The 144,179-nt window shown below is 47.1% G+C and overlaps 1 protein-coding gene and 1 long non-coding RNA gene across 14 annotated transcripts; one reads left to right on the top strand and one right to left on the bottom strand.

Moving 5' to 3' along the window:
• Nucleotides 1-34,569: 34,569 nt before the first annotated feature.
• Nucleotides 34,570-94,693, bottom strand: Bin1 (bridging integrator 1). 13 transcript variants are annotated; one of them, XM_058585410.1, is made up of 19 exons: nt 94,312-94,693; nt 65,607-65,687; nt 58,706-58,760; nt 58,481-58,575; nt 57,968-58,063; nt 56,959-57,066; nt 56,186-56,278; nt 52,415-52,500; nt 52,169-52,244; nt 50,798-50,880; nt 47,614-47,761; nt 46,068-46,196; nt 42,845-42,952; nt 42,373-42,396; nt 41,233-41,340; nt 40,202-40,291; nt 39,851-39,961; nt 39,524-39,625; nt 34,570-38,009 (listed from the first exon to the last, which is right to left on the bottom strand). In XM_058585410.1, exons 1-19 carry the CDS (start codon nt 94,393-94,395, stop codon nt 37,902-37,904), a joined length of 1,785 nt encoding a protein of 594 aa, XP_058441393.1. In that variant the 5' UTR covers nt 94,396-94,693; the 3' UTR covers nt 34,570-37,901. The 13 variants fall into 13 exon arrangements, with proteins under 13 accessions (XP_058441393.1, XP_046319667.1, XP_058441394.1 ...); XM_046463711.2 differs by lacking the exon at nt 56,186-56,278 and having other exon boundaries at nt 94,312-94,689; XM_058585411.1 differs by lacking the exons at nt 42,373-42,396; nt 42,845-42,952 and having other exon boundaries at nt 94,312-94,690.
• Nucleotides 94,694-124,905: 30,212 nt separating this feature from the next.
• Nucleotides 124,906-129,918, top strand: LOC131424919 (uncharacterized). The gene is made up of 2 exons (XR_009228566.1): nt 124,906-125,270; nt 128,996-129,918. It is a non-coding gene; the product is annotated as an uncharacterized LOC131424919 (long non-coding RNA).
• Nucleotides 129,919-144,179: the final 14,261 nt, after the last annotated feature.

Genomic DNA, 144,179 nt, shown 5'->3' with positions numbered 1-144,179 from the left:
TTTGCAAGATTGAGTGTTTGGTGAGCAGATGCACCCAGAATAGTTCCAATCAGCGTGTTATTCCCTGGTGCACAAGGTCCCATCCCTGGTTCCTCATTGGCTGAGCACTGTGGGGTGGACAGCCTTCCAGAACATCACCTTACGTTTTATTGTCTCCTATTGTGTTATATAAAGAAATATAGTACATTGATTTGTCCCCACCTCCCTTTGTTTTCTGCACCCCTCCCAGAATATGGATCCCCTACCTTCTTACTACCCACATACCAACCATCTTTCTCCCTTTGAGCTTGTTCTCATACCCTTCTTCCTTCAGGAAGGCTTTCTGATCCCTATCTCAAACTGTAATCCCTTTTCTCTTGGTCCCTGCAGGATTTCCAAGTTTGTGTCACTGTGTGTAATAGAGGAGACCCTCCATGTATGCTTCTCCAACTTTGGACCAGTCTCATGCTTGTGCTTGCAGAATTTTTCCTGTGATGCAGAGAAGTGTTGTAACAAGGTCATGGACTTCGTAACTGCATGACTTTGGGTAACTTCCTCAACACCTCTGAGTCTCAACTTGGTCATCAAGAAAAATAGCATGCACTTATGGGGAGGCTTTGAAAATTAAATGAGAAAACATACATAAAGTACCTAGAACAGTATCTGGAATCTAATAGGCACTTATAAGAGGAAATGAACATTGTATTCACCATTATAAAGGGCTTCCTTCCTCTTTGTCACAAGATTCTACAAGCCAAGTATTTTCAGGGGGATGTGCTAAATGATTCCTTAGATGTGTCATAAGATATTCCAGTGTCTACAGAACAGCCTCCCTTTACAATATTCTGACTATGCAGAGCTATCAACAAGGACACATGACTACAACCACTACTACCACCCACCTAAGATTCTTCCCTAGGACCCCAAATCTAGCTTCAGAATCTTTCATAACACAGTCTTCAAAGCAGCCACTCCTGAGAGTTGTTATAAAGAACAAGTGTTTGAATTATCCTTTTATATAAATATCTATAATGCAGACCTAGTGTAGATCAGCCTGCATGTCAGTCCACAGAAATACAGTGGAAATGACAGGGAAATGGGGAAGGTCCTGTGGTCCTGTCTACAGGTGCTCAGAGTGGAAGCAACCTGCAAGGATGCTTCAGGGAAAAAGCAGGTGTTTGGAATGCTGAGGAGCCTCTAGACCTGAGCACTAAGCAGGAGTTGTATGTCTGTCCACCTTTGCCCAAGTCCTTCATGTTCCTTGGGGGTCCACCCCATCATAAGGTATAGAGCCAGGAAGTATTTAGCTCCTGGCCTTTCTGGGGACAATCCTGGAAGTATTGTCCCATGGTGGTGACCTCACTGTCCTATCTTGTGCTGACTTTGTCTCCTTCTCTATCTCATTCAGCCCCATTCCTTCTCTCTTGCTTCGCTGTGCCCAGGTGTTTGCTTCAGTCTGTTTTCAAGGGAGCCTGGCATTGGAGTTATGGGTTCCATAGTGTAGTGGTATGAGAAACAAGCTCACCTGCTCAAACCCAAAGAATGAACTACGAGACACGAGGTACATAGTAAGGTGAGGCTTTTTACTGACCCTTTTGCAAGGTCTTTGCAAGATTGGGTGTTTGGTAAGCAAATGCACCCAGAGCAGTTCCAATCAGCATGTTATTCCCTGGTGCACAAGGTCCCTCCCCTGGTTCCTCATTGGCTGAGCACTGTGGGGTGGACAGCCTTCCAAAACATCACCTTATGTTTTATTGTCTCCTATTGGGTTATTTAAAGAAATATAGTATGTTTAGTAGTCCCCACCTCCCTTTGTTCTCCGTCTTAGGTTGAGTGCATCTTGCAGATTCTCCCCATTGGTCAAAACAGCCCCTTCCCCCTCACCTCCTGTTTGTCAAGGAGCTGTGATTTTGTCACACTCTGGTATTAAATGCTTTTAACTTTACATTTTGTGCTCCCCTCCTGTTGTTTTTCTTATAAAATTTTACCTTTAAGGCAAAATATTCTGAAAATGGACCACTGGACTTTCTATTTCTCACAGGGGAATGATCTGGAACTCTCCCCAGTGCCTCCATCTCGCCAACAACACAGCAGACAAGACAAACCAGGTGTAAAAGAGCTGGCTGCAACATTAAGCTGAGAAAGCTGCGAAAAACCTCGCAACACGAAGTGTAGTTTTCAAATCGAGGGAGAGACGGCTCTGCGACCTTAAGGGTCAGCTTCCACACCGAAAGGAGCACTGGAAAAAAGAGACCGTGAGCCCACATTTCCTTTATTTTATAGCAGAAACATCAGAGGGAGATAAGCTTTCAAGGGGGGAGTCTTGCTTCATGATGTCTGGTGGTCAGCAGATTGATTGACATCTTGGAGAGTCACACCCATCTCAGGCGCTGTGTGGGGTTTTAAGCAGAGCTAGAGGTGCACCTACATCATGAATTCAGTCCCTGACAGGAAGTTGGCAGAGACAGGCCTATCCCCTCCAGAGGCGACTATGCACAACACAATCCACACACACCCCATGGACAGCTCGCGAGGCCTCCATGTGTGGGGGTCTGAATGAAGAGGTAAGAATGAGCACTCTGTAAGGTTGACTTCCTTGCACAAGAGGATCCTGGGTGGGGCAAGTGAGCATAATTTCCCTAGGGCCAACCAACAAGTTCAAGGACCATGAGGGCAGAGTCTTGGATTGGGCCACAAATATGACAGGGGCTGCCTCAGTCACTCCCAGCACAAATCTGGAGTTGGACAAGAGATGCTGCAGGAGCCATCATAACACACAGGCCAGGGGCAGGAGCCAGAGGGAAGGGTACAAGGAGAGCAAGACTTTTTACTTCTAGGGAAGGCTGCATAGTCGTGGGGTCCCTTGGACCTGCCTGGGGTCCTAATGACATAATGACTGAGGGAGCTCTTGCCAGACTCCCTGTGCAGGGAGAGACTCTGATCTGCTCAGGGACACTTTGCTATGTGTATAAGCCATCCTCTGTCCGAAAGTGAGGAGTGAAGAATGAGCGATGACCATTAGGCACCCATCTGCTCAGCATCAGCCAGGGTGAAGGCGACCTTCCTCACCCTCCACCTGAGGCTGCCTCAGTCTGATTCATAAAACCACCAGGTGTTTTCAGGCCAAGGTTCTGACCACCAACTCTGGAGGGCTTCAGGGGGGAGGTCCAGGGTGGAGAGACTCTGGAGAGGAAGTTCCCATTCTCAAAGTCCCCTTACGGAGGATCCAGTTATTAACCTAAGTGACTCCATTTTGTCTCTCCCTGATCTGTTTTTGATTGTTTGTTTGTTTGTTTTCTGATTTGCTTTTTCCCTCAATTTGTCACAAATGGGTTGCAGTCTTTCCTCTTGTCCTGGACTCTTCATGCCTGCATCTATCCAAGCTTCCTTCCTAGAGGACTCCACATCTTTTCAGGATCACAGGTCTAATAGATAAACATACTAGAAAGCAAAGGGAGATTGCCAATGCAACCCCTCTACTCCCCACCAACCTCCTTCCTCACCACACCCCCTCTAACACCACCCGCCCAGCAGTGGCAACTTCCTTGACACTGATAAGACTCTATGTCACCAGATCTGAGATAATGACCCACCAGATTATGCCCTGACCAGGATCACTAGCTGTACAAACCCCCTTGACTCTTGCCTATGTTCTTTCCTGTCTGTAATCTCAAGTCTGTTAATGATACACAGGAGACACCCCTTATATTGTCTTCTAACACTAAAATTAAAATGCCTTTCTTATTTTACCTTCAACTTCTCCACCTGTTTTTCTTTTGGAACGAGTGGCCAAATCTAGTCTGTTAGAACCCCTGAGTCTGGCCTCTATCCTAGATAGAATTCCAGTAATACTCTCTAAAATTCACTGCCAGCCTCAAAGCTGGGGAAAGAGGGGGAAAAACAGATAATAGTTGTTGAGGGAGATTGTGGAAGGGGATAACTCTCTATGTCCCCAAAAGGACTGTGGAGTGATGTCACCCCGGATCCTGCCTCCTAGCCAGCTCATGAGCTATTTCTGGGCTTCTTATTTTATTCTTTGTGCCTGCCTGGCCTCCGAGGAGGCTTAGCAGATCTCAGGTGCTCCTGAACAGATCACTGCTCGAGCTCCTCAAGACCTTCACTGTCCATCTTTGCCAAGTGAAATCCAAGTGTCTTCACAAACGGGCTGCAGTCTCTCCTCTCGTCCTGGACTCTTCATGCCTGCATCTATCCAAGCTTGCTTCCTAGAGGACTCCACATCCTGCCCCATCCATCTCCTTCCCACACTCAAAGTGCAGCCCTCCCTTATCTCTCCTGCCCTGGTGGGAATGCATCTTGGCATCTTCTCCCTCTGAGGTAAGAATGAAGAAATAAGGATTAGATAGAAAAGGACACAGACAGGGAAGGAAAGAGAGACTGTAACTCTGAATCTAAAAACTCCATGAGCACCGTCACCTTCACCCCAAGTCCTATTTTCCTCCATGCCTGAATTCTTTAAAGTTCCAGTGAATCTTGTACTATAAATCCAACTAATTGGCGCCTATATCCTTTGTTAGCTTGCAGAATGTATTTTTAGACTGATTAAATGAAGCCTGGAGAGAGAGACTATTAAAGATCCATAATACGGGTACAGTCCAAGAGCTACCTATTAACTAGATAACGTCAATCTAAAGATTCTGAGAACCAGCTGTTCCATGCTCCCCCATCAAAGGAATGGAGATCCTTAGGGCTGATGCCACTCCCATATGCTTCTCAAGTTCACCATTTACAAAGTTTCCCTTAAAAGAAGCCTGAGACCCCCAAAGTACCCACACTACCTCTCCCTTTAAGTGAGTACCCTGCTCTATTGCTAACTTTTCTGAAAATCTCTACTTGTGTCTTTTTTGACACATCCTGAAATTCTTTCTGAGATTTAAGTCAAGAAACCTCCCAGGGGGCTGGGGATGTGGCTCAAGCGGTAGCACGCTCGCCGGGCATGCGTGCGGCCCGGGTTTGATCCTCAGCACCACATACAAACAAAGATGTTGTGTCCACTGAAAACTAAAAATTAAAATATTAAAAGTTCGTTCTCTCTCTCTCTCTCTCTCTCTCTCTCTCTCTTAAAAAAAAGGAAAAAGAAAAAAAGAAACCTCCCAGGGATGAGTTAAGGTCTCCTCACCCTTCTGGGGACCTCCTCAGACCTTATCCAGTGATACCTCTACACTTGGAGCATGAAACAGATGGTTCACTTCTTGGGTCCAGTCTTTTTACTTTTTATACAAGTTATAGGATGGCAGTTTCCCTGGAATTTCAGCTCCAGTTCCCCCTTGTGTCAGGTTTAAGCCAAAAAAAAAAAAAAAAAAGTATATGATAAACAAAACATCAAATTTTTAATTAAAGACGGGATTGATATTACTGATTTTTCTTTCCTTTTGCCTCAGGCTCCAATATTACTAGGCACTGATCCTGGCTTGATTTTAAATTTTAATATTTTGTTTATCATGGAAATTCTGCACTGATTTTTGTTTTTTAAAAATATTGCGTTAAAATTAGCATTGTATTATTGTGAAATATATCTATTTGGCCTTCCCCAAGTTTCCCAGCAGCAGTTCCTATAGGAAGTCCTTGGAATCTCTGGGGTGAAAATTGTCTTTTTTATGCTAATGATCTCATGGAAGTTTCTAGTCTCTGGGAAGCTTCAAGATGGGGGCTGATCATAGGAAAGACCAAGGTATGGTTAGAGTGGAACTTTCAGCTGCCACATCACCAACCTCCAGGGAGAGAAGGGCTGAAGGTTAATTTGATCATCAGTGGTCAATGATTTAATCAATCATGCCCATGTAGTAAAACCTCCATAAAAGCCCCAAAAGACAAAGTTAGTATGAGCTTCAAGATGACTGCAGACATGGAGGTTCCTGGAGGGTGATGTGCATAGGAAGAGCACTGAAGCTTTGCATCCCTCCCTCATAACTTGTCCTGCACCTCTCTTCTGTTCCCTGTGTAACATCCTCTATACTAAGTAGGTAAAGGTTAAGGGTTTTCCTGTGTTTTAGTCAGTTTTTTCTCTGCTGTGACTAAAAGATATGCCCAGAACAATTGTAGAGGAGGAAAAATATATTTGAGGGTATTGTGTGTCCCACAACTAAACATTCAAGGTCGCTCCAGGTGAACTGGGCTGGCACGAAATAATCACACAGAGACAGAGAAATACCTTTTTCTTTGGGTCCTGTGATGGCTGCTCTGACCTTAGGGGTCCACGGAAAGAGAGAGAGCGAGGAGCACAGGCTGAACCCTTTTATTGGGGAGAAGCTGTTCATATGAGGCAAGGGGTCGGGTTTCATTGGGTTGGGTCTAGCTTCAGGATGTCTTCTGTCAGCAGGTTGACTGACATCTAGGAAGGCCATGCCCATCTCATGGGCTGAGTGAGGATCAAAGACAGAGCAAGAGAAGGGGACTCGCAATGGGAGTTTCCATTGAACATTCTGTCCCAAACAGGGCAAAGGGGTTGGATCACAAAGGAATAGGTGCATGTAGCTCAACCCCTGTGGGTAATGCCTACACCTGGAGCCACTCTTTGCTATCCAAGATGGGACAACACCCAAGTCACTATGAAATGTAGTGATTGATCAGAGCCTCATGCATCCAGGACAGCTCCCAACATGAGGGCTCATGATTTCAGAGCTCTCAGTCCATAGAAGGCCTGCTCCATTCCTTCAGGACTTGAGGTGAGGCAGAACATCATGGCGAAAGAGTGTAGCAGAGGGAAGCAGCTCACATGACAATTAGAAAGCAGAGAGAGAGAGAGAGAAATTCCACACTTGCCGCAGTCTGGCTGGGCACAATCAGGAGCCACTTGTCAAAAGAAACTAACTTTATTTTTAGAACCACACACGCCAAACAAAACAGCCTCTCAGGAAAAACCCTCAGAGCCTCAACTGCCACCACCGGCTTTCCACAAGCCTCTCTCTCCCACACAAGCTTCTCTCCACCTCCCACAATCCTCCTGCTCTTGAGGCCAATTGGCTGGGTCACGTGGGCGGAGCCAAAAAAGTCCCCCAATGAGCAGCTCCGTGGTCTGAAAGGGCAGGGAAACAGCCCAATGAGCATCACCGCAGAGGAGCCAATCAGCTAGATGTTGCTGGGGCTGAGGAGCCAATCAGCTAGATGTTGCTGGGGCCGCTGTGAGCCAATCATCAGCCAGCAGCTGGAAGTTTGCTGGCAGCTGGAAGTTTGCTGGGGCCCCTTCGGCTGTGGCTCTCAACATCCACTCTAGATACAAAATATATACCCTCTAGCCAAGCCCTCAATTCCCTCCTCCAGCTACACCCCACCACTTCAGTTACCACTCAGTTAATCCCTACCAGAGGATTAATTCAACTGATTGGGGTAAGAGTCTCATAAACCCATTCATTTCTCCTCTGAACCTTCTTGCATTATCTCATATGTGAGCTTTTGGGGCATACCTCACCTCCAAACCATAATGCCCTGAGCTTAGTGAGCAACTCTGGCAAATATACTGAGCCCAAGGAGGGATCTGATGGGAGCCTTGAATTTTAGTGTTAAGGGACAGACAGGTGAGGATGGTGGGAACATAAATTTAAGAGAATTATTCTATAAAATGGCCCCACTGTGCTGACCCCCACATGCCTTCTTTTCCGAAAAGAAATTTGCCTGATGCCTGGCCTAAGTGGACAGGATATGTCACATTCCTCAGCAAACTACCTGTTATCTGCAATATAAATGCAGGCCAGAGATAATGTCCATGGGAGGAACCCAGGAGACTTGGGTGACCAGATCCTGAAACTCTGGAAGTATAATTCCTCCTAACAATAAAATCTGCAAGAATGTATGGTTAAGAATCCAATTAGAACTGGTCAGCCTGGGCCAAGGTGACCTAGAGTTGCCATGGCAATGGGGACATGAAAATCTAATATTATCTTGTTGTCAGTTGAAAGTCAAGAGGTAGACTTGGGCAGGACTCTCCGGAAACTTCTCTGGGATTCCAGTAAAACCAGGGTGCAGGAAAGGTACACTGTTCCTCTCCTCTCTAAGAGGACCCACTCTCTACCTTGAGAATGTTCCCTTTCCCTTTTCCTATCCGTTCAATAAACTCATGCCTGTTACTGTGGGTGACATATTTGAAATCTTTCTGACTTGATTGCAAGAATCAGGCTTTGAAGAGGGGATCTTCATGTTGCCTCAGTTTCCCAGAATGTCCCAGCTCTGTAACATTGGCACAGACAAAATAACCTGGAGCTTGTAATGGCATCTGAGGGGAGGGCAGTCCTATGGGGCTGAGCCCTCAACCTGTGGGATCTGCTGTAATCTCTAGATGATAGTGTCAGAATTGAATCACAGGACACTCAGCTGATGTTTGCTGAAGAATGTAGAATTGATTTCTTGATTGGTGAGTCACAGAAGTATGCTGTAGTGAAAAAGAATTTGTTTTTATTTCAGACATATATATCTCGATGGCTAAGTTTCTTGATGTTTAATGTCTGTCCCCGAGGTGAGTGCCTCACTCCCCTGATACTGGTCTTGGAAATCGGGATCTGGTCCTTATCCCCACCCCCAACCCCCATGTTGAAGATTAAACATCCCAGAAATATTGAGGCAGGAGCAAAAAGTAAATTTTATTTAAAAGACAGAACGGAGGGAGAGAGAGAGAAAAAGAGAGGCTCCTCCAGAGAGGAGAGAACCCAAGAGCTGATGCCTGAGGGAATGGAGATGTCTTGCCCCTTTTACAGATTATGTGATCAAAAGGCACCAAAAGGCAGGAAGAGAGCCACCCAGGCACAATTGCTTGTATTGGAAAGCACAATCCTTCCCCTTCCCCAGAGGTTGTCAGCAACCAGGCGATGGGGAAGTGCTATATACTCATTTCCTTTTTATTAATAATCTCCTTTGCCCTGGTCTCACCCTTGCCATATTAAACAGTTCACCTTCTAATGAAGGAAGACTCCCAACCCAGCAGGTTCCTACTGTGTCTCACAGTGCAAGAGGGATGGCATATCACCCTGAGCCCAAAGTGGCTAAGATAGCCATGGATATCAGAGCCCCTTTGAAATTCAAAGCCCTAAAATGTTTTTCCCCATCTCAATGATGCTGAGAAACTCCCCCCCAAGCCCAGGTGACCCCAGCAAGGGTTGAAAAACAGGAATTCTGGCAGTTCTCTGATTAGCACAGCCTAGCTAAATCTACATATGTTTATCTCTTGTCTTTCATTTCTATAAATGGTAAAAGCTTCTCTAGGACCAGTGGAAACAGATTAGCTGCTTCTCCCCAATTTTGATCATACTGTTACTAAAAATTTATTTTTTCCAGCCTTTGACAAAATCTAACACACATTTATGTTTAAAAAAAACTGAAAAAATTATGGATAGAAGGAACATATCTCAAAATCACAAAGGCTGTATAGGACAAATTCAAAGCCAACATCATATTGAAAAGATAAAAAAACTGAAAGCATTTTCTCTAAAATCAGGAACAAGATAAGGATGTCCACTCTCACCATTCCTGTTCAACATAGTTATTGAAACACTAGCCAGAGCAATTAGGCAAAAGAAGGAAATTGAAGGAATACAAATAGAAAAAGAAGTCAAATTACTTCTTTTTATTGATGACATGGTTCTATACTTAGAAGACCCAAAATATTTCACCAGAAATTTTTACCTTCACACATCAGATACAGCACAAATCTCTAGGGTATATTAAAAAAAAAAAAACAAAAAAAAACAAACTCGATCAATAAATGGGCCTAGAGATGATAAGCAATTTCAGCAAAGTAGTAAAACACAAGATCAACATACAAAATAACTTTCCCATATTCCAATAATGAATCTGCTGAGAAAGAAATCAGGGCTGGGCACACACAGGTAATCTCAGTAGCTCACGGGGCTGAGGCAGGAGGATCAAGAGTTCAAAGCCAGCCTCAGCAAAAGCAAGGTGCTAAGCAACTCAGTGAGACCCTGTCTCTAAATAAAATGCAAAATAGGGCTGGAAATGTGGCTCAATGGGAAAGCCCCTGAAACCCAGTACCAAAAAAAAAAAAAAAAAGAAGAAGAAGAAAAGAAAAGAAAAAAATCAGAAAAACTATTCCATTCACAATAGCCTCAAAATTTTTAAATATTTTGGAGTTAATCTATCCAAGGAGATGAAAGACCCTTATAATAAAATTTATAGAACACTGAAGAAAGAAATTGAAGAAGACCTTAGAAGGTGGAAAGAACTGTCATGTTCTTGTTTAAGTAGAATTAATATTGTAATATTCTCAAAATGGCCATCTTACCAAAAGCAATAAACAGATTCAATGCAATCCCTATCTAAATACCAAAGACATTTTTCACAGAAATAGAAAAAAAATCCTAAAATTCATATAGAAGAATAAAACACCCAGAAGAGTTAAAGCAATACTGAGTAATATTGCTGGCATCAGATACCTGATCTCAAATTATACTGAAAAACTGTACAAAAACAGCCATGTATTAGTATAAAAACAGACATGAAGACCAATGGTACAGAATAGAAGACATAAACCCACACATCTATAGTCATCTGATCCTTGACAAAGGTACCAAAAACATACATTGAAGAAAAGATAGCGTTTTTAACAAATGGTGATGGGAAAACTGGATATCCTTAAGCAGAAAAATAAATGAAACTATCCTCTCTTCTTGTACAAAAATCAACTCAAAGTTGATCAAAGTCCTAGGAATTATGCTAGATATACTGCTAGAAAAAAACATAGGGTCAACACTCGAACATACTGGCACATGTACCAACTTTCTTAATAAGACTCCTAAATCTCAAGAAATAAAACCAAAGAACAATAAGTGGGATGGCTTTAAATTAAAATTTCTATTTAGCAAAGGAAGATTGAGCCTACAGTATGGGAGAAAAATCTTTGTCAGTTACTCTTCCAACAGGAGATTAATAACCAGAATATGTATAGAACTCAAAAAACAACAACAAAAAAGCCATCAATAAATGGGCAACTAAACAGCCATTTCTCAATAGAAATGCAAATGGTCAACAAATATATGAGAAAAATGTTCAACATTCTTAGCAATCAGGGAAATACAAATCAAAACTACATTGAGAATTCACCTCACTCCAGTGAGAATGTCAGTCATCAAGAACACAAATATTTATAAACATGGGCAAGGATGTGGGAGAAAAATACACTCATATATGTTGAGTACAACCACTCTGGAAAGCAGTGTGGAGATTCCTCAAAAGACTAGGAATGGAATCACCATATTACCTAGCTATCCTCCTTGGTATTTATCCAAAAGAACTAAAATCAGCATGTTACAGTGATACAGCCACTTCAATGTTTATAGCAGCACAATTCACAATAGCCAAGTTATGGAACCAGCCTGAGTCTCCCTCAATAAACAATTGAATAAAGAAAATGTGGGATATATACACAATAGAGAATGTTATTGGCTGGTGAATAGATGGAACTAGAGAACATCATCCCGAGTGAAATAAGCCAGATTCAGAAATCAAAAGTTCATTGTTTTTTCTTATATGCAGAAGCCAGAGAGAAATAAGGAATATTTTTAAAGGTGGGGTGGATTTCATGAAAATAGAGGGGAGAACAGTGGAGTAGAGGAAAGGGGAAGAAAAAGGGATGGGGAAGGGGAGGAACAGCAGAATGAAATAACCAAACTCTGTCATGTGCATGTGCGAACATATCACAATGAATTCCACTTTTATATATAACTATAATGTACCAATTAAGAAAACAAATCAGGGCTGGGAATACAGCTCAGTTGGTAGAGTGCTTGCCTCGCATGCACAAGGCCCTGGGTTCAATTCCCAGCACCACCAAAAAAAAAAGAAAAAAGAAAAAAGAAAAAAGAAATCAAACACAAAAAGAACAAATAAGGGGAAACCAATTTTAAATGTAACACTCATATTAAAATCCATTCAATTGAAGAAAAAAATCATTTTTCCTTTTGTCATGCCTAGTTCTTATCCAGGTGGGAGACTGAGTCCAGCGATCCAGGGTCCAGATCAATTCCCTGGCTTGAATGCCAGTAACAGTGGGAGAGAAGATAAGACCAGAGGAAGAAGGGAGACAAACAAAATCAGGAAAAAGGAGCAAAAATACAGAGGGACAAAAGTAGAAAGAGAGACATGCAGAAGACAAAAGATTATAGACACCAAAAGGGACTGGGTGCAAGCCAGGGATTATGAGAGTTCGCAGTGTCTCCCCTACCCTACAATGCAAACTTTGTCCTCATTTGGGAGCTTTGCTTCCAACCACTAATATTTATAATCTACCAGACATAGCAGCAGGACCAAGGTGTCTAAGGAGTTGAAATAATCTCCATAGACTGAAAGCATATAACCATTTATAAATGCATTTTGTATTCCCTTTGAATTGCATGATGGCCCTGCTCACCTTCACCTATGTGATTACCTGTAAGAGCAAAGCCCAGCAGGTCAAGATAGATGACCCTCGATGTACAGGGTAAACCAGATGTCCCTATTTGCTCAATGAAGTCCAACTTCACATGTGTTGTCTCTGTGTAATTACAACTAGTCTACTGTCTCTGTCCTAATTAGAACAGTTTATACTTAGCCTGTATGATCATCTTACCCATACTGAATCAGTTATTGAGCTTCAGATAAATCCCCTGCGGCAGGCAGAGCACATAAGATTGTCTTTATTTTATAGATGAAGCAACAGAAGGTCATAGAAGTTATGATCCTGCCCAAGATTGTAAAATTGCTACATGGAGGATCACCATTTACAGTGGTGCCACCTGTTTTCCAAGTGGTCCATCCATTTGTGGAAATCCATGGAAAAGCCTTCTCTTCCACTGAGGTGAGTGTTGCATAAGCCAGTGCTAAATCTCCCTCTTCCAGGCCAAGCCCATTCTCCTCTGTTGAACTGGAATCAGAGCAGAGAATGAAACAAGATGAGGCAGGAGAAGCAGGCCAGGCTTAGACCATGTAAAGCCTGCGTCCTGTTATGGATGTGATTTTTACTCCCAACAGCAAAGGACAGCTATATACGGACAGGCAATATAAAGAGATCCAAGTTTGGGGGTGCTCCTCAACTCACGATAGTGTTACAGCTTGATAAACTCATCTCTAGCTGAAAGCCTAAGTTGAAAACGTACTGAATACATCTAACCTATCAAACTTCATAGCTTAAGAGGATGGGTTGTTCCCTCATACTGCGTGGCTGACTGGGAACTTCGACTAGCAGCTGCTTTTGTCCAGCATCTCAAGGGAGGATGGCACCATATATCACTAGCCCAGGAAAGAAACAAAATTCACAGCTTCTACTACACCATTGTAAAGTTGAAATTTTCTAAAATTGAACAATCATAAATCAGGATCATCTATCTGCACATGGTCGTCACATTTTATAAGAGCTCTCAGGCAAAGATTTGTGGAAAGCTATGATAGCCAGCAGAGCTGGAAGTGGGGCGAGTCCACTCATTCCTTTCTCTAAAAAACACGCAGTCCATAGAACTGCAGAATTCCTCTGAAGTTCAAGAAACATTTATCAACCAAAATGATTTCGTCAAATACTCTATTCCATTCTTTGTGCTCAAACCACGCACTTACTATCTGGACTCACTTGCCCACCATCTTTCACCCTCCCCTGACCACTCCAATCCTGTCTAATCTCTTCTCAGAAATTCCTTCAGTGGACTTCCATTTCCAAAGCACCCCAGTAAACTAGGGGGTGAGGAAGCTTTGAAGGCATGGCACACCCAGCATCTCTCTGGCACGGGGATACCTCCTTCAAGGGTCTCTCAGGACCAGACAACAGTTGCTCTAGGGTTGGCACCATTAGCTCATCTAATCTCCTCTACCTCTTGGGAGACCAGGGTTATCTCCATTTAATATATGGTAAGGGAAGCAACCCTGTGCAGTGACAGAAGAGGATGCCCCCGTAACTCAAAGGAAACGACCAATGCTGCCAGTCTATGAGTCCACAGCGAAGTTTGAAATATGCACAATTGGACCTTGGCTTTCAAAAGGGATTCTTTTTTTCTTGGTACTGGGGATTGAAGCCAGAAGGGTTCCCCCACTTCACCACACCCCCAGATTTTTATTTTTATTTTGAGACAGGGTCTCAAAATAAGTTGCCCAGGCTGGCTTAAAACTTGTGATTCTCCTGCCTCAGCTTCACCCCAGTCACTGGAATTACAGGTGTGCACCACCATACCTGGCCTCAGAATTCTTACTTGTAATGCTGTGAACACTTCACCCAGGTACACCAAGGTCTTATTACCCAAAGGCACTGACAAATAAATAAATAAAGTTCATAAAGAGAAAATTTGCTTAAAGCAGAAACTAAAATTCATAGGAAAAGGACAAAAGCTTATATTTAGACTTTATTTTGAAAATTATAACTAAAAATTTAATCCTTTTTTTTTTGGCTTTTTCCCCCCCAGGGCTGAGGACTGAACCAGGGCCTTGTGCGTGCTAGGCAAGTGCTCTGCCACTGAGTTAAATCCCCAACCCCATAACTAAAAACTTAAATACAATTATGTTATGATGTGTTAAATCAAACTGAGTTTACTACCGTAATCCTTTACTTCTGTTTTTCGTTGTTGGGTTTTTTTTTTTTCTATTTTACTTTGTATTATGCAAAACTTCAAGCAGAACAACAAAGAGAGTCAGTCATACAATGAACTCCCAAATAGTGATTATCTAGGTTTCGTAATTGTTTATTTCTTGTATATTTACTTTTTGACTAAATTATGACTTTATATTGTGAATTTTTTTGAGTGACATTTACCTATATAAACACAATGCCATTATAAGAAAATCAACAGAAGTCCCTTAATACCATCTAATATCCAGGACAAATTTAAATTTCTTCCAATTATTCCACAAAACACCTTATAGTTCACTTGTTCAAACAAAGATCCAATGACAAACCCCTAGGTGCTGTTATGGCTCTGACTTCTAGTAGTCTTTCAGTCTGGATATTGCACTTCCCAGTATGGTGGACATTGGTCACACATGGCTATCTAAATTAATTTAAAATAAATAAGTAATATTGAAAATGCAGCTCTTCAGTTTCACTAGCCACACTTCCAGTGCTTAATAGTTGCTCTGATAAGTTAGAACTTTTCTATCACCTCAGAAAAATTCTACTGGACACTGCTGATCTAGAACATTCCTCTTGTTCTAGGTATCCTCAGTTTGGCTTCTTTCTATGAAGGACGTCAACCTCTTGAAGAGACCAGGCTAGCTGTTATGTAGAATACCCCCCACCTTCTAAATGTGTCCGATTCTTTCTTCATGATGTCCTTTAATTTCTTCCTCTACCCCTTTATTTCCTATGAACTCCAAATTAGAGCTCAAGCCTTGATGTTTTTAACCCTTAGAATGAACAGGGAAAGAATCAAGTGTTGATTGGCAGGAGAAATATATGTTGTTTCCCACATAGTATGTGCATACAGTATTAGGTATGACCAAGTGCTCTTGGCTTCACGATGAACTTGACTAGTAGAATCATACCCTGTCTCGTGGTTTTGATATTCAAATTGTACTACTCTTATATGCCTGTTGCACATAGGATTTTATCAAATCCACACCAAATTGCTTCATAATATTCTGCATCTTCAACAGGCCCTAATTTGTTTCAGCAGTATAGTTGCCCTGCATCTGGGCATCAGTGCAAGGCTGGGCAGTAGAGACTTAACCACCAAGAAAGAGTCCCCTTAGCAGCAAGATGCCTGAGAGGGGCTAGGATCACACACAGGGAGCCATCAGTGAGCATGTTTATCTCATAGAAACTGTTTAAAAAATATCTCATTTAGGAAATTCTGAAAACAAAAATCAATTTTAAAAAATAAGCCATAGAATTTTTTAATTATTTACTTGAATTCTTCACTTTAAAAAAGTTATTGAAATAACTCAATGGTAGAAATCATAAGAAAAAAAGTCATGATATGGTATAGGAGACTGATTAAATTAACTGTGTTTTAGGCACACAACAGAATACTAAGCAACTATAATTAGGAATGAGAAGAATTCTATACAGTGATAATGGAGAAGAAATAAATATGAAAGAAGTATATTATTGGTGATATGGTACCTTTTTGTAAGAAGATAAATAAATGATGGGTGGATAGAGAGATAATAGATGGATGATAGATGATAGAGTATTAATCAGTTAGGTTGTCATAACAAAATACCTTAAACTGGGTGCCTTAAACAACAGGAATTTATTTCTCACAGTTCTGGAGGATGGAAGTTCAAGATCAAGGTGCTGACCGATGCAGTTCCCAGGTGAGGACTCTCCCTGACTTGCAGACAACTGTCTTCTCACTGTATCCTCACATGGTAGAGAAAAAGAGCAAGCTCTTTTGAGTCTCTCGCTCTAAGGGCACTAATCCCACCTTGAGGGATCCACCCTTAAGCTTAAGCTTAGTCACCTCCCTAAGGACCCATTTCCAAATACCTTCACATGGAGGATGAGAGCTTCAAAATATGATTGTGGGAGGGATAACACAATTCAATTCATGGCAGATAGAAAGATACTTATTTATATTATCAAAAGAAACAACAGAAAGATAGACAAAAATCCAATATTTTTAATGGTTATCCATTGGGGAAAAAAAGAAACAGGTGAAGTTATAGAAGCATGACTTCTGTGGATGTAACTTAAATAGGATTTGAGGGGGAGAGAGGTCATAAATGTTTTATGTAATTTAAAAGATTTTTTAGGTCATAGAAAAAATCCCTTAAAATTTGAAAGTAAATCAAAATGAATGAGCCTAACTGCACATAAAATATGCAGCATAACCACATAAAGAAAACAATTACTTGAAATGCCTTTAAAATGCATTTGGCTATGCATCCCAAATGGGAGATATTCTATAGATAATAAACAAGGAAAGAAATCATAAACTGCATGCGATAGTCATATTATTTGTATTGATATTTTTATTAAATGATTATGTTTCCATCTTTAGGAATCATGATTTTTCAGCATAAAAGTGACATAAAGTTCACTTTAAAAATAAAATAAAGAAGTTTAAGCAAAAATCCTATAATCTTAAAAATGAATTGGAAATAGCATGGTGAACTCATATTGTACATTTCTCTTTGGAAAATGCCGGTTGGGCTGGGGATGCAGCTTAGTGGTAGAGCACTTGCCTAGCATGCACAAGGTGCTGGGCTTAATCCCCAGTGCCCCCAAACAAACAAACCTGTTCCCTAGTTCTGTCTACTGAAAAGCCTAGAAGCAATGACAACCTAGTAACAATGACCACACATTCCCAAGTTACATTCTCCAGACCAGTTTGCCAGGGAAATTGGATGATTCCAGGTTTAAGGCTAAAAATATGCATAGTCTGGGTCATCTTATTGTACCAGAAAGCAAGAGAGTGATCAAAGATGGATAAGGTCATATTAGAGTGATACAGGATGGCAAGGCCACTCTGCATAAAGTACTTGATAAGGAAAAGATGAATCAATGACTCCAGGACTCCTGGTGATATGGGACAGACAGATGTGAGAAATGGGAGCATGAGGTTAATTCTATAAAATGGGTCCAAAGTGCTGACTCTCACGCTCTTTCTTTTCCAAGAAGAACTTTACCAGCAGCCCTGCCTGGCTTAAGTGGACAGGATATGTTACATTCCTCAGCAAACTACCTATTATCTGGAGTAGAAATGCAAGCCCAAAATAATGTTCATAAGAGGAACCCAACTTACCCTGAAGGAGGAGACTTTTGTTCCCCCTTTTATAGGCTAGATCCCAAAACACAGGGAAATAAGGATAATTCCTCCTAACAATAAAATCTTTAAGAATGTATGATAAGAATCCAATTAGAAATGGTCAGCATGGGCCAAGGTGACCTAGAGTTGCCATGGCAGTGGGGACATGAAAGTCTGATGTTATCTTGCTGTCAGTCAAAAGTCAAGAGGTGGGCATGGATAGAACTCTCTGGAAATTTCTCTGGGACCCCTCCCCAATAAAACTGGAGGGCAGGAAAGGTACACTGTTCCTCCCTGAGAGGACTCACTCTCTCCCTTGCGAGTGTCCCCTTCTCTTTGTCCTATGCCTTCAGTGAACTCATTCCTGTTACTCTGAGCAACACATCTGATCAGCAAGAATTGAGAAGGGACCAGGGGTGCTGTGACCCTGAGAAGGAGTAGGGAAGACTGGGGACAGTCCCAGCACCATCAGGGTAAGCCCAGCATGGAAGGTAGGATTAGAATCCCAACATTTGTGGGCCCTCTCATGCACAAAGAACAGAACTCAGGTGAGAATGCAAGAATCTAAGTACTTCATGGCCCCCACCAGCCTAGGCCGCCAGATACCTCTCCCAGGAGAGGGCGTCAGGAAGCGCTCTGGTCTACTGCAAGGAACAGCAGTTGAAGCTGGTGACACGTATTGAGATGAACAGGCACGCATCTCACCATGAGCTGGTGGTCGCCAAATTCAAACGGCAGGAGCACCAAGTGCCAGTGCTCAGCAGTAGCAATGACAATGGGCGCCGCCAGGGCTGCAGCTGGGAACCCGCAGATGCATCCGGCCACTGTCCCTACCTCTGAGGGTCCTGTACTCCCGGAGGTGTTGTGGTTCTGCACTCCTCCTCTGTCTAGCCCTTGGGAATATTCCCAGCAGCAAAACCATTGCTACCAACTCCCTGTAGGTCCCCGGGGTCAGGGCGCTGCACCACGCCGCCAGCAGGGTGCTCCTTCTACTGTAGCTACTGTAGCGTGGGCTTGGACTCCTCTCTGCCCGCTCTGCCTGCGATTCACAGCAGAGGCTGCCTCATTTATCTGCCCCACCAGGACATTTAATGAACCTGGAAGGCAGTGTTCCGTGAACCGCCTTGCAGGTCCCGCGGGAGCCCGTGGGGACCGGGTGCATTCGTCTGCTAGGTGCGCTGGAGGGTGCCGCAAGTCACTGCTGGCTTGTCTTACTCTTTCACCGCTCAAAGTGCTTCTATTTGCTGGCCAACCGTCTGGCGGTTTGCTTATTTTTCCTTGCAGACATTTGGGCCCTGCGTGAGCATTCTTGTCGATACTTGGGAGTAAGGGCGCAAGTGCTGCTCCCAGGTCGCCGAGCAACCCTTGAGAGTTTAAGAGTGGGTGGATGTTGCCGGAGCTCTCCAGAGGGCTTGACTTATTCATTCTCCAACAGCATCGCTTTCCCACAGCTCTTGTCGGTCAGAGTCCTTTACTGTGAGACTAACCTTTGCTGATCTGCCGATTCCTTAGCTCCCTTGTGGTTTGATGTTCGTTTCTCTGAAGATGGTGTGGTTGAACAGTTCTCAAGTATCTAGAGTGTTGGAGGTTTCCATGTAAAGTATCTGTATTTGTTCATACGTTTGCCCATTTGTCTTGATTACTTGAATTGATTCTTTTATGGTGTTTGCGAATTAATATGTTGCCAACATTTGTTGGATTTTTTTTTTTAGTAGAATTTCTTGAGTCCTTGATTTCTTGATTTTCGTGTTATTTCTTAAGTTATCTGGGTGATGGACCAGTTTTGGTTAGTGTGTTTATTTTTTTTATTTCAATCAGTGGCCGAATGATTTGTTCAAAAGTCAAATTAAGTTGTCTTTAAAATTCTAATCTAAACACAATCTAAGCCAAATTTTTTAATTATTAGGTTAATAATTAATCCACAGATGTAAAATAAAATCAAGTTGATAAAGTATAAAAAGTTTATAAAAGCTGACTTTCAATAAGACTGTCTGACTTGTCACAAACTGAAACAGTTTGCAGATGGCACCCGTTTAAGGTCTTGCACCAACTATTTTGAATATAGCTCAGTTTGCCTTATTTTTCCACTATAGAATTTTTTCTTTCTTATTAAAGAAATATTTCACTATCACAGGGTCATGAAGATAATCTGTTTTTTCTCTAAAATCTTTATAGTTCTACCTTCCCTAATTAGGTCTTTAATGAACTTAGAATAGATTGTATGTGTGTGTAGTAGGGATTCTGATTCATTTTATTTTCTCATGGATTTCTAATTATCAATTTATTGAGAAGTTTGTAATTTACATTGTCATAAATCAAGGATCTGTTAAAGTATGAGTCTGTTTGAAAAGCCTATATTTTAAGCTGATGGTCTATAAGTCTATCCTTGTTTAGGTAAATACTCCCTTAATTACTATAGCTTTAGAATAGGTCTTAATCTTTGGTGACTTAAATACTCCCACCCTGTTCTTTTTTATTTTTAATTTTCTTGTTGCCTTTTTTAAAAATACCTTTATTTTACTTATTTATTTTTACATGGTGCTGAGGATGGAACCCAGTGCCTCACCTGTGCTAGGCAAGCACTCTTCCACTGGGCCACAACCAGTTCTTTATTTTTTATGTGGTGCAGGGATTGAACCCAGAGCCTCATACATGCTAGGCAAGTGCTCTACCACTGAGCTATCTCCCCAGCCCCTACCTTGTTCTTCTAAAGAATAATTATACAAAATTTTAAATGTGGTTGCCAAATTTCACCTAGAATCCTGTTGCAGTTTTAATTGGAATTGCATTAACTCTACAAATGTATTGGTAAGAAATGATATGCTAACATTAATGAGGCTTTCAATCCATGAGCATGGTTTATCTCTCCATTCACTTTGGTCTATTGAATGTCTTTCCATAAAATGTTATAATCTTAAAAATAAAAAATACAGGAGCCAAGTTGAAGAAACTCCTGCTGTCCTAAGAAGGGACCTCTTTGTATGCCAAAAAGTCAAGTAATAAAATGAAATGAAACAAAATAAATATACAAAACTCCATGAGTTCATAATTACATTTTTAATACTTTGGTCATCATTAGGATTAAAACATCAGCTTATTACTCTGAAAATTGATAGTGGGAAAAAAATCAAACATTCTTTCTGTCTTTCCCTTCTAAACTACATTTCAGAGGAAACAAAGGGTAGATGAGGTAAATTTTTGAAGAAGAACTTTGTAATGGAGGGAGCAGGTTGATCTTCATCAGAACTTACTGATCCATCTTATCATCACTTAAAGTAGAACGGATAGGATGAGCCTCCCTGGTGGAACCCAACAGGAAACCACAACATCACCTACCAAGTATTCTGGCCTTGTGCCAGGAAGTGAACTTGAACCTAATCAAATCTCTAAATCCAATCACCAGTTTATAGGAAAATACTGAGGGTAGAATAAGTTTGAAACGCCCAGATAGCAGTCAGCCAAATTCAGGATACAGGACATTCTACAGATCCAGTGAATTAGTTTCTCCCTTGAATCAATGGTGTTTATTATTACTGGTGCTAACTACTACTGCTATAACTAATAATAATAATAATAATAATAATAATAATAATAATAATAGTGATGATAGAGGGAAGGATATTTAAGACATACCCAAACACAATGTGTGGATCTTGTTTGGATCCTGATTGAAGCAAACCAGCTCTAAAAGGTGTTGTAGGGAATTTGATCATGAACTGTGGACTATAGGATATGAAAGAATATGTGGTTTAATTTTGGTAGATATGATAATGTGTAGTTTTTGTGTTTTAAAAATGCTCTCACAATTTGGAGATGCTCTATTAGTCAGTTTTCCGTCATTGTGACAAAACAAAACAACTGAGATAATCCACTTAAAAGGAAGAAAAGGTTTATTTTGGTTCATGGTTTCAGAGGTTTCAATCCACAATCACTTGGCTCTGTTGTTTTGGGCCTGTGGCAGCACAGAGGAAACCTATCCACCTTATGGCAATTGAACAGCAAAAAGAGACAAGAAGAAACCAGGCTTCCAATATCTCCTTCTGAGTCACATCATCAATAACCTAACTTCCTCCCTCTAAAGGTTTCATCACCTCCCGTTGTCAATCTAAGGACCACACCATGTATTCATGGCCTTTGGGGACATTCCAGATCCTAGCTATAGGTGACATATACTGTAATGTATATAGGTAAAATGACATGCTCTCTGTGATATATTTTAAGGGACTCAAGTTTGAAAAACAATAGTATGAGAAAAAAGAGAACTCAAGTTAGGATGACCATTTTGATAATTATTAAAGTTGAGGGATGAGTACATGAGATTTTTTTTATTACATTTTCCTTTTTTGCAGATGTTTAAAGTTTTCCAAATTAAAAAAAATAATTTCCTAAATTTATTGTTGTAATAAAAATTCAAAACAAACTAGAACAAATCTTTCAATCTATATGAGAGTGGAAAGGTACTTTCTAGATAAGTAGTTATTATAAAATGTTAAGATACAAGTGAACACTATGACAGAAAAGTGGTTTAAAAACATGAAAATGCAATTTACCAAGTTATAAATGGCTAATAAACTTACAAATATCAGAGAAAGTCACTAATTATTAAAGGGATCCAAGGAGTGGTGAAATATTATCTTTAGATTGTTACCATGTAATGAGAAATACGCACTGGTCCTGCTGCCTGGATTTTAAATTGCGTGAGCTTTCTGATGGAGAATCTGGCAATAGGTTTAGGGGGAAAAAAATAAAAACTTTTAAAAATGTGTGCTGGGCTTCTTGGAGAAATGACTGGTTCTAGGAATGGGGCAGAAAATAGATGAGATTACCCTGAAGTATTGTGTAGTGCCAGAAAGTAAGACAGTGCTCCAAAACAAATGTATCCCACAAGGACAGGGGTGTATCAAGGGACACGGGAGCCAAGTGAAAGAAATCCCATGAAAAAAGCTGGAACAATTTAAGCAAGAAAAATAAAATAGTGTTGAGTTATAACCCAGGGTATGAAATTAATAGCCCTGAGTCTATGTTTATATAAAAGAGCCGTTGAACAAATAAATACATCAACAGGGGAGTACAGACTAACTTCCCACGCAGGCCCCATCTAAATGCTTCATGTAATTCTTTTTCCCCAGAAAGATGGAGCATTACCCCAACCCCTTAAGTGTGGGCTGCATGCCGTGACTTCCTTCCAGAGAATACGGAGGGTAACTTGAAACACCGCCTCAGCCAGGTGTTGGTCAGGGCCAACAGTGGAAGTCATGTGGACAGTACCTTTGATGCCAGACAATGGAAATGTCACTCTAACTTTTTGGTCTTCAACTCCAAAACACACAAGCCCAGTCTAATCGTGAGAAAAACGTCAAATGAATCCTAGTTAAGGAAATTTCTATGAAATATTTGATCCCTCAATATCTTCAAAGTTACCAGCAGCAAGGAAAGTATGAGAAAAGATCACAACCCAAAGGAGGCTGGGAGATATGATGATTAAATGCAATGTGGGATCCTGGATGGGATCATGAGACAGGAAAAAAAAGGACACAGAGGGGAAACTAAGTAAATCTGGATGAAGTAGGGACTTCAATTAATAATAACATAGATTGTATAACTTGTGTAATAATATGAGTTTATTTGTTGTAACAAATTCTCCATACTAATGTAAGAGGTTAATAGTAAAGGGTGCAGGGTATGTGGGAACTCTCTGTACTGTCTTCATAATTTTTCCATTCATCTCAAACCATCCAAAAATAAAACATGTTTTTTGAAAGTGCATGCTCTTTGATCCAGAAATCCCATTTTGGGAAACTTATCCTAAGGAAATTAATAAGGATATAAAAAAAGAACAAGTTATAGATGTGAAGTTTATAATAATTAAAACCAGAAACAGGCTAAGAGTCCAATAGATAAGAGCAGTGAAGGATGGTAGATCCCCACAGCTCCTAGGAAACTGTCAGACATAGGTGCTTCAGATATCACATAGCTAATGTTGACATACTTAACTGCAAATTAGCAGGTGTGAATCTATATTTGAAAAATATCAAGCAATAAAGTAGATAAATAGAAAAATCTCAAATAATGTGCACAAGTTACCAACTAACACTGTGTTCACTTGGGGCATTTTCTGATTTTTCTATAAGGAGCAAGTTGAAATTTACAGGGAAAAAAATTTAGTCTGGCCACATATAACTAAGGGGCTCAAAGCTTACATCTATTTTCATTGGTTCCTTGGAGTTGATTATCACTTCCTGTGCCATTCTGGTTGTTTTAACTTTTTTTCTGTAATAAGAAAAAAAGTTTGATTATTTAAAAAAATCATTATAGCATTCATTCATTCACTCATCATAAGTGCTAATTGTTCATGATGGCAAAACTCCCTCAACATACTTAAGGTAAAATTTTATTTGCAACCATTCCATACAACTTTTCAGAAAAACCAGATCAATCTCCTTTACCTCCCCGCAGGAAGCTGTATTCTTATATCATTAAGCAACTGATCACTCTTAGTCACTGGGCTTAACAATGGCAGTTGCCATTTATTGGGCCTTTACTTTATGACCAAGGCACTTCCTGGAAAAATATTTTGCAATAGAAAAAAGTGGCAGGGTTATTCTTGTAATGGAATTCTGATTATTGTCCAGAGGACCCTCTAAGAATTGTCTTTGACTATCTTTTCTTTCTTTTACTTTTTTCCTTTTTTTTTTGTTTTTTTTTTTTTTTTGGTACTGGGGATTGAACCCAGGAGCACTGAGTGACACCCCCATCCCTTTTTTGATATTTTATTTACAGACAAGTCCTCACTAAGTTACTTAGAACCTCACTAAGTTGCAGAAGCTGGCTTTGAACCCGCCATCCTCTTGTCTCAGTCTCCTGAGCCACTGGGATTCCAGGAGTGTGCCACTGCACCCAGCACATTTGACTGTCCAGCTGTGCTACCTGGCAACTCCATAGAGACAGAAATTAACTTACAAAAGGATGATGACAATGCAGATGTGTTCTGTCAACTTAACACAAAGGGTATCCACAGCAATGCAAATGGATTTTGTCCAATGGAGCATGTAAATATAAATATGTGAACTGGCCCCTTGCTAAATAAAAGTTAATTACAATCTTTAACATTCATTCATTTGTATTTACATGAGAGTCAGTATTCTACCTTTCTAAAAATGACCCTTCAGCTCTACTTCTCTCTAATCTTCAGTGAACTTGTGTTTGTTTTATTTCTGGTTTATGCATGACGGATAAGTGATTCTCCCTTCTTGGCAACAATGGTTGGGAATTTGACTCTATGATCTGACCACTGAGTAATGTCTTCAGATGGATGATAGGGATCTAGTCCCTCTTGGGTGAGAAAAAACAGAAAATTCATTATTTTGTCTTTTCTTGCTTTGTTTATTTTGTGCTCAAGTAGATTAAGAATTTAGTGTCCAACTGAGAAGAACACTCTGAACCTGTGACAGAAAAGTTTGTGTTTCTGTGTTTAGTTTTGGCTGAAGTTGCAGAACTAAAGCCAAAAATCTCCTATGTGCCTGTGATCCAAATGTCTGTGAGTCTATAACATGGACCTTGACCACTCGATGTATGTTAATAAATCAGATTATTATGTTTCCTAAATCAAAGTTACTCTGTTCTGTTTAGTTTATAGGAAAAAGATTCTTTTTTTTTAGTTGTAGTTGGACACAATATTTTATTTATTTATTTTATGTGGTGCTGAGGATTGAACCTAGGGCCTCATACATGCTTGGTGAGCCATAATCCCAGCCCAGGAAAAAGATTCTTATATAAATCAAATAGTCCTGACTTCTAATATTTTCAGTGTGCTAGACTTTGAAAAAAAAATAGTCATACAGAATCAGTGAACAAATATTTAATAAATCCAAGTTCACATAATCAAGACGGATCTCTAGCAAATTGGATTCACTTAATAATTTTGGTTTTAAAAACAAAGATACGTGGGGCTTATGGTAGAATGTATGCTTAGAATTCATGAGGTTCTGTGTTCAAACCCCAACACTAAAAAGTAAAATAATAAAAAGCCACACAGAGTTCAAAATGATGGGTATGCCAGTCATCTTGATCTGATCATTAAACATTATATAAATGTACTGAAACTTCACATCATACCAAAAATTATGTGTCAGTTGAAAATATAAATATATTAAAACGAATAAAGAAGAAAGAAAATAGCTTACAAGTCTTTTAAAAAACAAGTAGACCTTCTCTTTATTAGTATTAAGTATAATAAAAGTAATAAAATTAAGTATAATAAAAGTATTTTGTTTGGTTTGAACCTTTATGAAAGATAACACTTAATCTGAACATCTGAAATAATATACTGACCAAGAAGTTAACGTTACTCTTACATAATGTTACGTTTATGATCATTTTAAATCAGTGTTTACTTTTTTATTTATTTATTTTTTAGTTTTAAGTGAACACAATATCTTTATTTCACATTTATGTGGTGCTGAGGATCGAACCCAGTGCCTCATCCATGCTAGGTGACCACTCCACCAATGAGCCACAGCCACAGCCCACGATGTTTACTTTAAATGGAATTATTATTCAGACAAACTTATAAACCTGTTGTATAGTATATCAGATTTAAGAAATTTCCAAGATCTTTAGGTTACTTAAAACCTTGAACGGATATGAAGCTAATTAATGGATAATCAGTGGATATCTAGGTAGATTTCTAAATAAGATACAATCAGATTACTAGCATTATTTTAAGCATATATAGTTTGGATAAGCAGCAAAACTATATATACTTCAGATAACCATCATTTAGGTGAAATGGAGACGAAGAAAGACAACCACAGGCACATAGGAGATTTTTGGCTTTGTTTGGTTCTTCAACTATATATTTTCATCTTTGAGTCATGTTGACAAAGGTATTTGCGTTTGGTGCTATCAGACGTGACAGGTGTGTGTGACTGGGGAACGAACGTGTATGTTAGTGCACTCTAGAGTCTACAGAAATACTCGGTAGGCAGGTCCCAATTTTCTACTCACTTTCCCGGTTTTTTTCTGTGAAAGAGAAAGTTGGTGACTTCAGATAATCATCATATAGGTGAAATGGAAACAAAAAATACAACCATGTACACGGTTTTGTTCTCTAAGGCAAGAGTAGTTTAATTCTAGAATATAAGATAATTCAGTGAAGAAGGAGGAAAAAGAAAGGAAAAGTGAATTTTATTTACCTTGGTTTATAACATCTGGGTCTGAAAAGAAACCATGAAATATATTAAAATCGGGGCAAAGTTCACTCACTTTGAAGGGTTTGCTGCTTGACTTACTGATTACTGATTACAGTACAAAAGATTGTTCTTTACCATCCATGAAGTTTGCCCAGACAGCAGAGTCTGTGTCTTATCAAGAGATTTCTGTGCTTTTTGTTATAGTTTAGATATAAAGTGTCCCCCAAAATCTCATGCGTGAGACAATACAAGAAAGTTTAGAGGTGAAATGATCAGGTTACGAGAGTCTTAACCTAATCAGTGCATTAATCTGCTGATAAGAATTAACTGAATCTAATATAGGCAGGTAGGGTGTGGCTGGAGGAGATGGGTCATTGGGGGTGTGTCTTTAGGGTATATATTTTGTCTGCAGTGAGTGTTCTGCTTCACCTCAAGCCCAGAGGAATAGAGTCATCTATGGACTGAGACCCGTAAAATGTCATTTATAGAAATATTTCATTCATCACATGCTTTCTGAAACTGTGAGCCCCCAAATAAACTTTCTCTCCTCTAAAATAGTTCTTGTCAGGTCTTTTGGTCACAGCAGGAAAAAATCTGACTAAAACAGCTTTACACTGATTTTATTAACTCTTTGATTACTAAAACACATATACACACACACACACACACACACACATACATGTGCTTGTGAAAGTAAGGTTCTTGAAAATTATGCTGCCATCTGTGTTCACTTTAGAACCTGTTATTGTCACTAACAGATGAGCAAGCCTTGTTTCTGGGCACCCATGAACTAAATGCTCATATCTCTAATAATTCTTTTGATTTTTCCTTCCTGAGCTCAGATCTTGAATCTAGAAATACTAAAATAAATTCAATGAAAACATTCTAAGAAACTTCCTAGAAGGCCCCTGAAAATTCATAAAGATTTGCTCTTTCCACTTATAAAACAAGAGCAAGAATGATGCTAGAGTACTTTTGTTATTCCTTAATCAGGGCTGCGTGGGAAGAATTGTCACATCCGAAGAAACACTCAGCCTCCCTTAGGTTAAGTTTGTAGCCGTAAAGTGTCATTTTTTTAAAATTGTTTTTTAGTTGTAGATGAACACAGTATCTTTATTTTATTTATTTGTTTTTATGTGGTGCTGAGAATCGAACCCAGTGCCTCACACGTGCAAGGCAAACGCTCTACCAACTGAGCTACAACCCCAGCCTAAGCTACAACCCCAGCGCATAAAATGTCATTTATAGAAATATTTCATTCATCACATGCTTTCTGGGAAGGCCTGCAGCTTGTCAGTGCCCTTACCTGTAAGCTGTTTTACCCTGACAGAAACATTGATCAGAACTCATAGAAAATTCCCGATAGAGATTTCACTCTCCTGCATTTGTGGGTTACTGGTTGCTGTTGTAAATTAACCACTATTCTTATCATCTACAAGTCAACTTTTGTTTGCTCTGTCATGCATCTGCAAGCTCTGCCATCAGATACTGACCAGGTGCCCTATCTTCAGCAAACAAGGGTGGCCAGAATACACCTGCAAAAGGGGCTTGGGTAAATCATCTCATGCAACAGACCACTGGGCTGACCTCACTCAGGCCACTTTCACACAGGTGGAGCCAGGATTCCAGGTCCTCTCGGTTCAGAGCAGCAGCTTCCTGAAGGCAGCCTTTTGCCCAGGATCCAGGGCTGGGCATGTAGTTCAATGGCAGAGCAATTGCCTAGCGTGTGGAAGGACCTAGTGTTATGGGCAAGGCTACACGGTCAATGACCAAACAGACTCCATTTTACCCAGACTCCATGTCATGTAAGAAATGCTTCTCCCCTGGGAAAGCCCTGCCTCTGTACCCATTAATAGTTACCTAGCATAACATACTTGGCAACACAAAATAGCAATTCTTATACAATGTAAAATTGTTCTCTTTGGTTTCCATTTTTCTTGGGCAATGTACTTTGTCAGAGGTTGATCGTCTAGACCTCAGTAACATTTCTCTAACTTGTACTGAACTAGGATCATTTTGACCCCCTTCCCTTCTGCTTGCTTGCTGCTATGCCAACCTGTAAAGTCCCAAGGGAAATACCAATGTCCCCATTGCATTGTCTCGCTGACTGCCCATTTCAGCTTCTGCACCTGCTTGCTTGCAGCTATGTCAACCCGGATGTGGTTTTTGCCTTTAAATATCCTAAAATGCTCAGGCTGGGGGCTGTTCCTTGCAGAGACAGTTATGGGTCCTGTGGGGAGTAGTTACCAGCCGGCAAGATAAATAAAGACTCTTCCATTTGGACAAAACTGGACTTGGTATGTTTTCTAAGCAACCTGCCCCACAACACTGGGTTCAATCCCAGTGCCACAAAAAAAAAAAAAAACTCAATTCAATGATATCTGATTCTCACTGACCTCCCAGAATTCCAAAACTCACTCAGTCTCCTTAACTTTTTCATGGAAATATAGTTACTTTCATAGATTCAATGAGAAATTACCCTTTTCACTAGTACATAATTGCACGTCACCTAAGGGCCATATTTAGTATGTCATATTGGGAAGGATTCTCATCATAAAGTGGTATGATGAGCCACTTTATAGACTGACTCAATGCTACAAAACCCTCAAGGAAGAATACCCAGGCCCCTGACTTAAAGTCCCTGTCTCACAGGTGGCAAAGAAGATAGCTCTCTGCAGGTCAGGAGCTTCATTTAATTTGGGGAATTTTGAGAAGAGAAGAAATCATCCAAGATTTCATCTCCAGCATCAAAACCATAACCCAAAATTCAAACTCATGCAAACATTTAGAAGAGCTTATCCAGGGCCTGCCTGTCACACAGCTCTCTAGACTTGAAAATAGTCTCGAGGAGGCCTATAGAGTCACACACTTTCTTGCTGCACCCTAAGTATTCAGACCAAACCTAATGAGACCCATCATTTTGTGATCAAGAACAAATTTTGGAGATTATTATGATCTTGAGATTATTAGGATCTTCCCATTTAATAAAACAATCATGAGAGGTTTTAAATGGGCTAAAACTTCCCTAGTGTCCCTTTGATGGAATTCTAGATGTTGTCTAGTGTACTCTGGGCATTGTCTGATTCCACAGGAGCCGTCATGCCATCCTGTAAAGACAGTGTCAGGTCCCACAGGGTTGCAGGGATTATAGGCACTTCCTCTTCTTGGTGATGCATGTGATTCCTAACCAAGGCAGTGCGCATGAATCTTGTCCCCTGGAGAATGTAAACCTCTATAAATCCAGTTCTCCTTTAAACAGCCTATATATAGCACCTTGCTGGTTCCTCGTTAATTAGATAAATAAAATGTGAACCATGGCGCCAGGGGTGTAACTCAGTGATAGAGCATATGCTAAGGATGCATGAGAGTCTCAGTCCCAGCACCCAAAAGAAGCAAAACAAATTATGAAAATCGTTCTGTTTGAATGATATATGCATATATGTTTGATTTTATCTTTAAAAAAAAATTGCATTGTAGCCGGGTGTCATGGTGCACGCCTGTAATTCCAGCGGCTTGGGAGGTTGAAGCAGGAGGATCAAAGCCAGCCTCAGCAAAAGCGAGGCACTAAGCAACTCAGTGAGACCCTGTGTCTAAATAAAATACAAAATAGGGCTGGGGATGTGGGTCAGTGGTCGAGTGCTCCTGAGTTCAATCCCCAGTACCAAAAAAAAAAAACAAAAAGGCATTGTAAGATTTCTTAATGAACCCAACAATTCTGTGAGTTACAGGAAATGAAACTGCAGCCCAAGACAATGTCACATCACAAAATCTAGATGCTTCTCACTCCAGAGCCCAGCTGTGAGCCACCCCAACACATATTTCCAAGTGCCTGAGTACAACCCAAATACCTGCTTTATCATTAGCCCTGGGTCCTTGCACTTTCCAGGATTATGTTCTTCTTTGTACCCAAGTAAAAAGGTCCCATTCATACAACAAATCCTTGTAATGTGGAGATTTCACTTCCCTCCCCCCATCTCCAAAGAGATTTGCCAAGCAAGTGGCTGGGAGATGGTGGTGTGACATTTGCTCTCAGCAAATGCTCTCCTCTCTGCAAATCAGCCCTTCCCTGCTTTGTGTCAGCTCCAACATGGAGTCCGTCCCTTGTCCCCATCTCCTTAACACCACATTGATACACTCAAGATTTACAGTGGACGATGGAATTTTTCAACCCAGCACAGAACGGAACCAGCTTCAAACTGAGCATCAGTCCTCAGCCCCCATTTGCTGCCAGGATACATCATTCCCGCAGCCTGGCCCCCCAGGCACATCCTTCAGCCTTCCTCCTGGACCCCCATCTCTCCCTCCAGATTCTCCTCTTGATTCTCCCCCCTCCCCATTTTGGGGGATCCCCACACCCAACCGCTGTCTGTCCCCCACAGACAGAAACACAATTACCATTTCTTTTTCATACAGACTGACTGGTCCTTTGACTTCCCCACCCAGGCCAGGGTTGCAGGGCCAAGGGCACCAAACATGCTCTTTAAGGGTAGGTTTCTTTTTTTTTTCCCCAGCAGATAACATTTCATTTCCATTAAAGGAATTTTTTTTTTTTGGCTTCCTCCTAATCCAATCCATCCCAACTTCAAATGCTAAACAACTTTCAACTAAAAATTATTTTCTTTCTATGACCCCAAAATTGAATTTCCTGACAGAAGATAACAATTTCTCAGCATGGATGGCATCCAACAGCACTGCCGCCACACACACGCCTGGAGATGTGTCCTAGACAAGAAATTCTAGAATGTGCTGAACAATTGCAGCCTTTTGTTAGAATAAGGATACACACACACACACACACACACACCCTTATTTTGAAAGACCAACGTTCACTAGGATGGATGTTTATCATGGGCTTAAAAAATTATGGCTACACATCTTAGAATGTTAATCTGTGCTGCCAGATCTCATGGTCTCTCAAAATACTTGTTAGCTTGGGAAATGAAATTGACCAAATTATATGGTTATATTGTGTGTTTCTATGAGAATGTAACAACGAATTCTACTGTTACGTACAATTGTAATGCACTGATAAAAATATATACATAAATAAGATTTTAAAATAACTTTTGTAAACAAAATAGAGAAAGATTATAGCATGTAGGAAAATAGTGGGGGTTGGAGGGACCAAACTTGAGGAAAACTAGCATTCCAAATAAATATCTGAGCCTATGATGATGGGCCCCAGGGCTCTGCAGGCAGAATTTAGCAATTTTATTATAACACATCTTGTCATCCAAACTCCCTACTTAAAGATGTGGAAACTGGGTTTGAGGGCTTTAATAGGTTTCTGGAGTCACATGGTGGGTTCTGAGAACTGCAAGGGCTCGTTCCCTGCCCTTGGCCTAGTCTGGATGGCAGGTTCAGCCCCTGGTAGGACACAGGTTGAGACTGAGATGTCGATATCAAATCTAACCAGGTAAGTCATGACCAAGGGAGATGCCAGAGCCTGGCCTTGAGTTTTTATAAATCTACTGGCAAAAGTGAAAAATGGTTTTAGGGTGGGGCGAGAGGATTATGAGTCGTTTTTCCAGGTTTTAGTGTACAGTGCCCTGTGGCTTCTGCAGAAAGTGGAGGGTGAGCCTATGGCAGGGACCCATCCGAGCAAAGCCCAGCATTTATTTGCTCACTGAGACTCTGGCCAGGGCTGGGGCTGCACAGGGAGTCAGCATCCAGGCAAGAGGGGCAGGAGGCTCAAACATGGTGCATGCAGTGCGTAAATGTCTCCTGGACAGGTGAGCGCTAAAGAGGAAGCCATTCCCCACGGGGCCCTGTGTCCTACAAGGAAGTAGGAGTCACCTGGGAGAGAAAGAGGGAACATCCCTGAGGCCTGCTCAGCCACAGCATAGGAGAGAAAAGTTACAGTGAGAAGAGGCATGAGGCTCAGCAGTGTTATTGGGACAGGCCATGCCAGGCAGAGGGGGGCAGAAAATGTGTGCCTAGGGGCCAGAACAGGAAGGATTCATTAAGGGGTCTGGACTTGTGTGGGAAATGGGGACTATTGGAGGGTTCAAACCCAGGCATGCTAAGGTCAGAAATAAGTTTCAGAGGAATCACCCTGGCAGCGGGACCCCAGTGGGTGCACAGGAAATGGATGGCAAGCCTAGGTCAGGGTGGTGAGGCAGATGCAGAATTCTCTAGGAAGTCAAATCAGAGGACATGAGGAAAGGACAAGGGAGTATTCAGGAAGGCCTCAAGTAACAGCTTGTTTGTTTCACACAAATATGTCAGAAGGACAGACGACCAGGTTGGACTAGACATTCTGAATGCCTCCACCTTTGCCCTCTGCCATCCTCTGTGAGTTGTTTTTATGGCCATCTGCAGAGGTATGTGCTTGCACCACAAAATGGCTGCTGCACCTCCAGCCCTTTCTCCAGGCAGGAAAAGGAGGTGAAAGCCATTCTCTTAGCAAAGTTTTGACTTCTTACTAGGGAAGGGATGTCAATCATCTCATTGGCCCGATTACAAAGCTACTGATAGCTGCAAGGAAATCTAGAATAATGAGGTTTTAGGGAAGTATACTGGTTCCTTAGACAACATCATAGTTCAGTTAGGAAGGTGGAGGGAATGAGTACTGGCTGAGCACTGAGCAGCATCTGCCCCAAGAGCAGAGAAAGAGTCCAGGGAATGATACAGGTTTAACAGACCTAAAGTTTGAGGTGCCCGTGGCATAAGGGAAGATGCCCATCGCTGAAGACGGGTAGAAAAATTGCCCCGAAGGTACAGATGTGGGTCATCAGCTCATAATGGAAGATGACCTTCCAGAAAGTTCTCAGCCCATTACAAGACTGCTCTATGGAAACTGTGTGTCCTCTTGATCTACCAAAATAAGAACGTGGTGATGTTATCAAGCTCCCAGAAGGAAGAACGCTGAGATGGTCTCTCTCGGTGAACCTTGGTCCACCATAAGCTTATCACCTTCAAGGCAAAGCTGTGGCTCCTGCCCACCCACCCCCTGGCAGGTCACATGGGAAGGGCACAATGGGGACATGAAATAAATGCCTAGGGTTGACTGGCAGGGAGGACAGCAGGGCCTTTTAGTCTCCACCCACCCTAGGGGTCAAAGCCTGGCCTTTATCAAGACTCCACAGCCATCCTTGACCTTGGCTGTTTGGGAGAAGGAAAAATGTCCCGTCTCCCCTTCTCCCTCCACCAGCCTGGATCTTCATCTGTAATCAGGGGCTGTCGGGAAGGCACCTTCCTTTGGCCTCATTAATTATCCTTTTTAATTACTCTGAGAAGGGCCTTCCCTCAGTGGTCTGCTCTCCTGCATTGTCAGAGTCAGGGCCTGCAATCTCATAGCGGCAGCCTGCCTGTCTCTGCCCATAGCAGTCCCTGCCCACGGAGCCCCAAAGGCCCAAGAGCAGGCTGGCAATGCCGCCATCTTGACTGTATCCCTGTCCCCTTGGCCAAAGGTCTTCCTAAGGGAAGGAATTCAGCAGTCCCTTATCATCTTCCTCAAAGATGCCCTCAACACATCTTCCGTCTCTTAATGGCTCTTCCCTGAGCCTCCTTCCTACTCCCCGTTAGGCTGGGTCCACTCATCTCTTCCCTGGCCTCTTTCTCTCCTGAGATTCAGGCTCCTCAGGAAGAGCTTGGACTCCACAGGTTTCTCCAACTCAGCCAACCCCGTGTCCCCAACTTGCCTGTGACACTTGCTGCTCCCTGCCTGAGACTGGCCCCAATGTCCCAGGCCCCTGGAAATCCTGTGTCTCAGTCAAATATGTGGAACTGGGTGGTTTATAAAGAGGTTTATTTTGGCTTTGACTCTGGAGGCTGGGAAGTCCAAGAGCATGTCACACTGCACACACACACACACATACACACCTATTCATAGTTTATGTCCACTTAAGTTTCCTGGTTTCATGCCCTTTCTGGAGACCACTGTGGAGTGGACATGCAGGGTCTGAGCTCCTAGAATCCACTGCCCCTTCTCCTTGCCTCAGCTAACCTGCCCACTTGCAGCTTCAGGCCCTATTTGTCTTGGGCCTGTCCACAGGTCCCATATCCAGCCACCGCCATTGGTTCAGGACTGGGGACCTGACACAGATCAGGCCAATGACACAAGATTTACTGGGGGCTTCTGGGAAGGAAGTGTGCCGACATCAAACCAGAACCACTGGAGACCGGTCCAAAGACGAAGCTGATGCTAGAGGACGGGGAACCAGGAGTGTCATGGGAATGTCACCTAAGTGCCCGCACACCTGGACACAAGGGGGCCCAGTCAAGGCTTCTGAGCAAAGGAACCCCATGTTTGGCCTCCCTTCACAATGTCCCTTCAGGGAGCCTGGTTTTGGGGTTGGGTATGGTTTTTTTTTAATTCCCAGAGGCAGGGCCAAAGGTCTCCAGGGCAGAAGAACCAGATAGTCATCCCAACATGGTTACCAAATCCAACCAAGGACGGGAAGCAGGAGGCCACAGGGTGTCCCTGGGGAGGTGTCCTAGCCACTATGGATGCCTTGAGAGCTGGCAGGAGGGCAAAGAGACCAGGAAGAGTTCCCTGAACTGGGATGGAGACTTCTGAGACACCCCAGGGGCCCTTTGTGCAGAGCCCATGGCCTTGACCATGGGGTCAGTTGGGCCATTCGCACTGATAAGATATGTAGTTATATACATGTATTTTGGCAGTACTGGGGATCGATCCCAGGCCCTCATGCATGCTAAGCAAGCATGCTACTCCCAAGCCACATCCCCAGCCCTAAAGTGTCATGATTCCAGCTGCCAAGTCCCAAGGGCTAAAATCCTGCTTCCTGTCAGCAACTTGGTTCATAACATAGAGAAGTAATAAATAAGTCAATCAATTTTCTAAAGACTTTCACAGATTCCCAGAGAGGCCCATGCTTGCCAGAAAGCTTTATGACTGCCTCCAGGTGGGTCCTGTCCCCCCACCACCACCCCGAGGCACCTGAAGTACTGCAGGCACCCGCACACAATTGACCCACCTGCCTAGGCCTTGCTCCATCCAGGCCCGGCTCTGCACCATCACTATCTTCCCCACCACTCTCCTGGCCCCCGGAGGACAAAGGGGAGCCAGAGCAGAGGACTGGGCTCCTTCCAAACCCCTAGCCTGGCCCTCCAAAGCACAGGGTCTGCCAGAACCTCCAGCCTCCATGCAGGGCCCAGAACCCACCCTGGCCTGCCCCCTGTGAAAGCCAGGAGCCCTGCCCAGGGATCAGGCCTCCTTGCCCTCTGATCAACACAAATCAAGCCAGGTTTTGGCAAACATGCCAGGGCCATGCATGCCCAGGTGCCAGGTGTAGAAACTGGCTCACAGGCTCCTGCCTTTTGTGCCTCGTTCCGTCCTGGCTTCAGCTCAGTTCTCCGCCCAGCTGGTCACCTCCCTAACCTCTGGTCCAGGCCACCTGGCTCTGAATTTCCCTGACAGGAGCCTAGTGCCACCTCAGCTGTCCAACACAGACCAGCTGAAGCTCAGGGGGAGCCATGAGTGTGGCCCTCGCACCCTGCATGCTTGCTCTGGGCACTGTCTCTGGAGATCTACCGGCTCCCCTCTGGAGCCCCCTGCAGATCCCCACGGTGGGGTACCAAGCATGGCTTGTCCTGCCAAACTATCCCAATTGCAAGGGTCAGAACTGCCTTGAGGGTCAGGGGCAACAAAGTCCCATCTGACCTCTCTTTGAATCTCATATTGTCGTAAACTTAATGCAAATTCTTTTTGCTAGGTGTTTTCAATGACTACGTTTTCAATATTCACACTGAGATAAAAGTGAAGATTTCTCCTGTTGCCACCCTGGCTGCACAACTCCTCATACATACATACAGCCCAGGGCACACACACACCCCAGATTCAGAAGCAGTGGAACTGGCCAGGTCTGGGCACCAAATCCAGCTCCTCCAAGGGAAAAAGGCTGTCAACAAGGAAAGAGGGAAGGAGGGACAGAGGAAAGGAGGCAGAGAGACACAAAAAGCAAAATCTTTCAAAAGAGAGATATCTAGAAATCAACCCTCTGTTTGCTGCTGCTGTAACTTCTACTGCTCCTGAAAGTTATGGATGGCAGATTCAGCACTATCTGTCACCCACAGGACCCGTCAGGGCCAACAGCAAGGACACTTGTGCCACCTAAAGCAAAGTTGAGAGATTTTACTCTAAAGTAAAGCTCAGAGTCTTCTCACAGTCACCTCCTTTTACTATCAGTGCAAATTTATGGGAAGACAAGTTCTTCCCATCTGCAAGTCCAGGCTGGTTCCTGGGCCACAGGCACAATCTCCCTCAGCTCCTGGGAAGGCCCAGGCCACCGCTGCGTGTCATCGTGGGCTGCTCAGACCGGCCCACATCACCGATGGAGCGGAGGAGCTGGGGCTGCACTCAGTAGGGGCCGCAAGAGGAGGGTGAAGGTGGGCCAGCACCCAGGCCCCTTCCTAGTCCACCAGACTCTGGACAAAGCACTCAGACCCCCTTTCACCAGCAGGGTCCCGGTTTTCTCCTGTGTGGACTCCTGGAGTCCTGATACAGATGATGGGCAGGGGTGGCAAAATAAACACACAGGCTTTATTTATTATTATTATTATTTTTTTTAGTGTTTTGTCAGTTTTTGTTGTTGTTGTTTCTTTGTTTCGTTTTGTTTGAACACTAAGGTTTATTTTCAAACAGCACACGGATGGTCTGCGGGGCAGGGCCAGGCAGGGCTGGTGTCTGCGCCCACCCACAGCAGCTGCCAGGTAAAGAAGACCCTTGCCCAGGTGGCGCGGCTGAAGCTTCAGGCAAGCGTGGCGGTGACTTGGCGGCCCCCAGCCCGCCCTGCAGCCGGGCACACATGCGGGCACAGAGAAGGATGCCAGGAACTCAACTAGGGACCACAGCAGCTCCAGAAACACTGGTGAATTCTACCAGACTGGCCAGGATTGGGCTTTTGGGGGAGAACAACCTAATCTTTGGGAGAATACCTTTCGGCTTAGGTCTCTCGTCTCAGTTTCCCTTTGCTTTTTCAAAAGTTTAAAAACGAAAACGAAAAAAGAGAAGAAGAAAAAAAAAGAAAAAAACACACATTTTTTTTAGGGGGGAAAGGTGTTCTTCACACACCCAGAGGACTGCAGGAGCTCCGCTGTCACGTCACTGCACCCGTTCCGTGAAGTTCTCAGGGAAGACGCCCCGGCATTTTTCCAACTCCTTGTGCTGGTTCCAGTCACTCTCCTTTACGCCCATGAGCCAGCCTTCATCCTGGTGCAAGGAGAGCACCCACATCACACAGGGATGAGGGACAGAGGGCACAGAACCAAACAGGGTTCCCTGGAATCTCTTGGGAAGATGGTCCCTCTTCCTGCTCTTTGCCTCTCAGCCTGCCCAGCCCACCTTGAAAATGCCTCCTGATGCCTCTTCCTGAGACCTATACCTACCCCGCAGGAGCCAGCCTGCCCTCAATGGGTGGGTTTAGGGTCAAACCTACGCCTGGTTTGGGTGAGCTGCTCTTTTCTAAGACAGCCTGACCACTGCACTGATGTAATCATGCCAAACAACACCCCCAGCCCCAGTCCCAGGGCTTCATACCACCCAGTGCCCACTGAGGAGGACAGCAGCACTCCTTCCAGGTTTCAGATTTCTATATACAGTACTGGAAAGATCTAGAAGCACTCACCAGTTAAAAGCTACTAGAAGGTCCCCAGTCCATCCTGTCAAGCGCTTCACTTCCAACTTGCCCTTTGCTTCACGGCTGACCCCTAGCAGGCTTACCCTGGAACTGAGTGACTGTCCATCCCTGCCCACAGCTGGGCCATGCTGCCCCTGCGGCTGGACTAGGCCTGGGAACTTCCTGGATCTTTGTGATTTACCTTTGTGTTGTTATCTGCCTTGTCCCATGTAACTCTGATGTCCTATCTGAGCCCACTCCAGCCACCCCTGAACAAAACCTTCCTGTGGTTGAGGTTCAGGGTTCTCCTTCTTGAAATCCCACCCAGTGAGGGCAGGCACCCTAGAGAGGTCAGTGGAGACGTGGGGGCTTAGGAGAATCAGTGGGTTCAGACCTAGGTCCCTTATGCTCTGCCAGCAGGTGCTCAGTGCTGAAACTAAGGGCAAAAGCCAGACGTCCCCATGGGCACCACCAAACACCCCACAAAGGCTCCCTTGCACCAAAAGTGAAGTCCTTCTGAGAGCCCTTAGCCATTTGAGCAAATCAGCTGGTCCAAACCCATGAGGGTCCTCTGAGATGAACTAATATGGAGAAGCCACAGGCGCAGAAGGCATCTGGAATGAGACCCAGCTGTGAATACAGCTGAGAAAATGGTGGCCTGGCGTGGACAGAGCAGGGCCAGCCTCGAGGGCAACAGCCGGGTGGATGTGATCCCAGAGAGAGGCCACTGCTCAGCCATTGCTCCGTCTACTGCACAGAGGACACCTGCAGGCAGGGACCTGAGCAAGAGGGATCCTGTTTGGGGAGGAAGGTGGCCTGGGCCAGGGGTAGGTAAGGAGGGAGAAGGGGGAAAGAGAAAGCTGACAGAGCCTAAGAGGAAGAAATGGAGGCTGAAGGAAAAGAGGACACTGAAGAGCTGAAAGATGGAGAGAAGAGGGGCAGGGAGAAGAGGCCAGTGGGAGAGGACAGGATGGACAAAAATCAGGATGAGAGTAAAGGGCTTTAGGGAAAGGGGAGGAGCAACCCACGGAGTCCTGGACCACCAGACAGCGAGCCTCTGCTGCCCTCTGCTGGCTGTCTCCGTCACTGCAGCCCGGCACCCACTCACCTGTTCCTCCGGGTTCTGAAAGGGGATCACCAGCACCACGTCACCAGCCTTGAGCTGCAGCTCGTCGGTGTCAGTGGCCGTGTAATCGTGTTGAGCCTGCACCTTTAGAGGTCGGGAGAGTATGTCAGCAACCCCGTGGTCCCCCTCCAGACTAGCACAGGGCAGAGGCTTTGTACCGTGAACCCCTGTGAAATGGTGATGCGGGGCTCCAAGGCCACTTAGTGGGTTGGAGTGGCATAGCAGGGATCATATGACAGCAAATCTGAGAGGATGGCCCCAGCCCCAGGCACAGTGGAACAGTGGCTGGGTCTGCTAGCCTGTGCTCACCTTGAACATGAAGCCCGGAGGGAGGTCCAAACGGCCGGCCCCACTGCTGCCTTCCACGGTGCCATTCACAGTTGCTGAGAACGTTTCCACCACCACAGCCGGAAGAGAACTCTGGGGACAGGAGACAAGTTAGCTGATCAGGGTGGTGGTGCAGGAAGAACCAGGGCCACCGGGGAGGGAAGGAGAGGTGTCTGTGCCAGGTGCCGGACCAGCGTGTCCCCAAACTCCTCAACGGGAACCTCAGCCTACTGGCAAGTAGCACAGGGGAGCCACAGGCAGGCAGGTGGACAGACAGACAGACGGTGGACACAGCAGGAAAGAAAAGCAGGGCTTTGGTCCCTGCCGTCTTACGGAGGCTGCTTCACTTGCCGCCGTCTCCCCAGGCTCCTGGGCTCCAGGCGCAGGTTGGGTCCCACCTGCCACCTCCAAGGCCTCTGCGGGCTGCAACATAAATGCCGTCAAGGGGTCAGACACAGGACAGGATGCTGCAACCAGGACACAGGGAACAGGCCAGGGGAGGGCAGCACCTGAGTGGGAAGGCCAGGGATATTGGCCTGGCTGGTCTCCAGTTCTAGCATTGCCAGGACCTTGAATAATCTGGGAGCCCCTGCAGCTCAGGCAGGCCCCAGACACAGGAAGATGCTGAAGAGGTGCTGGCAGGCACAGGAACACCAAGTGACGTGCATGCAGAAGCCTAGTGCAGGAACCCAGGATGCCACCCCAACCATGCCTCGCAGGCCCTACCCTCTAAGACATCACCAAGTCCCCGCTGCCTCCTGTCCACCCTGCCTGGCCCATCTGACCAGGCAGAAGCCTGCATCTATGCTCCTGTCCCCACAGGAATGCAGCTCACAGCAGGCAGGGTGGTCCTTTCCCAGCCCTGGACACTACATCACAGTCAGGGATGCCCCAGCAGCCCCCAGCAAGGGCCCTGCAATTGGGCTGACCTGGGCCAACACAGACTCGGACACTTCCTACCCCTGAAACCAAGTTACTCGACCTCCCTTAGCCTCCACTTCCTCACCTGGAAAAGGAAGAAGCGTGGCTGACAAGATCATAATGAAGATTAAGTGAGAAAATTCTGGAAAGTGCCTGGTATAAACTGGTAAGTGTGCTCTATAATGGTCCTCTCTCCCCCACTCAGAGGGGGCCCTGCACTGGGGTGGGCAAGTGGGAGGGAGGCAAGATGTGACTCCAGCCATGTACACCCACACCCCCTAGTGACCTTGTCCAGGGCCCTCCTGGCTCAGGACACCATCCTCACCCTCAGGCCCACAGTGGCCTGGTCCATCCTGCACCCCCTCCTCTGGCCTCTTCATCCATGCTATACCCCCAGAGATGGGGACAAGCTGGACAGGGGGTGGGGGTGGGCAGGCACTTACTTGGGCAGACCCCTGCTCGGCCGTCTGGTTGGGCCAGGACACAGCAAATGTGCCCTCAGCAGCACCAGGCTCCCCGGATGGCAGGCTGCCAGCTGGACTCTCTGTGGGCTAGTGACAGGCCACCAGGAGAGAACGGGGCAGGTGGGGAAGGGAGGAGCAGGGAGGCCAGGTGGGGAAAACGTTGGGCAGGGGCACGAGACAAGAGAAGACCGTCATGAGTGGCCAGAGTGTTGGCGGGAGGGTGTGGGTGCCTGGGGCAGGTAGTCTAGCCAGAGCCCGAGGGCTCGCCTCTCTCTCCCTTCCTTATTTCTGCCTCTGCCAAGGCAATGGTCAGGTGGGATGGGACCCTGCAGTTCAGCATCCACAGAAATCCACACACGAAACTCGCCCTGCTGTTCAAACCAGGTTGTCACTGGCTGCTCAAGTAAAATGCTCTACTGGAATTCCCAGGAGCAGCACTGGGGTGTATGCCCCCAGAGCATGACATGCCACATCCACTTGCTCCTGCCAGGGCCTCAGCTTGCATCAGGAGGTCTCAAGGACCAAGCCCATTGGGAATTCTGGCTCAACCACCACCAGCCATGGAGCCTATTCCAAGCGCTCCCTGGGCCTCAGCACTCTGAGCTATAAGCTGATGGGTGGCACCTGTCCCAAGTGAGCTGGCCTTGTACCTGCCCATAGTCACTGATCTCGGAAGACAACAGCCCTGCCCTCACCCACCAAATGGCTCCCTGATGCCATTCTGCATTCCTCCACTGCCAAAAAGGGCCCTCCACTCCAAGGCCCTCCTGCCTCACAGGTCTCCGCCCACCATAAAGAACCCAGTCCATCCTAGGTGACCACCTGGCTTCTTGTCCACAGGCAAACACTCACAGGCCCTGAGGGCTATGTCACATCATGGAGGGGACACCTCATCTCCAGTTAAACTGAGGAGGCCCTTTCCCATGGTGATGACCAGGAGAAGCAGTAGATCAGCTACAGAAGCAGCCTCAGTGGGCTCCCTGTGCATGTGTGCACGTGTCTGTGTGTGCTGCTTGGGTGAGTGTGCCAGGTGTGTGCACCTGTGAACAGGAGTAGGGGGTGAGTGGCCTGGGCACACAGAGACGCAGCTCCCCCGGATACAGAGCAAACACAGCTTACCTCCCAGAGGTCCCACGGAATTGACTGAGCGCAGCAGTGGGGGAGAAGGACAGAGTTAGCACGGAGGTTAGAGACAGGAGAGCAAGCAGTCCACAGAGACCCCCTACCCCAGGGCTTGGGTACAGCAGGAACAAGAGCTAGGTCTGCAGCTACCACACCCCAGGTCAGGGAGTGGCTGCCAGGACAGGCAGGGTGCTGAGATGAACCAGAAGTTGCACGAAGTATTTAACCAGCCCTCTTCTGAGGGGTGTCTGATGGCTAGTCTGGGTCTGTTTTCTGCCCTGCACCTAAAGGAGTGACAAGGACTGAGAGTCAGGAAGCAAGGTGAAGGGCAGGGCAGTGAGTGGGAAGAGGGCCTGGTGATCTGGGACCCCCAAAACCTTCAGCCTACGTGGCCACATAGCAGGTGGGCAAACATAAGCCCAGACCCTGGAAGTTGGTGGGCCTGCGGGTGGTAGTGGGCACAACCAACCTGACCAGAGGGCGTGGGCACCTTCACGGGGCTTGCCACGGGTGGCAGAGGGTCAAAGTCCAGGTCCAGCAGACTGGCCTGCTCAGAGAAAGGCCCTGGGGCCTCGAACTTGGCAGCAGCAGCAGCAGAAGAGGAAGGTTGTTAGTGGCAGGCTGAGCACCTTCACCGCAGGGACACACAGTAGGTGAATACAGACCCCCATCCCAGGCTCTAGCCCACCCACCTCACACACATATACTAAGGAGCACTACCCGTGGCCACAGGACGTGGCACAGGTCCCCCTCACATAAGGACAACACCTAGCACTCAGCACTGGACATCCAGCAGCAGTCCCGCCATGGGGCAGCCACCCCGTAAGACCAAGGCAAGGCCCAGACTGCCCCCATCTCCATCCACTGGATGGGGCAGGTTCCTGTGCTCCTCTTCTTTCTCCAAAAGCTCCGCTGCACACCAAGAGCAGCCCCAGGCCACAGCCCAGCTGGACAGGATCACCCTCAGTCTCCCCAACCTGCAGGCCCCAGGGTTGGGAGTTCTATACTACTTGTCCCTGGGGAACCCCAGTCAAGTCACCCTCTGTGTCATCTACCAACCAGCTGCAGGGATGGAGAAAAAGTTGAGCAAGCCTAGACAGCCTCAGAGGCCAATCTCCAAAGTGGGGTCCCCAGTGCTAGGGGCTTCAGATCCACCTGGCAAATCTGCATTAAAGCTCGACTCCACCCCTGCAGCCACCACCAGACCCCTGTTCAGTGGGCCCAGCAACACGCATAGAACAGGCACAGCCCCAAGGGAGAAGCCCACTGTACAACAGGCCGCACCACTACAGGGGGAGGTCTCCCCAGAGCCCCCAGGGGAGGACCCTTAGATGGCAGAACTGATGACTGGCTTTGAAAAGCCCTCTGAGGCTGGTAGGGGGCTGGGAATGCACCAGCACTCAGGGGACAGGGTGCTTTTAAGGAGGGGCTGGACAGTCTGCAGCCTTCATCTTTTTATGCAAGGGATTTCCTTCTTTCAGGACCAGAAAAGACTTTATCCAGATCCAAAAGAGGATGTGGCTCAGGGTTCTGGCTCTCTTGAGCCCTCATGCAGTACTAGGCAGGTCCCTAGCCCCAAAAGCCCAGGCCAGCCAACTCCCTGGCCCTATTCACTCTTGACAGGCACCCAGCACTAAGAGGGAGTGCCCTCCAGGCCGGTGTCCACCACAGAGCCTCCGTCAAGGGCCTGAGACTTGAGGTATGGGCAGTGGCTCTCCAGAGAGGCCTCCTGAGAACACTCACGGGCATCTGTCCTCCAGTATCAGGCCTTCCACGTCAGCAGGTCAAATAGACTGATTCCCCAAAACCAGGGGGGCCCAGGCCTACCCCCAGCGGCTGACTCTCCTTCAGGTCCGGTCCTATCTGATGGGCCTGAGTCGGTAAGGTCACTGCCCCAACTCACAGCCAAGCCATCTCTGAGGATTGAGTACTTAGGACACCAAGTGTCCCAATACACATAGCCTCCAGGTACCTCCCACCAGCAGGGGGCCAGCATCCTCCCCAAGCCCCACCCTGCTTCTTCAACACCCTCACATTAGCCGGCTAAGTCCAGACAGCAACTCCCCTAGTGCTCCCAGGGAAGGGTCATCAGCCACAGCATTGACCACTTGCTGTATTGCTCCTGGCAAATGACCCCCACCCCGCACCATGCATGACTGAGGATCCTTCCTCGCAGGGACACAGGCTACTCACCACATCACAGCAAAGAAGCCCTGGTAGAACCTGCATCATGGATGGGGACAAACCCGCCCCTGCCCCATGCAGCAATACCCAAGGTAGACAGTTGTCCCACCCCAGACCAGAATGGAGAGCCCTACCTCCCTGGATATGGATACAAGGGGTGGCAAAGGACACATGCAGACACATGGGGGGACAGAGACACACAGAGTCATAGTCTGGGTATGAGCAGTCTCTAGCCACATCCTGGCCAGACTCCTCTTCCCTGTCTGAGACAGGCTGTCAATCAGGCCTGAAGGTCCCTCACCTCCTAAATAGGGGCAATGCCCCCTCCTAGAGGGTGTTTGAAAACCAAAGGATGTACTGCAGGAAGCAGGTGGCACTACCTGGTCAGTACTTGGTAGCTCTCATGTCATCCGTCTCCCTCATCTGAAAACATGCTGGCCAGCATGTCCAGGTCTCCCAGACAGTCACCCTCAGGCAGAGGAGGGCTGTCACTGCTATTCCTACCTCCCTGTGCCTCCTTCTCAGAGAGGTCTGTATCCCTCCTGGGCCGCTGGCATTGCGTCACACAGACACCTGCCAGCAGTCTTGGTGCCAACCTGTAACCATTGTTCTCTGATCCCACCTGCCCTTCACCATGCTCATGGGCCTCTCCTCCAGGCTTCTGGGCTTATGCAAAGGATCCTGCTGGAGGCAGAGTCGAAAGACCTCCAGGGCCAGGCTGCAGGCAGGCCCGAGAAACCCCACGGCACTGTGGCCGAGTCCTCCACAGTCTGGTCTAGCATCACTTCCATCAAAGGTGAGGCCCTGCAGAAGGGAGGCTGTGAGGCCTGGGGAGCCAGCCTCCAGCGGGAAGTTCTCTGGGGGTTGCCCCTGAGTCCATCTGATAATGTGTCAGCCCAATCTGGTGCCAGCGAGAGGTTTCAGCCATGAGCAACACTCCCTGCTGTGCCCTCCTCCTGTTCATACATGGAGGGGCATTACACGTCTGTTAGGACATTTACAAGCCAAAGTCTCCATGCCAGGCCACTCTAGGGTGTCCAACTGCTCTGACCAGCTACTCCCACTGCCCCCACCCCCATGTTATTCTGGCTACAGTCATCCCATCTCCCATCCCTCCCAGACTCTCCGCTATCTCTGCCTATGGCTCTCTGTGAGTACCCACCGAGCAAAGGTCACCTGCTCCAGGAAACCTTCCCTGACTGCCCTAAGCCCTCCACACTCCCCACCATAGCATCAGCAGAGCTGGCCCCCAGAGGCAAGGGGACAGCCTTCACCTCCGTATCCCTGCATCTGGCCACAGGACATGCTCAGAGATGGATGATGGACAGTGATGGAGGAATGACGGAGGTGGGAGGGCGGATGAATGAGAGAGGCAGGCGCAGACTACACAGCCAGACTCCTGGCCCTAAAGACAGGAGCCCAGGGCATGGGATGGAGAATGAAGATCATGCACGCTCCCGGAGAGCGAGAGGAGGGGAGAAGACTGGGCCGCGGCGGCCGCGGCTGACCTGGGAGGGGGTGGTCACGCTGATCTCGGGGACAAACGTGTCATCAAACAGGCTGAGGATCTGCTCCTGCTTGATCTCCTTGGACGGGGTGTGTTTGGGGGGCGGAGGGACTGGTGGACCTTTCCGGAGCTGTGGGTCCGCAGGCCAGGGGGCAGCGCAGGAGGCAGAGCAGAGCGTGGGGGTCCGGGGAGACAGAGACAAAGCCAAGGTTAGTCACACCCCAAGCCCCAGCACCACGCAGGCAACTGAGGAAAACAAGGTCAATGAAGAGTCACTGCCCCCAGACCCAGACACCAGGATTACAGGCCACCCCCAGGGGGGAGACCAAGGCAGGAAGTCCAGAAATACTGTGCAGGAAGAAGAAAAAGGAGAGCGGAGGAAAGAGAAGGAGGGAGCAAAAGAGAGAGCTAAAGAGGGTAAGAGTGACCGCTCAGGCCCCAGGACCTCTGGGTGAGGTCTGGCGCTCACCCCTGTCCACCTCTGCCCTCCCACAGTCCACTCTTCCATCTCCCTAGGCCCAGGGCTGCCCCAGCTCAGCCTCAGTCTGTCCCTAGAGAGGCCAACATGGGGCCAGGCCATGCAGGGCCACACACCTACTCACAAGGTGAGGGAACTCGTGCAGGCCACACAGTCCCCGAGCCTGGGCTTCCCCCTTTGTTGAATACCGGTGCTAATGGTCTCCACTGCCCAGGGCAGCTGGGAGGATTCAGTGAATGAAAACATGGAGAGCACTGGTATAATGTCCAGCCCAGAAGAAGCGCTATTCACTTGGGCACTTGTCCCTACTCTTAGCATCATTATCCAAATTGCCCACTGAATCAGGAACAGCATAGAAACCAAAAGGGTTCTCCCCTCTCAACCCCACCTGGCTGCCCACTCCCAGGCCCCCCGCTGGTGGGGCAGATGGGGTGTGGAGACAAAACAGTCCAGAAGCCCAGGCTCTGTCCCACTGGACCTCCCACGCTCCCTCACTGAGTCCTCCCTCTTTCTGTCCCTTTCATGATCCCATAAGAACACCTGGTGGGGCTCCTTCCTCAAGCCCCCGCCAGTGAGAGAAGAGACTTCCAAGACTCCGGAGGCTGAGGACACCTGAGCACCTATCTAGACACAGAAGGAAGATGGAGAGAAAGTCAAGGAGCCAAAATCGGAAAAGCCAGGGAGAGAGGGAAGGGGATGAAAAGGGTATGTGGGGACACAGGAAAGGAGAAATAGTCACAGACCTGGGGTGGGCCAGGGCCACTGGGCCAGCCTGGGCTAGGTGGGGGCCGAAGAGAACAAAGCCCAGGCCCGGGCCCCCGCTGGGCAAAGCCTTTGGCTCCAAACCTGTCCAGGCAAGGGATGGAAGAGGAGAAGGAGGAAGAGGAGGAGAAGGAGGAGGAGGAGGAGGAGAAGGAGGAGGAGGAGGAGGAGGAGGAAGAGGAGGAGGGTGAAGAGGAGGGAGAAGAGGAGGGAGAGGAGGAGGAGGAGGAGGAGGAGGATGGAGACAGCAACATAGGAGCAAGAGAAAGGGGGGGCAGGGGACAGGCCACTGAGACAGCATGCCTACCTGAGATGGGGACTTGGGGATGGAGGCCCCGGGTGTGGCCCCGCTGGCTGCCTCTGGCTCATGGTTCACTCTGATCTCGGGGGTGGCTGCAGGGGAGCCATCTGGTGGAGGCGATGGGCTCTTGTTCCCTTTGGCAGGGGCATTGTCACTATGGAGGCAGGATAAGAAAGGGAGGGCAATGTAGAGAGGCCATGGCATAAGAGAGATGCGCAGACGTGGCGGGTACATGGGTGTATGCCTAAGGACACCTGTGTACCTGTCCTCGCAGATCCTGATGTGGAATTGTGCGTATGTGGGCCTATATGTCCCTATGGATCCGCGTGTGAGAGTAAGTGTACATGGTCCCTGCATGTCCCCAGGGTTCCACATGGGACAGGGTGTGTACATGGTGCCTGCATGTCCCCCTGTATCCACGTGTGGAAATGTGTGTGCATGCGTGCCGGTACAGGAGAATATGAGGTGTGCGTGTCTTTGAGAATGGGTGGTAAGGAAAGGCCATGGGCATGCACCTGCAGGAGTTCACAGTGGGGACCTGCCTTGGAGGCAGGAGCTGCACCAGCTGGGACTCCAGACCGGAGGCCTGTGATCCCTGGGGACACAGAAGGCACCTGGTACCCCAGCCTATGCTGATGTTGTCCGAGATCTGCAGCATGAGCAAGCCAGACACTCTAGAGGCAAAGTGAGTCTCCCCAACTACACAGCAGTCCCTCTATCAGGGGGTGGGGACCGCCTCCCTGGCCTGCCCCACAGGCTGCCACCTCCACCCACTGCAGTCCATTAGTCCACCCATGATACCCTCACTGTCTCCAGACCTTCGATCCCCGTCCCCCTCAGCCCAGTGTGCCTCCCCAATACACTCCCCAGAGGCCAGGTAAACAGATGGCATGACTTCATGGCAGAAGAGCAGACAGACCAGAAATAAGGGGAAGGTCCTGGGCCATAGTGTCCACACAGTAACACCAGGGGACGAAGGTGTGCACAGCGGCCATTGGGTGTGATGGATAAAATCATCTGTTCTTGCATACGGATGTTCTAGAATGGCACCATCCAACACAGCACCCACCAGCCACAGGGGAGGCGGGTATTCAATCTAAATTAATTAACACTACGAACTCAAAGCCTCCATTACCCTGGCCACGTTTCAGGCATTCACTGTGCTAGCCGGTGCAGATCTAGAAAGACCAAGTCACCTGGTGGGGACAATGTGAGAGACATTCCTGGTACTGTCTTGTCTATTTTGAATTTGTTTTATGGAAATGTATTTGCCTCCTTAAAGAGAGATCAACATGACATGTGGTATACACATGTGCTGCGGTGTCCCCTTCCCGAGCCTCCCCAGGCCTCCCCCTGCCACCTTTTCCACCTGTGAGCACCCAGGCAGCCAGGGCCACATCTTCATACTGCCACCTTGCACTCTCCTCCTTTCTACCTGTCAGCTCCCTTGGTCCTTTGTCCCCTCCCAACACATGGCACAACCCAGTCCCCTGAGGCAGCACAGCACACGGGGCAGGTTAGGGGTTAGTGGCACCCTCGCAGCAGGGCACAAGGCACATGCATGATGTGGCCGGGTGCTGGCTCGGAGGCCCCCAGCGCAGCACTATCTGCCGGTACCTGTTCTTCTTTCTGCGCAACCGGGAGAAGAGTTTACTTTTCTTTCTGTGGGGATGGACGGGACATGGAAGCCTTCATTTTGGGGAAATGCCAAGTGCAGAGGGAGGCCCCTTCCTCTGCCCTCCTGTGGGCCAGGAGAGGCCTGGACAGTCCATCCTTGGGCCTGTTGTCAGGCCTAGTGCCCTGGTCAAACCCCAGTTTGGTGCACCAGGGATGCTGACAGGGCCCAGGCCACAGGAACCCCAGGTGGGCCCAGAGTGCCAGGGAGGGGTCAGCTGGGCAGTGTGCAGCCCTGGAAGAGGAGGGCTGTACCATGGGCCAGCTGGGTCGAAAGCTGGGTCCCAAGTCTCCACTTGCCTCCCTCTGGCCTTGGGTGCCCTTCTCAAGGGGGCAGCCTGCACTGCCCAGGACAGTCACACCCGCCACCACCTCACACACCCTGGGTGTACCCACATGTCCCTCCGCAGCTAGCAGGTGCCCTCCCTAGTGACCTCTAGTTCCACCTCTTGGCCTTTATCCCACCCTCCCCTACCCTCCACACCCCTCCTGCTGCCTCAGGCACCGGTGGGGCCCTCTCTCAGTCACTCTTGCATTCAGAGAAGGAAGAGGGGAGACACAGTCACTAGGCAGCACCCCAGGCACCCACGAAGCACCCACAATCACCCTGTGCAGAAACTGAGGCTCATGAGGGTTCTCTGCACCTGCTATGACACGTGCATGGGCACACACACACACGTGCACACACAGAGATACATGTCAATCTCACAAACACACTCGTACACCCTCACATGCACTCATACATTCACACACTTACACACACACTCATACCCACACTGTCACACATACATTATCATACACACTCACACACTCATATGCTCACTCACACACACTCATATACACTCACGTGCACTCATATACTCATGTTCTCAGACATGCCCATACGCTTACTCCCGCAATCTCACCAACATACTCATGTGTACTTTTGTACGCACTTGAATTCTCACACTCTCTCACACACATACACCCAGAAAGGGAGGGAAATCCCAGACTTGCTGTTGCTCCAACCCCACGGCCCCAACCCAAGGCACAGGGCTTTCCCCTCCCCTAGTGTCCTCCCTCAGGAAACAGGGACCTCCTGGGCACCTGGCCCACTGGGGCACCTGCAGAGGACAGGGAGGAGCCCATGTGGAGCATTTCATGCCAGCATCCAGGCTCGGGGCCTCTCACAACAGCCACAGTGGGGGGTGGGCAGTGGCACCGCCCTGCTCTGGAGTTGGGCTCGCTGTCCAGGGACCACTCAGTCCTGGCCCCCAATGCTGAGCAGGGGCTTCTCCACACCCTGACCGCCCCCTCTCCACAAACGAGGTGGGAAACCCCGGGTTCAGGGACACACTGGGAGAGCAGCTGACCTGCCCTCACCTGCTGCCCTGTCACAAGGAGGCAGGGTCAGAAAGGTTCCCAGAGTCCCAGGGCCAAAACCCCAGGAGACCAAGAAAGGCACTTCAGGGTCCCAGCCATGGAAGTTGGCCATGCCGGAGCCCAGGCCAACCACAGCCTCCCCACCTGCACACACCTGGGCTGGGCCTTGACTGTGAAGGTGTTGCTGCCGTGGTGCTTCTCCAGGCTGACCAGCACATCGTTGAGGTTCTGGTTGAGCTGTAGGGGGACACTGAGCAGGTGAGGGCTCCACACCCGTACAGCCACACCTCCCCAGTACCACCTCCTTTTCCCTCTCCCAGCCCGGCCCCTGCCAGGAACAAGCTCCTCTGTCTCTATCGATGAGAGTTGGGAACCTGGACACCAAACCCAAAAAACCAAGGGAAAAGAGAAAAGGGGAATGGGCTTGTTACTAACCGTTACTGTTTGCGGGGATCATCTCTTCTCTTCTTACTACTTATAAGGATGCCCCAATATTCTATATGAAGTTTGCACTGTTTCAACTTTTGGTTTTGCCATCACTGTTTATCCTAATGGTCAAGGTCGTTTTGCCAAGATGCTTTCAGACCGACAATAACTGCCAGGAATTTTACCAAAGCACAGGCAAGAGGGGCAATTTGTCCCATGCACCTTGCGGTTCTCATTACTGAGACGAGGAAGCTCAGAGCTGAATTTTTCTCCTACTTACACACAATTCTGCCTTGTGCTTTTTATTTCCATGGACTAACTTTAGAGAGAGAGATTCCCCTCCCCAAGACTTTTCATAAGCTGTCTCAAATCTTTGAAGGGAAGAAGGAAAAAATAGGAATGAATGAGAGACCCGAAAAGGCAGGAAGCCCTACTGAGGGTTGTAAGTCGGGAAAGGTCCCCAGCTGGCTTTTCCTCCACTGGCCCTGGGCTTGTAATCCACCATCTTCAATCACTTCATTCCTCTGGACCCAAGAGACAAAAGTCAGACCCACCCATTGCATGGATCAGGGAAGCTGCCAACACTGGGTTTTTCCAACTGCAAAGTTAAACATCTTTGCACTCCAATTGCCAGTCCAGTCATGGAAATAATACAATGTAGGAATATCAGCTGGCCAGACTGCTTCTCACATCTGGCAGATAAGGCGGGCCTATTTCAACATCTCAATTTTTTCCCCATAAATTGGGAAACCGTCATCATTTCCTAACACTGAGCTCCATGAGCCAATGTGGCCTGAGAACACGTTTACAGTTCGAGGACAGCTGATCCATGTCCCCCAACCTCTCCGACCAGGCAACAACAGGCTGCATGTGGGGAAGGGGCCAGGGCTGGATCTGGGATAAGCAGAGGGAGCCCCTTGAAAACAGGTACCAACCAGTTCCTCCCCACAACCCAGAGAGGGTAGTGGGCTAGTATACCCAAGCCAGGAAGGCAAGGGGGAGCCTGGGTGGCCCCATCCATGGCTATGACCACCATGGTCAGACCAGGAGGGAGCATGGTCCAGAAGCCCTGAGGCCCACAGGGGTCCCCAGGGCCTACCTTGCTCATCTCCTTGTGGAAGTTCTCCTCCAGGCCCGCGATGCTCTGAAATGTATTGACATAGAAACCTACTCGGCTGGCGGAGGTAAGAAGAACACGGTTAGTAGACAGCCACGTGGCCAGCTTGTCCACATGTGAACACACACACCCTCATCAGAGACAAGCCCTGAGCGGGCAGGGGCCACCCCAGATGGACACGTAGGCTGGGCACTCCAGGCCAGCATGAGGAACCCCTCCTGGCCTCACCTGTTCCACAGGGATGGGAGCTCCTCCTGGAGGTCCACATTCATCTCCTCAAACACCTTCTGAGCCTTGATGAGCTCCTCCTCGGCCTGGAGGGCAGGATAGGTCATTCCTCTCTCTGGGCCTCTGTCCCAGCCAGCCCCTGCCAGCCCAGGGCAGGCCACCCCCATCCCCAAGGCCAGCCTGTCCCACTGCTACCTCCTGCCAATATGCAGGGACCGGGGCTCTAAGCAAGGCAGAGGGTGGACTGGATGTGGACACTCATCCAGGGGCTCCCACTGCAGCCTTTCAGGGTCCCTACACCCCGGTCCAGGCTGGATGGAGGGAGGTGCTCTAGGAATTGAACCGGCAGAGCAGCCACACAAAAAAGGGGAACCCTGTAACCCAGTGTGGGGGCTGCGTGAGGGAGCACACAACAAGAAAGCTCGAGACAAAGGGCCTAGAGAGTTACCCAGGAGGAGTGCAGAGGCAAGCCTCAGACCCGGCCAGGTGGGGTCCTGCCTGCCTCCATATGCACGCCCTTGGGCTGAGTGGCAGCCCTGACACTCAGTTCCCTGGGCTGCTGCTCTTGCTGACCCTCCTGAGTGCTCCTTCCCTGTTCCTCAGGGCCAGCTCCTGCCCAGCCAAGGCCAGCCTTCCTTTACCTTCCTGGGACAGTCTTTCCCACCAACCCCTCTCTCTTCTGTGACCTACTAGGAGCAGCTGCTCAGGTACCTCTGGGACGGGCAGAGGGAGGTGGTGACTAGGAAGAAGGAAGCTAAAGCTGCTGGCAGGTTGGCCAGTCCCCACTCCCCTTCCCGTGCCTCTCGGGTGGCTGACATCCGCCAGCGGGTGGCGCCAAGGTTCCATCACCCAGCCAGAGAAAGGCAAGTCAGATCCAGGCCAGGCCTGGGGAAGGGGCTCTGCTAGTTCACTTCTGGAGAGACACTGCTGGGAACAGTGACTCAGGAAGGTGACTCAGATTCAGGGTGTGAGTCACAGCCCAGGAATGTAGCAGGTCCCACCCAGGGGGAACCTCTGCCAGCAGCCTCAATTCTCAGGCTGAGGCTGGGGCTGGGGCCACCTCCTGGCAAAGGCAACCAGCTGCCTTAACACCACTTTGCCAAAAGCATGGATTTCCCCAAGCCCAGCCAGTTGCTCCACCCAGATTCAGGCACCAGGACCAGCCCTAGTGAGCCCCTATCCCAAGTATACCTAAGCTAGAGCCATTTGGTGATGGGGTGGGGCTGAAGAAGGGACCACCATGGCTTCTATACCTCCAGGTACTTGAAAGAGTGAGCATGGACTCCTTATCTGACCATTTAAAATCCACCTTATAAAACTGAGAGGTGTAACAGAAGTGGGGAAAATATCCATCTAAACACACACCCATCCCTCAATCAGAGGCCCTCTGAGCACCAGGCCCTGTTCACAGGTAGCAGCCACATTGCAAAGAACAGGGCAGGTCCATTAGTGAGCTGCCAGATGTCAGGGCCTGTCTTTTAATCCCTTTAGGTCACATTCCTCATATTCTGGTTCATAAGTAGCACCTGGGGTTGGCAGAGAGTTGGGGGGGGGGGCAGGGGAGACTGTCCATGGCTAGGGGAGGCCTTCCAGGCCCTTGGAGCTCCCTTATATGCTGACAGGTCAAGGACAGATCCAAGATCAGCACCAGGTCATGCAGGAAGGCCTCAGGAGGCCATGGCAAGTATAGAAAGCACCTCAGAGCCAGCTCAGGGACACGTGGAACTGGTCAGCTCCCAAGAGCACAGCTCAAGAGGACCCCCCTGCCTCCACAAAGCCAAGTCCACAAGTGGGGCAGCCCTAAGCTCCAAGTTCCAAGCTCACGGACAGCCAGCAGCCCCCAGGTCATGTGAGCAAATCCAACATATTTCCAACTTTCAGACAGACCTAAGAAGAAGCAGGATATGCTCAAATAAAAATGGGACCCAGGATGGGCACTGTGGTGGGGCCCTGTACTCTCAGCCACCTGGGAAGCTAAGGCAGAGGGATGGCAAGCTTGAGGCTAGCCTAGGCAACATAGGAGACCCTGTATCAAAATAGAAAATTAAAAAGGGCTGGGATGTTGTTTAGTGGTAGAGCACCTCTGGGTTCAATCCCCAGTGCTGAGGTCAGGGGGGAGAAGAGCAGGGGGTAGATACAAGTAGGAAAGCCAGTTTGGGCAAGAAAAACATCTGCAGCCCAGCGTCCCAAGATGGGATCACATGCCTCAGGGGCCCCACCCAGCAGCATCTTCGGCCACACCCACCCAGGAGCCCAAATGCAGCAGGAAGGCTCCCATCCCAGGTCCCATGGCCTCCTAGGGGGCCAATAAAATGGTTTCACCTATTTCAGGGGAAAGTATGCAGGAACCCTGGCTCTGGCTCAGCAACCCCAATCCTCCCTCAGCCCCTCTCTCCTCTACCTCCCCAGGTGACTGAGGAAGACTCAGGTCTTTTCAAGGCCCCCAACCATCTCCACAGGCCCTAGAGAGCCAGGGTCAACCTGACCCCAACCTCAGAATGAGGCTATCAGCACCCAGTGCCTCCAAAGTCAGTCCCCAGCTTTGGCCTGAAAGAAACCAGGCAGCAGAGGTCAGGTAAGAAATTGGGCAGCGAGCCACACCAAGCCAGAGCTTCCCACATCTTAGGCACTCGATACATGTGGGTTGAAGATGATGAAATCAGGATGCGGCCCAGGAAAAATAGGGCAGCTGCCCAGAGAGAAACCCAACCTCCTAGGTCAAGCCTGTCACCTGCCTCCATAACACACACACACACACACACACACACACACACACAATGAAGGGTTCTGGAGTCTTGTTCAGGCTTCATCTACACCGACCTGAAAAATAACAGGTTTCACTGGACAGAAAATCACGTGGCCCTCCTCTCACAGGGCACTGTCTCCAGTGGTCTCAGTCACACCAGGCCATTCTAAGGACAGGACACTGAGAAAAGGGAAGTATCTATCACCAGGGTGGTGGGATAACCCAGGAGTTTTGTACAAAGAGCCTCCTCCAGGAAGCCACCCAGGAACACTGTGATGCTGAGCAGCTGTCCTCAAGAAACCTTCAAAAGGCCAACCCTCCAGGACCCTGATCTCTACTTCCAGGTCTCAGCATCCCAGTCAGACTAGGGAGCCTTCTCCACATCCCCTCCCGTCACCTCAGGGGCCCACAGTTCTGGGCTAGCTGTGGCAGGGCCCAGCCAATGCAGCCCCAGAGAGTGACCAGGTTAAGGACCCAGTAGCTTGAGTCAGGTGAGATCCAGCTATGCCACTAGCCAGCTCTGGCACCCAGGGCAGGAGACTGGGCCTCTCTGGACATATCTTCTTCAGATATGTCTCCCTGGGCAATTCAGGTAACCGTGGAGTTCTGTGAGACTTGAAGGACGGCTCACACCAGGACAGGAGCCCTAATATCACCTCCCTCCCCACTGAAGCCCTGGGAAACAACAAGTGGTTCAAAGGTATTCCTGAGTTCCTGGAGCTCTGGGACAAAAGAGGAATCTCCAGTGGACTGCAGCCCCTCTGCCTCTATCCACCTTGGACATTCGACCTTAGGTATTCTCTAAACCAGACGTGTCTGAGAGTCCCCTGCCTGATTGCAGCTCAGCCTCCGCCAACTCAGAGACCAGCCCTACCCCACAACCCCAGGAAGGGGCTGAGCCCTCCCCCACCCGCCCAGGGAAGCTCTGGGCGCTGGGCAGGCAGGTGCCCAGTGAGAGGACAGAATGACAGACCGACAGACCACCGAAAGGCGCCAGCACGTGCAAGGTTAGAAGCCAATGTCACCTGATTTCGGAGCAGGTTAGTTTGAGCTACGAGATGAGCCTGCAGTTTGCCTTGGCACCACTGGGGGGCGGCTTTCTCAAGCAGCGAGACAGGCTGGGGGGGGGCAGGGAGGCAGGTCAAGGCAAAGGAGAGTGGAGAGACAGGAGGGAGGTGGGGAGAGAGAAACAGACACAGAGGTTAAACACTAAGCCCACACACCCCAAATGCACAGACAGACAAGCCAGCCCCTGCAGGGAGCCAGCCCCTGCAGCAAGAAAAAGGAACCTGCCCGAGGGGGGCACGAGGAGGGGGTGAACTCCAACTGCAAAGGCAAAGTGAGAGTCGTTAGCAGAGCAGAGGGGCTCAGCAAGCAGGGTCTGGCCCCAGGGTGGGAGGAATCCCACCATCCCAACCCCCTTACCAAGTGGCCAGTGGTGGCCGGAACTGTGACCAGCCCACCAGCTTGTTCCAGCCAACCCAGGGTCACGTCAGATCCCAAGACAGAAGTCCACCCTGCGCCAAGCAGGGTGGTGGCACCATTCCACTGAAACCCAAGCTAGGTCTATTCTCATTCTGGAAACGGGCCTCAGAATCTCAGAAAGGGCAGAGGGGCCTGCCGAGGGCAGGGAGGAGCCACAAGTGAGCCCCCACCCCGGCACCCTGAAGGGCCTTCCTCTCTGCAGCCCTGGACCAGCACCATTCCCACCCCAGCCCAGGGACCCTGGACTATCACCCCCCCGCCCGCCATCTGCCTGCCTCCCTGAGACTCCCCCGACCCTTCCTCCAGCCCTTACCTTGGCGATTTTGACTTCATCTTTCTTTTTGGCAGTTTGAAGGGACTCATAGTGGTGCCGGGCGCTGTCGTAGTCCACCAATTTCCGCCCTCGCTTGGCAATGCGTGACTGGGGGGCAAGCAGAGGAGGAGGGGCTGAGCGGGGCCTGGCACCCACGAGAGCCTGTCTCAGGCCTGCGGGAGCCCTGGGTGCTGGAGCATTCCAGAAAGAAGGAACTCACCCCCTCCAGCGGCTTGCCTCTCTGCCTCAAATGTTTTCTTTAAAACACCAGCCAGTAATATGGAAGCCAAGAATCTTCTTGGCCTAGCACTGGGCTCCTTACAGATGCCGCTGGGCCCCTCTTCTCCCTCCCAAAGCACCCCCAATCAGCGACAGGAAGCCTGAGGCATCGGGGGCAGCTCCCAGGGCAGCATGACCATGACACCCGCACGCATCCAGGGACCAAAAGCCCAGCATAATGGTCACCCTCCCGGGCGCCAGACCCCTGTGCCTTCATGAACACAGCACCCCAGGTCCCCTTTGCCTCAGTCAGGACATGGCGCACCGAGAGCTCTTGGCACTTACCCAGCATGATGGAGGCAGCTGGCCTTGTCATCACACAAATACAGCCCGACAAGCAGACCCTGATAGCAGGCAACACTCACCACTACACACACCCTTCCACATAAACACACGCCTGGGCCTCACACTCCACATACCTTACAGTCAGTCCCAGAGTCACTCCACAGCAACCTGGCCACACACAGGTAACACACCATGGGGCTCCTCCCATAGCCCTCAGACCCAAAGTACAGGAAGGGCCAGTTCTGTGGAGCAGGTGAGGTGGTGGGCTGACCACAGAGGGAGTAGCCCCAGAAGGATGAGATGCCACGCCAGGCGAATGTCACCCACAGGACAGAGTTGGCTGTGGCCTGAGCCAGCCCTGGACAGCACCTCTGGGTCTCCTCCTCCTTCCCCTTCCACTGGATGCCAGACTAGAACAAGTCAGATCCATCAAGAGGACTCTCACCTTGATGTCAGGGAACTGGCCCAAGTACGTGTCCATGGTCAGCAGCGCCTGGTCCACCAGTTTCTGGTGGTAGTCCATCCACAGCAGGTCATTGTTCTGAAACAGGTAAAGCATGAGGCCATACCCATCCCCGTTTCCCACCCAAGGACCTGGGGGTCAGCCCCAGCCCCACTACCTTGAAGCACTCAGTGGATTCTCAGAGCCTCAGTGTCCCTATCTGTAATACAGAGGCAACAACTCCTGCCCTGCAGCTTCTCGTGGATGACAGGGAGGTGTAGTCAGTGAAGGAGACTTTGTAAGTCATGAGTCATAATACACAGAGACTGCCACAATCCATTATCTCACCCCTAGGGTGACTGTGTCAGAAGAATGACAGCCAGCTTGCCCAAGGGCACACAGTGTGTGCACACTGGGGAACCAAGACAGCTTGTCCCAGAGGGTGAGGCTAGGGGACAGGAGCTGAGGCTAGAAGTGCACTCCGGGAAGGGCTGAGGTCACCAGTCCCATGCTCACCTCGGCGATCTTATTGGCCTCGTCCCTGCCGGGCCAGTCGGGCTCATACACCTCCTGTAGACACTCGTTCAGCTTCTTGGAGGCTTCGTGCATGGCTGAGGGGCAGAGAAAAGCGGGTGGCCTCTCAGTGACAGCCACTACCATTGCAGAGGTGGCCCTGCCATCCCGTCCCCAGCTCTGCCCCCATCACCCCTCACTGCCAGATCTGCCCTGCCTTTCCCTCACCTTTGACTGAAGCCAGGTAAGTCCGGAGATCCTTCTGCAGCCGGGTGCCCTCAGTCTGTGGACAGAGATGAGAACCAGGTGAGGGCCTGGGGCACCCTCTGTCCCCAACTCTCCTCCCTGCTTCTTTCACATGATAAACTAGGCTGCTCGGCTGACCCCTCAGTGGGCCAGTATGGAACCCACCTCAGAGGACAGTAGCTACAGCCACAAGCTCACACTGAAGAGCACTGCACTCCTGGCATCATCCCTGCCTCGAAAACCCTGTCTCCCCACCATGCACACTTTATAAGACAGGGTCCCTGTGCACCAGATGACATGCCGGAAGTACAGCAGAATGCAGCAGGTTATTTGGGTATGGAAGGACCAAACTGCACTCAGACAACAGGCACAGGAGCCCAGGCCAGGAGAGTGTCACAGCCAGCTGTGGTAGTGCCAGCTCAGGTAGGACCCAAGAAGAGAGGGCTGCCACAGCACAGTGTCAGGGAAGGAGGCCCCAGTGGGGGCCCTCACAAGACAGAGGGTCTAATGGCAGAGGGCCACAGACGTCCAAGGACAGGAAAACTCCAGAAGGGACAGTGTCAGCAGGGGTGCAAATGGGGGCGGGGGGGGGGTCATTTCCAGGACCCTAAAGTCGCTGGTCCAGCTGAAAGGGAGGATGTAGAATATAGAATGTAGGAGGAAAAGGCTGAAGAACACGAGTGAGCAGAGTGTGGAGCCTCCTGAACTGAGAACAGGGCCTCCGGAGACAGCAGGGCCAGCACAGAGGGTGAGACCAGCTCTACATCCTTCTGCACCATCAATACCACAAAAAGTAGGGGCCAGGCTGGGCACAGTGGCACACTCCTGTGATCCCAGCGGCTCTGGCTGAGGCAGGAGGATTGCAAGGTCAAAGCCCACCTCAGCAACTTAGCGAGGTCCTAAACAACGTAGGGAGACCCTGTCTCAAAATAAAATATAAAAAGGGCTGTGGATATGGCTCAGTGGTTAAGCATCCCTGGGTTCAATCCCTGGTACTACTCCCTCTGCAAAAAAAAGAAAAGAAAAGAAAGAAATCAGGGGCCTGGGACACTGAACTCTGGGACAAAGAGGGGTGAATAACAGGTAAGAGGTCTGAGATGACCAGCAATGAGACATGGAAAGTTCCAGAAGAAGTATGGGAAGAAAGGAAAGCATATACAGGTTTTGGAGCCAGGCAGTAAGGCCCAAGTGAGTGGCCTCCCTGAGCCTGGGTGAATGACCATGCCTGACACATCAAAGGTGGTCTGGAAGTGGCTCCCACGAACCAGATTCCAGAGGCCTTGAAGACCACTCTCAGGAGATGGACTACATGTGAGGAGGAGTAGGGGTTGGGGAGGAGGGACACAAGGAGAACAGTAATGGCTATGGCTGACCTGTGTTACACAAAGGCACCCTCCTGGTCTTACAGATGCCCATCCCAGACTCAGAGACACCCTTGCTCTGGATACCCTCACCCTAAGAGGGCTTAGGGAGACGCAGGCCCAGCAGCCAGCCATGGTCCCAGGAGATCAGTCACCCTGAAGATGCTCTCCACCCAGGCAGGTCAGTCCAAGGAGGGCAAGTAGGCTTTCCCACCTCCCTCCTCAGGCTCACCCTGGCTCAGCTCAGGCCGGCCCTTCCTCCCCAACGCACACAGAGCTCTGTGTACCAGCTGCCCATAGGGAGGCAGAGAGGGTCAGCGACCTGCCCAGAGTCACACAGAGACTCGGACAGCCAGGGAGACCCTCCAAGGCCAGGCGGTTTGCTGAGTGAGTAACTGGTGACAATGTGGCCCCCATGAACACACGGATCTGCCTATTCACTACAATGAATGCTTTCACATCAAAGTGGGGCCATGTGGCGGGGGGGGGGGGGCTGAGAACAGCATATAAGATGTTATATAATAAAAAAAAGGCCTCTCTAAAATTCCTTCGGTTGCCCATAGAGAACAGTTGATCTTTGGAATGCATGGGGAATTGGCTCCAGAACCCCTTTTCAGATACCAAAATCCACAGATGATCAAGTCCCTTATGTAAAATGGCATCATATCTGCATATAACCTGGGCACATCCTCTCGTACACTTCAAACCATCTCTAGATGACTCATAACACCTCTCATGTAAATGCTATGTAAATAATCATTATACTACATTGCTTTTTACTTGTGCTGGTTTTTTTTTTTTTTTGTAGGTGTGTTGTTACTTTTTATTGGTTTCCCCCAAAAATATTTTCAATCTGCAATCAGCTGAATCTGCAAATCCAGAACACACAGATAAGGAGGGTCAACTGTATAGTACATAACCCTGATCAAACCTAAATGTGAGGCTACTGATTAAAAATCAAATGAAGAAACGAATGTTCAGATCTCTCTAGAATGCCAGCAAGGATGGGTTGTGCACCCTGCCCGACTGACCGATGAGGAGAGCTCCATCCACCCTTGACACTGCCTCCCTAACCTAACAATTAAATGCTTTGTTGGGCGAGATGAGGATTCAAGTGTGTTCATGATGCAATGCCATTGTGTCATCTGATATCATAGAATCTTCCAGACCCGGCTTCTTTCCCTGCGAAGACTACCTCAACCCAGCTGCACCTCTGGCCTGATCCCCACCTGCCTCTATACAGCACCCAAGCAAAGGGTTCCCCATGGGGTGGGCAGCTGCACTAATCCGGGCTGCTGGCTGTACCAGGGCCTCTTGTGCTTCCAGGACAACGCTGAGCTGTAAGCAAGCACGTGGTCTGCAGATGTGCAAGGGGCTGCCCGGAGCTCTGCCTCTCCTGTGCAGCTGGATCCCTAAGCCGCACTCGGCAGTCAGTCCTCGAGGTGAACAATGCCTTCCTGTACCCTGGATCCCATCCAAGCCAGCCCCTCTTGGACCAATCAGAACCGTGTGTGCTCACTTCTAAACTGGCTCCCTCAGTCTCCTAAACAGGATGCCTGGGAAATAATTTTTTGGAAGCTTCTTGGGTTCTAAGCACACTCTTTGCAGAGCCCAGCTGGAGAAGGAGAAGATTCTGGGGCCACTGCCCAACTTGGCCTATGGGAGTTAATAAGGAGCTGAGGCAGTGCCAGAAAGGGATGGCTCAGCCATCATCCCCAAGCTCCTGCAGACTCAAGAACCCAGCTTCCTGGAAGGTCTGGAGGACAAGGATGGCCCCCTGCCACAAGGACCCCTCTGGCTCCAGCTCTGATTCTTGCCCCTCACCATTCAATGCTCAGGGATCAGTCTTCACTCAATAGCCAGGGCTGCCCACTGTGAGCAGAACCCAGGTGGGCCCTAGGTTAAAAAAGAAACCAGACCTGCCCCACTTCAGAGGGTCTTGGGTCCTACAAGCTGCAAGGGGACCCTAAGAAGCAGAGCTTGGCCAACCTTCAGAAGCCAAGATGGTTTCCAGAGGGCGTGATGTGCAATGCTCTAGAAGTAAGGGGGCCAAGTAGGCCCCTATGGTCCCTCAGTGTAGGGCCAGAAGACAAGGGCCTATGACCAGCACCAAACGGGCCCAGAGGGACTCATTATGAGAGCAGGTGATGGAAACGTGAGCAACACCCTCTCCAAGGCTTTGCCCTCACAGGAAAAATTTTCTTCCCTGGAGACTAAATTCTCTGCTACCCTTGTCCACCCCTAATGCTGGGCCTAGTGATACTGGGGCACACGGGTAAAGAGGCAGGAGAGTCTCCAGGCTTTCTACACTGTCTCCATCTTGCATTTCCTGGGCACCCCCCCCACCACCACCAAGCCCTGTAGGTTGGCTGAGGCCAAATCCACAGCAGCTCCCTCATTTCCTCTCTCAAGGGCAGTGACCCTCACACCGGTCCCAACCCCAACACTCACGCCACACCCCAGACATCTGCATATACCAGTCAGATCCAGAACTGACAGGGTGCCATAACCTTCAAGGAAGGTATTACAGTTTGGATCTGGCATGTCACCCAAAAGCTCATGTACCGAAGACGTGGTCCCCAATGCGGCAATGTCCCGTAGTAGGGCTTTAGGGAAGCGAGTGAACTATGAGGACTCTGACCTCATCAGTGGATTCATCTACCAACAGCTAAACAGACTATGGCGGGAAACATGAGAAAACATAATACGGCAGAACAGTATCTTCAACCTACAGCAGGTGGAGCATTGCTGAAGGAAGCAGGTCACTGGGGGTGTGCCTTGGTGACTCTATCTTATCCTTGGTTCCTTCCTGTCTTTCTCTCTTTCTGCTTCCCAGCTGCCATGGTCTGAGCACCTTCCTCCACCACACCCTTCTGCCATGATGTTCTGCCTCACTTCAAACCCAAAGCAATGGAGCCAGCCAGCCACGAACTGAACTCTCTGAAACCGTGAGCAAACAATAAATCTTTCCTCTAGTTGTTCTTGTCAGGTATTTTGGTCGGAGCAACAAAAAAGCTGACTACCACAGGAGGGTTATCCCAACACTTGAATGAGACTTCAAAACTGTCCACCACCACTATCGCCCCCGGCCCCGAATAAGTCAGTCACCCCACCAAACCTGGGGCAGACAAAAGCACCAGCTCAGGTGACCATTCTAAGCCCACAGCCAGGAAGCCACCAGCACTGGCTATCTTTAGCCCTGGCATCTCTACCCAGTACCTCTGCCCAAGGATCAGCGAGTGGTTATTTGTCCAGGACCAGGGACTCAAAAGGGGTCACTCTAAGGGAGGAGTAGGGAGAGCAATGCTGTGGCTTCAGCTCTAGAGGCAGGCCATGGGAACCTCAGCTTCCACATCTATGCTTTCTTTCCTCACCTCCACCAAACAGTCCAGTCTGCTCTGGGGAGACACTACCATGCCCTCTCTGGGACTACAGCTTTCCCACCAACCCACCCAGCCACCTGCATTCAGGACTAGGGGTCAGCTCCAGAGAAGAAACTCAAGAGTAAATTCAAGGGTCCCGGGTCTGGATTGAAATCCCCAAGTCCCCAAACCAGTAGTGTGGGCCTGAAAAAGTTTGCTTAACCTATCTGAGTTTCAAGTGCTACATTTGCAAAATGAAGAGAATATTGGCGCCCATTTCAAGGGCTGCAAGGAAATGTCTACAAAAGACACAACATCTCATGGCCCATAGTAAGTATCCAAGTAGCAGCAATCCCTAGAAGGACTTCCGAGCTGCCCACAAACTGAGGAAAACAGCTAAGAAGGGGACATATCTGGAGCTTCCAAGAGACTGAATCAGAACTGAGGCTTTAGATTTCTTTGTTCAAGCCTTTATTTTATTTGAGGAAACTTAACACAGTAGATGTGGCCTGTTGTGGGATCCACAAGGGTCTTAAAACACCTGTAATTTCTGGTCTGGGGGACAAGCAGATATGATGGCTCCCATCCCTGCTCTGGGAGCCTCTTGGGCTCAGCCTTTCTGGCAGACCAGGGTAGCTTGGCTCTGCAGCCTCACCTAGCTTGCTCCCTAGTCCTCTCCCAGAATGCTATCAGCTCTCTCCCAGCATGCTCCAGAACCCCTCTCCCAGCATGCTCCCAGGCCCTCTCCCAGTATGCTCCCTGGCCCCCTCTCCCAGCATGCTCCAGAATCCCTTTCCCAGCATGCTTTCTGGCCCTCTCCCAGCATGCTTCCTGGCCTTCTCCCAGCATGCTCCAGGCCCCCTCTCCCAGCATGCTCCATGCCCCCTTCTCAGCATGATCCCTGGCCCTCTCCCAGCATGCTCCAGGCCCCTTTCCCAGCATGCTCCCTGGCCCTCTCCCAGTATGCTCCTTGGCCCTGTCCCAGAAAGCTCCCAGCCCTGTCTCAGCTGTTCTCTGTCACTCTGGAATGCTCCTAGCCCTTGGTCAGTGAGCTGTCAGTAGTCTCCAAAGGAGACCCCTTCCCTGGGCTTCATTCCAGCTACAGAGGCTTTGATAGGAACCGTCAAAGACCACAGCCATGGACAAGAAGTATCAAGAGTCTGTGCCCACCCAACCCCACTCTTAGCAGAGCTTAGATCCTGACCTCACTCCCAATGCCCAGTCCCATTCCACTGGCCACCACCTCTATCTGTCCCTTAGATCTCTATCTGCCCTTCTGAAGCCATAAAGTCATGGCCCAGATCTCCCTCCCTTCCTGCTACCTTGTTCTTCCCCAGGGAAAGAAGAATTGACAGGCTCATCTCACTCCCCCTTTTTCTGGACTTAGCAAATCTCCAGCAGGGAGTTTCAAGGACAGCCTAGTCAGGATATTCAGAGTTTTCCCTTCAGTAGGGGAGTCCTCCCTCATATCTAACCACTGCCCCATACTGCCAAGTGTGATTAAACCTCTTTCGGTCACTGGCCTCTAGCCTGGAATGGTCCTTAGTAAGGATGCCCTGGAAACCCCCTCATGGTTTTATAAGCAGATAAGTAGGGGTCTGCATCCACTTCCCAAACTGGTTGGCCTTGAATGAATCACCTCACTTCTAGAACCTCAGCTGCTCCATCTACACAAGGTAACTGTTGGTACAGGCCACCTGGGGTTGTTTGTAGGCATCAACCATCATCCACAGAACCCAGCCTGGAGCCTGTTACTCAGCCCAGCACCCATCATGTTCAGCAGATGCCCAAATCAAATCCAGCTTGCTCTGCCCCCACACTAAATCCTGCAGATGCCACTCTCCTGGCATGAAGCTTCTGTAGCTCCCACTTGCCTTGGCATGCAAGCTCTTCCAGAGTCTGGCCACCAGCCAGTGCCCACTCCCACCTACCCTCCCCTTCCCCCATCACTCTCTCTAAAGTATCCCCTGACCCTCTTCTTTTCCAGTGTTCCTAGCCAGTGCCAGTGCCCTCTCCTCCAGGTCTTTGGTGACACCACCAGCCCACACTGATCCCCCTCCAATCCCTCTTACTCCACAGATCTGGTCCTTCCCATTTTCCACATGGAAGCCACAGTTCAATTCCCATGAGCTCCCCAAGGCCAAGGGTCACTACACTCACCAGCTGCTTGTTGAAATTCTGGACGCACTGTTCAAACTGCTCATCCTTGGTCTCATCTGCCTTCCCCAGTTTCTGAAGGACCTGCCGAGACAGAGAGAAGAGTGTTATCATGAGAAGCAGAATAGCCAAAACAAGGGTGCTGATGTGCCAAGACCATAGATGAGAATGAGGGGGCCTGCGGACCATATCACCCAGCCCAGGCGCTGGGACCATCAAGAGATCTCCCAGCTGCTATGAGCTGAACCTGTCCCTCGTAGTTCCTGTGCTGGAAGCTTAATCCTCAATGCAGCGATGTTGGAAGATGGGGCCTAATGGTAGGTAAGGGCAGAACCTCATGAAGGCATTAATGTCATTATCAAGAGAATGGGTTAGTTTTCAAGAGTCTGGTTTTGTTATATTGCTGATATCCTGGGATAACAAAATCTGTGGATGTTCAAGTAGGTTATAGAATAACGGCCTGGTATTTGCACATAACCTACACACGTCATCCCACAGACTTTAAGCCAACTCTAGTTTACTTAGAGAACATAATACAATGCAAATGCTATGTAAGAAGTTGTTCTACTGTGTTGTATAGGAAATAATGACAAGAAAAATAGTCTGCACGCGTTCAATACAAACACAACCACTGTGGGCCTAGCTACCCGGTACAAGAACCAGGCACAAGACAAGAAGCATACGATGCTCAAGGAGCTGGAGAGACAGAGTCTCTGGAATGGTGGGCGGATACAGGAGGGAGCACCCACACATTGCTTCATTCATATGGATTCCATCAATGCATGGCAAATTCAAGTTTTGCTTGTTGGAACTCTGGAATTTTTTTCCCCAAATGTTTTCAATCCACAATTGGTTGGAGCAGAACCTGTGGATACAGAGAGCCAACCATAAAAGCTACTTGGTTCCTCTCATGCCCACTCTCTTGTCATGTGATATCTTCTGCCATCTTATGATTGCCAAGAAGGTCTCCCCAGGAGACCTTCAATCAATCTCGGACCTCCTGTCTCCAGAAGTATAAGAAATAAGTTTCTTTTCTACTATGATTTAAATAGTATGCCCCAAGGCCCTGTGTTCAAGGCTTGGTCCCCAGCCAGTACACTGTTGGGAGGCAGTGGAACTTTTACAAGGTGGGGCCTAGTTGGAAGTCACTGCCCTTGAAAGGGGTATTGGGACCCTGGCCCCTCCTGTTCTCTCTCTTTGCCTCCCTGCTGCCACAAGTCCAGCAGATTGCCACACCACCATGATGTGCCATCTTGCTGTAGACACAAAAGCAACAGGTCAAGTGACCACAGCTTGAAATCTTCAAAACTATGATCCAAAATAAAACTTTCCTCTTTTTTAAGTAGATTATCTCAGATATTTCTTAGGATAATGGAAAGCTGACTAAGACATTCTCTTTATAAATCATCCAGCTGGAGTTTTCTGTTATAGCAACACAGAATGGATGAAGATAGGAAGACAGTCCCTTGGGCCTTACAGCCTCCCCACCCTCCATCCAGGCTCCACCATCAGCCAAGAGCCTCGGACAGGCTTGCTGGAGGGATCACACCAGGAGGGAGGCTTCAGAAACAGAGTGAGTAGCCAGGTGTTGCTCATCACACACTTCCTCCCTGGGAGCTCCACCCCGACCTGGCGGCTGGCAAGGGAGGGGAGCAGGAGCAGGGCAGCCCCACGTCTCCGCATGAGTCCACTGCCTGGGCTCAAGGGCCATGACCACCACAGGGAGCACAGAGAGCCCTGAGCTGGCAGGTAAGCATCCCAGGCAGAGGTGGCCAGGTCAAGTCTGAGGTCACTTGGAATCAGCGCCCAATCGGAACGGACTGTTAGGAGTGACCTGCTCCAGCCACACTGCTTCCTCCTTCATAACCCACAGGCAATGCCGGCCCACCCCTGTCCTTACGGTCACACACACACTCTCACACCTATACATCCACACATACACACGACCCCATGCTCTACTTTAGCTGGAAACCTCAGAGGCCAACTCCCCCCACCCCCACCCCGGTCATTCACAGTTGTTGCTCTTTGGCTACGTCTGGGAGAAGAAGCAGAGGCCAGAGGTAAGGTGGGAAGGTTAGGGCAAAGAGGGAGACCCAAGGCCAGGAGAGAGGAAGGATTTGGGAAAAGGCAGGAACTGCATCAGGAGGCCGACAGGAAGCCCTGACCAGAGAGCCAGCAGGTTCTCCGATACTTCCCTCCCTCCCATGGCCATGCTTCCTCCAACCCCAGAGCTCACTGAGAGGGAGAAAGATATCATAGCAGGGGAAGAAAAATAAAGAGGCAAGAAGGACAGTGCCGCAGTCTGGCTGGGCACAATCAGGAGCCACTTGTCAAAAGAAACTAACTTTATTTTTAGAACCACACACGCCAAACAAAACAGCCTCTCAGGAAAAACCCTCAGAGCCTCAACTGCCACCACCGGCTTTCCACAAGCCTCTCTCTCCCACACAAGCTTCTCTCCACCTCCCACAATCCTCCTGCTCTTGAGGCCGATTGGCTGGGTCACGTGGGCGGAGCCAAAAAAGTCCCCCAATGAGCAGCTCCGTGGTCTGAAAGGGCAGGGAAACAGCCCAATGAGCATCACCGCAGAGGAGCCAATCAGCTAGATGTTGCTGGGGCCGAGGAGCCAATCAGCTAGATGTTGCTGGGGCCGCTGTGAGCCAATCATCAGCCAGCAGCTGGAAGTTTGCTGGCAGCTGGAAGTTTGCTGGGGCCCCTTCGGCTGTGGCTCTCAACAGGACAGGGAGCCCTAGGACAGGAGGCCAGCCCAGCAGCTGCCCAAGGCCAGCGGATCACCACGCACCATGTCCTCTGGCACATCTTCCCTTTGAAGGTACCAAGGTGGGCCACACTTCCTGGAATGCCAGCTTTGCCCACCCAGGGCCCAAGCCAACACCTTACCCACCTTGACCAGACTTTGCAAGGTGGTCACTGCCTTGCTACATCTTCCCTGGCCCAACCTAGGAAGCCAGTGCTCTCACTGGGCACTGGCCATCTCTCTCTGCCAGCCTTGGGAATCTCTGCTGGAGCAGCATCCCAGTCGGAGACAGAGGGAAGCACATGGGGCTGTGGTAGCCAGGGCAGAGATCAGACGGGGGAGACTGAAGAGATGAGGCACATCACAGACAATAGTCAAACCTCTCAAGGCCCCCACAGGTCACCGAGGATGGAAAGAGGATGAGAACGGCGGGCAGGAGGGCAGGGGTGGATATGAGGGTGCTACAGGACATAGCTGGGCAAACGCAGATGGGTGCCAGGGACTGACCCTGGGGTGAGAGGAGAAAACCAAAGCAAAATCTCCATGAGCCAAAAAAAAATCAGCACTCAAGTGCCTCATCTGCAAAATCAAGAAACTATCCACACTCACCTCCCAGATTGCAAGGATCATGTCTGTAAAACCCCTGGCAGGGCCTAGCCCACCATACTCAAAAACACCAAGTCCCTTAAATGCCCGCAGGGCAGCCTCACACTACTGGAAGCTGGGTCTAAGACCCCCATCCCTCACACCAGGTCCAGACAGACTGAAACCCAAGATCACCCACACACCCTAGATGTGCACACGGTCAACTCCTACGCACCCTTTAAAACCTTGCTCAGATGACAAGGTTCCTCTGTGAAATGGTCCCTGACTTCTCTCGTCCCCAAAAATACCCTGAGCCACTGTGGGCCTGCACCCACCTTCCTTTTTGCTGTGTGATGTGCCTGAGTGTCCATCTCATGCCTCTGCCCTGCCTATATGAACAGCTAGTGGTCAGGGACAGCATCCCCATTATCTCTGGGTCCTCAGCTTCCACAAAGGCTAGACACAAGACAGACACACAAGATATTTTCACTGGTTTTTGGCACATTGAGCCAGGAGCTTCAAGAGCACCCATGTGACCGTGAACAAAATACCTACCCCTCTCTCAGCCTCAGTCTCCTTCTGTGTTTTAGACAGAAGGCACTCAGCCCCTGAAGTGCGGAACTTTGAAGCAAGATAAGACCGAACATGCAGCACAGCCAAGGCCCAGAGAAGCAGCCCTGTTCAGCCCTCCCTGCACTCACCCCTTCTTGGAGACAAGAGACGAGGGCACAAGGCCCCATCTTCAAGGAGTTTCCAGTGCCTGGGTGGGGATGGGGGGGGGGACCACTGGACACTGCCTGTCCCAGGTCAGGGACAATTCCCCATTACCTTTCTCAGTACAGCTTCTAATTCTTCCTTCCATGAGTGGGAGCCCTGCCACACCCTAGCCACCAGAAGAGGAGGCCTTTCTGACCAGCCCTTACACCCAGGACACCTTAATGCTGCTTGGTCACCTCGGTATCTGTCTGCATCCCAGGGATACAAGGTTGTTCTCTCCATCCCTACCAGTGCCATCCGTCAGGAGACTCACCTGTGAGTCATGCACATGCATACACATGCGCACAAACTACACACACATACACACACACACACACACACACACACACCACCCTCTACTCTGATAGGGTCCACATCCCACCCATTTAACACACCAAGAGTGGGCACTCCCTGTGCCCAGCTCACAGATGGACGGCGGGGGGGGGGGAAACAGGGCAGGCAGTAAGTGTCCAGGATGGGCCTCACCTAGCAGGACTCAGGGAATATGGGACAACTGAGCTGGGTTTGGAAGGACGAGAAAGAGCTGAAAGAGGAGGAGGGCAGGGTGGCACAGGCCTGTTCACAGCCTCCTCAAGGTTACACGGAGGCTGAGGGGGTGGGGCAGGCCTCAGACCACCAGCATCATTTACATTTGTCCTGCACTTAACCATAGGTGCCTCACTTTGTAATAAACAAAGAAGAGCCTTTGTTCATGTGACAGAAGAAGCCCGGCTAGACACCCCTAGCTAGCAGAGGGAGGGAGGGAGAAAGGGCCCGGCAGAACCAGTGTTTAGTTCAGGAAGCCTTATCAGTGCCACTCAGTGTCACTTCATATCAAAGCTTCCTCTCACCACATCCTCAGCCGGAGGCCAGGCGTGAGTGGAGCTGAAGTGCTGGACAACAGGCTGCCACGTGGCTGGCTCCAGAACCGCCTTTTGCAACCACCCACATGGCTCAGCCTCTCCCCTGGGAGGCTGGGAGGTTCCCAGACACAACAGGGCACTGTGCCTCCTGGTGCCAGAGCCCATGACGGCTTGGCAAGAGGGTCCCATATACTTCAGAAAAGGGAGGAGGCCCTGCCATCCCTGCATTGTGGCCCTTGTCACAGCCTAGGACAGGAACAAGAGCTCAGGGCCAGTTTCTCCTGTTGATATGGGGAGTCCAGCCAAGCCCCTAAACAGCCCCGAACATAGGAGTGAGTTTCAAGGATACATGTCAGTGCAGGCCACCAAACTCAGAGGGAGGGGAAGCCCCCGCAGGCTGCTCATCACTTCTGACCTCCCCCACCCCTGCATGAACTTCAAGACACCAAGCACTTCCCCCTCACTTCCTGTGACACATGACAGGTGGGTACAGACAAATCAGGACCAATGGTCTTAGGTCATCCAGCCAGGAGCGGCCATGACCAGAGAGGGACAAGGATCAGGCAGGGAGGGCACTGCTCAGATGAGCAGTCATGTGACCTCTCCTGGCTGAGCCTTGGGTTCCAGGCAATCCCCTCCTGGGGGCTCTGATCTCTGCCTCACCCCAGAGAGTGGCCAGGCCCCCTGCACTTTGGAGACACACACCCACCACCTAAATGGCAAGGCACTGGGGCAAGGAAAAGCACTTTTCAGAACCCAGGACCAGTGAGAAGGGCCAAACCCGGAGCCAGGAGGAAAGCCTGAGGGAGGCAGGGACAAGGTCACATTCTCAGTCAGCCCTGATCCAGGATTCCAGGCAGGAAGGCAGAAGGCTGCTCTGCTGGCCCAGGCACCCCCCTCCCACCTGCCGCAAGAGGCAGAGATGAGGCCAAGGCAACCCCCAGTTAATGCTCCCCACACCCCACCACACAAACACCCATATGCACATCCCTGTCCCTTTCACCCACCACCACATTGCTGAGACCCCAGAAGAGGCACCTGGCCTTCACCTTCTTCATTATCTCCTCCCAGCACTGGCTCAGCTGCAGCCTCAGAAAGGTGGTGTCGAAGAGTGAGCCCAACCGGGGGGCAGGGTGTCTTCCCCGAACTTCTTCCTCCCAGCAGAGCCTGCGGTCAGGGACCACAGTGACAGGATATACGCCCTCACGCCCCTGCAGTTCACACCAAAGCTCCCCAGGCAGCGAGGCAAGCAGAAGGCCCCAGAGAGGCGCAGTTTTCCCAGCCTGCCTCTGGGGGAAACAGTTCTCCAAGGCAAAAGGGAGAGGGGATCCCCAGAATCAAGCTAAAGGCAATCAGTGGTCTGCCTACCTGTCCAGGGCCTTTTGGTTTCAGGCTGTCTCCCTGACACCCTGGGCCTTTCTCTTCTGAATCTCTCCCACCCCCAGTCCCACACCTAGCTCAGGTCTGCCAGGCTAGGAGCTGCAGCTGACTGAACAGGGCCCTTGTCCTTCTGCCCTAATGCTCAAGGGGACTCCCAGGAAGACAGGGGAGGGCCACCAGCTGCAGGTCTTCACCACCACAAGCTCGGAGGCCTTGAGGGACATGCCTGGAGATGCTGGGGACATCAAAAGACAAGCCTGCAACAAGGCAGGGTCTGTGTGGGTGGGCACCCAGGCAGAGAAAGGATACAAGGCCTTCCCTCCTCTCTTCTCCTGCCCTGAGAGGACTCTCACTGCTGGGCCCACAAAACTGGGGAGGGCAGACTTGGCCTCTCCTGAGGACAATCCTGCAGGGTCCCACCTGTCACCAGGCCCCTCAGCCTCCCAAACCCCCTCCAAGGCCATCTCTCAAACACAACACACAAGGTTCCCTTGTTCCCAAGCACACTCCTGACTGCAGCTGGCACCTCCCCAGAGGGACAAGCGACTCCACCTAATCCCCATGATCTGCTCAGACACTGGAGTGGCCTAAGCCCACTCCCACACTGCCAGGTGGAGGGTCTGGGTGGCCTCCAGTAATCCAGCCTCCAACAACAGCCGCAGGAGGGCAAAGGGATCAGAAAAGAGATTCAAAGCCACCATTTACTACCACATTTCATATGCCCATCAAACTTTTTATTTTGAAAAGATAAACCTCAAAAAAAATTTAAATAGTGCAACATACTGTCATCTACCCTTCTCGTTGGTCCACCAACCAATTGCTACCATTTGACCACAGTTGCTTTTATCTCTCCATATAAAAACAGTTTGGTCCCTTTTACACTTGCCCAACCAACCTAAAACAACCTGCAGAACCATGACCCTTCACCCCAAAAGACTTCACCACTAAATACTTCAGCACAGATCTTCAGAGTATTTTCTAGCCAGGAGCAATGGTGCATACCTGTAATCCCAGCAGCTCAGGAGGCTGAGGCAGGAGGATCCTAAGATCAAAACCAGCCTCAGTTAAAAGCAAGGCACTAAACAACTCAGTGAGACCCTGTCTTTAAATAATATACAAAATAGGGCTGGGGATGTGCTCAGTGGCCAAGTGTCCCTGAGTTCAATCCCTGGTACCCCCCAAAAAAAAATTTTAAAGAATTTTCTATATATCTTTAATGGCACAAGCACCCCCAATATGCTTAACACCTATTTAATAATATTATATGCATATAGATATACATACATGGACTATATATACAGTCCATATTCAAATATTCCTACTTAAACCCCAAAATGTCCCTCACCTCTAGATGGCTTGTTCACTTTCCAACGTGCGATCCAAGCACGGTTCACACATTGCCTTGTTGTTGGATCCTTTAATTCAGGATATCTTCCCACACACCTATTTATCACTTTTTTTTTTATGATTTTGACAATTTTTTTAAAGTACAAACCAGCCCTTTGGAGAATCCCAAACTCTGGATTCATTTGAGTATTTTCCTGTTATTATGCTGAGGTTGAACATATTTTTGGCAAGAGTACTACAGAGGTGACATTGACCTCTTCCAACTGCATTACCACAGAATGGCCCCTACCTGGTATGCTAAACTTGACCCCGTGGTTTGACTCACGTTTGCCAGGTTTCCTGGAGCAAGAATAACTATAACTTTTTTTTCCTTTTTTTTTTTTTTCATGTAGAGGGAGTACTAGGAATTGAATCCAGGGGTGCTTAACCACTGAGATACACCCTCATTTCTCTTTATTTTTTATTTTGAGACAGGGTCTCACTAAATTGCTTAGGTCTCACTAAATTGCTGAGGCTAGCCTCAAACTCGTAATCCTCCTGCCTCAGGCTTCTGAGTTGCTAGGATTACAGATGTGAGAGATAATTTTTCTCTTGACAACTAGTCATCTGCTAGTCACAGTCACTGTCACCATGTGAATGCACATAGATTGGCAATCACTTTGCTATTCAAAGTGAGGTCCCCAGCTGTATCACATCACCTGAGAGCCTGGTAGAGATAGAGAATTTCAACCTCCACCCCAGGTCTGCTGAGTTGATTTCCACTTTAGCAAGACCCCCTGGTGCACTGAATGCACATCAAACACTGAGATGTATCGCACTGTCATCTTCAAGGAACTCCACTGTCACCCAGACTCTACCACGTGCCCTAACATTCTCTAAAAAGGAGCTTCCCTCAATCTTGCCTTTGAGGGGAGGGTAGTAAAGATATGACTACAAACGCAGATCTTGGCTTTGCATTCTATATGTTATAAATCTATTTCCATCATTATTCTTTTTGATGCTCAAATATCCCAAAGAGAGCCAGTGGGAGCCTCTGGACACGTCCCCATTCATCTTCCTGTACTTCCTTCTGGCACTATAAGGTGCTCCGGGCTCAGCCTGTCCCATCCCTGCCTCAGCCCTGGAACCAGCTAATCCTTCAAGGAGTCCTGACTCTGTCTGGTGGGCAGGTATGCTCCTTGCTACTGGGGGGTCTTTGCTCCTAGGCATTTAGTCTTCACACCATTCCTTGAACTACAGATTGTTAAGAAAGGCAAAGACACTAAAGAATTCATCCACACTGAAAATTGGGAGCAGAGCCAGGACCCTGTGGCTTTGTGGTGCCCATAAGCAAATGCTGCTCAGATTTGTCTTCCTGCGGGGAGTGAGACAGACCCAAGGCCCCTGCAGCCACCCTCTGGGCCCGTCACTGTGCTTGGGCCAAGGCCACAGTGCCCACAGGCTGCTGCAGTCAGAGACTGAGCATGGTGGAGCTCCAGGAAGCTCTGGTTCAGGGTTGTCGGGTAACCTTGCAGGACACTCTTGGGACTATTCTGTAGTCTGGATCTCTTCCAGCCAGGGCCTCCCATCTTCCCCTTCCTTTCAGTAGCAAGCGGGCATATGGCAGTCCCACTTTATGGAGGAGGAAATAGGAACAGATGCTGAGGTAATCTGGCCGGGACTGGGCCCTCTTCACTGATGTCACTCTTGTCCTCAGGCTGTGGGACCACTCATGGGAGAGCTTCCATGTCTCATCTAGCCCAGAAAAGCTCTGCCTCTCCCTCTTCAGAGCTTAGGGAACTCACACAGCGGGGCGTCAGGTGCTCTGCCCCTTCAGAATGGCAACACTTAGCCCAGAGGCTGGAAATTCTAATACTCAAGGTTTAGGTCTGAAGTGTAGGTCCGAGTTGGAGGGAGAGGGTAACCCAAGGGAGAGGGAATAGGATGAGGGCACAACCTCTGTTGGAGAGCAGCAACTGCCGCTGCGGTCACAAAAGGGAAATGAAGCCTAGGAAGCAGGGCCCAGGGCCACTAGGAGGTCATCCCAGAAATCAAATCCAAAACAGAGGAGAGACCTCAGGTGATTAAAAACAAAAACAGGCCCTTAGACTTCTGTAGCACAGGGCTGGCTGGCCATGCCTCTGACTTTGCCTTCTACCTTCCAAAGGTACAGTGACTTTTTAAGAAAGATAAGCACTGAGACACTGGCCCTGGGCAAAAAGCCAGGGAAAGTGTTCCATCCCCAGGAGGCAAAAATGCACTCCAGCCGTCAGACCCCCATGCAGGGCAAGCTCCCCCAGACGGGAGGTGGTGCTCATACACATGTGACACACCCTCCCTGGCAGAGCAGGAATCATGAGGAAGACATGGAGTCAGGCAAGAGGCTGAGGGTGGGAACAGGGGAAGAAGAACCCCAAATGAGGCAAGAGAGCTGGAGAAAGAACTAGAGGAAGGGAAATCAACATTGAGTCCCAGCTGGTCTCCAGCCTGAAAAGAGCTGAGCACCTCTCAGAGAGAATGGAGGGTCCTTCCCTGTGTGGCTCCTCCCCTCTCAGCTTCCCAACACACAACAGTCTGCCCCAAGAGATGGACGCGCGCCCTGGCCTTAGTTCTCTCCCCTGCAAATCTCTGTGTCCCCATCCCAGGGACCTATTTCCCCACACTGACAGGGAGGTGGTGGCAGGAGGAGCTGGCTTGGGGACAGGTCATCATCTCATTGTCTTTCCCCTGAGGGAAAATGTCCCCATCAGATTCCATCTCTGGGCCATGTGCCTGCCATGTAGATCCCAGCTGAAGGCACTGACCCTCCCCCTGAGCCCCACAAAGCTCACGCTGCAAGGCAGGACCTTTAGGGAGTCTCTGGTCCAAACCCCCTTTTGGTCCAATTAACACCTGATCCAATTAACACCCCTCTCACAGTTGGGCTCATATCAGTGGGTCTCCCTCAGGTGGTGACTGTTGACCCCATTTTATAGATAAAGAAACTAAAGCCCAGGCTGATAGTCAGCAGGAGAGCCAGGCAGGACTCAAACCTGTCCAATTCTACAGCCCAAACTCCACTTGTGATTCTCAAGCTGGGGGACACAGGCACCTAGAAGTAGCAGGCAGCCCGTGTGGCGTTTACTGCCCAAGATTCCCGTGCCATCTTGCCAAATTCCAAGGATTTAACTGGTAAAGAAAACGCTTTTGTGAAATAGAGACAGATTGTGGATTAGAATACAAAGTTTTGCAATGATATACCACACACACACACACATACACACACACAGAGTCCAGGTTCTTCCTGGCCAAATGAGGCTGGGTGGCCCCTGCCCGGAAAGCTCACAGCCTATCTCCCACCCACATGGTGATCTGATCTGTCTTTTGAACAAGTCCTTGTGCTTTGGAAGTCACTGTCCCCTGACACCAGCCCACAAAGATTCATCAACACTTTTCTGTAGGCCTCTGGTCACAACAGCTGACTAAGGAAGCCAACTGGCCTCTCCAGGAAGGCTATCACTCCAGAATGACCACCACCCTCCTCTTTTGAGTGATTTTTCCCTTTCCTTAGTGAAACCACTGGTGAGAGGAAAAACCAATGTTTGGTTTTCCTTCTTCTGTCCTTAATTGACTGAATAAAAACTTGGCCACCTATGTCAGCCCCACAACAATGACTTTTACTGTGACTTGCTGGTCAAAACCCAAAGTGCAAAGAGGCCAGCTGCCTTCCCAGCTGGTGGGACACCCCCTGAGAAAGAATGAGGGGGGAGGGGATTGGGGGAGGAAAAGGCAGGTCCCCTCCCCCACGCTTCCCTCTTCAGTGGCAAGCGACACTCAGACCCAGGGAAAGGTGTCCAGTTGGCCCTGGGGGACCAGGAACCCCCCCCCCCACCTCTCTCTCCCTTTACCCCTCCCAGGGTGCCTGAAATTCCAGCCAGTTCAGAGATAAGCCTACTGCCAAGCAGCCAGGGTGGGGCCACCCAGACTCCAGAGAACGCCAGGCTGGGCTAGGGAGGGTCAGGGAGCCCACAGCAAGAGCAGAGGCAACTGGGCCAGAGTCAAGATGGGGAAGAGGCTGAGGGAACAAGCTCAGAGGGGCTGAAGAAGCTGGGCCAGCCAAGCAGAGGGCAGGAGGTGACACAAGAGCAGCTCATTCAAAGGCATCCCAAAGCCAAAAGAGTTCTCAAAATCTAAAAGGAGGAGGTGGTGGTCCACAATGGGGAAACCAAGGCTCAATGGTTAGTTCAGAAATGAGCTAGAATTTGCACGTGGCCCATGGGCTCCCAAGCCCATGGCTCTGGCCTGCCACCCCTTACCACCTGCCACATGGGCCTAGGGTGAGCCAGTCAGCCAAGAGGAGGTGCCAGCTAAAGGAGAGATGGAGAAGCTGCAGTGCCCAGGCAGTGCTGGGCCCAGGGCTTGGTGGTGACTCGCTCCACGACCATCCACCAGGCCCAGCCCATGCCCAGTCATTGGCAGAACCAGGTGTCCACCAGTGGGTAGCAGGGTTCCTGGAAGGGCCAGGGCCACCTAGACCCCTAATCAAGCACCCAGCCAGCCCTCCTAGTCCTTTCTCACCAACCTCTGGGAGTGGGTCAAGCTGCCCCCACCAGATTTCACCCCTCATAGCCCAGACCCAGCAACCCACTCCCCAACAGTAAGTCCTCTCTTCTGGCTCAGAACTTGACCCCTAGGCCCCTGGGCTGTGTGGCTAGAAACTGCAAATGTGCTCTGAGGCCACAGTGTGCCTGATCCTGTTCTGTAGAGACCCAGGCAAGGTCCCCACCCTGGAGCCCACACTACAGAGGAGACATGGTAAGAAGGATGCACATCTCTGAACAAAAATCCAGCAGGACCTGGAGAAGGGGAGATGGATATGCAATGGCTGGGGCCCACAGAGCCTCCCCACCATTGGGCCTGACCACTCCCCATTCCCTGACCATTCCTTTCTTCAGTCCTTCCCACCAGGGTGACTCACTCAGAGCAGTGACCAGCTTAGAGTGAATAGTCTGGACAGCCAGCAGGGTGCCCCTTTTGGTGAGTGGACAAGAAGTGCAGGCAATGGCTGCAAAGTGCAGGCCCATGCTGTGCAAATTTGGGCAGTAACTTCATCTCTCTGAGCCACTGAACCTCATCAGTAAAGCCAAGAAATCCCTCCAAGGGGGGTTTAAAAGTGAGTTGTGACTGTATAGACAAGACAGAACACTACAGCGTGGTGACTGGTTTTCCCTTTTTGTGCTTTTACCCTTATCTTGACCTGAGATTCATCCACCCAGGCCAGAAACCTTGGACAGCTTAATCCACCAAGTCCCCACCCTGCCCAGTTCCCCCCACACCCAGCCCACACATGCCTGTCTGGGTGCCTGCCACCCCATACACCTGCCCCCATGACTCACTGGGGCTCAGCATTCCTCTGGGAAAACAAAAGTCATCCCACCCCACAACCTCTGGTACCAAGCCCTTCAGCGGCCTCCTCCACCCACAGCTCTGCAGACACCTGCAATCCCCCATCACTTTACCCTGGTCCCCTTGGTCAAAAGGGTAAAGTGGTACAAAGCCCCATCAAAATCAACCAAACAGCAAACCAAAGTAGTGTCCCTGTGGGACCCGCAGCAGCAACTACCAGAAACCCTGGCTGGGCCTCAGCATTGCACCCCCACAGTGCCAAACCCAAAGACTGGCAGCGAGGACTCGGCAGCAGAGTGTGAGTGACACAGGGAGCCTCTCTGGCCTCTTCTTTCATGCTGGGTGGGGCCCACTGAGGACAGGGTGTCTCCATAGGCATGCACCACACCCTTGGCCGCAGCCCTCGGCCCATCTGTCCTGAGATGTCAGCAGAGCCGCCCCACCTGTGCCCCCACACGAGTGTGGGTGCTATTCTCAGCACAGGCCAGGATGCTGGCCATAAACAGTGCTAGGATCTGCCCCTCCGGCCCATCCGCCTCCCACCTGCCCCTCAGCACCTGCTTACCCAACTCAGCGAAGAGCAGCCCATGCTGGGGAGGGACAGAGCTGAGGAGCCCAGGAGAGCAGGGAAAGGGCCTGGCAGCGCCCCCCGGGCCAAGCAAAGGTCTGAGTGGGTGGGTGAGTGGGCAACGAGCCTTGGTGCCATGAGCACCCCCACCATCCTGCCTCCCTAAAGACGCCAGGCCCTGCTGGACCTTCACAACATCTCCTCCAGACCCAAGACTCACTTATCCCTCTGAATGCCCTCAGCTGTTTGTATGTCTGTTTCTGCCTGAGAAACTCCATCTAGACCTGCACCCAGGTTATTCACTAATTAATCAGGGTCCTCAGTTTCCAAATCTGTGACACCAAAACTACTAACCGGTAACTAAGAGAGATAAGATATGTGTTTACTTCAAACACATCAATATTATTTTGGACACCATTGTTATTTTTGTTATTCAGTGGAGTGAATGCCCAGAGTTGGTTTTAAATAGCTCCCACCAGTCCCGCCCACCAAAATTCAAAGTGCAGCACAGCAGTGGGGGAGACCACCCTCACTTCAGCTTCCTGTCACTCCCAGAGCCTGGGGCTTCCCCAGAGCCTGGGTCTCCAGGCCACCGTGCTAAGAGCCTCCTGCCTCAGACCTGGACTATCCACTGTACCCAGCACCCGAGGCATCACAGAGAGGGACCCCTGCATTACAGACATGGAGCCAAGTTGAGGCTGGCAGGTTCAGAGTCCAGAGCCGATGAGAAGGGCCCTATCCTGGCACAGGGTCGTTCCACCATGTTTTCCCCCAAGAAGCCAGTAGAGGAGGTCGCAGGAGAGTTGAGAATGGACACAGAAGGAAGGAGTGAGGGCAGTGGGGAGGAGAATCAAGAGGGAACTCTAACAGGCAGAAGGAGTCACATGCCCCCACCCCTGCCCCTGCCCTCAGCCCTGCCCCCAGCCTTGGGCCTCCCATGGCCTTAACCCTTCCTCTGGCCTTGGTCCTGCCCCTGCCCATGACACTGCCCCTGCTCACAGCTCTGGCCCTGGCCCTGCCCATGGCCCTAGCCTTAGCCCTGGAGTTGCCCCTATTCTCTGGCAGATGGAATGAATACTCAAGGACATAGACGGGACTTTTCCAGGTGTTCCTCTGCTGATCCCATACCTATTATTCTTGTGCTGGCAAAAGGGAATGGCCTTAGAGAACATGGTGGGCTAGGGGAGGCTTAGGTGGGGGTGAAGGGGCCAGGGAAGGCACTGTCCATCACCTCCTCCAGATGCAGGAGGTCTGTACACAGCTGGACAGGAGCAGGACAGGAAAGGGAAGGAGAGAGACCTCCCAACCCCACTCTGACAGGCTGCGTGACTTAACAGGTACCAATCCTCTCTGGGCCATAATGCAGGTCCTGCTAACACCACGCAGAAGTAAAAGGAGCAGAAGAGCTCAGAGAGGCTGACCACTGCCCAACTTGCTATCCAGCATGAGGCAGTGTTGCTAATTAAATGTCTTCACCACCCTTGAGGCTTCTCACCAGCTCAGGGGAACAATTGCACGGGGCAACCAGAGAACTGTCACTAACCCACAGCCTTAGGCAGGTCACCAGCCTCCAGAGCATGAAAGTCTCTGACTTCCAGGACTCAGAGCCTGACTGTCTGAGAAGGTGTGTGACCCCGTCCCTCTGCTCAACAAGCCAGGCCTCCTCCAAAGGCTATAGGAGGAGGGATGTAGCAGTGAGATCACAGGGGTAGAGAGAGGGCAGAGGTTCCCAGAAAGCATAGCCAAGATCAGCACCCCCAGTGTGCTGCAGCCACCAGGCCTGAAGCCCTGGTCTCATCCCTAACTGTCCCCTCCCATAAGGCCCTCTTCACAAGAGGAAACGCTGCTCTCCAACAAAAGGGCCTTGATCTGCCAGCCAGAGCAGCCAATCACAGGAAGGAAGGAGCAGGGGTTGAGATCCAAAGCTAGGTTGGAGATCTGCAGATCCCTGGCCATTCCATGCAGGGACTGAGAGGGCTGGAGTTCCACAGTGCAGCTGGGGCCTGGCACCTACAAGGTCCTCAATAGACCATATCCTTCCCTTCCTTACTCCCTCTGATGGCCCTCAGGTCATCTAGATCCCAAGTGGGGCACTGGTGGCCCAAGGCCTGGTCTCAGGAATGATGCCCCAAGAGTTCACATGCACAAGACACGGTGTGGCCTAACACCCTCACACCAGCCTAAGGTTCTAGCACCTTGACCTTCAGTGGCCTCAGTGTGAAATGGAGACACACATTCTCCCATTTAATCCTCAATGATAAACCCAATTCCACCAACAGGAAAACTGGGGCTCGGAGGGGATGAATAACTTGCCCAAGGTCAAAGGACTTAGGAGAGCAGAACTGGGATTTGAACCTGAGCCTCTGAGACTCAAAAGTGAGAACTCTTTCCACCTTGCCATACTTTGCAAAGCCTTTCCCATCCATCCCTCATCCCCCAGAGTCTCACACTCCAATTCACTATGTGCTGTGAGTCTGCTCTGTGCCCAGAGCCAGCAATATAAATGCACAACAGAGCTCATCTTCCTCCTTGAGGGCTAGGGTTCAGCAGGCAGGATTGTTACCCCATTTTATAGAAGAGTGAAGAGAAGCCAGACAGGTTTACTAACTGGCCCAAGTAACAGGAACGGGGCGGAACAGAATCCCAGGGTCTCAGCTGCCTGCCTGAGGCCTTTGCAGCTCCAGACCTCCGCAATGCTAAGGCAGCAACTCTGCGCACAGAATGAAAGAGAGCTGCTGCAGATTGCGGGGGTGGCCTCTCCTCTCTGGTCAGAGTGGCACAGCAGGCAGGGTGACCCGCCAGTGCAGCAGCTCGTCCTCACTCCTGAGCAGTTTCCCACACGCTGACTCAGCTCTCCCGGCTGGGCCCCGAACCCACATCCACTTCTCCGCAAAGCTTCCGCAGTCCACCCCAAGCCAGCCGGGGAGCAACCCCCACCTGGCCACCAGAGCTGGGGCAGCACTGCCCCCTAAGTCCTCAGGATAGAACAAGAGCACGCCTTAGCTGTGGCCTTCTCCAGGCCTGCTGACCATTCAACCAGTAAGGTAGGGCCAGGCTGGTTCACTTGGAGAAGCAGGTGACATTCCAGCTCAGCCAGGCCCGCTCCCAGGACATACTGGGTCCTTCACTGGGTCCTTGGAGGGAAGAGGGGACAGACATATTTCAGAAAAAAAAGAACAATATTTGGGTCCTGTCCCAGGTTTAGCAAATGCATCCAATTAATTGTGGATTCTGATTCTCCATTTAGAACAAGATTCAGCTCATACACCTGGCTGTTCACTTGGCCTTGAATTGCTTCCCAAGCTCCTAAGTTCCCCCAGGCTCCCCGAATCCTTTCTTCGAGGGAGGTAGGACATATGGCATCTGACCTAGCCCCCCCTGACACCCTGAGGATCTGGGGAGCACAGAGTCAGACCAGCTTCATTCAGATCCAGCCCTGAACCTCTTGGGCACCTTGATTCCTGCAGGCTCCTAGGTCCCCTGCACCCTGCCTTCATCCTGAAATAGCTGAGGGAATCCCAGGGGCCATGTGGAAATACCCAACAGTGAGAGGTCCAACTCTCTCTTATCAACTTCTCTTCTGATGTGCCAGCCTCCTGGGTAACCAAGAATGCACCCCCACCTTCAATCCCCAAACATACACCAGGTGCTCCCTGATTGCTGCAGCCCACACACTGATTTTCATTTGAAAACACATTTGCTCTTCAATAATCATTCTCCTGCCCTCCCCCACCATCTCACTCCAGGAGAAGGATAACAAGCTAGTGAGAAAGGCCACTCTGAGTTTCAAAAGGGAGGAAATGCCAGGATTCCCCTGAGCTTCAGTGTCCTCATCTGCCCAAGGGGACTGTATTTCTGTAGGGTGACCAGAGAGAAACAAATGGCAGGTGGTAGATGTGATGGCTCTTAGTAATTTACCAAATTCAATGAAGATGCTAAGGTGGTCCTGCCCTCCTGAACCACCCAGACCCAGCGGGAGCCAGAGCTCACCTGACTGCAGGCTTCCCAGTCCCCAGATGGGCACACTGGGGCTCTGTGGCCAGGGCCCAACTCAAGTATCTCAAGTTCATGTTCTTCTGGTACACATCAGGCTCCTCCAATGAATGAATGCATGACTCTGAGACCCTCTTCTGGCCCTTCAACATGCAGCCTGACCTGGAACCATGTGTCCTCCATCCCTACCCCCTTCAATCAGGGTCTAGCTCAGAGGAGCTCTGACTTCCTCCCTTGTAAGGTGAAGCCAGCCAGCACCTCCCAATTTAGCTTCTTCAGCTTATGCAGGGAAAAAAAAAAAATTAAGGACACTGCAGTTCAATTTCAAGAGACCTGCCATAGCACAGACAAAACACAAAAGCCACAATGGTGTGCGCCTGTGGGATATCAAGGGCTTTCCCAAGATCTCCCTGGGGCGGGGCAGAGCAGAGCATCAGCCCCCACCAGTGAGCAGGCTGCAAGCCAGGTGCTTCACCCTCAAACAAACCCCAGGAGCAAGAACTCCCACCATACCATTCTCAGAGGATGAAACAGATAGTCCAGGCAACGTGCCCAGGACTGCAGGGCAAATTCCCTGGTTTCTCTGAAGGTTAAAGCTTCTTAATTCTCCCCAACATGCCCCTGAATCTTCTTTTTCCTCTTTCTCCTACCACCTGCCAGTGGTCCTGAATCCAGATCAGCACACCCATCCTCCCCATCACTAGTGTCTGTCCCCCTAGACAGTTATCCATCAACTAGACAACGTGGAATAAGACAGCTGATGACACCTTGGGCCAGAGGAACAGGGGAGCTGCAGGAGGCTGGCTTGATGGAAAGCAGGGGTCCCCACAAGGGACCTCTCATGGCTCAGGCCTCTCAGTGCCACTTTGGTCCCCAGGGCCCAGTGACGGGCCCAGGCTCGCCCAGGGCTCAGGCATCTTGGCAGGAACCTCATGGAGAGGGCGAGTTAAGCAAAGGGTCCAAAGAAAGCAGTCACAGCTGTTGGAAAATGGAGCTGGACTGGCAAAGACTCTCCTATCACCCCATCCCCCTTCTGGTCCTGAAGTCCCAGCAAAACTCCTGCAGCCACAGAACTCCCTGGAAACTCTAATCAGCATCATCAACCCTCTGGTGCTCCCAATCCTCCATCCACACAACAAAGACTGTGTCCTCGTATGCCCACTCCCCATCCAGTGTGAACATGCAGCCAGGGGTCCCCATAGCTGGCAGGACCACTCAGATCCAAAAGCAAAGGGAGTCTCCTTGCCCATTTAAGTTAATGGCCAGCCCCACAGGGAGGAGCAAAGCGCAGGTGCCCAATGACCCTTGCGACTTGCTCTCCAAGCCCAGCAGTGTCATGCCCTCTTTGTGTCATCCTGGGTTCTGAAACACAGAAACAGACCTGCATGGGGCAGAGCTGGTGCAGAACACTGTCCACCAGTAATTCAGCAGCAGGTGTCACCTGGCCCTGGCCCCAGCCCTGACAGGCAGCCTCCAGAATTGCAGCCCAACCCTGCCCCTGTCCCCATGTGCCTTCCTGGAAATGTTTGGATCTTTTCTAGTTGAGGCTGCTCCCTCTGGAGACTCAGGACTCACTACCTCTCCCAGGCCTCAGTCTTTTCCTCCTCGGAAAGCCAGAGGCTCCCGAGGCCCACATCAGTAAAATACCCAGTCCTTAGTTGAACCCAAACCTGGAGTCAGAAATATGGTTCAAATAACACCTGAAGAAAAAAGCTAAAGAGCTTGATGCGGGTCTGGGGCGGAGCCCCCGGGGCTACATCCCAGGCCTGGCTCCAATCTTCAGATCCAGGCCTCAACTCACCCCATCCACACTCACCCTTCCAGGTACCCAAAGAGGCCTTGGGTGTGCTGTTCCCAAGGCTGCCAGGGCACGTCTCCCCACCCCAGCCTGCCTCTTTTGCCCTGGGATTCAGTCCAGACTCACCATCCCCAAGGACCCCTTCCTGATGCACAAGCCTAAGGCACAGACCTCAGGGACTACCTCCGGTGCCCTCCCTAGACCCAGGATGGGCACTGTCTGCAAGGCAGGGAGCTCCCCTGGCCAGGGACAGCACCATCACGAGCCTCTCAGTATCTTGGCTCACAATGGACATAAGAGAGAACACTACCAGGATAATAAGATGGCCATGGCCACCACCTATAGGTGAGCTGCAGTCCTCTCGGGGGATTGAACCCGTGTAAGAAGTGACTCACACAAATCAAGGAGCCAGCCTGGTGCTATGGCATGCTCCTGTAATCCCAGCAACTCAGGAGGCTGAAGCAGGAAGGAAGTTGAGGCAGGAGGTTTGCAAGTTTGAGGCCAGCCTTAGCAACTAAACCAGGTCCTCTTTCAAAACTAAAAAAAATTTTTTTTTTAATTTAAAAAGGGCTTGAGATGTAGCTCAGTAGTAAAGTGCCCCTTTGGTTCAATCCCCAGTATCAAAACAACAACAAAAACAAAAACAAAGCAAGGAGCATATTTGGGGGGACAAGACCCTGAAAAGGGTACCCTGACGACATTGAGGAAAGGGTCAACAAAGGTCTGGAAGAGCTGAGAGCAGCAAGCCGCGCTGGCAGCAAGGAATTCACCAGGGCTCAGTTATGCAGCAGCTGCGGCCTACAGCCGCCCACTCACTCACTCCCTCCCATGATGATCTGGGGCTCAGCCCATGGCACTGGGCCCTCACACTGCAGAGGGGACATGTCCACAGCTCACAGCCCTTCCAAAGGGGCAGAGTACTCAGCACTCCAAGCTCTGTCCCAGAAGGCTTCAAGCCTGGACTCCTCCCCCACTCCATGCTGTGACCCCAATCCCACTGCATCTGCTTGCTATGACACTCAGGATCTGGGTCAGGGAGCGGGGAGAAGGTGTGGGTCCTTGCAAGCTGAGGGAAGAGCCTCTGCAAAGAGCCCAGAAACTGCGTCTGAGGGCAGTGGCAGGCTGCATTAACAGTGAGGTGTCTGGTCTGGCCAATCACACTAATCCCCACTACCACCAGTCAGCGCCCCCAGTGCCCCTGTCACCCAGAGGCTCTTATGAACACCCATCTGCTGAGGACTGAGGCCAAGCCCCATTTGGCATCTGGCCTAAAACCAGGCAGGACTCTGTAGCAGGGCCCCAGCCAATCACAAGAGCCCTGTTACCCAGCACAGAGTGCTATAGCTACTGGCTTAGATTAGGCCACACTACAGCACTGGGCTGTCCACTCATCATCATGCCATTTGATCATGGGAAAAAGCAGTGTGGAAGGAGGACTAGATCACCCCACAGTGGTAGAGGCAGGGTGGGATCGGCCCCTTGTAACCCCAGTCTGAATCCTGCAGTCCCTCTCTTCCAGCCTGCACCCTGAAACCCAGAGTCTTTGACAGCCATCAGCCCTGTCTCTTCACTACCAGAGAAGCCGTGCACTCATGCATGCAAGAAGTACAGTCGGCCCTGGGTATCTACATCTACAGATTCAACCAACCACACATCAGAAATCTTCAAAAGAAAAAAAACTGTGCCTGTACTGAACATGCATAGACTTTTTCTTGACATCATTCCCTAAACAATGCAGCATAATAACTATTTACATCACAATTACTTTGTATTAGGTATTATAAGTAACCTGGAGATGATCTGAAGTATTACAGGAAGAGGAGCCTAGGTTATATGCAAATAATACATCATTTTATATGAAGGGCTTGAGTATAGAAGAATTTTGGTGTCTGGAAGGTGGGGGTCCTGGAACCCCCCCCCCCGACCAAAGATAGCAAGAGACGACTTATGGATATAATAGTGACTGTAGGATACAGGCCAGCCCTTGTCCTCATGAGCAGAGATACACAGGCCTGCCTCCAGCCTGAACCCAGGCCACAGAGGTAGGCATCAAGGGACCCAGAGCAGAAATCCCTCACCAGGAAAAATCTTCTCTGTGTGCTTGCATGTGATGGACAACATGGCTACTTCTTCCTCAAACACAGTAAAAAGTGACTAGTAATGCTATCATTTCAACAAAGAAACATTGTAGCAATGACTGAAACAAAAGTAGGCAGGACACAATTTCAGAATAAGGAGTCCTCCTTTAGATTAAATTAACATAGCTTTTATTATTGGAGAAAATACACACACACACACAGGGTCTTGTGTCCTAGTGATGCATAACCTGTGACTCTGGACTTGTTTCTGGAAACCCTAGGTCTTCCCATCACCCCCAGAGTCTACCACACACCCCAAAGTAAAAACCTGGATCCCAAGTGGGGCTGGAGGGACAGGCAGGGTCCCCAAGCTGGAGACTGCCATCTCATCTGCGTGTCTCTAAGGTGGTCTCCAGGGTCAGACCCACTGCCTCATCCACAGCAGAGGTGGCAATCCATGGGAGTCACATCTCTGGGCCAAGCCTCAATTTCTTCCTTTGCTCAAGGGACTCCTAATGAACTCACTTGTTGGCAGGGATGACGGCACAAGGCAGGTGTACAGTGACCCACAGCTATTATTATTAAGTTAATATTTGACGAACCTTCCCCTGGGGCAGGAAGAACCTGCCTTTCTCTTTTCCATTCCCCAGCCCTGACCCCTGCCAGCCATTGGCATGTGTACAACCTTGTGGCCTTGTTAGGAGGTGGCAGCCTGAGGCAGGGGTGCACAGAAGCCTGGGTGCCAGGCTCGTGAGGTGGCACGAGAAGAGCAAGATGCTGAATCCTACTGGTGGCTCTAGGGCCCTGCCCTGGGCTAGCAGCCTCCCCATTTCATCTCCCAATGGCTTCTTCCCTCAGCTTGCAAGGACCCACACCTTCTCTCTGCTCCCTGACCTAGATCCTGAGTGTCACAGCAATAATTAATACCTAATAAGTAATTAGGTATTGCTTATCATACCTAACACAAAGTAGGTCTGAAGTATCCCTGCTTCAGACGAGGAAACTGAGGATCAGAGAAGTCAGCATAACTGGCCTAGGATAATAATCCCTGGGGAGGGACTCAAACCCATCTCTAAGGGTGTGTCAGTCTGCTATGCCAGTCACAGCTCCATGTGGAAATCTTACACATGGCCCTCCTGGTCTAGGCCATCTCTGGCACAGTCCCCTTCATCTTTTAGTGGCCTCTCCCACCTCCCCAGTCTACATCCAGCATAGGGGGCCCTGCCCCGGGGCCCTGCACAAATACCCACCAAAGCTGCACATCTGCCCGGATCTGCCCTGCTTGGTACTTTCAGTGTTGGTGGCCTTTCTTTGTATTTTTAATCCCAAAAGGAGACTTGATGGAAAGGTGGCTTTAGAAAAACACAATATACACCAGGCCTGGTGGAATACACCTATAGTCCCTGCAACTCCAGAGGCTGAGGCAGGAGGATCAAAATTTTGAGGCCAGTCTTGGTAACTTGGGCTCTAAGCAACTTAGTGAGATCCTGTCTCAAAATAAAAAATATAAAAGGATGGGGATATCGCTCAGGGGCAAAGTGTGCCTGGGGTTCAATGTCCAGTACCAAAAGAAAAGAGAGAGAGAGAAAAGAAAAGCACAATACACCTGGCATCCAGTAGGAAGCCCTGCTCGCAGAGGTGCCCTCTCACCTGGAGACCAGAAGCTTCCCACAACCTCAACCCAACCCTCCCATTGCATACCTACATCCCACGTCACATCTGAATCTCAGATCAGCACAGGTCTCATATACAGGACACCCTCTTGCTTTCCAGCTCCTACCTATCACCACAGTCATTTGTGTATTGACTCTCCCTGGCTACGATATCAGCTCTAGAAAAGCCGGGGCTTGGATTGTTCACCTCTGGGTTCCTACTCCCTGGAACAGTGCCCAGAAGGTAGTGGGTACCGAATATTTGTTGTGAGAATAAATGAATGAATATGCAAACCCCATTACCACTTCACCAGTGGTGAAAAGTGAAGATGAGACAAGGGAAATGTGCCCAGTCACAGTTTATGTGTAGGAGTCGAGATTCACTCCCAAACTGTCTGATCTCTAGTCCAAGCCTTCCACCTACCGTAGACTGTCCCTGCACACACCACACACAGGCACATGCACAGAGCACAAACACACACTACACACATGAACATATGCATGCACCACGCCAGGACTGTGACAGCACCCTAAGCCCTGATCAGCTAAGGGCTCAGCAGGGATTAGCTATCTACAAAGGCCTGTAATGGACCCTCCCAGGGAGAGGAGTTGGGAAGACAGACTGTGTGGGGAAGTAGGTCTCCCTGTGGGGGTTTTGTGGTGCTGGCTTTAGTGAGCATTTGCTATGTGCAGGACATCTGTCAAAGGTTCTACTTTCCACAACATACATGTAAAGAGGAACCATCATTATCCCCAATTTGACAAAAAGAAACAGCGCTTGGGAAGGTATTGCAGCTTGCCTAAGATCCCGCAGCCAATCAGGGAAACCCAAAGCCCATTCACATAGTGATTTGCAGGACACAAGGCCTAAAGTGGAAAGTGGGACTCTGGGGTTCTAGAACCTCATAGCAAAAGGACCACATGAGGCTCAGCCTTGGGTTACAGGGGCAAAGGCCTGGCCAGGTGCCAGAGAGCAAAAGTGAGAAGGGAGCCCCAGTGGGTGATCTGTGAGGAAGAAGAGAAGTAGTCGAGCTTGGCTTCCCTGAATCCCCAGCATTGAAGACTTGATCAAATCTGACCTGAATTTGCCACCTGTCCACCCTTTTCTTCCGGGTTGCCAATGTCCTGACCATCCCCACTCCCCACTCCATACCTCAGCCCACACTCATGGCTCCTGGGACCTATTCTTCCCTGGGCCCCAGGCAGCCCATTACACTCCCCTCAGCTGCCCTCCTAGACAAAACAGGCTTTGCCTGGCTTATGTCCTGCCAGCACACGGTACTAAGGCCACCCAAGCCTGCAGAGGCTCAGAGAGGTCCCCGGGATGTGCTTCCAAGCTCCCCTCACTCACCTGCCTAAACCCAAAGCCCACAGAGCATGTATACACACCTAGATAAGATGTCAGGATCCCTCCCTCCAGCAGGTGATGAACAGTTACATAAATAACCTGGGTTCAAGGGAAGCTGATGGCAGTCTAGAAGGTACATCAAAAGCCTGAGCAAGCTGGGCACGGTGGCACACGCCTGTAATCCCAGCAGCTCAGGAGGCTGAGGCAGGAGAATCTCGAGTTCAAACCCCACCCTCGTCAAGGGCAAGGTGCTTGGCAGCTCAGGGAGACCCTGTCTCTAAATAAAATACAAAATAGGGCTGGGGATGTGGCTCAGTGGTCAAGTACTCCTGGTTCAATCCCAGTACCCACCCCGCCTCCCCCCAAAAAAAGCCTGGGCAAACTCATAGGGAAAAGGCCCAGAGCAAGGAGATAGAGAGACAGGTAGAGGAAAAGACAAGTGATCTGGGAAGGAGGAAGGAGGAGGGAAAGGAAAGGGTCTCAAATACTCAAGGGCAAAGGTGGACAAAGCACCTGCTGCTCTTGTGCAGCAGCTCTGGACTGGGGCCTGAGAAGGAGAGGTACCTGCAAAGTCAGTGGTCCAGGTGGGCTCTGAGCTCTAGCACAAGGTAGTATGATTGGACGGATGGTAAGGACTGCCTATGCCCCAACTGCCTCTTATGTTAAAAGGGCCATGGGCACCTACTTTTAAGTGTGGCCTGGCCACTCTTATCATTGCAGCAAGGACGGGCTTGGTGTATAAGCCTGGCTCCTACTGAAGAGGCTGACAAAGCTACTGCGTGGGGAGACCTTGACCACGCAAAGGAACATGGTGAGACTCATGGCCATGTGTCAGGGTCCTATAAATAACTGCCACTGCCCCTTCCTTTAATGAGCATCTGCTGGGCATGCCAGTGCAGTGTGTGCATGGACAGCCCTGGGACCTCCCACTCCCAGCTGGTACTCCCCACTGTCCAGCCTGCTCAGGGAAGGCCAGCCAGGAGGGGGAAAGTGCACACTTCCACCCTGGTCAGGGCCTTCTCCCATGTTCATCACCAGCCCAGCTCCGCCAGAACAAGGCCCAGCCTCCTTGACACATGCTCCATGAGGACTCTCGGGCCACAAACCTTTCTCCAACAGAACAGATTCCACCCCCTGCACCCCAGCTGTCCTTCTGCCCAGCCACCCCATCCCCCAAGGGGCTCTGTCCGCCAACCTCTAATCCTCTCTGTCATCTGACCCAGGCTCCACCCTAAACTGGCTTTGCCCAGCCACCCTTCTGAGGCCCAAAAATGGACACAGTCATTTATAGAGGGTCCGACAAGCCAAACGCAATGGGAAGATGACCTCATGGCGCCCACAGGCCTGAGCTTCAGGCACACTGGGGGTGGCTGAGAGGCCAGCAGTGGCAGTAGGAAACCTTACAGGAATACGCTCCTCATGAGCCAGAGCCACAGGCAACCCAGTCTTTGACCGTGTCCAGGGACTCAGCCTAGGACAAGGCATCTGGCTCACATCTAGATAGGATTTGATGAACAAGGGACAGCAAAGTAGTACATGACACAAATCGGCCCACCCACAGGCCTGTTTTAGGGCTCTCAAATCAATCCCCCCAAATGCCCTCATTTGTTCATAAACACTAAGCTCCTATTGGGCGATTTACCTATTGGTAAATGCCCAAAGTGCACACATATGGATCTGCCCTAATCAGTGGTAGAGGCAGATGGATCAGTGGGTAACAGCAACCCAGGATCCATGGAAAGACACAGAGGAGACCTGGTTCAGTGACTCCCATAGAGATCCACAACACCAGAGGACAGAGTGCCCTTGACCACACTGTGACCCCCTGAGTCTCAATGGATGTTTGAGCTGAGATGGGGTGTGCGGAGAAGAGAGGATGAACGATGGGGGGCACTTCTTCCTATATGAATATCATTTGACCCTTCCACCATAGCTCCTGTTATTCTTCGTCAAAAAATGCCCTCCTATGACAAAAAAAGGTAATAGGAATTGTCCCGTTATTCATTGATTTGACTGAGGCAAAGTAAGGACAGTGGTAGGGCGATTATAAGGCAGTAGGATTGAAGTTCCATTAGCAATGAAAGTTAGAATGGGTCCTGAACACCACCAGAAGATGCTGAGGAGGCAGACCTGTGAACAACAGCCAGCCTGTGACAGATTCTGAGTGGCAGGAAAAGCAAACAGAAGAGGTTGGTGTGGATTGAGGTATGGGGAGCAGGGCCTGCAGCTGGGCCAGGAAGGAAAAGGATGGAAGGAAGTCTACGTTCAAAGACAGCCATGATGCCTGTTACACTGCCTTGGCTTCTGGTGGGGTGAGGGTGCCTAACTAGTACCCGGTGGGGAAGAGAACAGCTGTGGCACTAAGCAACTGCAGTTCCAAGAAGCCCAGGTTTGGGCAGGGCCTAACCTGCTGTTGGCCAAGTCCAGCATCCATTGCCCACCAGTTGTCAGCCAACTGCCCAAGACCACAGAATAGGGGTTGAAGAGGGAGCTCAAGCCAGGCAGGAGCTCCCAGGCCGCTGTGAGCCAGCGACACATGGCCACTTACAATAAGGGGACACAACCCATGCCTACTTTGCCTAGAATTACATCAAAGATGATGCTTCAGAGAAAGGCAACTGGGGGAAAGGGGCACGCCAGGAGCAATGGGGAGCCAGGCAGGAGATGGACATCAGCAGAAGGGACAGGGAACCTGTCTCAGGGAGCTCTCAGATTCCTATTCATCTTCCTCCTCTTCTTAGGATCAGGAAACAGGCTCAGGCCCAGGGCTGCCTGCTCCAGGCACCTAGATGGATTAGCCAGTCATGGGGAGGAGGGGGAGCAAGAGTAACTGCTGCTATCCCTCCAACCTGGAAGATGTAAGTCTTCCCAGCCCCCACCAAGCTATTCCTGGGGCTCTAATCCCTCCTCCTGGGGTGGGGTAGGGGAGCTGGGGCTGGCCAGATCTGGAGCCTGGCCCGCAGCCCTTCCCTCCACACACAACCACCCCCTTAGCCCAACCACAAGGATAAGCACTGGGACTCAGGGAGACACAGGGGAAGCTTCCCCCAATCCCCCCCCCCCCCCCCCGCGCGCGTGCCATCACGTGACTGCATCCTTAGGGAGCCCGCAGGTCTCAGCTGCAAAAGTCATTGTTTATAAACAGCCACAAGGCCAGCTGGGGAAGGCCGGCTTGTCCCCGGGTCCCCACCCGGTCCGCCACGGAGCTCTTGGGGGGCTAGCTACCCTGGCAGAAACACGGATTCTACATTCTCAGATTTCAGTAAGAATCGTCAGGGGGAAGTGGCGTCAGCAGCTGGCGTGATCCAATTCAATAAACCAGAGATGGCTCGGGATAAAAAGCTGACCCGGCAAGGACCCCCGCCTCCCAATCCCTGCATTTCCTGCACAGTCAGGGTGCCCCAGGAAGCCCCGACACCATCCCCCCGCGCCAGCTGGGAGTCATTCTCGGCGAAGAGGGGTCGGATTTCCTGCGGCGCCCTACACGCCCCTACTCTGGGACAGGTCCCCACCCGGCCGGCCAGGGCTACCAAAGCCAGCACCGCCACCCCCTCCCGGACAGCGGGAAACGCTAAGCCCCTGCTCGAACAAGGGGACCTCCTGGAGGGGTGCGCAGCCCTCTGCTGACCGCGGAGCCAGGCAGGAGCTCCCAGGCCGCAGGCACCTCGCAGGAAAAGAAATCCGATCCTTCTTTCGGGCCAGTGGGATCGAAGGTGGAGAGGTGGTGGGAAAGAAAACTGCGGGCTCCAGCGCCCCCGGGCTGGAAAGTAGCCTTAGGAGTCCGGGGCGTGCGGTAGCCCCGGGCCGGAAAGAAACGCTCCCACCCTTCCCAGGAGTGGGCCCCTCCAGAATTGCCCGCACGGGCTTGGAGAGCTGGGGGTCTCCACCTTGCCTCCCAGCCTCCCAGCCCTTGGCCTCCAGGGTGGGGTTACACAGGACCCAGCGCAGCTACGGGATCCCAGAGCGTGGGCCGCCACTTCTCCGCAGGGGAACAGCGACTGTACAAAGCGGCCGAAGGCAGGGAGAGGAGGGGGTGAGCGGACAGCTGCGCCCTCCCCTGCCCCAGCCCAGGTGGGGAGACAGAGAACGCGAACCGAAGGGGGAAACTCAGAACATCGGGGGTCGCAGCCTAGGGACCCCTGGGCAGCCGCCGTGCGACGGCGACAGGGCCCGACCCTGGGGAGTAGGGGGACAGGTGACCGACACCGGTTCGCTCACCTTCTCCTGCGCGCGGGTGAGCTTCTTCTGTACATTGCTGGCGATCTTCCCCGCCGTCACCCCCTTACTGCCCATCTCTGCCATCGCGGCGCCGGCCTCTCCCGGTGGCGGGGGCCCTTTCTTGCTCTGGGAGGCCGTGCGCGCCGCGCTCCCAGCCCCCAGCCCCGGCCGCGCGTCCGGCCCCGGCTCCTGTCCACGCCGCTCACTAGTCAGCGGAGCCGACTGACGGAGGCGGAGCGTGCGTTGGGCTAGCGAGACAGCGACGCTGGGACCCGGGAGGGACGGACGAACCGAGGAAGGGGGCAGGGAGGAGGGGCTGGGCCTCGGGCGGCGGTCAGCTCCCCCTGCCCGCCCCCTCCGGACAAGACACTGCCTTTTAAAGGGCCACCCCTCGCCGGAACCGCACAGCCTGGGAGGAGGGAGTCTGCTGCGCGGACGCCGGGTGCTGCGGCGAGAGGTACTCCCAAAACGCTCCGGTGACACCGCCCCGGGGCGGGGCCTAACACGACAGTCTGGGGTCCAGGACCGCCGCGGGCCCGACTCTTTGGTCCTCTTACCCAGCAGTCACCTCCTGCAAGTCTAGAGGATTGGGAACTTTCGAAAATCAAAGATAATGTGTTGTGATTGGTACGTGATCAAGGAGCCTCAACTGGAAGAATATGGCCCGCGAGTCCAGCCTTTCCGGGGGCTCGCGTCCAGCTGGATACCTAAAGCTCCGCCTTCTCGTTGCTGGTAGCCGCACAAGTCTCTCTGCACGCCTGGGGCACATCTCCAAGTCTTTCCCTGGCGCCTAGCCCTGTGCCATCTTAGGGCTCCGTCTTTCCAAGTTGCCAGTAATCGTGATCATAATAACCACCTAACATTACTGTGCACTTACTGTGTGCCTGGCACTGTGCTGACTGTTTTGATAACTATTATTTCCTTCAGTCTCCAGACAGCCCTATGAAGTAGGTGTTGTTATTGCCATTCTACAAACAAGACACTAAGACGCCTGAACCAAGATTTCTGACCATGCGCCTGGTTCTCCACCGCTCAATACTGAGTTGTTTCCTAATTCCTGCAGACGGGAAAATAATTAAGGATCATTTTCATGGAGAACAAGATTATTGTGCGCCAACTTTGCCAACAGACCAACGTCAGTTATTATAAATTACAGAATTGGTTCCAGGACCTCAGCAAACTCCAAACCCCATGGATGCTAAAGCCCGCTATATAAAATGGTGTAGTGTATATATTTTTTAATAACCTACACATATCCTTTCTGGGTACTTTAAATCATCTCTGGGTAAGTTATAATACCCAATACTTGCAAATGCCAAGTAAATAATTGTTATACTGTATTGTTTAGGGAATAATGACAAGTGGAGAAAAAAGAAGTCTGTACATCTTCAGTACAGACACAATGTTTCCCCTTGAATATTTTTGATCCAGAAATATGGAACCCACAGGTTCAGAGGATGAACTGTAATAAATATGTACATCCACTACCCCCAGAACATACCAAGAACTGTAAAGGATGCTGCCCTGGAAGTTTCTCAGAAACTATGGGAGACAAGTTAGACTCAGCTGTCCAGAGTATTAACAGGAGCCGGAGGGAGCCACACATCAGTCAGAGGTGAGGGCCTGGCCTAGGGTTGGGGGTCTCAGGACTGGGGGTTCCTGTAAGAAGTGTTCTTGCAAACTGCATGTGAAGCCCCTTGTACAAATAGAGACACTGAGGCCCCGGAATAAAAGATCCAGCCTACATTCATACAAGTGCATCTCTCTTTCCTGGGAGGCTCTCCTGCCTGCTCCTTAGTTGCTCCTGGTTCTTTCCCCCACCCTCCTCACTCCCCTGGTCTCCCTCCTGGCCTATTATTCTTCCTATTCTGCAGAAAGACAGCAGGTTCAGCAGTTGCCTCACTGTTGAAAGTCACAGAGATAGCAAATGCCAAGCACAGATCCAGCCCTCAAAACCTACCGAGCACTGCATAAATAGAAAGCATTCTGTCAAAACTATTATAAACTTGTGCTTCATTCATGAGCTCCTAAAACATGTCAACAGCCCGGGTTCCTAAGGCAGCTTTCTCTTGAAAGCTCAACATGCTTTCAACTCAAGGTTCCTCTCCACCTAATTTTAAGACTGTCAATCATTCTTTCAAAATTATTTTTTGGGCTGGGGATGTAGCTCCATGGTAGAGAGCTTGCCTCACACGTATGAGGCACTGGGTTTGAACACTCTGTGTTCCATCTTCAGCACAGGGGGAGGGAAAGTGATTTCTTCCAGTGCTCCTCTAAGGAGAGGAAGAAATGAGCAGAAGTCAAATTCTGTTATAGTCAGCCCCCCGGGAATAGTAGGAGATTCTGCTTGGCTGGACATTGGTGTTTCAAAATATCACTTGAAGGAAAAATAGGAAGCAACTGAAATGTTCATCAGTGGAACAGGGTCAGTCATGACTATACAGAAACCAGAGGGGCCATTAGGGAATCATTTAAAATAACCATGACAAAGATTATGTGGCAATATGAAAATGATGCTTATGGCATAGTTATGAGTGCAAAGAGCAAGATAGGAAATTGCATATGCAGTATTCTTACAACCACATAAAAATTAATTAAATACTCAGGATTAAAAGATTCAACCATGCATCAAAATAGAAAGTAGTTGCAATAGGGTCAAGGCATTGTGGCTGATATTTTCCCCCTTCATTTCCTAAGTATCCTAAAATATATTGCCTTCATAAAAAGAACCACATGTCCTTCTATTTTGAGACAGTGTCTCACTAAGTTGCTTAGGGCCTTGTTAAATTGCTGAAGCTGGCTTCAAACTCACAATCCTCCTGCCTCAGCCTCCTGAGCTTCTGGGATTACAGGCATGTGCCACCACCTCTGGCCCATGGCTCTATCTTTAAAAGTGATTCTTTATCTAATGTCTAGATCAGACTTCCCTAAACACAAAAGCATTGAAGCATATATGAAATTTTTAAACGATAGTTTTTAAGTGCATAAAAATTAAAATTTTTGAACTTCAAAAACTGCAGTCCACATGTAGGATAAAAGTTTAGAAGAAAATGCTTCAAAAATGTTAATACAAATCAAAGAGGTAGAATGTAGGAGATTTTTACTTTCTTCACAATTTTTTATAATATGCTATTTTCTTTTAATCGGGATAGTTCATTATTTTAAATATCAAGGGGAAAACTTTCTGTTTTGAATTCTGACATTTAAAAAATAGTGTAAATAGAAATAGTTTTTAAGTTCATTTTTAAAACAGTAAGAGCCCTATTTATAAATGGTAAAATAGTACAAATGGATAATTCACAAAATTGGATATTTGAAAATTAACAAATAGATTTTTTAATTTCACTCTTTACCAGACAAAAAGAGATGTTCATTAAACCAACAGATACCTTCCCTGTCCTACTTTCATAATAATTTTTGTGTGCATGGTACTGGGGATTGAACCCAGAAGCGCTCTACCAGCTGCAATCCTTTTTATTTTTCATTTTGAGTCAGTGTCTCACTAAGTTGCCCAGGCTCTCCCCAAACCTGTTATCCTCCTGCCTCAGCCTTCCAAATCACTGGAATTGCAGGCTTGCACCATTGTGCCCAGCAACTGATTTTTTTTTTAATTATCTTACTTATAAAAACCAGAGAGACAGAAACTCTCACTCACTGCTTCTCAGAGTACAAACAGATACAAAATTTCTAGAAAGCAGTTTGCAGTAGTCTAAGAATCATCAAAATATTCACACTCTTCAACCCTACATTCCCAAGTCCAGGAAATAATTCAAAAATTTCAGCAACACTTTAACCACACAGATGTCCACCACATTATTTAGAATGGTACAAAACTGAAAACTTCCAATATGCTACCATCATCATTCTGAATGATTAACTAAACTATGTGTAATGTCATACATGAAATGTTTACCAGAACGATAATGCTTGTGAAGTTTTTCGTGATGGTAGAATAATGCAGAATAGAACCAACCACTATCCAAAATGCGATTGCTATTTCTGGGTGGAGTAATTTGGGAGGGAGGATTTGGGGGTTTGTTTTTCTTATTCTTTGTTTTTTTACTTTCCCAACTTTGTATATGTCCTATTTTAGTCATCAGATAGAAATGCTATTAAAAATGCGAACTGAAATGAAGAAACTCTCCTAGAACAATAATTGAGAAACCACAGATGTGGCAAAATAGAAAGAGAAATCTCAGAGTCAAAGAGTATATGCCATGTGTTTGAACTTCAAGGACTGGAGAAATTATGTTTGCTTGTTTGTTTTTAGTAAACTAAATATTCTACAACCGTTTTTAAGTTCTCAAGAAAATTGAGTGGAAGATACAAAGATTTCCTGTATCCTCCCCACAACACATGCACAGCCTCCCCCAATATCAACAACCCTCCCACCCCCAATGGTACCTTTACTGCAATTGATGAACTACATTGATACACCATTGTCCCCCGAAGCTCATAGTTTACATCAAGGTTCACTCTTGGGGATATACATTCTGAGAATTTAGACAAATGTATAATGACATACATTTACCATTAGTGTATCAAACGAGTAGTTTCACTACCTAAAAATCCTTTATGGTCCACCTACTCATCTCTACACCCTCACCCCTTAGCATTCACTGATCATTTGACCTTCCCCATAGTTTTTCCATTTCCAGAATGTCAGATAGTTGGAATCACACCCGTGTAATGCATTCAGATTGGCTTCTTTCACTTGATAATATGCATTTAAGTTCCCTCCATGTCCTTCTGTGGCTTGATAGACTGTTTCTTTTCAACACTAATAATATTCCATGGTCTGGATGTAGCAGTTTATCCATTTCCCTATGGAAGGACATCTTGTTTGTTTGTAAGGGTCAGCAATCATGAATAAAGCTGCTGTAAACATCTATGTACAGATTTTCATATAGACCTAAGTTATAGACTCCTTGGATAAATATCAAGGAATTCAACTGCTGGATAAATGGGAAGGGTATGTTTAACGTTGTGAGGAACTGACCAACCGTCTTCCAGAGTAGTGGGGCCATTCTGCATTCACACCAGCAATGGATGCCAACATTTGGTGTTGTCAGAGTTCTGGATTTTGGCCATTCTGATATCTGTGTGTTGGTGTCTCATTGATTGGAAAGTGTCTGTCTGCCTGTTTTTGTTTGTTTAAACCATGAGGAACACAGGCAAGCCAAAAGGAGTCCTCCTTTCCCTTGGAGAGAAAACAGCATTCCCCCATGTTCCCTTTTATAACTCAAGAATTAAAGGCTCTGAACTAGCACTATCAGCAGCAGCAGCAGCAGCAGCAGCAGCAGCATAATTCTCTTATGAAGCAAGATTTCTATTATTTATACATTTTGGGCTGTCAAAATAATCCTGTGTTTGACAAAAGCAGGATTTTTTGCTACCCTTTTATAGATAGATACTCAGATAAACTTACCAAAGGTACTTGGTTGGTAGGTCCTGCACTGAGACAGTCAGCACCCAGGCCCTGAATAGACCAGCTTCATACCTCCCTTCTAGAACAGCAGGCTTCACCTCTTAGGACAGGAAGGGGCTATCTGGTCCAGCATCTAGAAGAATCTACAGGCTGAACCAATTATTTAGGGGTACCATAAATGTGATAAAGTGTCTAAGAAGTGCTCTCTGACTCAAATTATCCTCCCTCCCTCTCATATAGAAAATGTTGCCATTTTCAAGTTCCATGAGTTTATGAAAAGGGCAAACAGACCTGGGGTCAGAAATTGGCTCCCCGGTTTGCCCCTTTTCCATCCTTATGTGTTACTTAAACTATTCGAGATTCATCTATAATATGATTTAGAATGTTGTGGAAATATCTATCAAGCCCTGGGAATATTGGAAATGACTCTGACAATGATGGCTATATATAGTAGCTGGCAGATGGTATAACTCTGGTCTCCTCTGCTAACTGTCCTGCTTTCATTTGGAACTCCTTCCTATTGAGAGTATGCTATGGTTTGAAGGTTTGTGTGTCCCTCAGAAGCTCATATGCTAGAAGTCCAGAGTTTGAGAACATGCAAAGAGGTGGGCCTAGTGGATGTTATTAGGTCATGGGGACTCTGTCTTCCAAAGGTATTAGTACTGTTCTCCCGGGGAATCAGGTTAGTTATCATGAGAGCAAATTGCTATAAACTGAGGTCATCCCATGAGTGTAGACCCTTCTATCTGTAGCTGTTTCCTTTTCTACTTCTCTACCAGGGAAAACTCTCACCAAAGGCCAGTCAAGTGAGGCCACCCAATGTTTAACTTTCAGTCTCAAAAAAAAAAAAGTAAGTTGAATAAACTTTTTTTCTTCATTCATCACTCAGTATCAGGTATTCTGTTATAGCAACCCAAAATTAACCGAGGTAGTGTGGTTGGTGCAGTCTTGTCCCTTGCACCCTGATATGCTAATACCATGGGCTTAAAGGATGGACACATGAATACATGGCCCAAGCAGAGCTCATTGGAACCTTCTCTGGACTGATCTAGTTTGTGGGTCCAGAAGTTCCTCTTTCTGCTAGATTTGCTAAGCAGGGAGAATGAAATTTTAGGTTGCCAGAGGCCAGCTAGCCTACCATGTGAAAGAGCTACCTAAAAGCTTCAGTCAACAAGATGGAAAGATGGAGAAATGGCAAAACGAAGACAGAGAAACAGAGGCTAAGAAGCAGAATGAAGGATATTACTTGAGAAGTTGGTCCCAGTCATTCCTGAATCCCGCCCACTCCCATCTGCAACTATCCAGCTATAAGAGTCAATCCATTTTTTTTTTTTGCTAAATCCAATTTGAGATCACTTGTAATCAAAAGAGACATGACTAATGTACCACTGTCATAATAACATCCTTCTGAGAGACATCATAATGCATCCTTAATTCTAGGGGAATCTCCAAATTAGTCTCTACTATCTCTCCTGCCTCATCTGCAGTAATAAGGAGTGCACAAATTGGGACAGTTTCAAGTGAAAAGGAAAATAAATAATTATACTTGGAAAATAGGCATAAACCCAGACTATTCTAGGCTATATATGAAATACGAGTTCCTAGATTAGGAGTGGGAGTTAAGAAGAAATTTGGGGAAAGAAGTTAAGGACATGCAATTCACAGTCCTCTTTCCCAAGGACTGACCATCTTATCCTAAGCCTGTTCATCTTCCCAGGTCCTGGCCATCTTCCCCAGGCCTGTCCATCTCCCCCAGACTGTCCATCTCCCCCAAGCCTGTCTATCTTGCCCCAGGCCTATCCAGTCTCCTCGAAGTTATCCTTTTAGAAATGAGAGGGCAGCCCTTCAAAGAACTCTCTGAAATGACCCTCCCTCCACCTCCAACTTCCAAACCTACTGTTTAGATCCACTGTCACCAGTCCCTGCAGGAGGGGCCTGTGGAATGGGCTGGTTACTGAGCTACCAACTAGCTTGAGAATGTGAACAAGGCTTCTGGCAATAAGTAAGCAAGTTCCTTCCTTCTGGCGCCAGCAATGAATTCTCCAAGAGCAAAACAACTTTTCGAGATGACCACTTGCTTGTGTTTCTCCTGCATATCTTGAAATCTTTGTTGGCCTCGGTGTGGTCTGTGGTATGTCTAGAAGGTAAGACAACAGGAGCAGCTCAGACTCTAGAACAGAGGGCCCTGGCTCCATCAGTATTAGTCTAAGGCCATGGGCCAGTCACTACCCACTCCTTTTAAATGAAGCAAAAACACTCAACAGACCAGGCTGTGTTGAGGATTAGAGGTAACCTAATCAGTCCCTGTTCCCAGGCTGAGAAGACTTGGGAAATGGTAGCTGTTACAATGACACGCTGTCACGTGGCCCACATTGCTGCTGAGACACAGTAGGCTGACCTTTGCCAGCTTTACAGATGGGTAAATAGAAGTGTAGAAAAGCAAACAGCCCTTTGCCCAGCACCTCCTTCTATAAATCACTGCTTAGCTCCTATAGAAATAAGATCTCAGTCTTTGCAAATGCTCACTGGAAATTTACTGTCATTATCTTTGTATTATCTACACCCTCCAAAAAATGGCTTACTAAATAAAGTGCAGAGACAAGATTGTATAATATATTTTTAAGGATTTCTAAAGTTTCATTAATCTATAGACTAACAAGCTACGAGACAACTAAGAAGATAAGTCTGGGTTTCATTGAAAAGGTTACCAGACATCCTTTTTTAATTAATTTTTTTATTGTAGATGAACACAATATCTTTATTTATTCATTTATTATTTTTATGTAGTGCTGAGGATCAAACCCAGTGCCTCACACGTGTGAGGCACTGAGCCCCAGCCCCAGCCCCAGCCCCACAAGGCATTCTTTAGAAAAGCAATTTCAAGGTATATAACAAAAACCTTTTAAACATTTGCATCCTGAGATGTATCTGAGACTACATTAGAACACAGTTGTAAGTACAAAGATATTCCTCTCAAGTAAAATAATGATTTTAGAAACAATATAAATGTCTAAACGTGGGTTGGTTTCCAAACTTCCAAATTCTGGTTTGTCTCTATCTTGAATATTAAGCTACCATTAAGATTTGATTAATGGGACTTAAAAATTTTTAAACCTGCTCTTCCAAAGATACATTATGAAATCAAAAGGGTGATCCACTCAGATAAAACTATTCATGATACAGACACCCTGTATTTAGAATGTATAAGGAATTATTATAACTCTTATTCAGAATATATAAGGAATTATTATAATTTAATAAGAAGAAGATATAGAGCCCATTTTAAAAAAGGATTTGAAGAAACCTTAAGAAGATCTACAAATGGCAATAAGCCCGTAAGAGGTTTAACTTTAGTCTTTTGGGGGAGGGTAACTTGAAATCACAAATGAGCTGACACTACACACATCCAAAAAAAAAAAGGCTCAGATTTAAAAGACTGAAAACACCAAACATGGGTGAGAATGCAGAGCAACTGGAACTAAACCCACAGCAACTCTCCACTCTACCAGATTTCTCCTGCTTTCCTGATAATGAGTTTTCATTTCTTTATTTTCCTTTTATCTTTTTTTTTCCTTGTTCTAAGTTCATCATATAGATCTAATCTAATTGTGGGTCTGGGTGATTTTTTTATCTAATAGGTATACCTAGAACTCCAAAGAACATTCAGAGAGAAAGGGACTCCCCAACTCCCAGCTTGCCTATTCCTCTCAGTCTTGCCTAAAGACATCTGCTACCCAGATGGGATTTTGAATATATCCTTCCTAAAGACATAAGGATGATGGAAAACCTGAATGACCTTCTGTGTTAGTCAACTTTCCATTGCTGTGACAAAATACCTGAAATATATCAACTTATAAGAAGGAAAGATAAGTTTTGGCTCATGGTTGCAAAGGTTTTGGTCCATGGCCACTTGGCCCCATTACTCTGGGCCTATATTAAGCCATGCTCTTTGTGGGGGTGGGGGCAAAGCTATTCACCTTATGGTGGCCCGGAAGCAAAGACAAAGCAAAAGACACTGGGCTTTCCATATCCTCCTCAAGGGCACACCACCAGTAACCCAACTTCCTTGCACTAGGCGCCACCTCCTAAAGTTCCCACCACCTCCCAAGAGTGTCATGGGCTGGCGACCAAAACCTTGACACATGGCCTTTGAGGGATATTTAAGATCCGAACTGTAACACCCTCCTGGCTTAACCTGCTTTGCTTATTCTTAATCGCTTGCTTCTAGTCAACTTGAAAATCGCCAATTTTAGAGGTGTAGATAAGACCTTGGACATATGTGCCATCATGGTAACAGGTGATGAAGTGATCACACACACAGACCTCCAATTTTCTAACCTCCAACTACCTTTCTGAACACCTCAGCCGATACCCGTAAGCCCTATTCCTGGGCAGGCCCACTTGACACCAGTCCTCCGGATTCCATTTGTGAATAAACTCATTTCAGTGATGGTCACACTGCACAGTAGACAAAACAAGCCTGATTTAGTGACAGGTACACACATACCCAACTTAGCCATCTCTCCTTTCTTCATTTCTTTACCCAGTAATTTGGCAACCTCTCCTCACCCTTAAAAACACACTTAGGCATCTTCTCCTCCAAGAACTTTCTTTGGCCAGCTAACTCAGATAGGCCAAGTGACCTTCCTCCAGAACCCTGTGCTTGCCTTCTCATACACCCAGCATCCCATACACCTAGAAGACATTCCATCCCAGTGGAGGGAAGGGTGATGTGGCACCCAGTTCTTAACCTGATAGTACGTTCTGTGTGCTCCTCCTGACAGAGCGATGACCAGAATTGGGGGAGGAGGTCACAGTCATTTGGGAGAAAAATCACTTCTTGCTCAGATGCTAAGTTGAGAACTGACAACAACCTCCACTGGATGTTGAGTGCCCTTGAGTAGATGGAATGTGTTTGAGACCACAGCCTTCAACTGTGGTATAGAGGTTAAGGACATGCAATTCACAGTCCTCTTTCCCAAGAGGACTATGGCTACTGTGGGGGTGCAGGCAGGAACTGGATCTGGTTAGCTCTGACCCTCAGTTCCCTCCTTGAGGCTGGCCACAGATCAGGTGCTCAGCCAATATATACTCATGGTAGCCACCAGAATGGTTGTGGAAACCCTCCACCCAAACTTAGAAAGGCTCTCAGCATCAAAAAGATGGAAGGTGGAGGGCAAGGCCTGCCTGGAGCTGGGATCTCATCAGTGGGCAATTGTCCAAAGTTTCCTGCTTGTCTGTCTTTTCACATATGTCCCACCCTTGTCACCTCCTCGGTCTTTATATTAGGCCTGAGTGAGGCCCAGGATTTTATAAGTCATTGGCCATGTTTAACTCACGTTCATCATGCTGGCCTGCATTGTTTCTACAAGCAGCATCTACCACCCCTACCTTCTTGCAGAATCCCAAAAGCTGGTGAAAGTCGCTGGGGACACAGCTGAGCGGGGCCTGGCTGGACCTCAGGCAGCCAGTGCAGCAAGCAGACAGAGACACACATTCACCAAAGCGCAGGTGGCCAGTGTCACCCTCACAGTGAAATCATGTTTTCCACATCTTATATTCTACAGAAGAGCGCACAGAACATAATAATCGTTTTTGTTCATTCTAAGTAAACATCTGACAATGTCCAATTCAATGGTTCTGCCCCTCAAACCCAACAATGCGGCCTTAAATAAAAAATGACTGAAAAGATGTGCATCTCAACCCACAATCCCAGCTATACAAGATTCCTTTGCGCTTCTTTTTTAAGCTCTGGTTTCCCCAATGGGCCAGTCACTTCTGCCCCTGCTCACATTTCTTAGAAAGCTCTGGTCCTCCCATTTGTCTCCTTATCAGTTCTCTGTGCCAAAGCAAGCTGGTGGCTCCTTCCCTTCTCTCTCCAGTCTCGGTCCCTTGGGTCACCCACACAGTTACATCACAGTCTGTTCCAGGACATGGGAGAGACATTCTCTCCATCATTTATGACTTGGGCTTTAGGACACTCCCCTTGGGTGGGGTGTCTCAGGCAAGTGAACAGACATAGGTGCTTTTTGCTCCATAGGGGGTCTTCAGGCAGCTCTCTGAGGCTTCCTTGGGCCCATTACCTAGAAAAAAAACAGGCAGAAGGTTTCCTCTGCTCTCAGAATCTCCCAAACCTAGCTGGGATTTCTGTCACTGTCTCCCTGTCCCTGGGGATTGGTCCTGGCATCAGAGCCAGGGTCTTTGGGAAACAGAGAAGGATTTAAATCCTCTTCACTGCCTTTAATCCCCCCCACCCAAATCCCACCAAAAGAATGGCTTTCACATGGGACAGGCAGTGGCCTTGGTCTCAGTTCACACAGCAGGTATTGCCTGGTTTATACACAGGTCCAAGTTTTTAAAGGTTCAAAAGTCAAGGATTGGGCTGGGAATATAGCTCAGTCGGTAGAGTGCTTGCCTCACATGCTTAAGGCCCTGGGTTCAATCCCCAGCACCACTGGAAAAAAAGAAAGAAAAGAAAAGTCAAGGATTTGATCCATTCCTTAAAGGCAATGAAAACAGAGAACTCACTGAATTGAAAAAAGTAGGGCAGAACTAACAGGAAATGTGGAAGGTAGAAGAATTGGTTAACATTTCAAATATTATCCCGTGTCTATCATGTCTATTTATATGTCTATATCATATAAATTATGGATCACTATATATCTATGTAAATATATGTGATAACTTGTGCAAACCCCTGAAAACTTGAAGATGAAGGTGGTTTTTGCAATGTGATAAGCCTCAGCATAGGCTACCTCTATGTGTAGCTGCAGTGGCTATTTGCAGTGAATTCTACCTCTCAGGCAGTAAAATCTCCATAACCAGCATTCACTGAAGCCTGAGCAAATGAATGCTAGGGACATAAAAGAAAAGAAAATCGGTGCCTGTGCATAGGATCGAAGGAGATTAATGCTCTATGCATCCCTCATAGTAGATGATAACACTCACATAATAAAGTTCCGCCTGTTGCTCGAACTTCTGCAAGTGGGAGAAAATCCTACACAAAGTAGACATTTTGAATTGGCTTTGGCAAACATGTAGATGCACAAGGAGAAGAGCAAGTGCCTGTGTGAGTTCATAACAGGGACTGCAGATGCCCTATGAGTAACCGAAAAAAGATAAAACTTGGCGGTTTTGCCTTCGTTTTGTGTAGGTCTCCTTTACACAGCTCTGCACCTAGTCATGTCAATCATTTAAGGAATGTTCTTCTAAAAACTGGTGTCTGTCATGTATACCTAAAATGAACAAAAAATATTTTTGAATAAAATTAAAACTGGTATTACAAGGTTTTTAGCCCTAAATTTACCTGATCTATAGCACCTCTCTTCAAGACGGGAGGCAAGAGTTGCAGCACCCTGTTGCAGACCCCTGGAGTGGTACCTAGAAGTCTTTACCCATTGTTCCTACACCTTCCAGAAACAGCAGGAGGGAGGCACATCACTCCAAGATGGGACAGCCCCCTAAGTCTGAGCAGTTGTCTCACAGGCACACTGAATTGTCCCCTGCCAGGATCACAGGTCTGATAGATAAACACCTGAGCAGCAAATGGAAATTGCCCCCTCGTGTGATAAGGACTCCTCCAGAGATACCTGCAGAACCAGAACTAAAATAAGGATCAACCAGACTGCAGTTTGCCCAAGATTGCTCAATTATGCAGATCTCTCATTTCATGCCCCAAATCTTTTTCTTTTTTATTTTTTTAAGGGAGGAATATTAGCATCAGATTCACCATTTTAGGTCGGGAGCCATTTTTAAATTTTTTGAAAAATATTTATTTTTTAGTTGTAGTTGGACACAATACCTTTATTTCACTTATTTATTTTTATGTGGTGCTAAGGATCAAACCCAATGCCTCACGCATGGTAGGTGAGCACTTTACCTCTGAGCCCCAGTCCCAGCCCCCAAATCTTCCTCTATTTAAACCTATAGCTCTTGTCTGCACCCCCAAAGATAGGGCTGAGATGCTGCATCTCACTTTACCTTCCCAATATGGCTTGGTTGATTAAGATTCTTTTCCTGCTCCTCACCTTGACCTCTTCTGTTTGGTTTCTGGGGTCAGTGGAGGACCTGGTTTGTTGAAACTCCCTGGAGTCAGGCTGCTGGCCTAGGACACCAGTGACAGAACCTATTCCTGGGGCCTCACTAACCACAGCTGCATCTGCCTGGGAGGGGAGAGGTCCCTTCAGCCAACACATGACTTACCATTTCTAGAAGGCAGACCCTCCTACAGGCCATCTGCAGAAACTAAGGCATTCCCAAGCAGTTAGCAGGCTTTTGGCCCAGCAACTCAGAGAGCCGAGGCCTGCTCTGCCCCAGGGTCCAAATGGGGACAATTTGGCAGCCTGGAGGGAGTTGCATTCCAGGGATTCTTAGAAGAGGCCTGGACAGGGGGCTTAGCTCCCATGGGTGCCCTAAAACATACTAACCAGTACAGCTGCATTGTGTCTATAAACCTTGTTCAGCTCTGTGGCCCAAGACCGTTTCCTGAGCTCTCTTCTCCTTGTCCCCAGTCTGCCCCTGCACAGGCCTCCCCACTTCTAACCTGCATTCTACTCTTGGTCAGACCCTAGCCTTCTCCTCCAATCTGTTCTCTCCAATGCCCAGGGGAGACATTTCTGAAATGTTTATCTGTAAAGGCCACTCTTCTGCCTTTCACTGCCTCTGCAGAAATTTTAGACTAAACTCCAAATATTTTAAATTAATGCACAGCCTTCCCTTCCTCCAAGCTCCCACCTGCCTCTGCACTGTCTTCTCCCTGAGCCTCCAGGTTGAGCCCAGCCCCAATCCAGCCTGCCAACCCTTACCTGCCGCATTGGTACCAGCTGTTCCCACTGTCTTTGTCTCTTCAGTTCCGGCTCATCTTTCTAGACCTAGTTGAAGACTTCTGCACCTAGGAAGCCTCCTGGGTCCCCCAGCTGGGCGTGAGGTCTCCCAGCACTTACTCCACTTTATCACTGTCTGTGTCTCTCCCTAGGCCGCAGACCACACCTTATTCTCCCCTGACTCAACAGCATTTGATGCAGAATGCACTCACAGCACCTGATGAGGGAGCCGCAGGAGAGCAGAGCGGGAGGGGAAGCAAGCTTGCATTATTTGCACCTTCTTAAGCTGCATGGAGCCTCCTCTGGGGCAATTCCTTCTGACATCATCAGTGTACCCTCATATACAACCCGACCGCATGCAAAAACGTGTAGGGAGGAATATGTGGAAACTCTGTGCCACGCTCGGTTATACTTTTTTTTAAGAAGTCTTTATTTTTTCATCATTTTTCCCTGTTATTTTGAAATAACAACAAATTCACCTAAAGTGGCAGGGTAGTGTTACAGGAGGTTGAGTCAACGGTGGGGCCCTGTGGTCCTCCTCCCTTGGGTATAATTGTCTAAGATTAGGTAATTCCCCCGGCACAGACAGAGAAGTATACAACGAGGCAGAGACAGATGGCATGCAGGGCAGTTTTATTACAAGGCAGAGAAAGGGAGATAGACCCCAGAGAGAGGGGCAGCCAGATCGGCAAGGGACTGAAATGCACTGAAATGATCATGCCGGGGCCTCTGTTAGAATGGGCTGTGGAAACCTGTATGGATACAAAACCTCAGCCCACACCTCTTTGGACCCGGTGTTTTGTGTACCTGTTGTTGCCCATATGGGGGAATTCTCATGCCTACACTGTGTTAAAATTGGGCACGCACCTGGATACTGGGATCATTTTGCCCTTTCTGGCCTAGCACCCCCTGGCGGAAGGTCAGATAATGGTCTACTGACCCTCAGGGCAGCTTGTGATGCAGTGTGGCTTTGAGAATATGATGTGACCTGTAAATCTATAGGAGAGGGTGCTGGGCCTCCTTTTGGAATGTGGCAGAAGACTGATACCTTTGGGTTAATTCACAGTCAAGGGCACTTTGCAGTTGCTACCCTCTGTCACCACTTTTCCTCCTTCCATTCCTGATCTTCCCTAGCTAACTACTTACACTAATAGAAAGAGGTTCCTTGTGTCCTTCACCGAGTTTCCACCAAATCTAGTACCACGTGAAAATTAGGAATGTGACACTGGGACAGTGCATGTGTACAGCTGGCACTCTATATTTGCAGGTTCCCTATTTGTAGATTCAACCCAGCCTCAGGTCAAAAGTATTTGGGAAAATATTGTGTCTGTACTGAACATATTCAGATTTTTTTTCTTGACATTATCCCCTAAACAGTATAGCATAACAACTATTGACAGAGCATGCACATTGTATGAGGTAGAATAAGTAATCTGGAGATGGTTTAAGACATAGGAGAGTGTGGGGAAGATTATGTGGAAACACTATGCCATTTTATCTAAGGAACTTGAGCATCTACAGATTTGGGTATCTGTGGAGGGTCTTGGAAGCAAACCCTGTAGATACTGAGGGATGGCTGTATAGTTCTTTGCCATTTTATCAAATGTCTACATTTATAGTAGCCATCATGGAACAATAGCCCTACAAAGGCCTCCCTGCTTCTTCCCCTTCTTGGCCACACCCTCCCTGTGATGGGTTAGATATGAGGAGTCCTCCAACAGCTTCTGTGTTGATGTAGGAAGTGAAGTGATTAGACTATGAGAGCCTTGACCTAATCAGTCCACCCTTGTTTGAATGGACTGACTGGGTGGTAACCGTAGGCAATTGAGGCATGGATGGAGGAGATGGGTCACTGGGGGTGCCCTGGGAGAGCTCATCTGCCCTGTGGCCCCTTCCCTATCCTCCCTGTTTCTCTACTTCATGGCCACCACAAGTAAACCAGCATTCCTCCACCATGCCCCTCTGCCATGATGTTCTGCCTCAGAGATATGGAGTCAGCCAACCACAGACTAAACCTTTGAAATCATGAGTCAAAATAAAGTTTTCCTTCTCTAAGTTGTCCTTGTCACATATTTTGGTCACAGCAGTGAAAAACTGACTAGCATAATTCCCTCGCCATCCTTCAACCCTGGCGACCACTAACCTGTTTTCTATTTCTAATGATTTGTTCATACTGAGAATGTTATGCAAATTGAATCATAGAGTATGTGGCATTTTGAGATTGGCTTTTTTTTTCACTCAGTGTAATATCAGTAAGATCCATCCAAAATGTTGCATCCATTCATAGATCATTCCTCTGTCAGTAGTCCGTGGAACAGTATTCCAGGTATAGATGGATGGATCACAGTTTGTTCAAATATTCACCTACTGGGGACTATGTTCATTGACTTCGATTTTTTTATGTTCACCTTTTATTAAATTCAAAGCTTATTTTTAAATAGCATGTTCAGCCAATTCTTCTTTTTCTGTTTCACATCCAATTATTGTCCCATGTACCTTTCAGATAGGACCACACAATCAGCTTGGATTCCCCGTTAGATAGTTAAACAGCCCACTTATTTATTTATTTATTTTGTTGTTGTTGTTCTAATTAGTTATACATGACAGCAGAATGCATTTCAGTTTATTGTACACAAATGGAGCACAGCTTTTTGTTTCTCTAGTAGTATACCATGTAGAGTTACGCCATATGTGCAGTCATACATGTACCATCTCATTCCACCTTCTTTCCTGCCCCCATGTCTCCTCTCCTATCCTTCCTCCCCTTTGCCCAATCAAAGTCCCTCCAGTTTTCCCATTACCTCCTGCCTCCCACCATTATGGATGAACATTCTCTTATTAGGGAAAACATTCAGCCTTTGTTTTGGGGGGATTGGCTTACTTTGCTTAGCATGATATTCTCCAACTCCATCCATTTACCTACAAATGCCATGATTTTATTCTCTTTTAATGCTTAGTAATATTCCATTATGTATATATGCCACAGTTTCTTTATCCACTCCTCTATTGAAGGGCATCTAGGTTGCTTCCACAGTTTACTTATTGTGAATTGAGCTACATTGATGTGGCTGCATCACTATAGCATGCTGATTTTAAGTCCTTTTTCAGTTTTTGACTATTGCAGACAAATATATGAACAATGTGTACATGTCCTTGTGTAAACATGAATTTTAATTTCCCTGAGTTACATAACCAGGGATATAATTACCAGGTCATCTGATAAGTATACATTAGTTTTCTAAGAAACTGCCAAACCATTTTCCATGCTGACCATTTTATGTTCCTAAGTATGAGAGATGCAGTCTGTCTGCATCCTTGCCTGTGTTTTGCATCATTTTTTTTTAGGTATCAATGGACCTTTATTTTTATTATTATCTTTTTTTTTTTTTTTGTATGTGGTGCTGAGAATCGAACCCAGTGCCTCACACTTGCTAGGCAAGCATTCTACCACTGAGCTACAACCCCAGCCCCCTTGCCTGTGTTTTGGTATTGTCACTATTTTTCATTTTAACTGTTTTAAAAGGTGTATAGTGATATCTTATCATGATCTTAATTTGCATTTCCCTAACTATGAATGATATCGAACATCTCATCATTTGCTTATTTGCCAAATGGATCTCTTCAGTGAAATATATTTTTATGTGGTCTATTTATTTTCTAATTGGGTTGCTTCTTTCTTCATTGTTAAGAAAGCTCTTTATATATGCTAGATAATCATTCTTTGCAAGATAAGTGCTTTGCAAATATTTTCTCACAATCTGCAGCATGTCTTTTTATCCATTTAACAGGCTTTTGAAGATTGAACATTTTTAATTTCAATGACATCCAAATGATCCATTTTTTTTCTTTAAAGGATGGTACTTTGAGCATCATATTTAACACTTAACCAAGCTCTAGATCCCACAGATTTTCCCCTATATTATCTTCTAATAGCTTTCTGATTTTATAACTTTTAAAATTATGATCTATCTGAACTTTTGAGTTTAAGTTTTGACTTTATAAAAGTGAACTTTTTGTAAAAGGTTTAGGTTTAGTTTTTATCAATATCCAATTTCTCCAGCACCATTGACTGAAATGACTCCCCTTCCTCTATTGAATTGCCTTTACACTTTTGTCAAAAGGCATATCTTTGGTCACAGCCATGTTTATATTTGTCATTTTGTGGGTTCTCTAATTTGCTCCTTTGATCTGTGTGTCTATTCCTTCGGCAATACCCAACAGAGTCAATTACATGCTTCATGGTTGAGCCTTAAAAGCAGGTGAAGAGATTTCTCCCACTTTTTTTCCAAAGTTGTTTCAGCTTTGATTGTATAATAAAGAACTTGACTGGCCTTTACCCCTGTATCTTGGAAGAAAAGACTAAATCCTTAGAATTTCCTAAGAAATAGGAATGTCTGTTATTCATATTATTACCATGGATCCGACCTGAGTTTATGCTACATGATGAAGTGGCTCGGGACAGAGGCTGGTTACCAGAAAGACCAACCATGTAACCAGGGTTCCAGCCATATGAATATCACCTAACCTCCTAACTTCTGGGATTGGGGAGAGAACCAGAGATTGAAGAAAGGACATCAGTCATGCTTCCTTGATGAAACCTTAGTAATAACTGTGGACACTGAAGCTTAATGAAGCTTCCTGGTTGATGAGTGCATGAATATGCCGAGATGGTGATGCAACATGACTCACGGGAAGAAGCTCTGCACGCCCCAGACCTCACCCCATGTGTCTCTACATGGGGCTGTTCCTGGTTTGAATCTTTTATAATAAAACTGTACTCATAGTACAGGGCTTTCCTGAGTCATGTGAGTCATTCTAGTGCATTATCAAACCTGAAACCATGGGAACTCCCTGGATTTGTAGCTTGATAGTCAGAACTGTGGGTGTCCTGAGGAATGTACTTGTCACTGTGTCCACTGGAGACTGTGTCCTTTAATTTGTGGGGCTTGAGCTATCCGGATGGCTAGTTCAGAACTCTAGTGCAATATACCCACTGGTGTCCCAATAGTTGAGGTGAAATAGCTAATTTAGTTCCTTTGCCTAAAATCATATCAGTTTTAGGACAATCTTATATACATCTATAAACTTTCTTGCTGGGATTTTGAGAGGAATTGAATTATATATCAGTTTTTAAAAAACTGATCCTTTCATTGAGTCTTCCAACCCATAAATTTATCATTATTTGTCTTCTATTTATTTAAATCCACTCTGACTTCTTTCATCAAGATTTCCTTTGTAGACTATCCTGTCATTTGAAAATAGGAATGATTTCATTTCTACCTTTCTTATCTGTGTGCCTTTTAAAAAAATATTTATTTTTTAGTTTTAGGTGGACACAATATCTTTATTTTACATTTATGTGGTGCTGAGGATCCAACCCAGTGCCTCATGCATGCTAGGCGAGTGCTCTACCACTGAGCCACAACCCCAGCCCCATCTGTATGCCTTTTTAATTTCCTCTAATTTACTTCCCTTGGCTAGAACTACTTGTGCTGTGTTGAACAGCAGAGGAAGAGCGTGGACCCCATGCCTTGTTCCCTAGGTCAAAGGGGAATCATTTAACTTTCCCCCATTAAGAATGCTGTGAGCTGAAAGTTTCTTGCAGCTGTGCTTTATTAAGTTGAGAGAGTCCCTCCAAGTCCTAGTTTTCTGAGCGTTTTCATCATAAATCATGTCAGATTTTATCAAATAATTTCTCTGGATCAAATGATCATATCATTTTTTCTTCTTCAGTTTCATTTAATAAAAATTTCAGAAGGGGAGCCGGGTGAAGTGGCGCATGCCTGTCGTCCCAGCAGCTCAGGAAGCTGAGGCTGGAGGATCCTGAGTTCAAAGCCAGTCTCAGCAACAGTGAGGTGCTAGGCAACTCAGTGGGACCTTGTCTCTAAATAAAATACAAAATAGGGCTGGGGATGTGGCTCAGGGGTCGAGTGCCCCTGAGTTCAATCCCTGGTACCAAAAAATAAATAAATAAAAATGTATAGAAGGTGAATGTTTTATATTAAGCTCCTGAAGTCAGCCCCAACAGATCAGGCTAAAAATCAAAATGAAGTCACCTTTGCTAAAGTTCCACATCAACAAACAAACCAAATTGTTCTCTGACCTTCAGAGAATTGAGGAGAATAAGAGATAGTCAAATTTCCCAAACAGGCCAATCAGTGTGACAGTGAAGTCCCGTCTACTCTAATCCTTACATCCCTTAATCCTTACAAAACGTAACCTGAAACCATCTGATGATAATCAACCAACCAGTCAGTTATTTTTCTATTGGTCTTCTTGTCCCTGATTTGTGAGGGAAGTTACTTTGAAATAGTCTACTTTTTGTTTCTTTGTTTCTGCTTTCTTCAGCCCTTCTATGTCCATTAAAAACAACCTCTTTTGCCCATCAGAATACTCATCATATTTTTTGGAATTAAGTGCTGTCAGTTTTAGATTAAAAAATGAAGCCATTTAAGATCTTAAACCTGTTGTAAACTTGTCCTTTTACAGCTTGTTAGTACGATAGATCCCATTGATCGATTTTTAAATCTTGAACCAGTCTTGTATCCCACTAGTCACCATTGAAATTCTTTTTCATCTATTACCAAATTCTACTTGATGATATTTTGTTAAGAAGTTGATTTTGTTGTTGTTGTTGTTGTCTGTTTGTTTGTTTGTTTGAGCTGGGCACAGTGGTACATGCCTGTAATCCTAACAGCTCAGGAGGTTGAGGTAGGAGGATCATGAATTCAAAGCCAGCCTCAGCAACTCATTGAGGCCCTAAGCAACCCAGTGAGAACCTGTCTGTAAATAAAATAGAAAAAAAAAAAAGGGCTGGGGGTGTGGCTCAGTGGTTGAGTGCCCCTGAATTCAACCCCCAGTATAAAAAGTAAAATAAAACTTTTTTTTGCACATATAGTCATATGATAATCTAAGTATTTATCATTAGTGTTTCCTGAATACATCATTCAGGAATGTCCTTATTTACAAGTTAAGTGAACAAGAACTGTTTTAAACACATAGGAGTTTACTTTTCTCATGCAGTAAGAGCTCTAGAGAAAGATGGTCCCGGGCAGATGCAACTGGTCAAGGATGTCATTAGGAGAGCGTTTACTTCCATCTTCTACTTACTCACCCTGTAATGGTTTGTGGAACTGTGTTTCTCACAGCTGCAGAACGGCAGCTGTATCTCCCTCATTGGTCAAAGGAGAGGAGCCAAGAATAAGGGGTCGAAGCTACATGCCTTCCACCTGTGTCCCTTGTACTAGGGACATTCAGAAGCCCCACCCAATGAATGATTTTTGCTTTCATCTTATTGGCCAGAACTTGGTCATGTGCTGTGGCTAATAACAAGGGAATTTGGGAAAGTGAGTTTTAAACCTGGCAAGCACGATAATCATTATACTGATAGTATGGAGGTAAGTAGGTAACCACCAGGGTCAGCACCCTGGATTATCTGCATGACCACCACATCTGGCTGGAAGTTATGCTTCTGTTTTGGATGAGACTGGCACCGAGTAAATTACTGTGCCTTATAATACATATAAAAGAAAGGGGCAGATTTTACATGTCAATCTTGGCAACAAGTCAAGAGACAGCCAAAAAACTTCATAATGCCCCATAAAAAGGCTTTCCAATATTTGGGTAGAGAAAGTATTTGGAGAATTGCATCCTTTTATGACACTAAATTCTATGGCATGCTGAACCTACCGGGCACCCTGCAAAGAATGAGAAGTAAAACAATTTGTCACATTAAATTTATACTATTACTTTCATTTTATTGGTTTTACATATTTTTCCCTTCAACTTTTCCTAGTAAAAAATTTCAAACTTAAAGAAAAATGAAAAGAGTAACACAACAAAGATTCATATGCCCATCACTTCAATGCAAGAGCAGCGAACACTTTGCTACATGTCTATGGTGGGAAAAATCTCTATTATATATCTATTATAATACATAGTATACCTATATAGTTTACCTGAGCCATTTGAAAATAGTTGCAGTTGACACTTCACTCCTGAAGACTTCTATGTGCATCTCGTAAGAATAAAGGATGCTGCATAAAAATTAACCATTATTACATCTAATAAATTTAACAATAATATGTCTAAGGTCATTTGCTATGATTTGATCTCCATAGGTCCATGCAGGAAGCTTGATCCCCAGTGTACACTATTAATAGGTAGTAGAACCTTTAAGAGGTGGGGTTTAGTGGGAAGTGATTAGGTCATTGGGAGCCCAGCCCTGGGAAGGGATTAATTCTGGTATTTTGGGGTTTGCTTGTTAAAGCAAGTGGTCAAAGAGAAAGCCTGGCCCCTGAGTCCCACTCTGACTTCCTGACTTGCCAAGTGATATTCATCAGAGTTACAGAAGCCAACTCTTTGACCTTCAGAACTGAGAACTAAACAAACATCTTTTCTTTGCCAATTTCCTAGCCTCAGGTACTTTGTTATGACAGAAAATGAACCAAGACATCATCTAATATCCAATCTATGTTAAATTTAGTTCTCTCCGTTGTCACAAAGATGTTTTTGTAGGTTTTAAAAGGAAAAGAGGATTCGATTAAGGTTCATGCACTGTATTTATTGTTAGAACATTTGAATTCATTTTAAACAGCTCCCCACCTTTGGAAGGGAATATGATATTGCCTGTTTGAAGAAACCAGGTAAGTCATCTCACAAAATGCCCTATGTTCTGAACATGGGCCATTTATTTTCTCTGGATTTGGTTTAATTTGTTCCCTTAGCCTTATCATAAGGAATAGATCTGAACACTTTTTGGTAGGCATCCTTCACTCTGCATCACAATGTGAGATGCCCGATGTCAACTGGAGCCACTGCTAGTTACACTTTAATCACATGGCTAAGGCGGTGCCACCTGATCTGTCCATTGTAAAGGTATGTTTTTTATCTTGCAACAAGTAGGTGAGCTTCGGGATGGTCATTTGGCCCCATCTATATTCTGATCCCTAGCAACCTTTCAATTAGTGATTTTAGCATCCGTGGATGGTTCATTCCCAAAGCAGTTATTTTAGTGAGGATCACACACTGGCCATTTTCTGATTCTACCATTTCTTCTACATTTTCTGCTAACGGATATAAATGCATAATTGCTTCTCCATTAATGATGACAAGTAGGGTGAATTTTTTCCCTTTTCTTTTTAAGCATTGCTATCGCCTTGTGTAAGTCAGGTTTTCATTGCTGGAACTAAAAATACTGATAAGAACAACTTAAAGGAGGAAAAGTGTTATTTTGGATCATAGTTTCAGGGGTTCAGGCGTGGTTGGCCAACTCCATTGCTCTGGGCCTAAAGAGAGGCAGAACATCACGGTGGAAGGCATGGCAGAAAAAAAGCTGCTGAGCCCATAGTAACCGGGAAACAGAGAGAGACAGGAGCCAAGGACAAGATTTGGTCCAAGGCCACATTGCCAGTGACCTACTTCCTCCAGCCATGCCCCACCTGCCTATAGTGACCACCTAGTAGACCATTCAAATTATTAATATGTCAGATGGATTAATTCACCGATGAGGTTACAGCTCTGGTAATCTAATCATTCCACCTCTTAATGTTCCTGCATTGCCCAACACATGAGCTTTTGGGGGACACCTCACATTCAAACCATGAGTTTTTGTTTATTCAAAGTTTTCATTCAGTTTAGTTCTTACTCTTTTCAATGTTCAAACTGTCCCACATTCACCAGTGGGAGTCTCTTCCAGATGGCTCCTTGTCTTTCATCTTCTAAATTTTTTTTTTTTAGTTATAATGAACACGATACTTTCTTTTCTTTTTTTTTTTTTTTTTTTTTTTTGATGTGGGGCTGCGATCAAACCCAATGCCTCACATGTGCTAGGCAAGCACTCTGCCACTGAACTATGACCCAGCCTCTCCTTGTCTTTTTGATGTATCTCTCTTCATCTTTGAAATTGGATTACTCAGGGTTCTCCAGAGAATCAGAACAAAAAGAAGGGATGAGGGTTGGCTGGGTGGGGGATCTGATTCTTTTTAAGGAATTGCTTCACAGAATTGTAGAGAGGCAGGTGAACCTGAAATCCACAGAGCAGGCCAGCAGGCAAGACATTCATGCGTGATTTCAGTGTTACCATCAGGCAGAATGTCTTCTGCACCTGAAAACACTACTCTCATTTTCTTACGGCCTTCATCTGATAGGATGAGGCCCTCCTACAATAGAGAGGGTAATCGCATTCACACAAAGTCAACTGATTATAGATGTTAGTCACATCATAAAATGCCTTCACAGAAGCGTCTCAACTTGTATCTGACAAAACAACCAAACCTAACCAAGTTGGGCCAAAAAAAGTTATCAACACAGAGAGTTTCTTTTCTTCTTCCCCTGGTCCTCTACTCTACTGATCTCCCTTTGATTTTCAAGAGATTCGCCCTCCCCATACCTTTCTTTTCCATTTTTTTTTCTTTCTAGCTTCTACACACATTGCCCACAGCTTTCTTACTTCAGTCTGGGTTGGCCCAGGGACAGACAGGCTTCAATCCAACCTTTCAGTTCCCGTTGCCTACAAATATATCTATGGCTATATGTGCAGATGCATGTTCACATATATGATTCCCTAACCCTCTGCCTTCCACCCTGTTCATCTCTGGCCTTGACAAAGGATTTTTTGCAATTAGATCATAAGAGGTAGTGGGTCTTTCAGACAACATTTAGTCCAAACCCCTCATCAAGGAGATGGATTTTCCCCTTGTCTCTTGCCATCTCCTCTAAAAGAGCCTGGGAAAATTAAATACTTCCTTTATCAGCCTCCCCTACAACTAAGTGAACACTTGACATGACTCTGGAAATGAAATTTAAGTGAATTTTCTGGAGCTGGGGAAAGTTTCTGCTTCTCTTGATTAAAGGGAAATGAGTCTTTAGCACCTGCTCTTCCTCCTTCTCACTTGAACAGAAATAAAATGACTGCAGCTCTTTTGTGATCATAAAGCAACAAGAAGAGTCAAAGCCTAAGAGACTTGTGAATAAGACCACACTGATGTAGTGAGGTGAACCAATGTAAGCAGTTTGGGGATTTGCTTAGGTGACAGCCTATTATAAATCAGATGTTTTCTTTCTTATAGCGAAAACCATTTTTAATGGATTCAGACATGCACCACTCACAAGCAACTTAACTCAACAGATGTTTACTGAGCTTTCGTGAACCTGGTTCTAAAGATCTAGACCTGAATAAGACATCGTCCTTGATCTTAAGGAACTGATAGTGCCAGGATTAAATTTGTATCCCTCATGCAATTCAGTAAGCTAAATATCATTGTCCCCTCTTAGCAGACAGAATAAACAGAGGCTCAGAGGGGTGAAGGAAACAGGTCAAGGCCACACAGTTCTTAGTGTTGACACATTCTAAAATGGGGACATTAATGCATGATCAGACGAGCAACCAAAGATATGATTCATAATGGGGATGCTCAAGCAATCAGAAACTTCCTCACAACTCTTTTCTCCTCAAATTGGGAAACCCAGAAAAAATCAGCTGGTTGTGGAGGAATGCTGAAGATGGAGACCTTCCCACCCCCCAGGAATAAGGAGAGATAAAGAGAGAGAGAGGGGAAGTGAGTTGGGGGTGAGGAAGCGCAGAGAGTGAGCCTGGGACACAAGGAGAGCAGGAACACAGGAGAGCCCAGACATTACCAAGGCCCAGCCCTGCCCACTTCCCTTAGAGTCAGCCCTTTGTCCCCTAGGACATTCAGTAAGCAGACATACTCAAGAGAAGGAAAGACTTCTTAAAAAAAAAAAAAAGTTTTATTTTTATTGGTGTCTTATAATCATACATAATAGTGGGATTCATTGTTACATATTCCTTCAGGCACATAACATGATCTGGTCCATTTCTTTCCCCAGCAAAGAGTAAAGACTTCTGACAGGAGGCACCTGCAATTCCCACCACCACCCACACACCCATCCCCACTAAGACGATTTCTTTTACTCCTGGCATTGATCTTGTGGCCTATGCTGACTTCTCTGGAAACGGGACTTTTAACTTTAAACACTATTTTAAATACACACACACACACACACACACATCCCTCTGTTCTGCTTTTTAAAAATTCTCTTTTCCCCTTTTTTACTTTAGCAGAAGCAACCAGAGAAGATGAGAGACAGGATGTGGAGAAACAGTGAGAGGAGAGAGGAAGGGGAAGTCTCCATGCTGACTGTGAGGCCCTGGGCTCCTGCTGGTCAGCGGGGACTGCCCCACGGCTGGGCCCAGAGCACACACTCAGAACTGATGATAAAAACAAAAGCAGCATCCACTTTTGAGCACTCCTCTGGGTGCCCACTGTGTGCAGTGTTTGTGCTCCATTATCTGTTCTAACCCTCCTAACGATACCACCAGTTATCGGTGACCAGTTCTGCTTCCTCACATGTCCAAGTCTGAACATTAGAGAAGCACACAGAGGCAAGCATGTGAGCAGGGTTTATTTTAAAAGGGGTAACATAGACTTCTCCCGGGAGGGAGAGGGGGCCATAGCTGGTATCCTGGTATCCCCAGAAGCGAGGTGCTCTGCCCTTTTTATATGTCCTAGGCTTCCGTTGTTCTCCTGCCTTTCTCGCTTATCTTTCTCCTTCCTGCCTACGTGACAAGGCCCAGGAATGCTCAAGGGAATGGCCCAAAGGTGAGAAAGAGGTGGGCTGAAGGGGGAAGGGCAGGATGGAGTAGCCAAGGACACATTAACAACCTTAAGCTCCCTGGAGGAAGGGACAATTCCTGGGATAGGTTACCTTAGCCACAGGTTGGAGCAGGGGCAGGTTCTGGATAAGGGTGGAGGAAGGGCTCTGTCACTCAAAATTGGCCTGACTGGATCTGACCTGACTCGATTTACCTATCTATACTGACTGCCTGTCTAATTCTGGCTTCAATAACAACCTTGTGGGGTAGGCGGATTTTACCCATCTACACAACAGGAAACTGAGGGTTGGGCTGGTTGAGTGAATTGCCCTCATACATCAAGTGGCAAGCTTTAAATCTAACTCCAAAACCTATCTTTTCCATCCCTGATCAGAGACTGAAAATTGGTAGCCTATCCAGTGTTTCAAAATTTTGAGTCATCAACATTTAACAATCAGGAGAGTTCATATAAGAACACACATTTCTGTCCAGGCACAGAGACACACACCTATAATCCCAGTGGCACAGGAAGCTGTGGCAGTGGGGATCGTGAGTTCAAAGCCAGCCTCAGTAAAGTGAGGTGCTCAGCAGTTGAGTGCCCTGAATTCAATCTCCAGTACCAAACACACACACACACACACACACACACACACACACACATTTCTGGATTTTCTGTAAAATCAGGAATATCAGGCCTAATTAGGTCTACATTTCCTCATGGCAAACATTAGCCAAGTCAGGTAACTGAAGATTCCTTTATAGGTTATTTGTCTTCCTAGTTTTCCCCAGTCCTCACCACTCTCTGTTGCACCTCCAACATTAAGTCAAGATCAAAGACCCCTGAACATCTTCCCCTTGGATCCACTCCATAAGACCATAGGACCCTATGGACAATGCAGTTTGTGACACTGTACTAAGCTACCCTGCTTCATAGATGGCTGGATGGATGTATGCAGGGCAGGAGCAGGTAGACAGATGGAAGAATGGGAAGGACTCAGAGGATCTCAGTTGCCTTCCTAGGAAGTACCTATGATGCTCCAGCATCCTGTCAATCAATTCATTAAGCCCTAACTATGCTCCAGGATATCTGTCCTCACAAGTCAGCCTAGTTTCTTGTCCCCTCCCACTGAAACCCAAGTACCAGGAGACCCCAGAACCATGAAATGATTTGCCCCACATTCAGCAATTCCTGCTAGAGAAGCTGCTCCTTGTGAGAGTCTGAGGCAGAGAAGGGCAGGCATTGATTTGGGAGGACTTCCTGTGTAGATGGATGGGTAGAAGGACGCATGCATGCATGTACCCCACCTACTCATGCATCCTAACTCCCAGGGTGAGTCAGGGGCCACCTGGAATTACTTCTGGTTCAAAAGCCAGCTCCACAGTATTGGCTATATCTGAGATCCCTTCACCTGCATGTTCCAGATGCCAAGGTTACCAGCAAGGACTCCACATTGGCATTCAAGACAGTGCCCAGCAGACAAGTGCCTGGCCAGTGACAGGTGGTGGCCATCACAGAAGGTGGGAAACCAGGGAATTGTGGGTGTTAGGCAGGCCATGTAAGTCACGGCCACATGGGTTCTGGATGCTGACCTGAGTTGAAATGGGAAGGGCCAGGCATGGGTGAGCAGAGAAGAACCTGGACTGGAAGGTGGGGACCACAGAGAGGGGTTGGTATCCTGGGGCAGGGTGAGCCACAGGATGAGAATGTGGAGAGTCAATGAGGAAAGAAGAGTGGGGCCACAAGGGGACATGAAGGCAGTAAGCACTGGCAGACCCAAGTATCTCCAGGCCCAAGATGGGACAGACAGGGTGACCAAGGTACTGCAGGGAAAGCAGTGTGGTCCAGTGTCTGTTCCCACTAGTTGGGGGGAGGGAGGATTGGAGGTCTACAGAGGTTAATGATGTAGGCACATCCCAGCAACAGAACGGGAGCTCCAGGGTGAGGAGCCAGAACCCATGGAAGGAGAATAAATAAGTCTGGAGGATGTGGCTCAGACTGTGTGGGAGGCGAGGCTATGATTTGATGAGTACCCCCAAAAGTTCATGAATAAGAAGCTTAATCTTCAAAGCTACTTATTGGTAGTATTTGGAGATAGGGCCCTGGGGAGGTATTTAGGACTACATGATGTCTTTAAGGTGGATCCCTCCTGTTGGCATTAGTGGTTTTCTAAGAAGAAGAAGAGAGACCTAAGTTCCCAGTAGCTCCCTATCTTGTGCCCTCTGCCAGGTTAGGAGGCAGCACAAAGGCTCTCACCAGATGCTTTCTCTGTGCCCTTGGATTTCCCAATACCAGAACCATGAGACAACTAAACTTATCCCTTCCCTTCCCTTCCCTTCCTTCTCCTCTTTTTTCCTTTTCTCTCTCCCTCCCCCCTCTCCCCCTTGTCTTTCTTCTTCTTCTTCTTCTTCTTCTTCTTCTTCTTCTTCTTCTTCTTCTTCTTCTTCTTCTTCTTCTTCTTCTTCTTCTTTCTTTTTTTCTTTTTGTACTGGGAATCAAACTCAGGGACACTTTACCACTGAGCTCCATTCCAAGCCATTTTTATTTTGAGACAGGGTCTCACTAAGTTGCCTGGGCTAACTCTTTTTCTTTACAAATTATCCAGCCTGTGGCATTCTGTTACAGCAGCAGAAAACAGATTAAAACAGAGCACAAGAGACAGAGGATTGAGAGGAGATATTGACTACAGGGACAGAGGTATGATTAACTCCCAAGGTGAGCCAGAGACAGCCTAGAATCACTCCTGGTCCAGAAGCCAGATCAGCACCTGAGAGCCTCAGGCCTGATGGCCCCACATGCTGAGGTCACCAGCAAGGCCTAATCTGGAGTGAGGCTCGTGGCCATTTTCCCTACAGCCTTTGAAGATTCTGATACACTCAACCTCTCCTCCAGGACCAGTGAGCTGAAGCTGCCCTCCCTCCAGAAAGACGACACAGTTGATGAGGTGCCTCCCCTCCGCTCAGGGGCCCATCCATCATCTTCCTTCGGTGCAGATCCCTGCAGAGCTGAGCCCCCAGCCAATGGCGAGCTGCCCAGAAGAGCAGAAAGAGGTGGGATCACCTTTGGCAGCAGGAAAACACACTGTGTCGATGTGCTTAGCCAGGCAGTTCAGAGAGCCCCTGATGGCATCCAGGCCCAAAGGACAGGCCCACTGTCCTCAGTATAGACACACACAACATGACAGTGAACAAGCCACCCGGGGCCTGGTCCCCTGTCTGCGGCTGCCATGACTTCTCCTGGAGGGCATCGCATGGGAAGCCCAGGGACCACTCAGAACTTCTGGGCAAGTCTGACTCAGTACAAGGGAAGTGGTTGGTCAAACTCAATGGCCCTTGTCCACCAATTTTATCATATGGATTTCCCTCTCCAGATGACTCTGCCATATGGACCAGGAAAATAAGCCAGGGGCAAGGTCTGGCCTGAGGCTGGCGTTGGAGCCTCACTGGCTGATTCCGCATTTCCAACCGCCCTTTTGCAACCCGTGCTTTCTTCCACCAAGTTCCATGGCACTACCCTGTGTGAAAATGCATCTGCAGACAGCCTGTTACCCAAATCTCAGTGTCTGTAGAGTAAGTCCGAATCTGCTTTCTGCGTGGATATCATTTGTAGTGTGTCCCCGGGGGTATCAAGGGTTCAGAACCACTGGCTTAGGCATTAGCCCTTCTCTTGAGACGTGCCCTCTGTTCCTTGGACTTTGCCTTGTGTTCAGCCATCCAATTCCACATGCCCTGTCTCTGGGAGAGCTCCAGCCACCAGGAAGGCAGAGGTCTCGAAGGACACTAATCCAAAACCACATTCCCCAACCTCCCGGCCTGCCCTCAGTCACTATTTAACCTCTTTGCTTCCCTCCCTCATCCTCTCAGACGCTCACTGCTGGTCGACTGTTCTGACTAGAGAGCCCCAAAACAGCAGCACTTCTTGGAGAGCAAAGGACACTGAAGAAGGGCCAAGGTCACCCCCTTGGTCTCACCCCGTCTCTGCATCCTTCCTGGACCCCTTCCATCCTCCCTGGGAACCACCTGGTCGGGGGATTCGAGATGCCTTTCTCAAGACCTGCATTTTAAAAGGACATCCAGCTGAAAAAATAAATTACTGACGGTGAGCTGTGGTTTGGAGGTGGTGGTAGCGGTAGCGGAATTTCCCCCTCAATTACTACTGGAACATAGGAAGGGCCTCGGTTAGCTTCATACTACAGTGATATGATAGCATGCTGAGTTCTCTTATTAATCTTAATTTACTAAATAATTCTCTTGGGGGGGTTAGGGTTGTGGCTCAGTGGGTAGAGCACTTGCCTAGCAAGTGTGAGGTGCTGGGTTTGATTCTCAGCACTGCGTATCAATAAATAAAAAAAAAAATAAAGGTCCATTGACAACTAAATAATTCTCTTGGGTTCTTTATAGACAAGGTTGTATTATCGACTAATAAGAACGATTTTGTTTCTTTCTTCCTTATGTCTATTATTATTATTATTTTGTAAAGAAACATCTATTTTAAGACCTACCAAAGGGTGCCCAGTAGAAGGACAGGCTTTCCTTCTCATCCCCCACTCACCCAGTTCCCCTCTCCAGGAGCTTTCACGGTTCCAACATCTTCCCACGTGTGCTCCCCTCACTCCTATTGTTGGGTAATAAAACACTCCACATTAGTGGCAAAAAACAATACCCGCGGCATTAAGCTTGTTACAGTTTGGAAGTGTTCCCCAAAGACCTATGTGTAGAAGGCTTGGGCCCCACTATGTTGTGCTATTGGGAGGGGGTGGAACCTTGAGGAGGTGGGGCCTGGTGGGAGGAAGGAAGTTAGTCACTGAGGCACACCCTTGAAGGGATATTTGGGTCCTGGTACCTTTCTCAATCTATTTCTCTCTCTCTCTCTCTCTCTCTCTCTCTCTCTCTCTCTCTCTCTCATCCTCTATTTCTCCCTCCCACTCTCCCTCCTTCCTGTTTTCCATGAAGTAAACAGACTCCTCCACCTCACACTTTCATTAGGTCCCACTACCCTGACATGGGCCCCCAGGCAACAGGGCCAAGTGACCATGACCTAAAACCTCTGAAACCATGAGTCAAAATGAGTTTTTCCTCTCTATAAGTTGTTTGCCTTGAGTATTTTGTCATAGAAACAGAATCCTGACTTACATAAAGCCATAGATTCTGGATAAGGAACTTTTTAGGGTTCTAAGAGATGGTTTACTTCTGCTCCAACCCTGTCTGAAGGATCCTCGATTCCTATGTCTGGACCCCTTGTGCTAGGATGGCTTAAATGTGGAGCTCAGTTGGGACTGTTGACCATATGTCCCACATGTAGTCTTCCCAGGTGGCCTGGACTTCCTCATGACATGGCAGATTCCGCTCTCCCAAAGCAATGTTGCAGGGATCTGGACAGAAGTTTCATAATCCCATAGTCACTATGGTTAAGACGGTCACAGAGCTTTGCCCAGTTTCAAGGATGAGGCATGGACTTTATTCCTCAGTGAGAAAAGTAACAAAGAGTTTGTGGCTATATGTTTAAACCATCAGATGTAAAATATTGTCGCGACCCCTTGCCCGCAAGGAAGACGCAACTCAGGAATCTTCTTTCAGCAGTTTATTCAGGCCCTTGATATTTCTTCTTCTCTCTCTCGGATGCCCCTCCCAGCCTTAATAAAGCATCTCAAGCCCCAATGCGAAGCTGCCACGTGGAGCTTTCTCATAGGGTGGTGAAAAACCATGCGCCAACTCTCCCAAATAAGGAGTTGTTTGTCACAGACCACAGCAGAGCCAGCGCCATCTTGTAATGGCGACCATAGTCTGCAGAAATGGCAGAAGCGGCTCACCACAGTTCCCCCTTTTCTGTTTTCTTAAAACAATACAGGCGAGAGTAGAGGTCCTATCCCACTGTGCAGAAGTGGCTGCATAGTATGGCTCAGTCCTAAGGAGGGCCCTTCCCCAGATCTGAGGCCATATCAGCCGACGCCTTTTTTCGTGGGGCGGGGCGTGGACGCGTCTAACCCGCATGCAATAGGACATGCTCTCCTTGAGGTCCACGTCAAGGATCACTCAAGTGCAGTGCCTTGCCTCGCATCCTGTATCGTGACGATGGTGGACGAAGGGGGATAGCTGAGGCTGAACTGTGGCTGTTTATAATGACAAACAAGTTGACAGCACCCTGAAAGAAAGGCACGGACTTTAAGACGATAGAAAAGCACTAGTGTGGAAACCCATCTGCGTGCAATGGCAGTAAGACCGGCAGAGTGCAAGGGCTTTCCAACACTAAGAGAATAACAAGGAAAGTCATGTCGATCCCAGTGCAATGTTATAATAACTTGGGGTGTAATGACCATGTCAAAGGTTTACTGTTTAAGATGTGCAAGCCAGACTTGAGGTGAGTTGCCATTTTCTAAAGCTTCAAGAGCTTGTATGATCATAGCCTTATCGTGAGCACTGCGGGCCTTAAGGCAACAGAGAAACCACAAACAGAGGAACATACCGAAGCAACACATTGCACCAAAAATGCCTACCCCCACCCACTCTTTGAAGAAGGAAAAAGCAGAAGATATCCAATCGGTGAATTGACCCAAAGCCACGGGATCGACACGGGTACTGTTCAAAACAGCAATCTGAGTTAGTTGAGACTGGATCAAGTCTTCTGCTTCCATGGACCAGGTTCCGGATAGATACTCTCCGATGATGCGGGAGGCATTTCTGGAATCATTAAATCTGACAGAGGTTATGCATAAATGTGCACGTTGGTCAACACAACCCAAAAGCACCAAGTCAGCCAATTCTTCTACCTGAGCTTGGAGTAAATCTATTCTTTGGTTGGCAGCTAAAATCCCTGACAAAATATGTTGATTAATTGTATTTTGGGATTCAAGTATGGTGGAAGTTTGTTGAACAACTTGATTAATAGTGGCAGCAGTTTGTACTTGACTGGCCATGGCCACTCCGGCCGTAACCGCTGCAGCAGCAGACACTGCCACAGCTGTCACTATAGCTGCCGTAATTCCAAAATCCCTGCGGACTCTAAGTAGCTCAACAATGGGGAATTTATCTGGGTCCGCAGTGACTGGGATTGGGACAAAAGTTGGAATTTTCATAACCACTGCTACAGTCCAAGAACCATTCCAACACTCAGATAAGAGACAGGTAACACTAGAACAATCCAGCATCCCCGACGAGGTGTCATTAGCCAAAAGGAGCAAGAACGGGGATTGGACACAGACCATTGCAGGGGGCAATGTGGCATTATATAGCAGAGAGTTGAACGAAACAGATGTAAGTCTATTACCTCGTTCACTCTCCCTAACAGTGCCAGAAACATTAGCCAGCCAGCTTTTGGCTCCCAGCAATTGAGCCAATGCAGAAATATCGGCTGAAGCCCCCTTCTCATTGGAAATCAGCCATTGAAACCAGGACCAACCTACTCCTGTAGAGGAGTTGGCACTGTTGTTAAAGTTATAAACATGCCTCTTAAGAGAGGGGGAAAGGGAGAAACCTTTAGCAACTTGATGTTTCTCCCAAGAATGATCCTGACAAGGCGTAAATGTTGGGGGGAAACCAAGATTAGGGGTACAGTAAGGCTGCCCGAAAATGCAAACCACGGTGCAGCGATATCTATCTTCTGTAAAAATCTCTGTAAAGTACTATGTTTCACTTCCAGGCCCTTGGAACGTAACAGGCCATCTAGGGCCAGGAGAAGCGGACTTGAAGATGCGGCACCCATGACACAACAACAAAAGAAGCACAAAAAACAAAAGCGAAATGACACAACAAAAGAAACACAGAAAACAAAAGCGAAAGTACACAGTGCAGCTGCAATAAAATGTAATGCTCTCTCTTTCTTTACAGAGGAGCTGCCCCGCTTTGGTCGCGGATCCCACTTACCTGGGACTAACCCCGCTTTGGTCGCGGATCCCACTTACCTGGGACTAACCGGTGCACCACCCCTGACTGCTGAAAGTTCTGGTTCCCTGGTTTCGGCACTACTTGTCGCGACCCCTTGCCCGCAAGGAAGACGCAACTCAGGAATCTTCTTTCAGCAGTTTATTCAGGCCCTTGATATTTCTTCTTCTCCTTCTCGGATGCCCCTCCCAGCCTTAATAAAGCATCCCAAGCCCCAATGCAAAGCTGCCACGTGGAGCTTTCTCATAGGGTGGTGAAAAACCATGCGCCAACTCTCCCAAATAAGGAGTTGTTTGTCACAGACCACAGCAGAGCCAGCGCCATCTTGTAATGGCGACCATAGTCTGCAGAAACGGCAGAAGCGGCTCACCACAAAATATTACCATAATATTTGTGCACATTGCTTGTTTGGGTTTTTATTTAACAATATGTCTTGTTGAGTCTTAGATATACATTTAGATAAAGTACACATAAGGCTTATCTGATTGTTTTTACAGCTTCACAGTAGTTCATCATCAGGGTACACCACACTTTGTTGAACACTGTCAATGGACCCTGATGCCACCCCCCCACCCCATGTTGTAGCATTTATCAGAATTTCTTTCCTTTTTAAGGCTGAATAATATTCTACGTTAACAGAAGTAACAGAGTTTGATATTACAAGGATGCTGCAATGCTTGTGCTTGACCACATGTAAATTTCTCATGCCTGTCAGTGTATGTGGAGGATAATAAACCTTGCTAGATGTTGCCAAACTCTTCTCTGTGAAGGCTGCACCAATCGTATGAGTGTGTGTGAGCATTGTGAGTGATCATTCCCCCAAACACAATATTTTTGTTTTGCTCCAATAAATGCACTGTTGAACTGTTTGATCATTGCCAATACAGTAAGTATTGTATCTCACCATAGTTTAATGTATTATGTTTTTCATGGCAGGTTTTTTATTTTTTCTTTGTTAGTGGCAGATTATACATAACATAGAAATTGCAATTATAACTGTTTTAAGAGTATAGTTCAATAATCTTAAGTACATTCACATTGTTGTGCAATCAATATCCATTTTTTTTCTCTTACAAAACTGAAACTCTATTGTCATTAAACCATTTCCTATTTTCTCCTCCTCCTGACCCCTGGCAACCACTATTCTACTTTCTATCTCTATAAATTTTTAACTATTGTACATACTTCATATAAGTGGAATATACAGCATTTGTCCTTTTGCAGCTGGTTGATTACTTAGTATAATGTCCCCAAGGTTATAAACTAATGCCCCCCGCCACCATGTTGTAGCATTTGTCAGAATTTTTTTCCTTTTTAAGGCTGAATAATATTCTACATTAACAGAAGAGAAAAACCACATGATCATGTCAACTGATACCTAAACGCCCTTGACAAAATTCAACACCCTTGCTACTTTCTGTTAATGTGGCATACTGTGTTGACTGTCCTATGTTGATCCATTCTTGTATTCCAGAGACAATATTAGTTGGTCATGCTGTATAATCCTTTTAATGTGTTGTTGAATACTGTTTGTTAATATTTTGTCGAGTTCTTCATTGCTGATATAATTTGTTTTTCCTTTATCATAACTGAGGTTGGGCATCTTTGCAACAAATGGAATTCAGAAGTGATGCTTCCAAATCTGGATTATAAATATCAATCCAGCTTCTGCCTGGCTTTCTCTCTCAGGACAGTTTTCCTTGGAACTAGGCCACACACCACAGAGAGAGGCCACATGTTATGGTTCTGGCTGACAGTACTGCTAAATTCCCAACCAGGGACCAGAATCAACTTCTAGATATGAATGAGTCTTCAGAGGACCCCAGACCCATCTTCAGCTCCTCTGAGGGCCCAGTCACTGAAGGATAATAAAGCCACCCCTGTCATGCCAGTCTGATGTATGAAGCATAATGGATGGTCATCATCGTTTGATGCCACAAGGCTTTAGGACAAATTTTTACATAACAATAGATAATTAGTGTATACTTTGTTTTTATTTTTATGTAGCTAAAATTAGTAATCTTTTGCAGCTTGTAGTTTTTATGTCACACTGAGAAGGCCTTTCTCATTCAATGGGTTATAAAAGTATTCTCACAGCTTCCATATGGTTTTATTTTTAAATTTAATGTGGGATCTATTTCATATTTATTTTAATATATGCAATCACGGTCCAGCCTCACTTTTTCTGGAAGCCTGCCCAGTTATCAAATCTGTTATTAGATCATCCGCATGCTCTTCACTCGTACAAAGAACCACTCTGACCGCAGAAAAAAAATGTTCCATGTGCCTTTAGGTTTGATTCTGGACTTTCCTTTAAACTCGATGCCTATTTAGGTGGAAACACCACACTATTATAATTACTGTGGCTTTACCATGCATTTTAATAACTGGGAGGGTTATTTCCTCATTGTTATTCTTTTCCAGACTCTTTCTATCTATTTGTATTTGTGAAATTTTCCTTGTGAACTTTAGAACGAACATGTTTAACTCTCAGAAGGCTGTGTTCTTTTCTCAAAGGGATGTGCTCCTTTGATATAGGTGGGGAGAGGGAGGTTTGCTGGGAATTGGATCCAGAATCACACATGCTAAGCACATGCTTTACAGGGAACTACACGCCACCCTCCCACAGCCATGCTTTTGGCATTTTGATTGAGTTCTGTATCATTTATGATTTCCCTTGATTGTGTGTAACAGACACTTAACCACAGTGGCTTCAAACAAAGGTGAGTTAGCTTTCCTCTAGTAAGTAACACAGAGGAAGTCCTCAAGAATCCAGGCTCTGCTATCCTTAGCATTTGGATTCTTCCTCAAGGTCTCAGGAGGACTGTTCAACCTTCAGGACTTGTGTTTTTACTCCACTCAACATGACAGGGAAATGGAAAACAGATGCCTATTGGGTGTGCACTGCATGAAAAACTCACTCCATAAATCTCCACCCAGCGATGTCAAAACTAGGAGCCCTGGCTGCCCCCCGCTGCCAGGGAGTCTGGGCATTGTCACCTTGGACACATTAGGTCTTGTCAGTAAGGAAAGGCAGAAGGGTTAGGTAGAGGAGACAGCTAGTGGCATCTCAGGACTGTGCCCATAGCAGAGACTGAGAAGAACAAACATCCTCGCCAAGACCATGGCTCACCTTTCCGGTTTGTTTACCTTCTTTTGTGCCTTTACGGGCATTTTAAGATTTTTCTCATACACTTTACACATCTTAAAATTTATCCTCGGTATTTCATCTCTTTTAATGCTATTGTAAATGGAGTCATTTTTTCACTATATCTTCTGACTCTTCTTTGTATTTGTGTAGGTTATTGATTCCTGCATATTTCATATAGAGTTGTCCATTAATATTGATAAGGGATTAGTTCCAGGACACCCCTCCAATATCAATATCTGTGGATTTTCAAGTTCTTTATACAAAATGGCATTGTATTTGCACATAATCTATGTGTATTTTCCTGTATACTTAAATTATCTCTAGATTACTTACTTTTTAAATTAATTAATTTGTTCCAATTTGTTATACATGACAGCAGAATGCATTTTAATTCATAGTACACAAATGGAGCACAATTTTTCATTTCTCTAGATGTACACAAACTAGAGTCACACTATTCTGTCTTCATATATGTACCTAGGGTAATGGTGTCCATCTCATTCCACCATCTTTCCTACCCTCATGCCCCCTCCCTTCCCTTCCCTCCCCTTTGTACCATCCAAAGTTCCTCCATTCATCCCATGTGCACCCCACCCCCACCCCCATTATGGATCCACATCCACTTATCCAAGAAAACATTCAGCCTTTGGTTTTTTGGGATTGGCTTACTTGGCTTAGCATGATATTCTCCAACTCCATCCATTTACTTGCAAATGCCATGATTTTATTCTCTCTCTTTTGTTTTTTAAACAATACTTTTATTTTATTTGTTTATTTGTTTATTTTTTTATGTGGTGCCCAGGAATCAAACTCAGTGCCTCGTGCATACTAGGCAAGCGCTCTACCACAGAGCCACAACCCCGGCCCCTGATTTTATTCTCTTTTAATGCTGAGTAATATTCCATTGCGAATATATACCACATTTTCTTTATTCATTTATCTATTGAAAGGCACCTAGATTGGTTCCACAATTTAGCTATTGTGAATTGTGCTGCTATAAACATTGATGTGGTTACGTCACTGTAGTATGCTATTTTTATTTTTAAGTCCTTTGGATATAAATTCAGGAGTGGGATAGCTGGGTCAAATGGTGGTTCCATTCCAAGTTTTCTGAGGAATCTCCATACTGCTTTCCAGAGTGGTTGCACCAATTTACAGTCCCACCAGCAATGTAAGAGTGTGCCTTTTCCCCCACATCCTTGCCAACACTTATTGTTTCTTGTATTCTTTTTTAAATATATATTTTGTAGTTATGCATGGACACAATATCTTTATTTTATTTATTTATTTCTATGTAGTGCTAAGGATCAAACCCAGTGCCTCGCGTGAGAGGCAAGCTCTTTGCCACTAAGCCACAACCCCAGCCCTGTTGCTTGCATTCTTTTTATTTTGTTTTGTTTTTTCCCTTTGGTGGTGCTGGGAATTGAACCCAGGGCCTTGTGCATGCGAGGCAAGCACTCTGCCAACTGAGCTATATCCAACTGCTGTGCTAACTGGAGTGAGATGAAATCTTAAAGAGTTGTAATTTGCATTTCTTTAATTGCTAGAGATGTTGAACATTTTTTTCATATATTTGTTGATCAAATGTATATCTTCTTCTGAGAAGTATTTGCTCATTTCTTTATCTCATTTATTGATCGAATTATTTGTGTGTGTGTGTTTTTTTGTTGTTTGTTTGTTTGTTTTTGGTGTTAAATTTTGAGTTCTTTATATATCCTGGAGATTAGTGCTCTATCTGATGTGCACTTGGTAAAAATTTGCTCACATTCTGTAGGCTCTCCACCTCTCTGGTTGTTTCTTTTTCTGAGAAGAAGCTTTCACTTTGAATCCATTCCATTTATTGATTCTTGATTTTATTTCTTGTGCTTTAGGAGTCTTGTTAAGGAAGTAGGGCCCTAATCTGACATGATGAAGATTTGGGCCTACTTTTTTCTAGATTACTTATGATACTTAATACAATGTGCATGCTTTGTAAATAGTTGTTACACTGTACTGTTTAGGGAGTAATGAGAAGAGGAAAAAAAGTCTGCATATGTTCAGTACAGATGCAATTTTTTTTTCAATTCTTGGCTGCTCTGGTCTTCCAGATGTGGAACCCAAGGGTACAGAGTACCAACTATACAGCCAAACTTCCTGAGTTCTCACATCACTTGTTAGATTTTACAATCCTGAGTTTTCCCAGTATCAATTATAATATTTGCAAATAATATTATTTCAGTAAAACTTTTAGAGTTCTTGTTTCATTTTCCAGTTCAATGATATCAGCTTACATAACCATAACAATTTTAAATGGGACAAACTCTCTTCTTTCTGACTTTAACAGGAATATTCTATGGTCTCCCCATTGGGACTGTGCTATGTATATATTTATCATGTTAAGAGCCCGACTACAGTTATTTTATTAATAAGGGATATTGAATTTTATCAAACGCCTTTTAATCATCTATGGGAAAGATCTTATCATTTTAAACTTTAAATTTATTAACACAAATTACATTTATTAAACAAATACCATTTGGTTATGGCTTCCTTTTTAATGTGTACTTTCTTTTTTAATACATTATTTTGATGTTAGGCTATTAGATCAATGAAAGTTCATAACTGTTATATCATTATGAAATACTTTTTTTACCCCTTTAGTGTTTGTTTTATCTTGAATTCCATTTATCTGATATAAATAGATTAGAATTCTTGACTTTTCTTCAGCATATATTTTATATGCCTTTTTCGTCCATCCTTTCATTTTCAACTTCTCTGTTATTTTGTCTTAGCTGTCTCAGAAAAAGCATGTAGTTACAATATTTTTCTTCCTGATCTTCTGGGTTTTTTCGTGGGACAATTTTTTTTTGAGAGAGAGAATGTTTCAATATTTATTTTTTTAGTTCTCGGCGGACACAACATCTTTATTTTATTTTTATGTGGTGTTGAGAATCGAACCCAGCACCCCGCGCATGCCAGGCGAGCGCGGTACCACTTGAGCCACATCCCCAGCCCTCGTGGGACAATTTAATCTATTTACATTTATTGTGATTTACTGATGTGGTGAGGCATGTTACTACCATCTTATTTTGTATTTTAGATCTACCATACATTCTATTTCCCCTGCTTTTTCCTTTTTTGCCAATTGATTGGGTCTTCTGATGGTTAAATGCTTGCCTTTAAATTTTAACTCTAATATTTGATCTTTATTTTTGTTTTCCCTTATAACCTACACAAGTATATGCCTCTTCATTAATCTCCAGGATATATAAAGAACTCAAAAAATTTAACACAAAAAAACCCAAATAACCCAATCAATAAATTGGCTAAGGAAATGAGCAAATACTTCTCAGAAGAAGATATACAATCGATAAACAAGTGTATGAAAAAATGTTAAACATCTCTAGCAATTAGAGAAATGCAAATCAAAACTACTGTAAGATTTCATCTCACTCCAGTTAGAATGGCAATTATCAAGATACAAGTTACAATAAATGTTTGTGAGGATGTGGGGGAAATGGTATACACATACATTGTTTGTTGGTGGGATTACAAGTTGGTGCAACCACTCTGTAAAGCTGTAGGGAGATTCCTCAGAAAACTTGGAATGGAACCATCATTTGACCTAGTTATCCCACTACTTGGCATATACCCAAAGGACTTAAAATCAGCATGCTATAGTGATACAGCCACATCAATGTTCGTAGCAGCTCAATTCACAAGAGCTGAACTATGGAACCAACCTAGATGCCCTTCAACAGATGAATGGATAATGAAAATTAATATTTATAGGGGATTAGTTACAGGTACATATACATAATGAAATATTACTCAGCCATAAGGAAGAATGAAATTATGGCATTTGCTGGTAAATGGATGGAAATGGAGACTATTGTGCTAAGTGAAATAAGCCAATCCCTAAAAAACCAAAGCTCAAATATTCTTTCTGATATGCAAATACTAATTCACAGTAAGCCAGGGTAGGAGGAAAATAGAAGTTCACTGGATTAAACAAAGGGGAAAGAAGGGACTGGAAGGAGGATGGGAATAGAAAAGATAGTAGAATGAATTGGACATAATTTTCCTATGTTCTTATATGAATACACAACCAGTGTAACTCCACATCATGTACAACCACAAACATAGGAAGTTATACTTCTTGTATGTATGATATGTCAAAATATATTCTACTGCTGTGTATAACTAAAAAGAACAAACAAATTCTTTTAAAGTATATGCCTCTTGTCATTATTCATTCAACAAAGTAAAAGTCTTGGCCCACTTACATCTCCTTGTCCTTTTCCTCCCCACCTACAATACTAATACCATTTTAGATTTCAGTTATTTTTTTCAATTAACACTTATTTAGAGTTATCAGAAAATTCTACAGACTTCTTTGCTGACCACGGCTTCTTGAATCCTGCCACTTTCTCTTGGACTTACTTTCATGTGTTGGCAAACATCCTCTCATAGGTAAGATCAAGGAAATCCATTTTCTTATCCTGGGGTGTGTGAAATTTTCTTTATATACTTTGCCTTTACACTTGAATGATAGATTGGCTAATTCAAATAATTATTCGTTGGTTCTCTGAAGATACTTCCCTTGGACCTCTGAAGGTTTGCCAGCGTGCAGTGGCTATGGTTGAATCTAATGTGAATCTGCTTTCTCTTCTGAGTAACCAGTTTTCCTTCCCTCAATCCTTCATGTTCTACATTTTGCCATGGTCTGTCTAGTCATTACATTTTGTGTTTTATTTGTTATTTCATTATGAGGACTTTTAACTAAAGAAATGTCTTTCTGTATTTATCTTAGTATTCTTCACTTTCATTCTCTATATTCCTTCTTTATGGACGTTCTACTTGATAGATTTTTTTGAGGGGGGGATACTAGAGATTGAACTCAGGGGCGCTTGACCCCGAGCCACATCCCCAGCCCTATTTTGTGTTTTATTTAAAGACAGGGTCTCACTGAGTTGCTTAGCGCCTCCCTTTTGCTAAGTGCTGGCTTTGAACTTGAGATCCTCCTGCCCCAGCCTCAGGAGTTGCTGTGATTACAGGCATGCGCCACAGTGCCCAGCCCATTTGATAGATATTGAACTTTCCAATCTAATCATCAACATTCTAGCTTTTATCTTAAACTACTATCTCTTCTTCTTTTTGCAATTCTTGGTCCTCAATATGTTTTTCCACTTACTAATATGCTATTATTCATCTGCATCCCATTTTTAATATTCAAAAAGCCCATGTTTGAGTATACTGTGAAGTCATTTTTTTTTCACTTCTAAGACGTCAGGCTTAAATAATAATACATAAATTCCGTTGAAAATTTAGAAAATACAGAGTCACAATTAAGAAGGGAGTAGACGTCACCCATTATCTCACCTTGCCAAGGTCCAGCATTAACATTTTGGTGTATATCCTTCTAATAATGCTCTGAGGGAACCTATGCTTCTTGTAAGTACTGGATGTCTCTATTCTGCCAGTTTTTGTTTATTATGATGTGTGCCTCCCTCATGATAGTGGTTTTCTTCAACATTTCACAATTCTTGGTGAGCACTCATCTTGTATTTGAGATTCTTTGTTACCCAATCTACAAATGACGCCTCCCACCACTGTGTCAAAGAATGACAGTGGGGAGTGAAAAGGCTGATGCACAAAGGGTGCCCATATCCAGTGTGCACTCTTCCTGGCTATTGCTTTCCTCTCCAGACTGAGAGCATACACGCATGATGCAGGCAGATAGCTCTGCTGCCTGCAGTTTGGCTAATCCAGGAAAGTGGAGAAGGGGGAATGGATAGCTGGTTGGCTTTATCATTCTTGCTGAAACCTCCCAATCCATCCAATTACCCTGACAATTATACACACACTCACACCCTCCCCCATCTTAAACCTTGGAGCAATTTCAAAGTGCTCCTGTTACATTAGGTCTCCCCCCCCCATACAGGTTTTGGGAAGTGGTTTTATCTTCCTTCCGTCTCCACCAACTTTCTCCTTTTAAAAATTCTTCAACTTCAAATCCCAGGAGATTACCCTTTCTTTTTTCCAAAATGTTTATGGAAGATGATAATAATGATTGATAGATAGATAGATATTCTATCTTTTCCAAAATTTCCCCAAAGATTTGGGGGTAGAAAAAGAAGCTGAAGTTCAGATTACTATTTTGAACTAATTGTCAATGAGATTGTTTAAATATTCATATCTATGAGCCTGGTATAATTAGCACTATCATTTACAAATGAGAAAACAAGCTTAAAGAAAAAAACTACATAATATGCTCAAGGTTGCACAGGTGTCAAAGACCAGCATTGGAACTGGAACCTGAATCTATTCAACAGTAAGCCCAGAGCTCTGAACAACCATCCCATGGTGGAGAATTGAATGTAAAGATCAATTTCATAATTATTTCATGGTGCCCAGAAAAGGCTTCACAAATTCCAGATCTTCTGCCCCTGGAATACATTTAAGGATCATTGCTTCATGCCATGTTTCTGAGAACCTCCCACCTATCACCACCTCTAATTTCATTCATTCATCCACTCAGTCATTATTTGCTAGACACTGAATACATGTTATGTTACAGACTATGCTAGAACAAAATAGATATGACCCCAGCCTTTGTGCACCTTCCTGTCTACTATGCAATCCCTTTGTTACAGATTATGATGCCAAGATCAGAATGAGATTTGCCCAAGATCACAGATTGAGACAGAATGGCATTCAAACACAGAATCTCCTTTTCTCAGACCAATACCCCACACCCCTGTCTTTTTAAAATAAATAATATGTGGATAGTGTTGAAAAATTAGCACAGATGACAAATGAAAAAAGAAATAAAAATCATTCATAATCTCACTTTTCAGAGATTCAAGATTAATATTTTGGCATTTATCTTTCTAGACATTTTTCTATGCATACATGTATTTTTTTCTAACAATATTTGTGAGGCCTCAGCCTTTTGTTTTAACTTTTGAAAAAGGAGCTAGGTGCTGTGGCGCATGCCTGTAATCCCAGCAGCTCAGGAGGCTGAGGCACGAGGATCTTGAGTTCAAAGCCAGCCTAGTTGTTTAGCAAGGCCCTAAACAACTCAGTAAGACCCTGTCTCTGAACAAAATATAAAAGGGGATGGTGTGGCTCAGTGGGTAAGCACCTCTGGGTTCACTCCCTGGTACCAAGAAAAGAAAATGGAATTATATTATATATACTATTCCCCTTTAGGATGAACTGGAAAATTAATATACTTTAATGAGAATATTTTGTTTCATTCATATGTGTTTCTATGTGTGTATATGTATAAATATACATTATGTGATAAATCTGTCTTCTATAAAATCTTCTTGATTAAGTGACTCAGAAAGTTTATGAATTTCAAAATACATTCATGAAAATGAATATCACCATTTTCATAAAAAGAAAATAAATGGCATATGAAATGAGATAACTTAGTTATTACAGGCAGAACCAGAATTATTTCCAATAGATGAAAACTAAATAGTTTAGATAAACTAAATTAATGGAAATTTAGAATATATTCCCACTTTAAATTGAATACCTGTGACCATACTGTGAAAAAATACATATCTGTCTTTCAAAAAAGTATATACTGTGTAAATATCTCCATGTCAATAAATACTGCAAATTAATTGTTAATCATTGTATAATACCCCATTGCCTGGCTATATTACATGTTATTTAATCAATACCCTATTGTTGGAAGTCAAGGGTGATTTCCAGTTTTTGACAATTACAAATCAACCCTTCAATTAATATTTGTATATCTCATAATATTAATCTTTAACCAAGACAGACTATGGTTAATATAAGCTTTGCTACCTGTATGACCTTGGACAAATTTTAAGTCTCAGTGTCCTCATCTTCAAAATGAGATAAGTGATAGACTCTATATTACACACCGGATTTGTCATTATTATATGGAATAATGTGTCAGTCTGCTTTTTGTTTCTATAACAAAATACCCAAAATCAACTTAAAAAGAGAAAAGGTTTACTTTGACCCATGGCTTTGGAGGTTTCAGTACTTGGTTAGTTGGCCTCATTGCTTTTGGGCCTGTGGTGAAGCAGTATACCGTGGTAGAGAGCTACTCACCTGCAAAGAAAAAAAGAGAAGAGACTGGAATCCCACAGCCCCATTCAAGGGCTTGCCCCAGTGACTTAAAACCTCCCATTAGGTCCTACTTTCTAAGGCTTCCACCACCTCCCAATAGCACCCAGCTGGGAACTAAACCTTTAAAACATGGGCCAGTGGCAGATATTCCAGATCAAAACTATAGCAGACTGATAGCAATGCAATAAAAACTTCTTTTTCCTGTTTCTAAAAAAAAAAAAAAAAAAAAAAAAAAAAAAAAAAAACCTACAGCAGACAGGGTACATGAAAGGCCTAAAGTAGCCCCTGGGTCACTGCAGGTGATGATGAGTCACCACTTTTATCCCCTAGGAATCCTGCCAAATATGAAAGCAATAGAAAAAATAGGAAACCTTAATCCACCTCAAATATTCCCAAAAAGGAATGGGTTGATTCGTGCCTTGAGCTGGGGAGATGTTACCTAATACAGCCAGCTCCAGGCTAAGTGCAAGCATGGGTCACCAGCTTTCCCCAGGAACCATCTCCCTCCAAAAATCCTCTCACTACTAAGGAGCAGCAGGGTGCTGGTAGGATTTCCAGCAGTGAGAAGTCTGGGTGCTGGAAGGAGAGGATCATTCAGAACCCTCTTCTCTAGAATAAGTAAGAGTAGCCAGAATCAGGATCTTATAAAAGCTAGTTCCTGTCTTAAGCCCTACTGCCCAGGGAATTCTATACAAAATACACAGGGAGTCCTATGGTTGTCCTTCCTGAACCCAAATCTAAGATCATGACAGATTCTCTGGGGAGTTGAGCAACAGAAGACATTCTATTTTAAAGGAAAAGTCTTGCCGTGGTCTGGGTGTTCTCTCAACTCATTTTGAAACTTAATCCCCTAAATCATGTTAGTGGAATTTGGAGATGGGACTATGGGGAGGTGATCTGGTTACAGGGGCTCTGCTCTCACGAATGGTCCATTCACAATTTAATAAATCAATGGGTTATTGATGTAGTTACCATGAGAGCAAGCTATTATCAGAGCCAGTTTCACCATCTCCCATGAGACCCCTCCCTATATGGTACCCTATGCCTTGGGACTTTTTAAAAATCCCTACCAGCAAGAAGGTCCTGGCCCATGCAGCCCCTTGACCTTGGACGTCCCAGCCTTCCTAGCTGCAAGAAATATATATATATTATAAATTATAATATACAGGAGCCAATCAGGGTAAAGGTCAGCAGGGTGGGGAGAGTTCACATTTACACCCATATCCTACAGGCAGTAATGGGAGACATGAGCTGTCCGTGAGGGCAGAAGGGTTCTGAGCCTATCCTAGAGGTGGTCCGATTCTTCATCACAACCCACGGCAATGCCTTCTGGCTAATCACCAGGCGCTATCTAAGCCACATGTGGCCCCAGGACTGGGAAGTGGGTAGCAGCCAGCAAGTTAGGTTCCCTCTTTTCTGATGCAACATGCCCCACGTTACATTATGCCCTATATCACCTATTCTCAGATAGCCCGTTACACAGCAACAGAAAATGAACTAAGACCAGGCACCTTTTTTTTTCTCCCTTTATTGCTTTCACTTCCTCTTTCTCTTCAGTGTGAAAACAGGAAGGGCAGGAGAGAAAGTAAAGAGGGAAACAAGGATTGGAAGAGAAAAGGCAGAAAGAGACCTGCCATGAGCCTTCCAACTGTGGGCTAATGACTGAGTGGCAGGAGGGGCCTGGCTACTGAGCAGCAGCAGCAGTCCTGCCCGCCCATAGGCCTCATCTCTAATTTTTACTGAGAGTTAGATGATATAATTTCCATTTCAGAGCCAAGAAAGTAGTTCTAAAAGATTAACCACTAATATTAATAGTAATATTTATGGAGCGCTAATTATATGCCAGGATGCTGTTGAACTCATTCTCACTATGAGAACAGATAACTATTATGGTTCCTGTTTTACAGATGATTTCGCTGAGATAGACAGGGAGAATCTGAAATTGGGTCTGTGACCCTCCTTGACCACTGAATCATATGTATTCTTTTCCAAACCAGGCTTTGAAAGCAAAGGACCATTTATTTCCTGAACCTTTCCCTCTTCACCTCCCACTTCACAGTTATGCAAAGCACCCTGGGCTGCCTCAGATGTAGACAAAGCCTCAGCTTCAAGGCTAGATGCCATGTACTCTTTGATGAAAAAGGGAAAAGTATAGCAAGCCTAAAATACATTCCTTTTTACACTTGTCCATTCATTCATTTATTCAGCACAACCTCTCTGAGCATCCACCCTGAGCTAAACAGAGCTGAACCACACATAGACCTTGAATTGAATACTCGTCCACATTGCAAATCACTATCCTTCCAAATTGCGAAAGCACCTTCCATCATTCCAGTTGCCAACATTGCTATCTGATGTCACTCAAACATGAAATTTTTAAAAGAAATTCGTTTTCAAATTATGTGTATTACTTTTTAAAGTACTAAGTATTTGTACTAAGTACTAATGTACAAAGTCATCAGCACAAAAATATTTAAGTTGTTTGAACCTAACTGCTTAATAAATGGAATTATTAGGTGCTTTTTTTAGCCTAAGGAGCAACATAAAACTTAGTTGAGACACTAAAAGCACCAAAAAAGGAGATGCTTTAGAATAAATTCCTATTTGCTGCATCAAAGGGTAGATGGGTTTGATTTTTCTTATACATATATCCAAACTGCCTTCCAGAGTATTTAAATTTATAACCTAAACAATTGAAAGACAATTGAAAATGAACTTGGATGTAGAGATTTCAAATGTCTGATTTTTTTCTATCCAGGAAACTTCTTGTCAAAAAAGAAGGCAAGAACGTTCTTGGAATTAATTATTTATTTCCATTCATGGTAAATTATGCATTTTTTATATTTAAAAATATATGAGATTTTAGGGGTTTTGTATAAAAGCATTGGGAGGAAATGCATCAACATGCTAACAGGAGTTTATCTCTGGATGAGGGATTCCCAGCAGCTATTAGTTTCTTCTACAGAAAATTTTGTAATATTAATTTTTTACAGTGATCATATTCAACTTTTTTTTGGAGGGGGGGGTGTAACTGGGGATTGAACCCAGAGATGCTTTATCACAGGGTGCTGCATCCCCAGTCCTTTTTATTTTTTACTTTGAGAGAGAATCTAAATTGCTGACAATCTCGCTAAGTTGCCCTGGCTGGCCTGGAACTTTTAATTCTTCTGCCTCAGCCTGCCGAGTTGTTGGGATTACAGACATGTGCCACTGTGCCTGGCTAATAATGTTCAATTTTTTTAATCTGAAAAAATAAAATACCATCTTGGGGGGGGGGGGGCGCGGATCTTGAATCTTTTGTATTCAATCTGTACCCAAATCCTATTAATAAGAGCTCAGGACATGGTACTAAAATATCTACCTCGGTACTGTCATCCTCCTTTTGAGAAATGAAACCCCTGGTCATAAAAATAGCCATTGCTAGCAGTTAGAAAGAAAGAATTAAAAAAAAAAAAAAAGTTAAAGGAGAAGGAAAACTGCCAGTTAGCAAGTCTAAATTCAGACAGATGTCTGCGAGGCTGAAGATGTAGCTGGTCCAGGCCAGTTCCCTACCCCCAAAGTCCAAGCCCTCTGTGGAGAGAGGAGGGGGCTGGTGACTTTACGTACAGCGCTGATTTTAGATGTGGCTGTGATTAATTTTAGAAGGCCCTGACATTCTAACTGAGTCATCCTGAGGTGGCCTGATTGAAACTAATTGGGCAAGCCCATTTCAAGCTGGCTATCTTCTCAAGTGTCCCAACCCTCTGGGATTCTACTGGCTCCTGGAATTGGGAGTCCTTGTTCTCATCAGTGAGTGTCATCTCACCAGCAAGGGAGAGTCAGAGTCACCAAGTGAGAATGGCAGAACTGTCTCAAAATGTGGACTGAATACATCGGAAA

The sequence above is a fragment of the Marmota monax genome, unplaced genomic scaffold (assembly GCF_021218885.2).
Source record: "Marmota monax isolate L192 unplaced genomic scaffold, Marmota_monax_Labrador192_F-V1.1 WCK01_AAM20220418_F8-fsc00034, whole genome shotgun sequence".
Classification (NCBI taxonomy): Eukaryota; Metazoa; Chordata; class Mammalia; order Rodentia; family Sciuridae; genus Marmota; species Marmota monax.
This window is presented reverse-complemented; position numbering and strand designations above follow the sequence as displayed.

Excerpts from the sequence above, each read along its gene's own strand:
- Bin1 (XM_058585410.1), bottom strand. The coding sequence starts at position 94,395 with ATGGCAGAGATGGGCAGTAAGGGGGTGACGGCGGGGAAGATCGCCAGC. Across the intron at positions 58,576-58,705 it reads TTACCTGGCTTCAGTCAAAG|CCATGCACGAAGCCTCCAAG; the intron begins GTGAGGGAAAGG and ends TCTGCCCCTCAG. Across the intron at positions 52,501-56,185 it reads CTAACCTGCTCCGAAATCAG|GCCGAGGAGGAGCTCATCAA; the intron begins GTGACATTGGCT and ends CCTGCCCTCCAG.